The sequence below is a fragment of the Ciconia boyciana genome, chromosome 5 (assembly GCF_034638445.1).
Source record: "Ciconia boyciana chromosome 5, ASM3463844v1, whole genome shotgun sequence".
In the NCBI taxonomy this organism is placed as follows: Eukaryota; Metazoa; Chordata; class Aves; order Ciconiiformes; family Ciconiidae; genus Ciconia; species Ciconia boyciana.
Window position 1 is genome coordinate 83,074,013 of NC_132938.1, and position 112,073 is coordinate 83,186,085.

Below are 112,073 nucleotides of genomic sequence, written 5' to 3' on the forward strand. Positions count from 1 at the left end.
TAACGACACAGAGGGCAAAACCAGGCACCTCGTTCCTCTTGGTCCTCTTTCAGCTCCCCCCCTCTGCCAAACGCACCCATACCGTGGTTTTAAACAAACCGGGGATGCCGCACAACAGTCATGCCCCACTGGCCAGTTGCTCTCCCACCCCAGTAAGTGATTTCCAGGGATGAAGCAAAGCACAGCTGGCTCTTCCCTGCTCCAACTGGCAAAATGTTTAACATCCTGACGTTAAGCTTGATACCCCTTCACCTGCAAAGGTGAGGGTCTTAGGGCTAAAGTCAACTCTGCTCGCAAGTATTCAACCAAGGCAGCAATGAAGGGCCCTCCCCAGTCAGGTCTTGCAGTGTTTTGCAAGGCATAAAACCCCAAAAGATGGAGACCTGATTTGCTACACAGATGAAGTCCATGTTGAATTACAGACATGTCAGAGCTACCCCCTCACATGAACACCCACAGAAACAAAACAAAGAAGCCAAAAGGATAAAAGCTGAGAGCACCTCTTACAAGAAAATGGCCCAGGGTAGTAAGTAAATAGACCCCAGGGGTACACTTACCATTTGTACACCCTTCCACCTAAAGCTTTTACCTTTTCACTCCAAAAGCCATTTTTGTACAGCTATGAAGAAACATGGCTGTTTGTAGAGGGCTACGAAGCTCCAGCCATTTCCTTCCTGCAGCTCTTTTTACCATGTTTTGAAGGACTCAGGAGCTGGTATTTGAGAGCGGTCACCCATGCCTGCTCCCGCAGCCCTCAGACTGAACAGGAAAGGAAGCACAGGAGCACTACCTGGCACTGCTCCTCATCTGGGCTGAGGGTCTGCACCTGGGGCAGCAGCCCTCAACTGGGCACAGATGCAGCCATCATTCCCAAAGCTGCTACACCAAAAAATGCTAATAGGGTTTCTACCGGTAAAATTTTGCAAGCATAGTTGACGCGGTGCTTTTATTACACTAACGTGTGAGGCGTTACTGCTAATACCCTAGGGAGGCTGCTATATTAGACTCGTGTTCTTGCGCTTGTAGCAAATTCCTCCTGCGTGCACCGCTCCAGATGAGGAGGTGCTGAGCGTGCCTGTACTGGGAAATGTGCTCGGACCAGTGCAGCCTCTAGTGGAAACCTGATGATCACATCTAAAGAGTTGCCCTTGTTGCACCTGTGGGTGAGGCAGACATAGCTTCCCCTCATCTGAATTAGAGGCATGCATGATACTCCTGCATCAGCGTAACTTAACTAAAGCAAAGATCTTCTGCGTTTGCAAAACCCTAACGTGACTCACCATGTCCTTCCTTGGCCCGAAGCTGGGAGAGCTGTGGCCGAGTTTTCTTCGCGATAGTCATGCATACAGACCTTCCTGGGTATGGCTGTTCATGCTGAAAGAGGAAGGGGAAAAAAAAAAAACCATCAAGACAAAGAAGTATTCTGCAATCTTTCTAGATCTCAGCTAGCGTAGTTCCTTGCATTCCTAGTGTTCAGCGGGAAGAAGCAGACCCCTCGCTCCTGAAAGTTTCATAACTGCTGCTAACAAATCAGTACCTGTGCCAGTCCCTCATTCTAGAGACCCTGCAGGAACTGTTTCCATTTTTCAAAAGCTGTTTTGCATCATTTTGCAGATATGGCATATCAGTGCTTTAATAACCTCTTGTGTCAGCTGCGGGGCAATGTGTCAGATTACATGGGATGGGAAAATATGCAAGTAGACACAGAATTTGGGTTAACTTGGGTTAACTGCACAACTGTATGAAGGTACAAGACTAAGTGGTGGCCTTATTTTTTTTTTTAACATTGAAGTAATGCTTGATCCTGCCTCCATTTTGTGATTAGCGCTACTCACGACTTACGCAAATTTCATCCAAAGAATCATGAGACCTGCTGTGTCCAGAACTCCCAAAAAGGGCAAGGCCGGGGTACATTCGGCCATTCTGAAGACTCCTACCCACAACCAAAAGCGACCAATTTGCAGACAGGGTAAATCATTAGAGCATAACGGGAAACAAGAGTCTCTTTAACCCTCTTAGCGTGGAATAGGCAATGAAGCAACTCCAGGTAGCAGGGCTGCGCTTCTCCTTGCCTGCATGCAGCATTATACCCCCTTAATCCCAAAATGTGATTTGAAGCTCAGGCTGTAAGGGGAGAGGCGCGCGCCAGCATTTGGTCTGCCTCTGAATCAACGTGAGCGACTCTTTCAGCAGGCTGTTGCATGTGCCTACAAAGGGTACCGACAGACAGTCATAACCAAACGGGTTACAACCAATGGCCGTATTATTGTCCACCATCTGAGCTATCCAGTAAGCAACACGCTCCCAGCCAGTAGTGACTGTCAATGAGATGCGTTAGTTTAACCCATTTCACTCAAACGAGCTTGGTGAGGCTTTTCCAACTACAGAATGCAAAAGCATCAGCGTTCAGTGCCGGTCTCGGTCCTGCAGGTACTTCAGGTAACCCTTAATGCTACCTGCGTGTGCTTCACTAGCTTCAAGAAAAATGTTTACAGGGTGAGAGCTGACATTTCTCAGGAGAAAAACCTCTATTTTTTTAGTCAAAGCTAAGCTTATAGTAAGCCAGGCAATACCTCCAAGGGTGTTTAAATGAAAACATGATAACATGGAAAGCCTCCTGCTTACGCCTTAGTCCATTAAACCAAAACAACGCTTTCACAGTAGTGTTGTCATTTGCCACTGTTATTTACTTGGATTTTTTATCTTCACAATCTACCCTCCTCTCTTATTTGTGATCACAATTACATCATTATGCTCCATTCATTTCATCTCAACCGCTTCTGCTGAGAGCATGCTGCTATCAAACACAGAGTTGTGACTGCAATTCCGGGCTCATCAGAACAAAAGGGAGAAAGGTATTTATGCCTTGAAGAACTGTACCAAAAGCATGTGCAAAATGATAAAATATTAACATGAGCCTTACCCTTTTCCCAGCACCTCCGTCCTACTCAGATGAACACCACTCTCCTACAATACATGCCACAGGGAAGACCAAAAGCAGGAGGTGGCAGTGCATGTAGTGCTGTTTCCCTTGCTGTGCCACCCAAGCAACCCAGATCTTGGCACACTGGAAAACTTTTCTGATAGATTGCATGAACTGTAACTTCTCACCTAGAAACTTGAAAGTTTCTTTTAGGGCTTCTCCCACCACTCCAGAGGTTACAGTTTAGCCATCCTGCAGCTCCGCAGGGAAATTAATCATGCAAACCAGCACAATTAAAGTACTGTGGCAGAAACCAACGGTTCAGAGTCAGCAACCCAAAAGCACAGACCTGTGTGGCTTGCTTACTCAACAGCAACACTGCCACACGCATCCGCTCTTGCATGTGTTTGCAGGGTCTGAACCTTAAAAGTTATCCTAAGGTTTTGTGCTACCGAAACAGAAGTCACAAGCCTGTACACACCATCTATTGCAATCTCTGCCCAGGGTTTGTGAGGGTTGCATCCACTTCTGGGTTTGCAGCGGGCTGGAGGATATTCCAGCTGCCTAGATAACAGGCAGCTAAAAATATTTATGGATACCCGGGAGCCTGCAGTAGAGATGATTTCTGGAGCGTGACTTAGAGCCCGATCCAGACCTCTTTAAAGCCAGTGAGCCTAGATTGAGCTTAGTCCCCCCATACCTCTGTACCCTGACTGTAAACCAGAAAAAACTGCACACCTCCTCTCCCCCACTTTCCACCCAGTATTCACTCCCCAAACTCCTTGGGGCAGGGGCTGTCATTGTTTGGTGTATACAGGGTACGTTGCCCACTGGGGCGCTGATCTTATCCATCCCTCTCAGCTGTAATGTACACACTCGTGATAATAGTATGAGCAATACAAAACACCATGAGATCCCCACCATAGTACAGCGTGTGTCCAACCTGCCTCAGCCACACGTGAATACAGAGATGATACGAGATATTACTTGACTTCGGGCTCTCTTGGTATTTGTGTGTGGTTGTCGTACATGGGTACAGTCCCACACACTTGTAATAACAGCTACCCTGAACCACATCACATTCACGTATCTTTATCACCAGTTTTCCTAAGTCACAGAATCACAGGGAGGTTCAGGCTGGAAGGCTGCTCTGGAGGTGGTCTGATCCAGCCCCTGCTCAGGTGGGGTCACACAGAGCAGGATTGCTTCCAGTGGAGCTTTAAATGTCCCTGAGGATGATGACCACAACCTCGCCAGGCAACCTGCTCCAGTACTTGACCACCCTCACTGTAAAAGAGTTTTTCCTCACACGCAAACAGGATTCCTTGCATTTGGATTTGTGCCCATTGCCTCCTGTCCGTTCACGGACATAATGGCTGATAAAGAGCTCTTTCTCCTCACCGCACGCCAGCAAATTAGCCTCGCACTTCTCAGAGCACTAGCAAGGCTCCTCCAGCCCCTCCACCCTGCTTCCCTCCTTCACCGCCGCCGTTTCTCACCGCTGTCACCCCCGCCGCGCAGCCCCACGGGCCGCCACCCCGGGCAAAGGCAACCGGGGGGTGGCGGCCCGGCTGCGAAGGAGGAGGAGGAGGAGGAGGAGGCGGAGAGGCCCGGCGCGGCAGGAGGCGGGTTTCCCCGCCGCGGCAGCGCCGCGCACCTGGATGCAGCGCCGAGCACCGACGTGCAGCGCCGAGCACCGAGACGGAGTAACGAGAGCCGGCAGGCCCGGAGCATGGCGCGGGAGCTGAGCCAGGAGGCCGTGCTGGACTTCCTCTGGGGGGCCGGGGGCCGAGCCCCCAACACGGCGCTGCTCCGCCACTTCCAGCACTTCCTCCGCGACCCGGCGCTGACGGAGCAGCAGCGGCGGGAGCGCCGCGAGTACTTCAAGAGCCTCGTCAATTCCCTGGCCACCGTCCACCCCGCCGCCGCCCCCGGCGCCTCCAAGGATATCGTCCTCCGCCGCAGGTACCGCGACCTCCTCGATGAGGACCTGCCGCCGCCGCCGGAGGAACGGCAGGAGAAGGAGGAGGAAGAGAAGGACCCGCCGCCGCCCCGCCGCGACCTCGACCGGCGGCGCGGCGCCGCAGGGGAGGCAGCGGAGAAGGGGCGGCCCGGCGGGGGGCAGCCCCCGGGGGCCGCCGTCGCGGGGGGCTGCGCCGCCCGGGGTCGCGGCGGACCCTGCTGCGAGTGCCGCCGGGCGCGCCGCGCTGCCGCCGCCCCCCCGCCGGGCCCCGGGGCGCCGCCCCCGCCGGGCCGCCCCGCTCCCGCTCCCCGCCGCCCCCCGCGCAGCCGCCCCCGTACCGGACCCGGCCGCTGTCCGCGAGCCCCTGGGCGCTGCGCCCCGACGGGCCGCCCCGCTCCCGGCCCCCGGCGCTGCCGCCGGGTCCTGGGGCGCTGACCCCCGCTGGGCTGCCACGGCCCCGGTCGCCGCCGCTGCCTCCCGCCGGGCCGCCCCCGTGCCAGACCCTGCAGCCGCCCTCCGCCAGACCGTCCCGGTCCCGGTCCCCACCGCTGCCGCCGGGGCCCGAGGTGCTGCCTCCCACGGTGTCGGCCCCGTTCGGGTCCCCGCCACCGCAACGCCCTCGAGGGCCGCCCCCAACCCAGTCGCTGCCACCGCAACCGCGCCGCGGGGCGCTGCCCCCCGACAGGCTGCCTCAGCCCCGGTCTCCGCCACAGTCCCCCACCGGGATGCCCCTGCTGAAGGCCCCACCACCCTCAGCAGGCCCAGAGGGACGGCCCCTCACCACACCATCCCGGTCCCCACTGCTGTCGTCGGGCCCCAGGGTGCTGTCCCCTCCCGAGCTGCCCCTATCCCGCTCCCCACCGCCACCCCACGCCGAGCTACCCCCATCCCGGTCCCTGCCGTTGCTGTCCGCCCCAGGGGTGCTGCCCCTGTCCCGGTCCCCGCAGGCACTGCCCACCAGCCCCTCCCCATCCCCACCGCTTTTATCGGGCCCAGATGTGCTGCCCTCCATCAGGCTGCCCCCGTCACAGTCCAGGTCCCTGCAGCACCTCCCCACCAGGCCATCTCCATCCCCACCGAGGGGATCCAGGGTGCTGACCCCAAATGAACCAACCCAACCTCAAGCCCTGCTGTTGCACCCATACCAAACCCTGCCGCTGGTGTCAGGTCCTGGGGTGCCACCCCCCTCCCAATCGCCACCGCAGTCCCCCACCCAGCCACCCCTATCCCAGTCTCTGCAGCCAACCTGTGCCAGGCCACCCCCATCCCAGCCCTTGCTGCCAGCACAGGGCTCCACAGGGCCCCCAGCCCCAGAGAGCAGCCCCCCAGCACCGCTGCCTGTCTTCAGGAGCATCAGGTGCCAGCTTGCTTTGTTGGCTGTGCCGGGCATCACCCCATCGCTGCCAGATGACTGTGGGCGGCAGCCCCGCACCATGCCCTCCAGGAGCTCCCCTAGGAATGTCCTAAGCCAGGGGCTGTCGGTGCCGCTGGGGCAGCGGGAGCACGCCTGGCTAGTGGCAGCGTCAGCAGGGTGCTGGGCTCAGGTGCGGGGGCTCTTCCTGGAAGAGCCGGAGCTGGCGCTGCAGCGGGACTTCATGTCAGGCTTCACAGTCCTTCACTGGCTGGCCAAGCACGGTGATGGACCAGGCCTGCAGGAGCTGGCGGCAGCAGCGCAGCAGGCTGGGCTGGCCCTGGATGTGGACGCCCGCTCGGGCTGCGGGTACACTCCGCTGCACCTGGCTGCCATACACGGCCACCAGCTCGTCATCAAGGTGCTGGTGCTGCAGCTGGGGTGCCAGGTGCAGGTGCGGGACAGCAGCGGGCGCCGGCCTTGGGAGTATTTGGGCAGCTCCACCTCGGGGGAGATCTGGCAGCTCCTGGAGGCACCCCGAGGCACGATTATGTTCCCTACGCAGCCTCTGGCCCGAAGCGTGTCCTCTGTCAGCAAGGTCTCACTGTCCGCTGGCAGGGCAGCCCTGCCTGCCTGCCTGCGGCCGCAGCACAGCCGTGGGGCAGCACCCCACCGAACCAGCAGCGAGAGTGACTGAGACACAGCTCCCTGGCATCCCCTGCCAGTGGAGATGGGACCGGGGTGGCCATCCCACAAAAGGAAGCCAGGCAGGCAGAAAAGCAGCTGTGAAACAGGTTGAACCTATTTAAGAATGTACTTTTAAATTAATCCAATGAACCGTTGTCTGAGCCTCTCTGCCCTCACTCCCATTTCTCGCTTTTCTACCAGTGAGAAGATGCAACGACTCTGCTGGAAGCACATCTGAACCCTTGGTAGGCAAGTCCTACGCACCCCACAGGGCAGGCACCAGCTGCTGGGCACAGCCACAATCACCAGCATTAGTGGGACCCTGGGTTTGGGCTCTCAAACTTTGGTGTGAAGCTCACAGCCTGGCCCCAACCAGGGCAGAGTGCTTGCTTTTGCTTACAGCGACAGATTGGCATTGGTCCTGGGGTTTGCAAAACACTTGTTTACACCGCCTGAATTCTGGGGAGTAGCTAAAACTGTGTCCCTTTTTAATCCCAGCAGATTTAAGGATGAGTCCTGCTTTTAAAAATGCAGCTGATCACGGTCTAGCCTTCCAGGAAGAGTCCTCAGAGAGCGACTGGCTGTGGCAGAGGGCGGCAGCTGGAGAGCCCCGAGTAGAAGAGGGTGTAGCACACCCACTCCATTTCTCAGCCCATCTTGCCCACCAGCCCATGCAGAAAGGAATGCAGGGCAGCACTGCAGCCCTGCTCCTCCCCACGACTGCCCCAGGCTGCCTGGCAGCACCGATACCACCCCCTTCTTCCTGCACCTCCAGTCCCTTCCCTCACACCGCAGGACTAGCAAGTGGAACCCACGTTGTGGCGAGAGCCCTGTTCCCATGCCTGGGGATGGAAAGCGTGGCCACAGGAATCTGAGTTGGGCAGAAAAGGAGCTGCGCTGCAGTACAGGTCCCAAGCTTGTAGGGGGAAGGCAGTTTCATAACCAGAGCTGCATTTCCCCAGAGACCCCAGCCCTAAATAGCCTCATAGATGTTTAGGTGATGGGAGTGGGTGGGACTGGGGGTCCAGGTGCAGGGAAGAGATGTCCAGTGCAGTCATTCCTGAAAGTTTACCAATAACAAGCTGGCTTTAGGAATCTCACTGGATTACGTGGGTCCTGTAACATACTCTGCTCTCTGGTTTAGCATAAATGAGCTTCTAAACAGTCAAAAAATGCAATAGGCTGATCTTGCATCTCATCTGGCTCTCCTATAGATCCTTTATGAAGGCAGGAAGAGAGCTAAGATATGAGACAGGAGTACATCACTGCCTGGTTGGTGCTCCTGCTGCTGGGTGACCCCAGATACAAGACAAGTGGGTGTCAGTGCTTGTGGAACTAGGGCTGCTGGCTCTGCTTCAGCAGGACACTTTGGGGCACACCAGCACAGTAGGTGGGACTGCGCATTTGAGGCATATGCCTAAAAGCCTGCAGTTTTGGGGAGGAAAGGGAATCAGGGCAGCTGAACCTGACCCTTGCATAACACACATGCTGGGGAATGCCTTGAGTCCTTGCTCAAGCACTAATTGAGGTCTCCGCTTTGCTTGGGGTTTATTTGAGGGAGGAACTCTTTCCTGCAGAAGGGAAGCTACTCTGCCTGACTCTGTGGCCAAAAAGGTTGTGGCCTTTTCCCAGCCTGGTTTTCTCCTTTCATAGGGGAAAGAGCTCAGTAAACCAAGGCAGTGTCCTGTGAATGATCATTCCTCTCTGAGAGGACAACACAAGCTTGAACTCATAAGAAATTCAACTCTGATGTGGCCTCTGAGCCATTGGCATGGACACCTGGAGGGCCCTCCAGGACTCCCCCACAGCAGGAGGAATCCTATACACCTCCCTTCCTCTTAGATCCAACTAGGGGTTATAGCCTAGATCAGCACAAACATGCAAAGCAGCTGTTGCCTGGTAAAATGCTGAAGTCTTTTCCACCACATTCAGAGCCATCTCCACAAATCACATCATGCCCCAGGCTCCCTCGGGAAAGGGCTCACTAAAGCCTTCCGTAAGCCTTGGCTAGCAGCTCTCAAAAGCAACCTGTTGGCAGGGGGTATCAGGGATGCCACCAGAGCCTTTGCATACAGCGAGCTTCAGGGAAGAAACCCCAAAGGAAAGAAGTTTGTGAGCTGACTAAAGCTGTCCGGTGGGTAGCATACTTACGCTCCACAGCCATCTACAGCTCCCAAAGAATAAGGTTTTCCCCTTACTATCTCCAGTGTTGCTAAGACAAAGACAGAGAAGGACAGCGCTACCTTGGGACTCTCATTTTACAGCCTTTCTATGACCTTTCTCCGTGACGCAAATCTAAGTAGCACTTTTTTTCTGCACACAGTTGCAGATCTTGTCCGTCATCTTTTTCAGAGCAGTTTTCTCTCCCTAGCAGTATTGAGTTCAGCAGTCTAACAACAAGCTGTGAAATCATTTTGTGACCACTGCTTGCTCGCCTGTTGAGATGACACAGACAAGCTGCTTTCTCCAATTTTTAAATTATAAAACAACCCTTAGGAAGTCTGAAACTGCAAAAAAAATTTCCCTGCTGGATCCATTCACCCTAATTTATCACCCTAGGATTACTTAGGAGTTCTTGGACTGCTAACATTGGTAATACTGCACAGCTCCTACACCACACAGTTTCAAAGCAGTCACTGCTTGTGGGAATAACCACTCTTTTAACCCACAGAAAACCTCATCCTCCAAGTTTTCTGCTGTTGCAATAAGCAACGGACAGGGTGAAACCCATCTCCAGCCCTTTGTGGAAGGCAGGGCCAGGTCTTTCATCGGCCGTCCCTGGAGGAATCACACTGCCGCTCTGGAGCTTCAGGCAGGCAGGGCAACGCAGGCACCATCGGTCCAGTCCCCCAGGAATAATCCACCCCTGGAGAGACACACATGCAGCCTGAGCATCTCTGTTTCAAAGCACTCTTGGCCTCCTTGCTACTTACTCATCAGCCTGCCTGGCCTCTTCCACACCCATGCACACTGCTGTTTCCTCATTGCAGGTGGACGTGGCTCCTTGCCTCACACCCAATCCTGGCATCTGATTTTACACCACCCTGAAACACAGAACATGTCATGGATTAATGCACAGCAGGACTCTGCCCTCTCCTCTCATTGCTTTTGAAAACACACCTCCCACTTGACAGCTGATGATGATAAAGTCCACTCCTCTGCTCTCCACCACTTATCTCTAATCAACTGCTTTGTACTCTGAAAGCCACATCCTTCCAAGGAGGGGGGTGTTTTTTCACACAGTAGCCTTTGCCCATCACATAGTGTTAAGCCTGTGAACTCTAGGCCTTACAAAGTTATGGTAAAGGTAACCCTGAAAGTGCAGTACCCCCCTTCTCACCACCTCCCTGCTCCTGGGACACATGCTTTTGCACCCACTCATTAGATTGCTAAAAGCAGACAGCACAGCAGAGCTAGATGTTGATCTTGCTTCATGTGGCTTCTGTTAGGGTCTCAATTATGTTCCCAAATTGTGGCTCTGATTAGACTCATGCTGCAGCCTTTACTAACAGCACATGCACAGGTGAGCTGGCAGTCTGATACAATTGCCCAGCTATTAAAGAAATCTCTTTGTTAGTCTCCCACTGTCCTTCGCCTATAGGGTCTTTGTCACTTAAGCCCAATAGAATGGCTTCTTAAACCACAGGAGTTTGCCAGACTAGTGCTTAAACTAGCAATCATTGATGCTGAATAGGGTAAACCCAGCACAGAACAGGGAGCATGTCAATTTGAGTCCTATTTTGTGGCAGAGCTATTCTTTGAAGATATGAAGCTCCTCCCACTCAGCAAATCAAAGCTTTCCCTCTGAGACGAGCTTCCCATCTATCAACACACCAAATGTACACTAAGCTTCCCAATCTGAGAGCATCAAGCTGGTAACAAATTGCCATGCTTTAGTGGTGTTTTTTTTACAAGCCTCTGGATAAGGACAGAATGCTAGAGCAATGGTGGAATCCCAGCTCAAACAACCCAAGAGGCTTTCATGCAATTAAAAATGTGTCCTTGGGCAAAGCAGATGAGCAATACAGCAGAACATTGCTAACTTAAGCTAATGGCCAGGATATCCTTTGTATCACAGCACTTTCTGAAGCCATGAGAAATAGAACTTGTAGAATTAAAAAAAACCAAACACCACAAAGAGTCCATCACACAAAATGCACTTTTTTTCTACTGCGATAAATGCCATTTTACTTAGTTCATATACAACTCCACAGTGAGAAGAATGTCTTGCACACTTTTAACAAGTAATGAGACAACCCCAATTGATACTAAACCTTGTTAGAGCTAGAATTTCTCCTGACTACATTTAGTGCAAGTAGTACCAGATGGCAGGTTAGCAGAGTGGGTTTTACGAGAAGAAAAAACTCCAATTAACTGTATAATTTTCTCCAGTCTAAGTTTCCCCATTAAAGTGAGAATTGTTAGCCCTTCAAAGGAAAAAAATATTGTCTTTAGAAACTGAGTCACACTGAACAGCACTAAAAGTTGAATTCTCAGTTTACCTAAATTAATATCCCTCATCCCCAAAGTGAGACTATTTAAGCAAACAAAACTTATTTTACCATTAATAAAAAACAGAAGAAAAATATTCTAAGATACCAACTTAAACTATTCTAGCAAAAATATTTTATGACAGTATATCAAACCAAGCTACCAAAGCACCTTTTTTCAGCATACGAGAAAAAACATATATTAACTTGTCTGCCTGTAAAAACAATTGAAACAAACAATAATAGTCCCACCTCAAAAACTTCTAAGATTACCTAAGAATGTTTTATCTCCCTGGCCTGCACATCCCCAGGCAGAGGAATAACCCCCACACCTGAAAAAAATCATACTACCTATCCCCTTATATAGCCCCAGTGCTGGGCGAGACCTGCTTAAAAGGACGCTGGGAAAAACTTTGTTCTTATCACATGTAGTGGGTTTCTTCAGAGGCTAGAGTCTTGTTGGTGCTTATCTGTAGAGCAGCAAGATGGCAAAGAAAAAAAGAAAGAAAATTAGGTAATTTTCTAGGTTTTGTTTTGTGGTTGAAACAATATACTTCTATTTTAGTTATGCTAGTTTTATGGTGGGGAAAGCCAACAGACTTTTATCTTACTTTTAGGGGAAGCTTAAAAAGCATAAATGTGGGGGTAAGGAACTCTTGGTGCAAAGCATTTAATTGTTGTCTTAGAAAAAAAGTGGAAAGGAGATGGAGACTTCAAAAGCTGGAAGGGGGACAACTAAAGGAAGGTATTGCAAAAGAAAAAAATCAGAAGAAAAAAAAGGTTTTTTAAAGTGGTGGTGAGTGGGGAAAATGTGGTGCAGTTCCTTATATGACCTAAGGGTTGGTACTGGGTGACTCTGGGAGAAGTATTGCAGCCTTATGTCACTTACCAGTCTCATGCACTAAGTGCTATGGCTAGGAGGCTTAGTGTTAAGGCACTGTTGTGTTAAATACTGAACCACACACAGCAACTTCTAGTGCAATAGCTTTTCTACAAAAACACAGTTGGGTGATCTTGTATAGGTGATGCTTTTTTTCATTAGAGCAGTTAATTTCACCTGGTAGAGCAAACTTCTTCCTGGATGGTTTAAGTAAGCCTAAGATTCATAGTACTTTAAATCTATATTGGATTTTGGCAAAGTCAAGACACTTAACTCCTAACATCTATCAGGACTTCCCTATTATACAGCCTGTTCATAAAATACAAGCAAAACAAAATCTGTATGTGTGCAATACACCTTTACCTTGCTATTATTTTTCTTAGCTCTGATGGCACTGAAGGAAAGCACAAAATAGCTCATGGCAGATTGGGATGATAAAGATTTTGTCAAGATTTCTGATGCTTTTGTCTCTATGTGATAGTGTTTCCTAGGCAGATGTGCTTTATGTGTTCAAAGGCCCCAAGCTATTGAAAATGAATATTTTTTTTCAGAAGTCATTGTTTCTGTTGTGAAGGAAACACCCATCAAAACTATTCACAAGTTCCTCCACACAAGTGTGTCAGTCTGTGGGGACTGGCCTCAGTTTGCATTTCTAATGCTGCCATGGGAAGCAATGACCAAAATCCTTCAAGATGTGTCACAGCAGCTTCCCTCTTGCTGCTGGGCCTCTGCCAAATTGGTTTAAGTCTTTGGTTTCAGTTTTCCTGAGACGCAGCTCTAGACTTGAGGAATGTTCTGATGAATCTGATACCGGAAGAGGTGTTTTATGGTCTTTAATGTAGCCCAGAACATTCTAGTGAAAGTGGGAATTAAAAGAATTTGCATTAGTGTGTGTCTCAGGCCTGGAGTCTCATAATAACTCAGCAGGGAACAAATAGCTTTGTACAGCCAAGCACAGAGCAGGCGTTATCACAGGTTGTCCAAAGTCCGCATGGGAGTTGCATGCCACCGGTGAATAGAAGAGATTGCTTAGGGGAAATGGAAAGGCCTTGAGTCTCGCTTACAGAGAGGACAAGAAATACCTCTCAGGCTTTAACGGGGAGTGTTATTGCCACAGGGATGCAGAGCTGTGCTCCCTCCAACAACAAGCACTTTGCCCTCCTTATCTCCCTAGCGTTTCTCGCACTGCCTGGTGATGGTATCTAAAGTGCAAGGATTTGGGCTGCTCTCTTATCAGAGGTAAATGAGTGCGTGCGGCTGCAGCCTTTGTCTAAAGGGCTGTCAGCAGCCTTGCTGTTTTGGCACCTTCTCCTTGGCCACCAGGAGCCAGCGCTTAGTCCTGTGGTTTGTTTCTCCTCCTGGCCCTAGAACAAAATGGGGTGCTGATAAGGAGAAGGGCAGGGTTTGTCCTCAGAGCCAGGTGGTTTGCGAGCCTGCTAGTGGCCAGGGAAGAAGACAGTGGGGCTCCAGAGCAAGAGCCCAAGGGAAAAGCAAATGCTGCTGCTCGCTTGTGGCCTGAAGGGCTTTGGTAGAGGCTATGCAGAGCTTGGGGGCAGCAACAGTCCCTCCCCTGTACCGTCACTGGTTTCCTCTCTTGCAGCTTCAGTTTCCCTGCGACTTTACCCAAGGGAAAGCCTGCCTGTCACTGTGGATTGCTTCATATGCCTGCCTAGCTATGCCAGCGCCTCTGGTTCAACTCCCACATGCATCTGTGTACACAGGCTCGGCAACCAAGGTGGGACCCTGTGCTGTGACCCTGACTTGACCCCCAAAATTGCACTACATGCTGTGCCTGAGCAAGGCTGTTCCCTTCACCCAGTGTCTGTGCTCGTGCCAAGTGGCACCAAGTCACCCCAAAGGCAGGAAGACCTTTGCTAGGCACGTGCTGAATATTACTGAAGAGTCTAAAATGTAAATCCATGCAAACACTGGCAGGGGATTAACTCCTATATAAGAAAACATGTATAAAACAGTCCGACTGCGTTAGGAAATAATCTTGCTCTTTTCCTTCCTAGATAGCTTCTTGTATTAAAATACTTCATCAGCTGAGTTTCCAGCTCTGTGAGTCATAACATCAGTGACAAAGAAGGTAAAGCCTGAATCTTGTTTTAGCATAACTTTTTTTGCTGGAGCTTTATAAGCCACAAGCCTGTTAACTTGGATTTGTTCTCCCCATCTGAGTCCTGGTCACTACAGTCCATAGGCAAAGGCAAGGAATGTACCACAGCACTAGGAGACACTAGTTCACAGCAAACACAAGAAGGTGACAAAAACCATCAGAAATCCCTATATATAAACCCTCTTTTCTGGAGAGCGGGGATGAGCAATGTTGTTTCATAACACATAGTATGTATATGTCAAAACACATCTGTTGCCAGAAAAAGATGAGCCACTGCATGGCACTGCACAAAGTTGTACATCTTGTTGACTAGATGCAGCTAAGTGGGGTTTTTTTTGGGGGGGGGGCGGGAAGCAATGAAATGTTCTTGCCAAGGCAGGGCAGCTTCCAGGCAGACGGCTTTAATAAATACCATCTACAGGAGGTCAGTAAGCCTGGCAGTCTTGCCTCCAGGTTAAGATGCACAGATGGGCATAGTCGAGGGAAGTTGCACATTTTTCTTGCATAAACAGTAGAACTGGTTTAGTCATCTGCTGAATGGCATGCTCAAGGGAAATGCAGATCTTTCAGTTCAGGAGTTATTTGCATCTGATTTGGATTTTTTCTCTTTGCTTTATAAATACTGAATAGACAGTTAAAGCAAACATCTTGCAACTCTCCCCTCTCCTTGGTTTCTCGTTGCTGCTTCACAAGAAACCCAAGGTTGCTGTTCCTCCTAGTGCTTGCCTATTGATTTAATGTTGGATGGTTTTTTAGCTGTTGGATGGTCTGTGCTGGACATGAGCAGCAGTCAGTCATGGATCTGTCCATGCATACTGACAGAGCATCTGGAAAGTCCTGTTCTTCCTGCCTGTGGTCAAAGGGGAGGGCAGATGTAGTGGTGCTTCCCTTGGATTTTGATATCCTGCAGACTTTGGCAGGTGTGCTGCTTGTCTGTCCTTGGGCTGAGATTTCTGAAGGTGCTGTGGGATTATGTGCAGACAAACTCTGTCAGACAGCTCGCTGTTTCCTCTCTGGTGCTGAGCACACCTTGCTGCAGACTCTCATTTACCATGGGAGGGCAGCGCCTTAGAGTATGCCTCAGTAGAGTATGCCACCTTTTGCTGACTAATGCGGTGGCAGCTGCATTACGGTAGCCAGTTGTGTTTGTGCTCTCCCATGGGACGTGAGGGCACGCTACAGCCCAGGTCATGAGTCATGGCTGAGGCCTTTGGCATGAGTCCCGCTCTCCCCATTTCCTGCTTCTTGTCAGTGTGAGAAATCCTGTCTGCCCTCCTATTTCCTTGCATCCTGCAGTGCCCAGGGCTCCCCACTGCTGCCTCATTTCATCATGCTGTGGCCAGCATCTTTTTATGGACCCACCCAAGAGCTGCAAGCGAGAGCACCACAGCCTTCAGGGCATTTAGGAGCAGGGTTTCTGATCTGCCCACAGTGCCCGGTAATGATGCTCTTGCTTCCAAGCAGAACTTACTGAACTGCCGCTTGTAAGTGTCTTTCTCAGTGTGTGTGTATGTGCATATTTCTAACTGGCTCTTTCTTCTTTAGCTATCAGCTGAGATGTCACCTTCCAGCCATCTGAAAAATGGCCTGTCACCAATAATGGGAGACAATGAAATGATCTGCCTGCATTTGATACTGATTTACAGCTGCTGTATTAAAGGGATCCAGTAATGTTAGTCTTTAAACGGGAGTGTATCTTTGTTTATTGCACTTCAACAGCCAGAGAAGACCAGAGCTTGTTTCTGAAGCAAGGGAGCCCACATGACCCAGGACTCATTTCAGGTAAACCCAAAATCTGGCTGATAAAACACTGAGGGAGAAGGTGGTAGGAAGGGGAAGGAACTTCACCCCAAGTAGCATAATTTTGAAGACCCTTCAGTATCTTGGGGCTCAGAATGGACAGTGTTAATGTTTCTTCAAGTTTGTTGTTACATTTTTAATCAGCTTGTACTTTCCAAGGCATTTACCAAATACTTATTGACAATTTTCTTTTGCCTAAAATTGAATTCGAGAAATTTGAACCAGCTTTAATACAATCCCTTCTCACTGTGGGTGGCTCAAAGGAGGCAAATTCTGGCACGCACATGTTTTTGTGGGAAAGAATTCCAGATGGCTTGAGTTTCTAAACCATGCCGGCACATTGTATGTGCAACATGTCAGGCTAGAGGAGAGCTCTTCTAAATCAGTCCAGCTTAAGGTTGCTGGAATGCTTTTGTGGACACTGGGCTGATGGCAGGCAGCTTGGTCCCACCCTATTCAAAGTCATGGTGAGGTATTTTCCCCCATTGATTTCAGCAAAGCTCCAAAACAAGAACCTACTTTACAGTCCTTCAGTACAAGGGAGACCCCTGCCTTGCAGGTTTTGCTTAGTGACATAAGGAAAATCAAGCCTTAAACAAGTCATAAGGAGAAAATATAAAAGGACCAATAGATATAATTTCTCTCAGCTTCTGGGGGGGGCAGGAACCCATAGCCAGTGCCCTCTGCATCTCTGATATATGGAGAAGGTGGAAATGGCGACTTGACTACTGGTGTTCTCATCAGCAATCCAGGTTATGCTTGTCCAAGTCTGCCTGCAGCTCTCCTGACAATTTGAGGATGCGCAGTCCTGGCAGTGTCACTGTCACGAATGGGCCTGTGGTTAGCCACACTGGCAGAGCAGACTGCTCTTCAGCTTTGAGCACAGCATATCTTGTTGTTCCACAGCAGGTAAGTGATGCTGGCCTCTGCTGCAGATGACCATGCACCCGGGAAGCAGTTTGGGGAATGCACTTTCAAAGATGGCTTTTGCATTTGCAGATGACCTCCTCCAAGGACCTCCTCCAGGGACCTCCAACTCCTGCATTCCCTTCTCCTGACTTTAGCAGGACTAAGTAAGGCAACCTGAGCAGTGCAGTGCTGCCTCTGCCTTCCAGCCCTGCTGAAGCCAGTCCTGTGTCAGACAATAATGGAGAAAGTAATGCTTCCTGATGCGTCTACTGTGACAGCACAGATCCAGTCCTTTGGCCTGGAATGGGCCAAATGTACAGTTATCTTTCAGAAGAGCATCCCAGGTTTCTTGGAAAAACCCATGAGCTTTAACTTTATGGATGGCACTAAGTGGTGAAAGCTGACTTGTGAATAGGAGATGAAACAAAGGCTAGACCCCCAACCTGTGTGCAGCTACCATAGCTCAAGACAAAAGCTGCCTAAAGGCATGCTCCAGTGATGATCCTTCTCCCTGGACACCCCTCCTTTTATTTTTAACCAGAACAGGCTATGTTACTTGCAATCTTTCTCCTCTTGCTCTATTCACGTAGGTCCAGACCCAGCTAACGAGCTCTACTGCCTGAGTACCTTGGGGAGGGCAATGCAGATGTATGCCCTTCTAGCTTTCCTCACCTCTTGCACACCGTGTAAACAACTTCAAGGCCTGTACAGATTTTATTCAGCTGGTTAAGGGTAGGGAAAGGCATAGTTCCCCATCTTCCCCCCTCCAAGTCCCCTTGCAGCTGACCACGAGTTAAAAATCAAATCCAGCTTTTCTGGAGCTAGACCACAGGAACATGTAAGGCTTGGGAAGTGTTGCTATCCTACTGTGATATCCCAGTGAAAAGTGTTCCAGGGTCTGTTCCCTGTTGCCCAAGTTTGCAGTATGGTCATAGATGTAAAGTAAATGACAATGTCATTAAGAAAAATAAGTAATTAAAGCTGCCATAGTTGACAGACCTCTAGAAAACATGCATGTGAAGGGTTGGTAACCTGTGGTCTCTGCTATGAATTCATACTGCAGTGGCTGCTATAGCCTCCAGCTCCAGGGCAAGATCTTGCTGTTTGGGGCATGGTGTCACAGGGGAAGAAGGGCAGGTCTCTCCCAGGTGATGTGGGTCTCGCACTCTAGTATGGTAAGAAATGGGAAAAGGAGTGGCCTGACAGGTGGAGGTGCAGCCTGGAAGTGTACAGCAGCAGGGCAGCACACTGCTTTTTACTGCTTTCTTGCAAGCACGATGACTTTGGAGGAGAGATTAATCTTCCTACTGCCCGGTGAGCTGCAAAGAGGAGGAAAACATGTACCTGGATTCATAAGTTTAGAGTAGTGGGGACCTCCTATGAGGAACAAATGCAAACAGCTCCTTTGAGATGAAGCAATAAACTCTGAGGTGTTGGCCACCTGCAAACTTAAAAGGTATGGGGAGAGGTGCCGAAGTGAAATGAGTCCAAAATAACAAAGCCCCAGTTCTCCTGGGTAGTTAACAACTTGCTCTAGTTAAATCTAATCCACTGAGAGATGAGAAACACGGGGATTGTCAGCTTGGGTCAGTGTTAATGAGGGAAATAAAATGATGAGACATACTTTAAATCCCACTGAAAGAACAGCAAACCTCTTTCATCACTTTGAGATAGCGCAAGAAGTTCTTTATAATTAACTTAATTTATAATTAACCTGGAAGAGAGGTGTTTTCCTTTTAATGGAGGGAAAGCTGAAATCAGGAAACCCTCTGGGATAAAAATGCTGTAGTGACATGTGGCCATGCAACCCCGGCTGGCATCCAGGGTGGACTGGACCTTCAGCCCTTCTTCCTGGCACAAACTTCCCTCCGAAGCAGTGCTTTGGGAGGCTCAGTGCCTGCAGGCTTTGGGAGAGCCTCTCATCCTCCTGCCAAATTGGACTGTGGCTCTGGAGTCATCCTTTTTCTTTCAGGAGCAGGCGAAGGATTTTTCTTGTGAGTCTGGCTCTGTTTCCCTGTGGTCTCCAGACAAACCCTGAAGCTTCCCCTGTGGATAGCACAGGGCTGGAAGATACCATGGTGGTGAGAGCATTGTTTTTGTCAGCCATGCAAGGGACCTTTGGGGCAGAAGGGTCCAGAGAAACTGTGCAACAAAACTCTTTGGGGGGGGGGGGGGGGGGTATGACTACTCAAGCAAAAAGGCAGAAACTTCTCAGATGAGACAAACTAGCATGCTACAGGAGAAACAGGAAGAATCGGACACATCAACAGCAGTAGTAGAGCATTGCTTAAGTTCAAGTCCCCAGATATTCTAAGAGGTAGAAAACAGCCTTGTATGTGTGTGTATATATATAATATGTGTATAACTATTATGCTATAACAGCATAATATTTAGGTTGGAAGAGTAACCAGGGGCTATTGCTGAGACCAGGATCCCATCCAGACAGTATTGACACAACTATTCCCTAAAGACAGTGCAAGAGAAAGATGCTGTCTTTGCTTGATGAACTCAGAATGAACTTACAGAGACAAGAAAAAATCTTCCCTAAAAAAAGTTCAAAAAAACCCCCTTAACTTAGAGGGAACTGTAAGCTTTAGCTCACACTAGAAAAAGGTGAGGAGTGTTTCTTGTCATGATTTTACCAGTTCAATCCTTGCGCTAGTGAAAATGAATTGGGGCAGTTTTTCTCCCTCCCTGGCCAGCCCAAGTGATTCAGGTGTGTGTTCCCACTGGTGTGATGGTTGGGGCAGTGGTGCTCTCCCAGGGAAGCACACGTACAGTACTGCTGTGCTGGAGCTGAGGCCAGATGCCATCTCCAAAGGAGGAGAAAGCTACTATTTGCTCTTTCAGCGAGAAGTGGGGCCTCTTTCTCAGCTACAGCAACGAATAACTTGGGATATGTAGCATCAACAACTACCCGTGTGTGTGAGTTTGGTGCAAGACAAACCAGGCACAGATACTGAAGAGCCAGCAGTGCTGGCCTCTGCACCCTGTGTCACGCAGGCTAGAGAACATACCATAGTCCTTGAGCTAGCCAGCAGCAGAGGTGTGTTCTTAGACCTTCCAAACACAGGGGTAAGCCATTTCTAATGACAGGAATGATTAGCCAGGGATGTGACTTGCCAAGGGCTAGGGTGTATTTTCTGTCCTGGAAAATTAAAGAGTAACAATCAACATGCTACATCCTTTTGGTATTTACATTTTTCTAAAGCAAATCTGGGGCACTTCTAGAGAGTTGCAAGAAAATTAGACTGGCCAGTGGCCTGGCTTCAGCCTGTGCAAATCAAGAGATGAATTAAGAGTTTGGGCTCAAGCAAACCTCAAGCAAGCCTGCAAGGCCAGGTGCTGGGAGGGCAGCCTTAATTTTCCCCACAGGGGAAAATTCCTCTGGGCATTACCCTCTGGATGAGCAGGAGATGAATCTTCTCTCCCTGCTTCTGCCAGAGCTGCCTGGTGGGTGCAACACTCTTCCCCAAAAGCATGTGAGAGCAGTAACTCCTGGAAATGGGAATGTGTACACTGTTTGTGCCCCAACTCCTCTCTCTCAGGGCCTGTACATATTGCAAGCCCTTGCTATGAGCCAGATAAAGCTAACTTGGGCTCTTCTCTGCATTCTGTCTCCTGCCCAGGGTTTCTTCTCAGAACATCGGCTTCTGGTCCCGGTGTGCAAGAGCGGCTTACATAGGACAGCATCTCTCTCTTTTCCCCCCGGCCTTTGAAGCACACCCTAATCCTCTGCCTGCCTGCTGTGAGCTTTACATTTTTCCTTAGGCACAAAACTCCCATCCCAGGAAGCAGAGTGCCTTGGGGCCAAGTCCCTTCTCTGCAGGCAGTGCGAGGTGTTCTCTCCCTCATGCTGTGCAGAGGGGCTGGGGTCACCCTTGATGGGGTGGGGCTGGGAAGTGTGGCCTTTCTTTGCAGCCTCTCTCCCTCTACAAACACTCTGAAAGGGAAGGAGGCCCACTGGGGAATTTTCTCCTGCTTCTTCCCACTGGAGGCTGCAAAGGGGAAGATGTTCTTTATTCTGCCTCCCCACCATTGGCTTTAATCCGTAGGAAAAATGGATGGCAGTTGGGTATCATCTCAGCATTGTAGTCTGAGAATAAATGCTTTACTGATTTCACAGGGCGTAAGACCAGGAGTGTCTTAAATCAGGGGCAAGACCAAAGGGTTTGTTGCTAAACCAACTAGGCTGCAAGTGCAGAGCACTCAAGGAAAACAAACAGTGCAGTCCCCACGTATTAGTAGAAAGGTATTTCTCTGTCTGAACAAAAGGGCCAGAGGAGGAGACTTCAGGCCAGAAAAGCAGTTCACAAGAAATGTGCATTTCAGAAGGGGAATGCATTTCAGAATGGCCCCAGCACCTCAACTCCCCTCGCCAGCAGCTCTGTCTCCAGAAATGCTGCAGCACTGAAAGGAGGAGAGAAGTCTCCAGGGATTTCACAGAGCTGAATTGAAAACAAATACAAAAACCCAACCAACCAAATGGAATTTGCTCAACCCCTCACACGTGGCGGCAAACAGGGGAACAACCACACAGTAACTCGGGCACACAGAACGCAGGCGCCTAAAGCTTATCTATAACGCGAGATCCCAGCTAACATCATGCTAGAGACTGGGGCAAAGTTAAGGTGGAATTACTTTGGCTTTCTCTGAACTGTCCGTGGAGGGGCCTGCTCTCGGTGGCATTCGCTGCCTGCACCAACTCTGCTCCTGACTTCAGCGTGGCTCTTGCATATGCATAGCATGGCCAGGGAGTTAGTTGGAGGCCAGAGCATATGCGGGATTTTCCCTGTAGTACCTTCAGTCAGCATTTTGCCCTCTTTTATACACTCCAGTCACAGGGCTCCAATTCAGGCTTGTGACTTTCTAGTTCAAACGCAGCTCAGCTTTGATTCCCCTGGAGTCATATGGAATGCTGAAATGCCACGTGAATGTTCAGAAATGGGTGTGGGGGAGATTGGGGGCAAAGGATGGTGTCGGGAATCAGGATGCTGTTCGTATAACAGCGTGCACGCTCTCATGAAGTTCCAGCAGCCTCCTGCAGGGCAGCATGTTTCCTCCTGCTACCTAGCCATAAATTCCTGCGCTGTTTAGTAAGCTGACCTGTGTAGCCCTTCCTAAAGTTATCTGCAGAGAGGTATCTCACAGGCTAGTCACGGCTTAACCAACAAGTAGCATGCTGCATTTATATAGCAACTCTGACCAGAGTTTTACAAGTGGGATTGTGAAGCTGCATGTCATTAATGTCACTGAGGGAAACTGAGGCACGGAGGCCTGAGGACCCTGCTAAAGCCAATCCAAAGCTACAAGCGGCACCAGCTGATCCAGTCACACAGACCCACAAAGGACCACAGGTCCTCCCACCTTCACCTCCCTGCAAAGACCCTCGGGGCAGTGATGCTGTGTGCTTTTAAGGGACATAGTAAAGGGCAAAAGCAGGCGTTGGGGACTAGCTGCGAAAGCGGCCTCCTTTCTTGCCGGCTGCACTCAGCCCTGCCCGGCCTCTTCCTCTGCTAACAAAGCATTTCTCTTTTCCCACTGGAGTCTTTTGCAACTGGAATGGAACCAGCGAGATCATGCTACTTTTCAAAAGCTGCAGCCTGAATTCTCACATCTAGTAGTGCCCCACACAAACAACGTTAACTTTCAGGCACTTTTTAAATGCTGGCATAGAATATAATAAACCCTTGGGTTTCATTTAACTGCAAGTAGTGATGATTTGTACCCAGGGGCTCCCGTCAGTCCAGGCTCCTTGCAGGCATGAGGCTGGGCTGGGAGGATGTGTACGCACATATTCTCAGAGGCAGTCGCTTTGCAGCAGTAACACGAGGACTCCAACCCTGATTTTAGACAGGGATCACTTAACAAAAAGCAGCCACCTCGCTGCAGGCACAGAGCCACACTCGGGCTCCCGGGATAAGAGCCAACATACACGGCATAGCAGCTAGAAGAGCTTACAGTAAGGATTTCTAGGATCACGCAGAAGCAAAAAATCACTAGCTTTTACAATCATACACATCCTGCCTGCAAAGAACAATATCCATAGAGATCCCCCGCTGCCCACTTTAAATGGCTGGGAAAGCTCCAGCCCCAAACAGCTGCAACTGATGCCCTTCTTCACCCCCCTCCATCATGTGATGGTCCTGCCCAAGTGATTTAAGCTGCGGGAGCTGAGCGCTGAGTCACGCTGGGCTGTGGAGCAGGGGCTCGGGGGAGTCGTGCCTGCTGGGGCTCGGGGGAGTCGTGCCTGCTGGGGCTGGTGTCTGCGGCATGGAGCAAGTGAGTGCCTTCTTCAAGCTGGGCTGGTGTGCCAAGCAGGACTAGCGTTTGGTTGTGTGTGGGATTTGGGCTTGGTGCCAGAGGTAGGAGGAGGAAAGGATTAGCTGAGAGGAAATGCTGGGCTGATACATGGCTGTGGGAGGAATAGTTAGGGCTGACCAGCCGTTTTTCTTCTTCTCCTTTTCTCTAGCCTGTTATCTAAGTGGGGAAGCTGTTGTAATGCATGTTTGTATCCTTGAGTACTGTAAAGGTTGGGGAACATTTGCAACTCTATGGTTTGAATATCCTTTATACCTTTTTTTTTCCCTTAAACTTTGTGTTTTCCTTCTGGAAAAATGCCTTTTGGGTGCAGGACTAGGCTTTTAATGTGACAGCAGAGGAAAGCAGGATGGCATTGTATTCGGACCTACCCCTGCCCCCTAACTTTCCTCAAAAGACCCCTGGGCACTGAGGCTGAGTTTCAGGCTGCACTCAAGCACTGGACTAGAAATAGAGCTAGACAGCAGCCTTAGTGCCATGATGATAAGCAGTTTAGTGACTGGGGGAAATCTGACCCTAGCAGCCTGTGCTGTGGGCAGACCACGGAGTAGGTATGAGGGCAAGCACCACTGGGGCTGGGTGGCAGTCCTGGAGGAGTACTGGGCCCCAGAGTAGCCGGCAGTTGCTGGGTATGGGCCTGCACAAGCCAGGCAAAGAGAACTAGCCCAAGTAAACAATATACCTAATGGGAAATTAATCTCCCTGTCTTCTCTGGCATGTGGTTAAGTGGAGCTCAGCATCATTGCACCTGGGCCTGGAGCACAGGCAGAAAAGCATGATTTGAGTTATGCCTGATCTGACCAAACAGCATCTTCCTCTTAGCTGAGGGAGGCTGGAGATGTTAAGTGCTGCTTTGGGGGTATGCAGCTGGGGGAGTAAATAACCTGGCTCTGAGGAAAGGATCAAGCCCTCTTCTCTGCAGTGGGAGCTTCCCAGGGGGTGTTTGTTCTGCTTTACTGGGCTGCAGCCAGAAGTGGGCTCCACTGACCCTTCTCTCTTTGTGTAGGCTGCTTTAACCCAAGACAAGAAACTTTTTTGGTGGCTCCCATTGCTTGGAGACCCACCTAGAGAAGGAGGACAGACCTAGTGTTAGAAAAGCTTTGTAACTAACGTTAATCCTATGCTAGTGGCTCTGGCCACTGCTGATTTGAAGGTGTAAGCTTGCTTGCAAGGCTGTCTTCTGTAGCAGCTGGTAAATCAGTGCGTGTACACGGGCTTGAATCACCTCCTTGTCAGCTTATGTTGCTTAGCGGGGTGGGAGATGCCAATGGTGTGGTGGCTGTGAACTAGGGTTCCCTGGCAGAGGGCTGAGATGAGTCAGGCCAGCTGCCTAACCGCTCCTCTAGCATGAAACTGCAAATGCGTTTGGGTCTACCAGAGCTGGCTTGTGCCTTGGCCCAGGCACTGCTGGTATGCTTGCCTTGGGACAGACTAACTCGTGTGGTTTGGCCCTGCAGGGACTGGTAGTTACTCAGCTGGACATCCAGCCTGGTGAGTGCATCAAGGTCAAAGGGAAGATCCTGTCGGATGCCAAAGGGTGAGTGAGGAGATGGCGAATGGATTGATGTGGCACTGGGGGAAGTCTGAGCTCCTGCTGTGTTCAGCTTGTCAGCAGTGGGTAGCTGAAGCTGCTGTGCAGGCACCTCCTTCACGCTGCCTGTCTGTTTCCCCAGGTTTGCTGTGAATGTAGGGAAGGACAGCAGCACCCTCATGCTGCATTTCAACCCTCGCTTCGACTGCCACGGGGATGTCAACACTGTTGTGTGCAATTCAAAGGAGGATGGCACGTGGGGTGAGGAGGACAGGAAGGCTGACTTTCCCTTCCAGCATGGCGACAAGATTGAGGTGAGGCCCCAGGGGTGTGTGCAAGGTGGTGGCACAGACCACTAACGGGTCAAGGGCACAGCTTTTTCATGCTGCCTTGTACCTCTGTGGTGGAGAAGGAGCAGGCATGGAAAGGGGGGTGGGGAAGAGCCTTGCTGCTAAAGCCAAGCCACTGTCTAGACCTGCTCTGCTCAAGTCAATGCCCAACAGCTCAGATGTAGTTAAATGCTCCGCTCTGGCCTTCCTTTGCAAGCCACACAAGTAAGAACAATTAGAACCCTGACCTGAGTTTCAGACTGGGTCTGTCTCATCCCTTTGTTGCAGAAGCTTGGAGCTGACCTTGGGGCAGAGCAAACAAGCTTCCTCCCCTCCATGTCCCTGCTGGGCAGGGAGGAGGCTGAGCTAGTGAGCATGGCCTTGACACCAGCAGTCAGCTCATCTGTCCTGCCCCCAGGCTGGAGATAGTGGGGAGTGAGGCTTGTGAGTTGTGATGTGTTAGCCTTCCTTCTTGTGGCTCTCTACAGATTTGCATCTCCTTCAATGAAATGGAGGCAACCGTGAAGCTGCCTGAGGTGGAGTTCCAGTTCCCTAATCGGATGGGCATGGAGAAAATTGAATACCTGGCTGTGGAGGGTGACTTTAAAGTCAAAGCCATTAAGTTCAGTGAACAGCTATAGCTTGGTTTGTTTTGTTTTCTCCCCCCTGCATAGTGAAATAAACCCAAACTTGCAGTAGCTGCTTCCTCTGCTGTTTTCTGCTCTAATTTGCTTGCTCATGTGTGCGCTACAGGGTAGTGGGAACAGGTATGTATCCATCTATGTGCCTCCTTACACTGTGGCCTTGCAGCTGATAATGAGTTAGACCGCATGCCAGGCAAAGCATGATTTACTGTGAAAAAAGCTACCTTAATAGTAGTTGCTCCCTTGACCCTGTTTGCTGCAGTGAGTGTCCCTGGCTGTTTGGTTTGTAAACTCTGGGACTAGTCCCAGCCAGGGAAGCTCAAACAAGTGTATGTTGGGCATGCGTTGTGCCACCTCTGACCAAGAAGTGCTGCTCACATCTGGTTGGGGATGGGGGACTGACAGGGAACAGGGCATGGCTTGTGCTCTTGCAAATAGCTTTGCTTTCCAAGAACATGCTTAGCAGTCAGGTGCATTGCAGGCTGGCAATAATGTACTTAAGGAGCAGAGAAGAGCAGGCAAGTCAGGCTAACTGCACTTGCTAGGGAAAAAGACATGGAGTGTAAGGTGAAGCCTGACAGAAAGGGTAGGACTGAGGTCTTGAGAGGATCCAGGCTCTTTGTGCTGCTTAATGAACTGTGGTCTTGACACTGTCAAGAGACCCAGTATCATGTTGTACCATGAAGTCAGTGGCTTAGCAACATGGCAGGCATGGGTGACAAGCCATGTAGCAGCCTGTGGGTCAGTGTCTGTAACACTTGGCTGCTATACTCCAGATGCAGCCTGAGGGCTGTATCAAACGGGGTTACTGGACGTATTAAATCCTGAGTGCACCAAGCACAACTAGCTGCAGTTAGACCAAAAAGAAAAAGCTTAATCAAGTCTCTTCTGCTTAAAACCTTTTTGCTCTGCTAATGCAATGCCTTGGAGTGTGTCTGCTACTGCTGTTCCCCATCTGCCTGCTAGCCATGCCTACCCAAGACAGGGCTTGAGCTGGGACTGCTGCAGCAGTTAAGGACCTGATGAAAGGTAAAGAAGTCCTGCCTGTTGTTGGGAGCCTGGGCAGGCTGCCCAGGTTTGGGGGCTGGCTCTGTGAGTACTGAAGCTACAACAGTGCTGACCCAGTGCAGCTCAGCTGGTAACTGACTGTGCTGGTGAGGTCTTCCTTAGCCAAATGCTGCTGAAGTGGTGGAATTTGACTCCTGTTGGCTAATCTCTCTCAGCAGGGCTGTTCTAGATCAGGGCTGCATTTGCTGCTCCTTTGAATAGCTGAGCAGTTGGGCCAGCTGCTTGGGTAGGGGCAATACCACTCTGCAGAGTATTTCAGCCATTTGAAGGCTTTTTATGGAGTGGCTGACAGGCTGCAAGCCTGTTGCCTTCATGTCGGCACAATTGCTGCATGGCAGTAACACTGTCCAGATCTGTACTGCAGCAGCTGCCCTAGAGCGGGGCATCCCCATGAGTGATGGGGGGATTTGCTTTGGAGGGTGGACCCTCCTCCTTTACTGATGTCTTTTTCTCTCAGCTGTCTCAACTTGTTATGGAGGCCTTCTTGCAGCTCTGCCAGAAGGGCATGAGTTGTAGCTCTGTCTTTCCAGTCACCCTGTGGGCACAGACATGGTGACTGGATAGACAGGGCACTTTGCCCTTCCTCTTTATTATCCAGAGCTGATGCAGCTAATGATAGCAAGGGAGTTGGTGTGCAAATAAGGAGGAGGCTTTCTGGGCACCTGTCCCTCTGGGGAGGTATGTGTGTCTAGGGAACACCAAAGGACTCTGCTGCAGTATGGAAGTTCAGCAAAAGTTTCCACTAAGCACCTGCTGAGGGGGTGGGGAGGGGGTTGCTGTAACCCCTCTGCTGTGTGGGAGTAGGACAGAGGATCCTGCAGCATGGCCAGGCTCCTGCCATGCAGGGTGTGTGCTGTCTCACTGACAGGGGCACAGATAATGGTGCTTGTACTTGCTGTCCTGCATATACTGCATTATTTACAGGATAGGATGTGTTTACTAGGCAAAGGATGAGACAAGTCTTGCTGATGCTTTGCCTTGTCAAATAAGTCTTGAGATTTTTTTGGAAGGCTGTTTGTACTTGGGGTGGGGGGTTGGGGAGAAGAGGATGGCTTTTGTCTTGTTTCCCTCTCTATCCCTGTGTTGCCTTACCTGACTGAAGGTAACAGATGATGAAGTGCACAAGTACTTAAAGTACAAGGCCCTTATGTTGCAGAGGGTGGCTTACAGCAGGTATCTCTGCTCTCTCTGTTCCTGGGTGCCCTGATTAGATCAGGTATATGTCTGTCAGCACTGACAAGAGTAAAGCTGATCTCGTTTTTGCTTGTTAAGCTGGCAGTCCTGATTTCTAGGTAGGTTAGCCACAAGTGTTTTTGACCTCTATGCTCAGGGTACAAACAGTGCCTTCATGGGGGCCACCCCCCTCTTGTACTTTCCACAACAGTTAATTAGGCTTATCCTGCTTTCCAACACTGGCAGCTACCACTAAGGAGACCACAAAACAGGAGAAAGGGTAGGAAGGAAGCATGCCTTTGCCAGCACTTCCTGCCTCTTGAGTTTTGTTCTCCCATGTCCCAGAGCTATAAATACTCCTGTTCCTATAAGTGACAGTGGTAAACAGGCAGAGTAAATGCAGAGTGCCCTGGCTGGCTCCTAGAGTGATGGTAAGACTTCTGCTAGAGAGATCAGGAAAGTAAGGATGCTATGCCCTGCTGCAGGCAGAGGGTCCCAGTGCATATAAAAGCAGGGCTTGTCCCTGCCAAGTATGTTCTCCTGGAAGTGCACGGTGAACTCAGCTTGTCAGTATCTCTGGGAGGACCCTGAGCTCTGCTTGCTTTGGAGAGGAGCAGAAAGCACCAGAGCATGGCTTAAGGGTGTGCGTTTTCTTTTTTTTTATTAAAATCCTGTGTGCTCTGTAGTCAGTCTTGCAGTTCAGCAACACATCCCATCAGAGCCAAGAGCCTACAGGAAGAATCTCCCCCTTGGTTGCCTGAACACTGAGACTGAGGTGTGGGAGGGAAACAACACTGATGCCTGTTGAGAGGGATGCATTTGCTGAATCCTGCAAGTTTGCTAATCTGTACTCAGCCTCTATCCCTGACTATTCACCAGGAATCAAAGCTGCACCACTTTATTTCCTTGCAGCATCATGGTGAGGGAAAATGGGACCTTGAAAACCCTGCAAAACAGCTGTAAGGCTTTGTGTTATAACATGGAGATTTAGATTGGATATTAGGAAAAATTTATTCAGGGTTGTCAAGCATTGGAACAGGCTGGCCAGGAAAGTGGTTGAGTCACCATCCCTGGAGGTATTTAAAAGATGTGTCGACATGGTGCTTAGGGACATAGTTTAGTGGTGGACTTAGTAGTGTTAGGTTAACAGTTAGACTCGATGATCTTAAGGGTCTCTTCCCACCTAAATGATTCTATGAACACAAATTAAGTGATGTATGTTATCACTTCCTGTCTAGGAAGAGGAGAACAAATACCCAGTTGCAGAAGAGATTAGTCTGGAAACAGGAGATGTGACAGGAATTAAAATCTCATGCAGGGCCTCAAAGAGGAGTGATGGAGAAGACAGACCAGCAGCTTTGTCTTCTCAAAAAATAACTTCTCCCTGAGCAGTTAACATTAACTTCCACTGACAGAAATAGGCCACCCAAGTGACTCTGTAGCTACACAACCATGCATGTGACACTGTTCAGCACAGCCTCAGAAAACAGTTGCAGGACACTGTGCACCCAGAAACTGTGTATAGTGTAAGTACGTGCAGTGTGTGAAAGGAGAGTGCTGGGGTAAGCTGATGGGCAATCCAGGTTGTGGTGGGGTAGGGGAAGCCAGCTGGGTCACTTCTCACTGGAATTTACAAGCAAAAAACATGCAAGATGATTTCTTCCAAACCATACACATAAGAAATTAATTGACATCTGTTGTACAAAATGAAAAGGTAACCACCAGCCAGCTTTGCAGTGTGCTGACAGTCACGTTCTTTCTTAGTCTCCTCACCTCCTGCTCCCTTAGCCCCAGTTTCCACATTTACAAACCAAAGGGAACTTCTGTCACTTGCTTTCAGAAAGTTAGCCTCAAACCATAAGCTGCATTACTTGATAACTGGCCCCCCGTTCTAGTGCTAGAGCACAGAAAACCTTAACCACACAATTCCCCTTTCTTGTAGCATGATGGAGGTCTGAGCACAAGGCTGGATGCTGCTGGTGTTGGATACCAGCAGCATCCTGGGGTCAGAGAGGTACAGGCCATGGTGAGCTGTCTGTAGACAGGAGCCAAGGGATGATGGCAAGTCCTGCCATGTGACTGGGGGACACCACTGGGCCCACACGCCATGCTGAGACTCCCTGGATACGTGCGCTGTCATGTCCCCACATGCTGGGCCCCTCCCTCTGAGGACACAGCTGTGGAAACCAAACACCCAATGCACCTGTTTTCCAACAAACTGGGACAGTTTTCCCCCTCAATCCCAACCTCGCTGCTCTACAGCGGGTGCAGGCAGGCACAGGCTGCAAAGCCTTCCCACATGAGGGGAAAAAAAGTATAAAAATATATACGTACTCACCTTTTCTCAGCAGGCTTCAGGCTGAGGTGCGCGTTCTCCTTGTGTGTGGGCTCCTGGCTGGCTGCCCCCGAGTCCTGCTGTCCCTCCTTAGCCCTGACTACCCCACAGGTGCTAACTAACTGTAAAAACACACCTGGAGGGGTGGGCAGCAAGCCCTGCTATCATTTTTGGAGATTTTGGTGAGGGATGGGTGCTGGGAGGGGTCCCTTCAGCAGCGTGCGGCAGCAACAGATGGTGAGGGGGTTGCAGGCAGTTGGCACAGCCCCGCCCAGCTCCTTCATGAGGTAAAATGGCGCCCGCTGCAAAACCAGTTTGGAGAGCCAAGAGAAACTTCTGCAGAAAGCCACTTTCTCCTCCAAAACCTCCCGCGATGGCTTCTCATTTTCAAATGCCATCCTTTCTAAGCTTGCCCGGATCCTTTTTTTAGTCACAATCTTATTTTAGCTCAGCAAAACACCTGTGGCACAACAAGCTGTGCAAAAGCTGGTCCCTCGTAAGCCATTTTGTCAGTATTTGGTCACACTTTCACCAGCTCTTATTCTCCCCAGCTGAATTATGTGTTTTGGGTTGGTTTTTTTTGCACTTCAGTCCTAAAAATTCATTTAGTGCTAAAAAGAACATGAATGAAAGAAGTACTGCTGGCTTCTCTTGTTCCATTTGAAGGCTGTCCGCTCACAGAGCAACCCTAGCAGAAAGACATGGTCTCAAGCTGCAAATCACAGAGGAAAAAGCTGCCTGGCTCACATGTACCATGTTTTCTTTACAATGTAGTGGAAAATGAACCCTTTTTCCTAATCCCAAATCCTACTCCAGGCAGAACCATGCTGACATCCCCCACAAGCCCAGCTGAGGGTGCTGAGCCTGTCCGGCTCCAGCTCCCTGCCATCTTGCAATGGGCAACGAGAAAGCAGATTTTTGCAAGGGTTTTTAGCACTAACATGCAGCAACCTCCACAGAAGCCAGAGCTACAGCTGGAGAGGTTGTTACTGTATGCACATAAGCAACAGCATAAGCTGCATGCGTATAAGCATCTGGCAAGCACCCTCTGGACTACTCGACACCCTGAATTCAGCCTATTTCTGCAGTTTGTATTGAAGAGGGACAGTAGAGTCTGGCCAAACCAGGCAGGAAAGGACCATCTCCTAGACTGAGACCACTCTGGCCACATAAGTACATCCCCTTGCACAACACAAACGATCTTTGTTCAGTAACACATTGCTAGAAAAACCCTGTAATACACGAGAGGTGTACGACACTTAGTTTACGTGCAGAGGCACGAGCAACGCTCCTGTAGGAACACAGGCAAACCATAACGCCGTGCCACCGTCAGCATACATTCCCTCTGGAGGGGATATAAAGGAAGAAAAGGCTCTTAGGTGAATCAATCAAGCCCAGATGTAAACACTGGCTTGATGGATGGTTGAGTAAGGCATGGAGAAACCTGGGGATCGGGTCTCTAGAGATGCCCTTAGTTTGCTCATACCAATTTAAAGCATGGGCTCGCGTATGAAAAGCTCGCTCTGTTTCCCATTTTGCAAATGACAAGTCACTGCTCATGTTACTATTCAGGATTTGTGTGGAGTGAGTACGAAACGCTAGCCAGTTTGGTTTGCTTGCTTCTCTTAATTACCAGTCTAAACGATCATGACAGTGGCTGAGTTGTAGAGATGATGGATCAGGCCTGATGCATAAACTGTTTTGGTGCACTGTGTTTGACCGATTTTATAGGTAACCTTCACAAAAGATCTTGCATATAAACTTACAACCAAGAGACCCTAGCATGGAAACACTCTTTACTAGATTTAGTCTTGAGGAAAGCATCTGATGTGAATTCCTTGTGACCATCAATTGCCCAAGGGCTCTGATAAAAAAAGGCAAATTCTAAGTAAGTCGGATGACTAGATTTTCACGGTGCTTATATCACATGGCACAGCACGGCAGAGCAGACTGTAGGCACAGCATGTTGCCAAAAGCATGTGAGGACGTACTGAAAGCTAGGTTTAAAAGACCTGCTTCGATATCCTGTGCAACAGACAGCAACACGGTACAAGTGCATGCCTCCATCTTTTTCTGTTCCCCCGTCCTGGGTCTGGGTGCTACGACAGCAATGCAGTTTGATTGCTTTCAAAGCCCAGGAAAAGTGCACCCCAGGTCTCTAGAGCCAAGGCTACAGCCTGAGCAGGAGGCTGTGGAACGATGATTTATATCTGTCCTTTTCCTGACAGGTCTGTCAGAAACTGGCTGGAAATTGAAGATAATAATTTAAGGAATGCTGACTCAGGAAACATGCTATGTTCCTAACTGTAATGTGCAAACATAATGTAATGTAACAGGCAATGAGGCGCACGCCGCTGCTTTTGTAAAACTAGCTTTTACTTTGAACTGGCAACGTACGTCAAAAGTGTAGCTGCTTTGTCCTTACCTAGGATTTTTCCTCCAGCTAGTGAAGTGAGACTGCGCGCTTCCCCCTGTGCTAGGCAGCGACTGTAGCCAGCTGAACGGGGCCAGTAGCTGCCGCAGGATCCTTCGACAGTAGATGGACTTCTCCGGAGACTGCTTTGGAGAAGGCGCTTGACTCAGGTACTCTGAACTGACTTCTCATCCACTGTCACCTACAGAGGGAGGCCACGCAGGCTGGCTGGCAAACTCAGCCAGTGCCGCTGCCCCCGCGGCAGGGTGGGAGGTAGGGTATTCTATTACAGTATCCCAAAGAGATGTTTCAATTATAAAAACAGTGCTTATTTTTAGCAAAAAATGCTCATCAGTTAAGAACCACTGTTTGTTGCAAGATGTGTTTTGAATTATTTGTTTTTAACATGCTGTGATGTTTAGCCCCTGCTGCAGTTGCAAGGGTAAATACCTCGGCTCTGGGATGCACAAGACACTGCATTTTGGGGAAGGGGTAGCAATGCAAATCATGCTGGCTCTATCTATCTCGCTTACTAGTTTTCTCCACTGCAGCCACATAACTACAGGTTCAGATCTAAAAATCTCATGTAGCCAGACCCAAAATTCAGATTTGCTTCTGTAAGTTTACAAGGACTAGACAGTAAATGTAAAATTCTGTCCATGGTATTCCTGTCCCACGAAATCATGTCATCACTCTGAGAAATGAGTTTCCATTATACTCTAGTTTTAAAAACTCAAGAGAAAAGCAAGGTAGGACAAGGAGCACTGAATAGGTTCCCATTTTTGGCAAAGGCACTGAGAAGTAAATCTACTGGCTCGGTAATTACCTTTAAGAACATGTCAAGATGTGCTTCTACCGAACTTAGCAAAACTTGCAGTTAGGGGAGCAATTGTTGTGCAAAGACTGTTTCCCTAATGATAAATTTACCAGTGCTTACAAAAGAAATATGTGCTTTAACTCATTTTTCACCTGAAGATCTAAGCTGTTATAAAAATTTAAGTAACTATCACTTGCCTCATTAGCTGATGCTTGTGTGTACAGTGGGAGCACATGTAGGACTTGCATCATCAACCCCCAAACTTGCTGGACCACACAGCCATGCCAAACATCTGAATTTCCTGTAAACCACCATGAACCCTTAACGTCAAAATTTTTAGCTGGACCCGACAAAATAAACTGTTTTACACACTATTTAGTAAAGCCTTATATATCACCACCACAAGGCTGGCTGACTGCCCACCACTTGGAAACACTTGACTTGCAGCGTATCGCCGGCACGCAGAGTAACGATTGCCGTCAAATCATGCATCCCATGCGGGCTAAGGTGGCTGGACCTCGCAGCGTGCGCCGCCCAAGGGGCTCCCCCTGAAGTCAGTGCTGGTTCCCGGAGCAAACAGGCAGACCCCGCTTGGATGGGAGGCTCTTCCTGGCCTGAGGGTAGACTGCAGGACTTTCTTTCTCAGGAAAGAACTTACTAAATGGAAAATGCACTGTTAGCCGGTCTCAAGCTGTTCACAAAAGCCCACCAGATTTGCCAAGTCTTTCTGATTTGTTTTGGTAAGCGTAGGATGGAAGGGTGGCTGTAAAAAAAAATCTAAATGAAAACCACTTTTAAATATGATAAACTAAATGGAAGTACTGTGTACGATTTTTTTTTAGAACAAATTAAATGTTTTGATTGGCTTGAAACAGCTCCCCCCACTGTTTTCCTGAAACTCCACTCAAACAAATAATTATTTTTGAGTGACCCCAAAAATACTTTTCCTTCCAAGTTTGTTTTTGATTCAGCTATTAAGGCAAAAAAATCAGTTCCCCTGCTTAGGGTTTGCATGAAATGCTGTATGAGCCTGAACAGCATTCAAGCTCAGAAGTAATGAAAAGGGTATGTTTGCTGTCATCACAAGTAATTGGCTTGCTGCTTCAAAATGCATTGCAAAACCAGGTAGATTTTCTTTTGGGTATTGGAGAATGGATGCTTGATATGACAGAAGGGCATTGGCATTTTCTTTAGTCTGCCAAGCTGCCTGTGGAAGAGCTATGATGTGAGCTATTAAAAAAAAAAGGGGGCTTTAAAACCAGCACTGAAAGCAATGAATGTTGTTGTTCTCAGTCACATGCTAGAGTTGAAATTGAAAACAAATGGACTTAAAAACTACGTGACTAAAATCTGTGCTCTGGTCCTGGTGGCAAGATAGGAGGGGATGAACAATGCAACACCCTGGAGAAAGGGAAGCTTGAATCGCTGCTGCAGGAGGAAATCTCTGCAAGATTAGAAGAGAGATGACCCAAATCTGGCTCATCAGCCACGGTGGTAATCTGTTCATGCAGCTTCTAGCCATTTCATTTAAATGGCGATGCAGCTCATTAGAGAGGAAAGCACATTACATACAGAAAAAGGGAATCTGCCCCAATCTGCTTTGCTGACTGCAAACTGGCAGCAATCCTCCAGCACTTGGTAAGTCGATACGGTAAAGTTCAATAAATCAGGCAAATTTAGTTACTCCAGGTTGCCCTGAGTAGAAAATAACCCAATAGTCTTTATGGTAGGCGCTTGTCTATCTAACCAGGGTGCACAACATTATCATTCCACGTGGATGATTTCTGTGGGTAGGAAGAGAATATCGGATTTCAAGTTAATGCCTCTTCTAGCTTGTAAAATAATTTCTGATGAAGTGGGTTCAGACAAATGAGGTATTGCTGTATGAAAAAAGTCCTAGTGTACATCATCCCTTCACACAAACAGGCCTATAAATAATGTCATTAGAGATCCCTCTCACATCTCCCAGAAATGCATTCAGGCTGCAACAGTAACATAGATCACGAGTTAGATTATTCAAAACAAAGACAGACTTCCCCCATGCTCCTGCAGTGAGTCCAGACCTGAGTTGTTACTTCATGCTAACTTGGACTCCTGAGATGCAGGTTCTCATAGAAGTGTGCTTAAACTCCAGAATCAGTGGATCACAAGAGGAAAGATTGTATTTTCCTGGTCAAAATCTCCTTCACAAGGCCACTTAATGGTATATTTAGCATGTGTTGAAACAGGTTGAAGCTTCTTCTGGTAGCCCTTTATTATATTATAAAACAACAACAACAGCAACAAAACTGCGAAGAGATGTTCCAAGCTAATGCATGACTATCTTTGGGGTTCCCTCTTTTTGTTAAGGTTTTCACAAAATACAAAATTAAATGTCTTTTCTACATACAGAACAAAGTAGAATCAAGTAACTGATTAGAGTATGTACAAAAACTTACACGTTCTGTCTTGTTCTTTAAAAAATATAAATATCAATAATGTTCAGTAGAATGGGTTGGTTTTATATTTAAGGCTTCATTCTTTTAGATCCTTCATTATTTAATGAGGTGCCAGGTAGGCAGGAAAGGGAGGGAAGAGAGGAGGTCAAGTTTTTTATTAAAGGTAATGGGTTTAATTCCCGTGAGACTCTTCCTCATCTCTGGCAGGAGGAATTTTCCCTCCACATTGATTTAAGTTTCCAGGAAGCAGAGGTGGAAGGAAAGGAAAATAAAACCTTTATTATTGCTATTTTTTTCCTTCATTAAAATCTTGTTTTAAACCTGTCTCTGTTCATTGTCTTTCATCTGCCAAGTACTTGGATTAAATAGACTTGAGCAGGAGGACTGTATCCCAGGTCCACCTGGGAAAGGTTAGAGTGAGGAAGAGACCGCTGGAGGTGTTTTACCACTGACCCCGGCAGAGGTAGCAAGTGCTGCAGCTAGGGCAGCTGCTGCTGTTGCATCCCTGGGCGTGAAGTCTGTGGGGAGGCTTTCCATCAGGCACTTGAGCTGTTCCTGACCCAGTTTGATTTTATCGTCTAGCTCTCGCTGCTCTATGAGGAGCGCGGACTTCATCTTTACAAAGTGCTGGTAGTCCTGGAGCTGTTCTTCAGAGAGGTAGTTGCCCAGGATCTCCAAGACCACCCGTTCTCGACGGTCAAGGTTTTCCTTCAGTTCCCGGGCATCTTCATGCTGGCCAGCCAGCAGTTTCCTCTTTTCATTCAGCGAACTCTGCACACACCAGAGAGAGTGCTTCAGTATCAGCAGCACCAAACTCACTGATCCCCCCTCTCCTTCCCCCCGACACCACGTTTGCCACCTCTGGGGGAGGCGGGATGGCTGCTAAGCTCCCAGACACACAGTCAAAAGCCCAGGGGTGGAGGATGAACTCCTCATTGTGGACTGAATGTGAATCCCACTGAGTCAGACTCCGAATGTTCTAGTCAATGTGGGGCAGAAAGTGCTCCAAGAAAGTCAGTAAAGCTGGCTTGAAAGCAACAACTACCAGGAATATCTGGCTTTGTCTCTTACAACCACCCAAAGAATGTTAAAAAGTGGCTTCAACTGAGGCAAAAGGCAGTGGGTTGTTCCACGACGCACAACACCATACAGCCTTTCCTCCAACCGTGGGTCACAGACATGCTGTCCCAAACATGGCCATTCTGTTTCAAGACAAAAGCTGCAGGATCCGAGACATTTAAACAAACCGGGACCAAGATTCCCAGGGACAGAACCACGTTTGCTACTGCTTATACATAAGCACTAAGACACCTGCCTTCCTGTGGGCCTTTGGAGGTCCTAGCTTGCTTATACAAGCACGTTCTTGTGACTGGTGCTGCCCCGCATCCCAAAAAAGACCAAGACGCTATGGTTGTGCAGATACATACCCGCTCTTCACTGTTGGCATTTTCCCCTAGACTACTCAGAACATTCTCTACGCGGGCCAGGCGTCCCGAGAGGGAGAGCAAGAGGTTCACCACCTTATCCAAATCGCCAATGAACATCTTGTACTTGTCAAACTCGTTAGGTTTGCATAGCTTGCTGATCAACAGCTCCACCTCCTCTCCAAGAGCATTATTCATCTTAATGTCTGCAAGCAGGCCTTCCTTGGCTTCCTTCAGGATTTCCAGTTTGTGGGTCAAGCTCCCGATGAGCTCAGCCTGTCAGAAGGGAAACACATTGCCACATCGGTCATTGCCGTGATCACCCTGGTCATATGGGTGACGACAACAAGAAGATACGGCTACAGTTCCAGAGGAGCAGGGTCAAGTCAGCAACAGCTGACAGGGAAGACATTAAGGAGGAAACAGAGAAAACTCTGAAATTCCACATCTAGGTGATAATCTGAATACCCAGTCAGATTACATGAAGATATAATTGTTCTGCCATCAACGAACATTTATAAAAGAGACATCCGATTTGGTGACCATATTCTGATACCCAGCTACCTACATCTGCAAGATGTAAGCTTTTTAAAGTCTCCAAGTGAAAAGAGCTACAGCCACATCTCCTGCATATTCTCTACTCCCTGGCCCAGCCTGAGATTTCTTGTTTGGATGTTATATTTTATATACTGTATAACCCAGAACTGTACAAAACAACTGGCAGAAAAATGAATTTAAGCTGTATCAATGGCATGATGGGAGGCTGAGCTGACACTTACTAGTTACATATGGCTTAGCAAGACAGAAGGAATTGCTACGTACTTCCCCCTCCTATAGTACCGTGAAACTACTGACTGCTCCTTACTCAGCTGCCTTAGTGTTGAGGTGCAAGCCTCAAATTCAGCCGTGACCAAAAGTCCCTGCCTGTGCAGGCACTGCCTCATACAGAGAGGCATCAAGCAAGCATTTACACCAAAGATGCTCTAAATTTACTTAGCGACTGAGCAAAGACATGGAGAGCACACGCCCATTTTGTGAAAATGCTGGCAACTGTTTCACTGCTGAAGAAAAGGAGGCCCCCAGGGTTCAGTTACTCCAAAAACAGCAGTGCTGCACATGTGCTGGGGATCCTAATCTCTGTTAGGATTTAGGGGAAAGACGTATGCAAAAGCAGAAGTCTATGGCCTGGGGCTTGCAATTCTTGCTTCCATTTCCTCAGAACTGAGAGCACAGAGAGCAGGAAAAGCTCTTCATACAAGGGTTGGGTATTTCCAGTCTCTTCAGTTTATGCACTGCTGAGGCACCATTATATGTATGTTAATCTACTCTGCATACCAACACTGCAGGATGAAATAGAAGTAAATCACAAGGTTGCCCGAAAATATTCTCTCAAAGTTTACTAACACAGGCTTCTTTCCATCAAAACTGACAGTAATTTCAAGTAGGAAGGCGGTCTACTTCAAAGGAGAAAGGATCTTCAAACCCAGGTCAGGCTGGGGGTTGCTCTGAATTGGCCCTTATCCCCAGGGGTGGCCTGTCAGAGTGGGGTTTAAAAGGCTGCTTTCACAGCCGGGAAGTTACCAAGGCTGCTTAGGCAGACACCGCTAGATGGTACACTTTGCGTGCATCCTCTGGAGCGCATGGTTTTGTGGCTGCACTACAGTCCACTGTCAGCTTCCCCATATATGCAAAGACTGAATAAAATGCGAGTAATATTCTCTTAAAGCAAACGTCAGCTACCAGGCTTATGCTGGAATGACTGACAAGTCACGCTGTTAGCAGTGTAGTTCAGGGGGACTGGAGAGCAAAGGTGGTACTAAATCCCACCTGCTAACATAAGGGACAACCAAAACTCCTTTACTTGGCTTTTCCTCTCAGTAGGACAGGTAGCATCCAGAGACAAGAAGCAACACTTGCCCTTCCCTGTGCCTGGTGATGCTAACACCACCTTCAAAAGAAAGATCCGAGGTCCTTATCAGTTGACTGTTGGACCGAATCCTGAGGAGCAAAAGAAGGGATCCGTTTTCAGTGATTATGATGCCGGGGGGAAAACTCTATAGCAGGAGTCTACGGGCTGGACACAAAGTCCAGCATTAACTTTGACGGGTTTTCAGGAGGACCGAGCTGCTCAGAACTGGCAGTTGTTCCTCCCTGCTCTGGGAGCTTTGCGCAAGGTGCAGACCTGCCCTCCAACCGTAGCAGGAGACTACGGGACTGCTGGGAGTGACGTACCTTTGTTCTGAAGGCATGGGAGCTGGACAGGGACTGTGAAATACTTGCTTTGTGTTCATTAATCAGTGACTATCCTGCAGTCTCAAATGCCAACCAATATAGCTTCTTTGCATACTTACAATGGAAATGAGCTTGGTTTATCCAAATGACCTCTCAGAGTAGCTGCCTTCTCAGATAATGCCTATGCAAATGTTATTTCACACAAACCATGAACAAACATGCCAGGCAGATCTTGCTGTCTGGGCTTAATCACTCCCATCCATTTCTGTTTTCCATGCAAATGTAACCTTTGAGGCCTGGGACTTGTCCTCCATGGCAGGACATCTACTTGCAAGCCTGTCAGATGCTTGCCGCATGTCCACCGACTCCTTGGAGCAGCACCCTTGTCTTGTTTAATCACTCCCTACCTTTCATGTTGGTATAAGCAGGCAGCCGGTTCTGAAGCGAACAGCACCTCGAGAATTGATCGAGTGCTACAGACGTGGCAGGGGTTGCGTTTAACTTTGAAGCTGGGTGCTTTACAACCAATAGCTTGGGTCAGATAATTAGGGCAGCAGACAAAGGCCTTAGGCAAATGCTTTTGATTAGCAACACATGCATGATCTATCTTGCTACCCAGAATCCGGGTAGGACCACAGAAATAAGAGATGGCAGGCATAGGTGACTGTCTCTAACCCATTCCAGTGGCATGGTATGACAGCTCCTAAAGACTTGACAGGGTCCTACCTGCACCTCAAATGCTCCACAAGATAGGGCTAATCTACTCAGTACTCATAATTTGTGTTACAGAGCACTTCGGTGGAGGTCCCATTCTAGCTGTCATTGTATTAAAGCCTGGTAGAGAGCAGATTTTGCTTAGCAGAGAAAAGCTGAGAACAGAAACAGTAAGGCAATATGAAAAAGAGAGGTGAGCTCTCCAAGTCAGGACTGCAGGACAAATTGCATACTAGCGAACACCACTCAGCCTCACGTCTTCTCTCTGCTTTTTTACCCTTGGCATGGGTATGAGGACCCAGGGAGAAAACGTGGAGTTGTGCTAGAGACACATGGATTCTCTGCACTTTGGCAGAGAGGCTGAGCTTGGGAGCCTTTCTTTAAATCCATGCCTGATTTCAGTGCAGGAAGAATTAAAGTACTATATTTACAGCATATGGGACTTGCACAAATATTTGTATCCTTCCGGATGTTTCAACTCTGCTGTTATACAAACAGCACGAGATATGGGCTGCGCTACTCTGTTCAGTGTGATGCAGGATGTTTTAAGTTTACAGGCAGGCAGGCACAGCTGCTTTTGACACGAAGGTAGTAGGTGTGTGAAGGGAGGCACAGACAGGCAAGTACCTGTCTGTGATTTGTGAGCTTCGCAACATGTCTGTAATTAGCAGGTAACCAATGCGAGACAACCACAGGGACAAATTAGAAGGCCCTGCAAAAGCCCAGGAAGACAGAGCATCCAAGCCTACAGCAAGAACTGCAGGGGCCATTCCTCAGTGAAATGTAGCCACAATAAGAGAGGAAAATGTTTCCTCCTCTCCTGCCCTGCTCTCCTCCCACCCAAGTCATCACATCGAGGTTGCACTGACTGAGCTGCTGAGGTGCACATGGCTTTCAGCGGGTCAGTGAAACAATGAAGCGTGGGGGAAAAAGAGAAAGCAATGTTTCTTTGGAGGCAGGGAGTGCAGACAGCAGGTAAAATGGGTAATTTGGCTTCACTGAAGAGGAAAACCCTAGGGCGAAACCTCATGCACTCAGACAGTGCAGTCACTAGCTGGACTCTGTTCCTGTTTCTAACCCGAGCTGTCCTTGCTCAAGTCACTTCACCTCTCCCTTTTCCTTCCTTGCTACAGGACAGGGACTGCCTCTTACAACCTGTAGGCTCAGCGTTTGGCGTAATAGAGGCCTGCTTCAGGGCTGTGCAAAATGTGTACTCAAATTTGCAGTGAGTACTCAGATTAGCTCTCTTCGTTCAATCTGGGTCACCCTAATGAAGCTTCACAGGTGGCCTAAATGCGCCCAGCCCCCATGCAACTTGGGACTGCCAAAAGCTGACATCAAATAGAAATGCACTTTACTTTGGGGCTTCTTATTATTTCAGGAATGTAACCAGCAAATGGTGGCGTGCGCTGAATTTACCTTCTTCTCATTGATGTCCAGCAGCTCCTCTTCCTCACCTTCTTCTTCAGGCAAGTCCTTGATTTTATTCAGCAATTCTGCTTTGGGTGCTGAAACGTTGTAATAAGCAGGACAGGTGACCAGGGTTACAGGAGCTTCCTTTTCTTCTCTCCTACACCACAGGGCAGAAAAAGGAGGAGTTCAGTCTGAGCCTGAGTTGTTCCCATGCCTAGATCCGTGGTTTTCCAGCACTCTCTCTTTGGTACCTTCCCAATGTTATTAACCACAAAGGAAATGGCCGATTCCTGCCATCAGAGGGTGCGTGTCAGCTGCTTTCATATCTCTCCCCTGTGGAGAGCAGTGCAGCTGCTCTGTTCAAATGTTGACTGGTTAACAATGCTATACAGGATCAGGCCCTTGCTGAAGGTAAATCAGCACAGCTCAGCTGGTGATGACTAGACTGACCATCTTACCTGGCACGATACATTACAACTTATTTCTATATGGTTCTCCAGCTGTCACTTGGGAGTCTCTATCTTAAAAAAACCACACTGGAGGACTTGCGCTGATCTTTGCATCCCCCTGTAATAAGGAGGCGTCGACATCTCTCCTCCCAAAATTTGGCCTCTTACTATCTTTCTGCCCATCACTGTTTTGGTCCTGATTTTACTCTCAGATCTCTGTTACTGTGCTTTGGACTGAATTGCTTCAGATTACAAAGGTTAAGATAGCAAAATCAAATAACATCTCCAGAGATGGTTCATTTCCTGCCCAAGCTCAGCATCGTTTTCTACACAGCCCAGAGAGGTGAGCTCAAAGGCCACACATACAGCCAAGCTCATAAGAAAGGGCATTCAGAAATGCCCTGCCAGTCCTCACACCTGGGAACTGAGAAACTCACGCTCTGCCAGCATCCACTTATACAGATGCAGAAAAATTCAGCACAGGCTTGTCCTTAAAAGCAAGCAGGCACGAGTTCTGCTGCAACATTAGCCCGCAACCCAAACAAGAAGTGCTTACGGGTCATCTGCGACTACTGTCCTGCTAGCTTTCTTCTGCGTCATCTTCCTTTTCATGTTGTTCTCCTTCAGCAAGCTGGTTCCGCTGGGGAAAAGCCCTTCCATTAAGTCCATGGTCGTCTTCATTTTGGAATCTGGATCCAAGATATCAGCCAGAGTCTTGTCTTTATGGACAATTTCTTTTGCTAGAGCCTCTGACTTAATATCCTCTGGGGTCTTCTTCTTTGCCTTTACTGGAGGTGCTGTGCTGAGTGTCCCGGAGTCCAGGTTGCCATTTTCTGACTCTCCAGAGATGACTGCTGGCTCTCTGTGGTTGCCTTCAGGTTGAGCTATGGGCTGTCTATCAGTGCTTTGAGGCCCTTCAGAAGGAGCAGGTAACTGGTGCTGCTTATCCACAGCAGATGGAGAGCTAGTCCTCTTTGATGCAGGTGGCGAGAGGGGCCGATTATTTTCACCGATACTGGTGCCCAACCCTGTTATCTCCCTCTCGGCCAGGGCTTTGGGAAAGCTTTTGAAGCTGCTATGGACAGAAAAATTCTGTGAGATGACGATAAACTTACCACACAGGAGCGTTGTGAACACATGGTGAAGGCCTAAGACAAGTAAGTTGTCCTTCTCTCTCCCTTGTTTTTGTCTCTTACTTCTCACTTCAACACAGAAAGGCCCACAGTATGAAGCTACTGGCACCAGAAGCATATTGTCCCCCCAACCTGGACACTGCTATTTCATCATTCCAACACAGGAGGAACTAGTGAGTGACAAACCAGTTTGTTTTCTGCTCACAGGCTGGGGACATTGAGTCTCACCACCTGGGAGTACCATCCTGAGCAGCCTATACTCGTTTGTTCTTTTCATGTTGGAAAAGCCAATCACTACCACAGCCCCGGCCAGATTCTTCCCGGATGGAAATCAGAACAGCTCCTTGGGAGCGAGGGAAGCTGTGCTGAGTTAAATCAGCTGGGCACCTAGCCCAAAGTCCTATCCTTCAGGAAAAATTCACTATACAGTGTTACTGTGACATATTTGTGTTGCCACTTCTTGGCAGATGGTCACTGTTTCATAACAGCATTATTTTGTGCCAGGTCTAAAATGTATTCTGGGAAACTCTAACTGTTTGGAAAAGCTGTCATGGATTTTCATAGCTCTCTCTCAAAAACCAGTAACTGGAAGGAGTCAGCAGCCATTTTAACTCTTCATGCTGGAGTAAGAAGCAACACCACTGACATCCATACGGTAACTGCAGGGAGTACGAGACCAGGATAGTTTCTCACCCATAACCCTCTTTGCCTTCCTTACTAAGCACCTGTCAGTGCATCTGCTGATGGGCCGTAGAGCTTTTTGCGTTCTTGCTTTGTGCCCTGCCCTGGCCACATCGTTTGGCAACGCTCTTGGCAGCCAGCAAAGCCTAGTGGCAGTGAGTTTGTCTATCTGTCCCTCTCCCCTCGTAACGTGCGCACTCCTCTGCAACCATCCCGCTCAGCTAGCAGCTGTGGGTGGGTCGTCGCGCACGCAGAGCTACAGAGGTCAGTCACATTTGTCTGGAGCCCCGCATATCTTACTGTATATGGCCCTACAACGCCTGAGATGCCGCGTTACAGCCCTCCCTTACCTCACTTTGGCCTCCTCTGTGAGCCTGGTGGATTTGTCTCCAGCTGCCCCATTCCCCTGAAGCACTGCCGGTGGGGGAGGAGGTGGGAATTCCTCCGTGCCATTTGCAGAAGTGCAAGAGCTCAGCTCAGGAGCAGGATGAGGATGGGGTGGCAGTGGGGGTAAGAAGGGTGGAGCAACGACACCGGGCTGGGAAGGCATGACAAACACCTCGTCGTCTTCATCGTCCTGCAGCAATGGTGGGGGCGTGAGCTGCAGGCCCGACTCCGAGATCCGCAGATGGGTTGTCCCCTGGGGAGAAGGAGTCTCTGGGTCAGAAGAAGCGCTGCTCTGTGTCGGCAGGGACTGCCCCCTCTGGGAGAACTTTGGCCCAGCCGCTGGCGGAGACACCATAGCCCTTGGGTAGCTGTTGCCTTTGACCAAATGAGCCCGCACCGCTTTGGGTGGGAGGGATCTGTGAAGCAGCCCGGCTTTCCTTCTCCACTGCATTTCTTCCGTGGGAGTCTCGGGGGATCCATCCTGGACAGCATCCAGAGACTGAACATTACTGTTGCCCTCAGGGGGAACAGCATCTCGTTTGGCATGGTGCTGTCTCAGAGCCTGGCCATCACCCGCGCTCTGGAAGTCTGAGGGAGTCTGGGTGGGCGTATTAAGGGAGGACTGGCCAGATCCAGAAGGAGTAAGGTTAAGGAACAAGGGTTTAAAGCCTTGCTTTTGCTCAGGATAGTGACTCCTTGCCTCTGTTGGGGATGGGACAAATGCAGAAGTCCTGCTATCTGGCCTGGAAAGTTCCGAGAGCTTGTGGTTCTCAGTCAGTGTGGCGGACCTGGTGACAACCTCGCTGCTGTGGTGAGGATGGGGATAATAACTTGTGAATGCCATTTTTTCTGAGTGGCTTCTTTCTTTCTTGCTGAAAGACCTAAAAACCAAAAGACAGACCATGATAAGATTAATAATTAATCAATGAGCAAGAAAAGCTATTGTGCACCTCCTTAATGAGCAAATTATGCAACCATATCAGAGGCCTGGATCAGTGCCTGCTGATGTAGGTGAGGTGCAGTTGTGCTTTGAAACTGGTAGGAAAATCCAGTCTACTAATGCTAGGGACACAGAGCCAGATCCATTCCCACTCACCACCTCCCTTCATTTTCAGTGTGTGCTAGATCACACACGCATGTGTACACATGTAGCAAGCATCATAGCAATAGAAAAAATTTTAGGAAAACCTAAGTGCCTGGCTTCCCGTCTAGCTTTGCTTTGAATTTTGTTTGTTACTGATGGGACTAGTAGCGACTGCTGTAAGAAAGACTACTTGACATTATCTACCATCAAACTCCATTCTCAATATCTGATAAAGTTAAGAATTTCAGCTTTATGGGCCAAAAATTCCCACAACATGATCTGCTCCTTTTGGAAAGGTGCCATTGAAATGATTCAGCTGTCTCCGAGAACAAAGTGAGGCCAAAAAATGCACTATTTTGACTGCAGAGAAAAATTAAAAAAAGCTCTTACAACCTTGGAATCCTATTAGAAAAAAAGAGCTCCTCTCAGATAGGCAGGTGTTACAAAAACCAAAGCCAATACACTTCAACTGCAAACGGATGTTAAGGCTGCAAAGCCAGCAGATTAAATTATTCCTTCCAGGTCTTTTAAGATGTTCTCATGTGAGTCTGGGAAACAGTGCTGAGCCTTTGAAGTGAAGATCCTGTTCAGAATACATAGCCAAACCTACTTGCCCGTACGGCTATTTAGCTGGAAAACAAAATAAGTAGTAATAATAGCGCTAGCAGATGCAAGAGAGGATGGCCTAAAAACATGAGGCCATATTGTAAAACAATAAAATACAATAAAGCTCTACTGCCAGTATATTTTCTGTTATTGAGATGCATTGTTCAAATAATCCAACACTGCCAATCTGTGATGCCTGAGACTTGGGCCCCAAATTTGCTCTCAGATGTACTGGTACAAATTAAGAATAACTCTGCCAAAGCCATGGGTCGTACCAGCTTTATTCTGGTGTAACTGAGAATAGAATTTGGCAGCCTTTGCCTGGGGGTGGGGAAACTTCCCAGACAGACTGCTCTTGGTATTGTCTGTGGTTCCTGGACAGTAGCAATGTGTATTCTTTTCAGATGCTCAGTGTTTGTCAGAAACGCCAGATGGTAATTCTCTAATTGAAAGATCTCTCCTACTGTGGAAGCAATTGTGGATTCTAAAACTGGTGGAGCAACAACTGTTCCCAACAGCGCTGATGAGACAGCTATTGTATGACACCTGGGGAGTAGCGTAAGAGCACGGAGCGTAAGTCACAGAACACATGTGACTGGACCAAGAGATTGCTGACCAGGGTTTCCATAACTTCACCATTTGGCAGTTTTTGTCCTTGAGCAAGGGAGGTGGTCAGGATGGTCCCATCTCCTCTCCAGCGCATTAAGCAGCTGTGTTCCAAGGAAACCTAGAAGCATAATTCCTACTGCCTGCTATTGTCTTCCCTGAAGGGCCCGTGCATGGAGTACACTGCAGACAGCGATAGGATGGTGATGGTTAGATGTGACAGGACTGGCTAGAAAACCAGCTATTTTAGGCTGACAATCATAGGACAGACAAAGACTGCATCTCTTAAGGGATGGATTAAAGATGCTACAATAACCCCATATGACCCAGACTGTGAAATACTCACGCACACTGGGGCAGGGGAATGTTCAACAGTATCCTAATAGTGCAACTCCTTCTGTGAATCATTGGCACTTGGGTAAGGTCCTGGTCTACCTGTCCCTTTCAGTCTGCAGAGGATTCAGATCTTGTTTGCACTGAGAGTTAAATGTAAAACTTCTACTGGCTTCAGCAGTGTGTCATCAGAGCCCTCTGGCTTCCAAAACTCATGCCCATTCTCTTTCAAGTCATTTCAGGTGCAGTAACATAAGAAAAATCACTCAGCAGCTGCGGCTCGTAGGGAGTGATCTGCAGCCTGTTTAGCGAGACCCTGTGTCCTCAGAGCCAAGGGCTTTTTCCTGTCTTCTCCCATCATTTCATTCTATCTTTTGGGAAATCCAATTCTGATCAAGAAAGGAAAGCAACCTCACATGTCCCAGAAGAAACATGCTTGCAGAGCATGCAGGATGCCTACACAGCAGAAACATCATAAAACTGTTACGTTAATACCAATAATCTTTGTGCAGTGAAGCACAAAAATAAGAAACCTATATTTCATGCCCCAATAAACTTGTTTTCAGTCTGGGTGTTCAATCCCGTTACTTGGAAAATAGGTTGGGGGGAATAAAAAAGGAAGCAGCAAGTAGTTATTGAGAAGAATGATGAAATGCCATCTCTAGAAGAAAGGGGGAGGCGGGATGAACTAAACCAGCTGTATTGTTCTCTTAGGGGAAAAAAATGGAAAAAGTTATTCCAAATCAAAGTAAATGGGTGTGTTTTAAATAATCATAAAAGGATGTGTGCCTGAAGGCAGACTGAGTCCCTCTAACACAACATGTATGTCTTCTTAGGCACAAAAATGGCCAGCCAGTCAGAAGTAAGATCCAGCTAGACTAGGAGCCTTCCTCTAGTTCTAGCTGTGGCTCCCTGACCCAGAGCTGCATGGTGAAACCTTTGGAGACAGCAGTGTTAACTCCCGCTGTGACAACAGAGTGGGATGACATTTACTGCAAGTTTGTGAGAAACAGAGCTCCTTTGTGAATAATTCTTTTAGTCTCTCTTGATGGTTTTTACTGTAATATGAGTTAGCTATTTGGGCACTCAGAGCTTATGGCAAGCATCTATTTATTATTTAAATGTAAATACAGCAAGATCAACTTCAGATCTAGTTAACTTCAAAACAATCCACTGCTAAGTGGATAGTTATAGAAGTCCTAATATTATTAGTTTTATGATTACACTTTTCTATTCTTAAAAACATTTCTCTCTCCCCTGTTGCTGAGGAAAATATCCTGTCTGCACAAAGGAAAGCAGCCCAAATGCAAGCTCCTGATTCAGCAAGATAAATGAAATCTGGGTTTAGTCCATGCAAATGTTCACTTGCTTTTGGGGAGGCAGCACCCTGGGCTGGGGAAAACCAGACAGAATGGAACATCAAGGTATTTTTTCCTTTAGAATCCTTCAGTTATGATAGCATCTGGATGTGAGTTCTAACAGCAGATCAAACACATTTTGGAAGGTACGTAATTGGAAATTCGCTGCAGGAACATGCTCCAAGGTGACACGAGGAGGACTTGATAGTGAATTAATGTCTATAGTGAAAAAAAAGCTCACAGCAACTTACTCCTCCTAACTCTGCTGGGCACAGCACACCCAGAACTGTGTCCATGCAGATGTTTTCTCTAGTTTGTCACGATCCATCCGTTTACATAGACAATGCATGACAACTGCTGCTGGCAGCAGGACGGCAAGAGCTGATCCTGCAGTGACAAAGGGGACATTAACATATACCTACCTGGCTCCTGCACTGACCACGTAGAAAGGATCTCTCACCATGGGGCCAAATTCACTGCTTTCCCTTCTCAGCAGATCCTGGAGTGCAAAGACAGTATTAGCAGCGAGCAGAAAGCAAAACAAAATAAGAAAACACTGATGCTTCCTAGTAAGAAGAAGAGCACAGCATGTGCCATATACGCATGGGAGGAAAACTCTAGCGTGGCGTACCACCCTCCAGCACCCTACTCCTGCTTAGAGGACCTGTCTGCCTTTTTCAGAATGGATTGTGGACTGACAGGCAGACTTATTCAGAGAAATGTTTTTTTAAAACCACTCAGCAAGTCCTTGCCTCTTCTAAACACATGCTCAACGGTGTCAGTGGGACCTGGGTGTTCACCTCTGTTTTACATGCAAGCAAGAAGCTGAGACATCACTGAAGCAGCCTTAACCGGTGAAGCTAAACAGTGAACAATCTGTGCCCAAGCCCAGTGCCAAAACAGGACTGAAAGGCTGCAGAGATGCTGAATGCCACAAAGGTTGCAAACTCCAGCCACAGGCAGAGGTGCTGAAAACCATCACAAAATATGGCAATTGGTTCTTTTGAAAACCAAAGCGCGGGAACTACCTCCTCTTTAGGTATTTACGTCATCTAAAACCAGAGAAATTTTGCAGCTGAAATACATTTGTGAATGTGACTCTCTCTGCCCCAGAGCTCCCACCATAGACACCAGACTATTATGAGACGTGAAAGCAAATGCTAAGCGTGCTTTTGAAGAGGTTGGTATTTTGTCCCGTACGATCTTTCCAGCAGACAGCCTTTCAGTGCCCCCCTTCCCCACACCCTTAGTAATTTGCTTTTTTGGTCAGTGTTGCTGCAGAGGGAGGGTAAGCACGGATCTTGATTTAGGAGTCCGGGAGCTGGGAGATATGCGAGCTGAGACAGACTAAAAAAGCAGAGAGGAAAGAAGGCTGAGAATGCGTTCTAAAGAGTGAGAGCTAATAATTCCACATGGTTATCAATTTCTTTATATCTTTAAACAAATTCCTACAGTGACATTGCAACGTGATTTATATGCAGCCTGAAAGGAACACCAGACACTGTACACAAGGCCCTGAAAAACACAGAGTGAGGCAGAGAGGTCTGCTGCTAAACTGGAAATAAACGTTTCCCACAAAAAATCTGAAAAGGCCAGGAAAAAAAAAAAAAATTAAAAAAATCACCCTGTTGCTTTGGCTTTGTCCCCCACTTTTATAGCTGTGGGGTTTTTTGTATTGGAAGCAGATCAGAAACAAACCTAATTAAGGGAGCACTTAAACATATACTTCCCTTTCAAACAGACGCCTATGGATTGGTGTATATATTTGAAGTCAAACATGCTTTCTTGAATTAGGGTTTAAGAACAAGATTTTCACAAGTGCCTTGCTGCCTATGGGACTAAATCCTCATTCCAGAAGTGGATACAGCTAAATCACTCTGGGAAACACCAGTAAGGGCTCTCCCCTCTTCTACACTTGAACTAAGACCCTGTGAGCAGGTCTGCACTGCTGTTCATCGTCTTCCTCGAGTCAGCTTCCAACAGGCAGAAACTCTGGTTTGGCTGCTGAATGTATGCAAGATTAAAAATGAGCCAACAAGGGGGAAATAAAGATCTTAAGAACCACCCTGTATGTCCCCTGCCCAAGAGAGGGGGCTGGGTAAAAATGAACTAGGGCTGCTCATCGTCCAACCTGTCATTTTAAAGTACATTTAAGTGATTTTTTCTCTTTCTGGATGCCTGTTTTTGTTGCTGCTCTGACTGTTCCGGGAGGCAGAGAAAGAGTCGCAGCTTGGCCTTCACCCTAACTTTCTTAAGGACTGTCCTCGTACCGAATGCAAGACTTCATGATCGGCAAGTGTGACAAAATTGCACAGGTGAGCCTGATGCCTGGCTGGTGTGGAAAAACACTGATGATGGGATGAGACAGCAGTGGTTATGGAAATGCATTCCAGTCACTTGATAGTCACAAGCTGCTTTTTTAATTCTATTTAAAATGTAGCGTGGGATCTGAGGTCTGTCGAGGGAGGACATTTAGAATGAAGCACACAACGAGTTTGGGAGGACAGCTCCTTGCCCCACACCCCGGTTTGGCCTGTTTCCGAGACGCTGCCCAGAGCCTCCGCTACGTTACTTGACTCAGTACCGCTTCATTGCACCTAGATAATCTGTTCTGGGCCAGTAGCAAGTGCAAGAGTAGAAGGAGATGTCTGGGATCTCAGCTGCCCCGTAAGTATGTGAGACTGTCCAAACACTCAGACTATTTGAAGCGAGGAGCCTGTCCACACATTTTGGTTGTTTCCTCCCTCTCCCCATGATGAATGGAGCGTGGTGTGGAAACGGGGATGGGGCAGCAGACCCACCACTGCTGTAAATCCACGCGGCTCGACCAGTTGCAGTTACCTAAATAGGTCTGAAGAGATTTCAGCCAGCTGAAGAGCTGGCCTGGGCAGTTGTTCTTTAAGAAGTTAGCCTGTTTCTACTATTTACCATCATCAGAGTCGGTCAAATTCCCCATTTGTGACATCAGTGCAATGTTCCCAACCGCCAAGCAGGGGACATGGAAAGAGTGGCCAGGGTCTCCGCTAAGTTTTCTCTGCAATGTTTCCCTCCAGGGCTGGAGGCAAAACATAATGGTTACTTGGCAGTAACTCTGCCGAGCATTTCCCAGCACTGTCAGGCACAGTGGGAGCCAGGGCAATTTCAAGCAGCCTTTAACCTTCTCTACTTTGCACCAGAAAAGTGGGCTGAGGCAGAACAGCAGCCAACAGCGTATCACCACCTTAACGGCAGACCCCACCAGAAAGGCGACCGTGCTTCTCCGGTGATGCCAGCAGGTAAGAACAGGGACACCTCAGATGGGATGTCAGGAGCAGCGAGAACACACGCACGCTACCAGCATATGCACTGAAACCCCAGCGTCTCTGAAATCCCTGAAACAGCCCCAGCAGCAAGAAGGCTGAACAGAAGCAGTACTCCAACAGCAAGCATTTAAAACAGCATCCTGGTAATTTAAATGCAATAAACTCTCTATCTCAACATGCATTTAACCTCTCTCTAACCAATGGAGTAATTGCCATGACTGAACATCAGCCCGTCCTCCGACATCCCCCCTCTTTCCCTGCTTCATAGAGCCCTGCTTGCCTGCACGCACGATCCAGTTTCCACATACCTGGTGTTTCTTATCCGCCGTGGGAGACGATCTGGAACGTATATGCACAGGGACTGTCTGATTGTCGTACCTATCGAGCAAGTCTTCCACAGACACCGATTTCCCAGATTTCCTGGCGGTGGAGGGTGTTTCAAAGACCTGCTCCTGCTTCCCGTAGCGAGGCTGGCCCTGCATGCCCAGAGGGTCTGTCTGTGTGCCTTTGGTGAGCTCTGTTTTGGCTCTGTAATCCCGGCACCTCTCTGTTTTTGGTCGGCTCATGACCGAGCTGTCCTGGTGCCCTTTCTTCTCATCTCCACTCATGTCGAAGCAGCCCATCAGCCCAGGAGGAAGGGTAGAAGATATCCGCCCTGTCCTGGATATCCGCTCTATGGACTCTCTCCGGCGGTAAAGGTTCTGGTCCTGAAGGGAATTCATGCTGGAGGCAGAAGAAAGGCTCTGGCTGTCTGGGCCACCTGCCTGTAGGTAGGAGCTGTGGGAGCGCTCCCTCAGCAGTCCGACGTCTTGCGAGGATGGCCGTCTCCCTGTTTTGCGCTCAATGTAGTCGGCGAGGGCGTTCTGCTGGAGTTGCTTGAGCTCCGGCTTGGAGAGGCTAGCTGTGGAAGAAGCTTTGCCGTCCCTTTCGAAGATCTTACGCCGGTCAGCCACCGTATTCTCTGGGAAGACAAAATGGATGCCTTTCTTCTGGAAGGAGAACGGCGATGGCTCCCCATCAGAGATGCCCACCTCGTTCATCTTCTCCGGCTCCGAGTAAGACCGCTTCTTCTGCTCTGCCGTCAGCCGCTTTCGGCCCCCGATGCGCAAGATGTGTTGTGTCTTGGCGTAATCCAGGGCAGAGAGGCTGCCTTCTGTTGGCGTGACGCTGTGCCTCTCCTTCGGGGTGTGGGGAGATGCCGCCATGCTCCTCATGCCCACATGGGCCGAGGCAGGCCTCTGGGTTGTCCTCTTGGGAGCACTCCCGAACGGGGGGCTGATGCGACGGAAGGAAGTGGCCCTCAGCACCCTGGACTGAGCATCTTTAATGCTGTTCCTGTAGGCCCTGTTAAATGGTGTGTCCAGCTGTGACCCGTGGGCATCCTGGACATTATCCTTCCAGAGGAGCTCCTTCTCAGGCTCTCCTTCCAGCTGGAACGTGCTTTTACTTCTCGGTAGCTGAACCGCCCTTATTTGCACCTCATTTTCAGGACACAGGCTGTAGTATTCACTGGGTCTTGCCTGCTTTGCCGAAGCCGCCATCTGCAGCTCTACGGGGCGCCAGTCAGCCTCTTCCAGCTTCCCGTTCCTGATGGAGGGGCTGGAGACCCTGCCCGGCTCACTGGGCAGCTGGCCGGGCTCGCGGAGCTTGCTCCGCATGTCCTCCAGGCTGTGCAGAGAGCACCTTGTGCCGGAGGGCTGGCTCGTCCTGCTTGGCCCATAGTGCTGGCCAAAACTGGGAACGCCAGCGCTCTGGGGACGGTGAGTGCTTTGCTCTCGCTGCTCAAACTTGCTGACCTTCTCCAGCACTGAGCAGCGGGGCTTGCCGGCTTCTGGTTTGCCGTAGGGAAAGCCTTGGGTGCTGCTAGAGCTAAGCCGGCTCCTCCCGAAATCAGAGGTCTTTGGGTGAGGTGGAGGAGGGGGGTCTTCGCACTTTGGCTCGGCAGCATGGAATGGAGTCACGCTCGTGCCCTCCTCCTCCTGCCTTGTAAAGGCCTGTGAGTGCACATCACTCCACTGTTCGTGCCCCTGTCCCCTGTGATCCTTCTCCTCTTTACTGCTGCTGTTCAAGAAGGACAGTTTGGTGTTGGAGTAACCCTCTCCTGGTTGCATGTCTTTTAGCTCAGAGCTGCTTTGCCTCCTGGAGCTCTCTGGGATGTTCTGCAAGGAGGAGAAGCCATACTGCTTGGCCTTGCTGTGACCCCACTGGTGGTGAGCAGCAGCATTTCTCTCGTTTATCTGTGCATTGCCATTTTTGTCCTCCTGGGATTCAGCCGTCCAGTCCTCTTCGGGCTGGTAATGGGTTTTTCTCTCACTGGCTTCCCTTGGCTGAGGCTGCGGGGCTTGAAAATTGTGTTTGGAGGCCTGTGCAGTACTTGCAGTCTCTCGGTTGCTGTGTGCTACCTTGTAAGGGGGTAACAACTCCTCCTTTCTCGGCGTGGTCAGGCAGACTTCTGGGCCTGCTGTGCTAGGAGGTTTTTGCTGGAGAAGTTTTGCTGCAGCATCGTGCTTTCTCTCAGCTGCTGGGGGCTGGTAGAAGATGGTTGATCTGTTTGTAGTGCTTTGGTTTCCATTCTCATCAAAGCCCGGGGCGCTGCTGGCTACGGCCTTGTTGTAAGAGACTGCAAGAGGTGGAGAGTACCCACTTTCTTTGGCCAGAGCTGGATAAAGCGTCCCATTATTGCTTGCAGAAGGCTGGGGCACCTGGGCATAGTGCGGCTCTGGGGAAGGTACTGGGTAGACACCAGTAGGCAGCAGGGGCTGCCCCGGCTGGGCTGGCTGGGAATAGCTCTGCTTGGGCTTCACGGCGGGGCTGCTCTCTGGGCTCTTCTCCACCACAGTGTGCAGATGCCCTTCTCCAAAGAGGGTTTTCAGCGGCGCCCCCTGGGATAGGGTGCTGACAAGCGAAGGCCAGGACCCTTTTGGCTGGGTTCGACCAGGCTTGTTCAGATCAAGGCCAGCACATAAGCTGGGCCTCTCGTGATGCCTGATGGCTGCGTAGCTGTCGCTGCGAGTGGGAGGCAAGGGAGGTCCCTTCGGGGGCTGGCTCTTGCTGTCTGAGGAGCCCTGGCCTGGCTGCGCCCAGGAGGGAGCTGCATTGTGCCGGCTGAAGCCGTGGAGCCTGCTCTGGCTGCGACTGTCCAGCAAAGCCCGGGCCTCGCAGCTCGGAAGCAAGGCGGAGGACTTCACCTCATACTCCTCAGAGATCCCTCGCTGGGCATTGTAGACTGTCTTGACGTACCTGATGTCAGCTTGCCTCATCCCCTCCTGCAGGCCGCCTCGGGACTGCATGCTGTCCATGGAGCAGGAGTGCTCCTTGCTGAATGGAGGAGCGGGATACTCGGGGATGCTAGAGTTGGTGGAGAAGGAGCTGTAGGCAGAGTCTCTCTTGCTGTGGAGGTGGGATAGCTGGTCGATGCTGTTGGTGGATTTGGCTGGGGACAGGTGACAAGGGTGGTAGCCAGGGGAGGAGTGGTCCAAGCTCTCCATGCTGCCCCGGGAACTGTACTGATCAGGACTTCTCCTCAGATAGCCATGCTCATAGCCAGAGAGATCGCTGGTTGAGGAGCTGGGGAAGAGCGAGAGAAGAGTAAAAACCCACTGTCAGCAGAGGAGAGGCACAACTTATAAGTGAGCTCAGAAGCAAGATGTTTAGTTTTGAGAAGTGCAGATGAAAACCCATATTTGGGCCTTACTCCATCCCCTGTTTGCAGTCATCCCAGTTCACAAAGAGGAACTGCTTGACATTGCAACACATGGCTCTTATTTACCACAGAAGGGTGGAAGGGAAATGCAGACAGAAAAACAGTGCATCTCTGGAGCCAGAGGATCAACCCCACCCATCAAACATATCCAAAGCACTTGGAAAGCTGAATGGGCGCCGACGCCACCGAGGAGGAGGAGAGGAGCATGAGAGGCGTTCTGGGGGGAATCTAATCTCTTTCTTTTTTTCCCATTTCATTTCTTTTTATGGAGATGAAGGCTATGCCCTGGCAGGCTTCCTGGAAATTCAGCTGTCCCAAGGATAGTTTGTTTGCTGCGAGAAAACTTAACTGACAAGACAGAGAAGAGATGCATGTGTTTGTGTGTGGAGGCAAGTGGGGGTGCAACAATAGAAGCAGTTGGAGGATGCCCCAGGAAGTCTTCACAGCCACCTCCTCCTGTAGCTCAGCAGGTGCAGGTACACCTCGGCACCTGCTCGTGTGTCCAAAGAGGACTTGTGGCTGCCAGAGATGTGTTCAAAAAAAGGACATTCAGAGATCTTTCTGTCAGTGGGAAGGGAGCTCCTTGTGCTGGCCACAGTTCTTTTTACACCTCACATGGGGATATCACAAATTTATGCAGAGCATCCCCTGGCTAATCTCTCCTCCCAGACTCAAGCAAATACACTGAGGATTGGGGAGTGTAGCCTGAGAATTTCACTTTCCTTCCCCCTATTCTCAGCTCCCCTCCCTTAATACTGCTTTCTCTAGTTCCCTGTGCAGCTACATGCGCTGCCCTGGCAGAGCCACAGGAAAGCACCAGGAAAGGAAAGACTGCTGTCCCACGTGAAGGGTGGCAAGGCAAGGCGCAGAGCTGGAAGCAGGAATGGAGAGGAGCCTGACTTTGTCAGGGTGCAAGCTGCAGCCTCAACTGGCACATGGAAAGGCAAGCTCCATTTCTGCGTGCTTTGCTCCACTGGCATAACAAAACCAAACCTGCTCCATGCAGCGGGGGAGCTGGGGATGCACAGCAACCCTGGGAATCAAGGAGGCAGCAGGTGCATTTGGTAACAGCCCCCTCCCTACCAAGTGTCTGCTGAAGAGCCTAAAGCTTGCTCCAGATCATAACCCAGCCGCAGTCACTTCCACCCTGCTGGATTAACACCCACAAGCCCAAAGGACAGACAGGGGAGAGAAGGCTGCTAAGGATGAGGAAAGGCAGAAGGAAGTCTGCCTGCGAGGGGAAAAAGCAGCAGCTCTGCAGAGAGATGCAGAGGAACACAGAGACAGGCAGAAGGAGATATGGCAAATCTCAGGATAAAGATGGCTTACTCATTTAAATGCACCACTCTATTTTAGTTTAAAATAAATATCTCCCTGGCAATGCCCAGCGCAGCCCTGGCCAGCTGGCCACTAGATGTTCCCCATGCTCCTCTTCAAGAACTCAGGAGACAGAGCCACGCTGCCAAAGGCTCTGCCAGGAGCTGTGGCTGGGAAGCAAAGCCCCTTGGTGGGAAATGAATATGCTACAGCATAAGCTGTGCTGAAGGCCAGAGACAACCATACATTTTTTTTTCTGCAGCCATGTCCTCACTTTTTTTAATGCTCTGTTTTCTTTTTTCTCCCCTCTGCCAAGGCTCAGTCTCGCCTGTAGAAGAAACTCCTGTAGTCCAGTGGCTACAAGGAGAGTTGTCTGCTCCTGAAACCCTCCTGCCTTTCCAGGGAAAATCCTCCAAGGGCAGAATTTAAATTTGTCCCCCCTCAAGCTCCCCAGGGCTTACCACCAAGAACCTTTTGGGGCTGCTCAGGGTCGCTGAGGGGTATGTCTGCCCTAGGCAGCTCTCCTCCCCATTCTCACCACGCTGCGTGGCCTCACATAACAGCCCCAGCTTGCTGGGACAGCCATCACTGCTTCCAGTCTGCCTCGGCCACGGTCAAAACCAGAGGCGCATCATACCACCTTCTTTTAGCAGCACTAAGGTTATTAGTTTAGTCTTTTGGGGACTGATAAACCACGGCGCTAACTTCTTAGAGAAACAGCCGTGCACATACAGTTACGATAAAGCTGACCCCTGCAGAAAGCGAATGCCAAAACCAGGAAAACCCTCGCTGAACTTCTCACCCTGGGAGCATCATCGGTGAAGCACCACTCTTGGCTAGTCCTGAGAGCGGCTCAGTTATGCTGATGGGCACAGTTGCCCTGCTACCTACACCTTTTTCTTCCTTTTTTTTAATAGGCTAATTTTGACTTTGGATTTCTTTTCCTTTGCTGGGGAAACAACCATGCTGCGTTTCTACACGGGGGCAGTCTGCAGGATGCAGAGCAGGACTCCAGCTCCTGCATCCAGATCCACAGAAAGCTGCATTAACGTCCTGACAGTGAGCTCCCATCTTGGTAGGAAGGGGGACTTTTAAAGGAAATAATTTTCTAGCTGTTAATCACCTCACAGAGCACTTAAAGGAGGAAAACATGGCCACTTTATCTGGGTAACCAAACAGGAACCGAAGCCTTCCTAACTAATCCTAACCCTGGCTGTTTGTAAACCTGTCCAGCTGTATGGAGGCAACTGGTAACATTTTTCCACTGCATCTTTTGTCCCTTTCCTTCACTCCTGTGCTCTAGATTTAGGCCCTGATCTTGTAGTCAGTACCATCAAGACACATCCTTGGGCATGAGGCAGAGCCTCCCTGAAGCCAGCATGACCGTGGAAACAAGGAAGGACATAGGACTGGGGAACTAGTTCAGAGGCATGCTAGCTTGGAAACCTGATTTCTACACCCGTGGGAGATATGTCAAAACAGAGCAAATGATACGAAATGAAAAATGCACACTGATTTGCATCTCTGCCTATGCAGCACAGGACCACAGCTGTGCAGTGCTTACCTGGAGTGGTAGGACTGATGCCAAGGGGTGCTAAGCGTACCCTGAGATATTTGCATCATGCTGGGATCGGGTTGGTTCTCCGCAAGTTTGGTTGAATGCCAGGAGTGAGGTCGGCCTGGAGTGTCACTCCGCCTAGGTAAAAGCAGAAGCATTTTGCACATAAGCAACAGGCCAGCTCTTCCAAGGAAGATGAATGTGAAGTAACACCAACAGCCACATTTAAAATTGCTCGTGCTCACTTCTGTTTCACTGCTATGTGCTTGTCCCTTCCTCCTGTTCTCTCTCTTCTATTCGCTTCTCTTCTAAGCGAATCAAGCAGTAATCATGCACCATTCCTGACATTCACACGACACGCTCCCCCTCATATTTGCAAGGCAACAGGCATGGGCAGACAAGTGGGTTATCACTGAATACGCGGGGGCTCCCCCTCTACCTCCCAGCCAGAAGCCTTGCCCCTCGGGGATGAGCCTGGGGGCCTGTTCACAGGGATCAGTTTACAGGCTGGGCTGCGTGTGGACTCCCACACGATGCACCAAGCAGGGCGGCCGCATGTGATTCTTACGTATGCTGAAGGAGCGCTTTTCTCAAAAGGTTCCCTTCATTTTTAAGTGATGGCTGGCAAAGTCATCTAAAGAATCAAATACCATGAGGGGGTGGAAGCCCGCACAATGCTGTTTTGATCTCTCCTCAGTGCTGATAAAAATGCAGGAAGAGACATGACAACCAAGTGCCAGCAATGTGCGTCCTTCGTGTCCCCCAGGCTTTGCAGCCGGCCAGCTGTCCCCCTGCAGCGTGTGAGCCTGGGTGTGTCCCCAGGCACAGCAGGGCTGGCCTTGGGTTGCTTCAGTCACCGAGGCTAAGGAAGGCCTCCATCAGCTCTTAGGAGAAAAAAAAACACCAACAACCTTATTTAAAGCACATAATGGTGCAATGGAAAGTCAAAGCAGGGGATTAGCGATCAAGTACCCTGAACATGCCACACAGACTCCTTCGTCCCAGCCTTTGGGCTTGTCCTTAATCCTCCCTCTGATTTCCATGGAGGATCTCTCCCCCTGCTCCAGCACTCATCTCCACGGTTTCTAACTCCTCCTGTGAGAACGAGGAGTTGCGCTGCACCTGTGTACCACTGAAGTCCCAAATGTGACAGCCTGCAGGACCGCCTCGACTACCTATACAGCATAAATGCAAGAGGAGGGTATGACACATCTTTAAAGTCTTTGTCTCACTGAAAACTTCACAGTACAGCATGTCCTGAATAAGTCAGTAAACAGATTAAAATGCTCTCTGCAGATGTAAACCAGACACCGAAAGAGGACTCTCCTAGTACCGCCTAAGATTGTGAAAAGAAACGATACAGGCAAATGTACAAAGTAAAAAATGATTGTTAGTGTCGGATCCTTCACTAGCACAAGTTAACATTGGCATTGGCTGATGTTCTACGACATGGAAAAGCTTTGGCAGAAAGTGAGAGATAGAACCATTTCACCAGGGGGTTTTCCATAGAGATTTCAGAAGCACAGATCATTCTCTCATCATCAGCTAAAAGAAGAAAGAAAAAGGGACATTCTTTTCCTTTTAACATTTGTTGTGACAGGATTGTCTTAAGGAAAGCTGAACTGGAGGTTTACAGAGGGCGAGCTGAACCGAGCACCGTTTTACCATTACGTGTGTAGGTGTGTTTAAAACAGAGATCTTTTGTTAAGCTCCTTGCCCAGAGAAACAAGGAAGTTGAACACTGCCGGATGGGAAGTTGACAAAACTGTTTATTAAGAATAACCCGCATTCTTGCCTTTTCCTTTGCAGACATTTAAAGATTCTCTTTGTACTTTCGAGTAGTAAGTACTACTTCCCCAGCATTAATTTTTGCTTGGAAAAGCACACTGAATGATAACAAGCAAAGCACATTATCCCTTGATTTGATCCGTAAAAAGCTGCAAGGGAGCTGTGTAGCCAATCTTTGGTATTTTAAACCCTTTTGGTCGATATCCTTGTAATAATACAACACATGGAGAGCGAAGCTGTGAATTTAAGTCAGAAGACATGCCGTACCAGCTCAGTGCGGGATAACCTTGCATTGTTTCCACACCTACCTGATCCTGGAAACGTGGATTAAGGGTAACCAAATCTTAGCCGAGCTTAAGCCAAGAGAGGAAGCGCTGCGGTACACATGATCTCCAGCTCATGTTGCAGACTCACGCAGGTGATCTCCAAGGAGGTGGCAGGATGGAAGTATGGAGGGTCTGTGTGCGCACGCGTGCACCGAAAGGCAGAGAACAGAGGGCAAGATCCAGTCCCCATGGAACTGACCAAAAGACTCTCCTTGAGATGGAGCTCTGAGGTTGTAAAAGAAAGGCACAGCCAATGCTCCCAGCGCCTGTGTGTGGGCGTTCAGGGAACGCCAAGAATTTCCTAGCTTCAGCCTTCTGTAACACCTGAAAATAGCACCTTGCTTCACCTTACCTCCTTAAGCTTAGTTTATAATTCTTATTGCCTAATTAGGGAAAAGGACTGGAACTGGAGTGCAATATGACAGTGAACACCACAGTGTCTAAAGGAGAACAGCTATCTCCCCGTTACAGATGGAAGGGGAGCTGAGCATGGTTAATCTGCCAATTTTACAAGAGCTTTTGGTTACACTTGCTTTACTGCAGAGCACAACTTTCAGGAAGCAATAAAAACCAGTGCAAGATTAAACTCTTTTTGGCAAGTGGGGCAGAACTGTTTTTGTAAAGCCCGCAACATCAGATCCTGATTCACCCCAGACAAACTGGCTGAGTGATAAAACTTGCAAATGCAGCAGCTAATTCCTGACTTGAGGGGAGACAAATAAATCATTAGATCTTTAACTGGTATAAATTTGGTGTAGCTCAGTTACCTTCAACAAAACCAGGAGCAACAGCTGACGCTTTGTTCCAGGAGGTGGTAGGATTTCAAAATGCAGAACTGTAATAATAATGGTAACAACAACGACAAAACGACCTCATCCCCTTATCCTTTATACTACTTACTCAAGGGCTGCACCTGTACCATACTTGCAAAAGCGTCTGGACAATCTTATTACTAAAAAATTCTCCACTTCAGATAATGGAGAAAGTGATCCCTCTGTTGTAAATGCCAAGGCTGGAAAAGAGACTCCCGGTTCCTCATGGACACCTCCAGTGATCAGATAACCTGGGCATCCAGGTCGGGTTGGCATCACAACAAATGCCTCGGAGCGAAGATACCCGGAGAATTCAGTGGACCTTGATGCAATGCTGGCATCTAAATAGGCTCCCCGGCAGCTGTAACACTCATTACATACCAGATACTGCCAAATTCATACCGTAAACTGGAGAACCAAAGGGAAAAGAATAGTCTTTAATCTTGTCCAGCTGCTGTTATCTGGGTGCTCCTTGTTGCTATACTAGTCACAGCATTTTCAGACAGAAATGTGACCGGCATATTAGCAGTCTCCTCTAACGCAGTCCAGCAAAGGCTTGATGCAGTCTGGGCTGCAAGGACCATACTGACATTTCTGAGGCTCTTTACCATTAATAGCTCTGTAGTGCTCTCTTATTAGGAAGAGCTGAGCATGTTCTTCTCTGTAATCTCTGTAGATTATTTTTATGCTTTGTATGCAAAACAGTGATGGAACTTTATAAAGATACCTTGGCACTAACTCCACAAATGAATCAGCATCTAAAGAACAGCCATCTGAAGCTTTCTTTACAGTATGACTGAAAGGTTGATTTATCTTTTCCCCAAGGTTACAAACTAAAACCATACAGGACAATGTATGCAGCCTAATTTCCATTCTTTACATACAGTTCCTCACCGATGCCAGAGTACATGCACAACCTGAGCGCTTTGCAATTCAAATGTACTCCAGCCCAGTGTCCTCCAAGAGCGCACAAGATACTTCTGTGTAAAAAGACCCATCTTTAACCAAAGCAAACAACCAAGATTCTTCAAATTGACATTTTCATTTTTCCTATATTTGCCTAGAAAAGTTCCCCTTTTCCTAAACCTCCAAGTACAGCAGTTTTGGAAAAAGGAGAGAAGAGGAGAGGAAAAAGAAAAAAGAAGAAACAGAAAAAAGAAGAAAGAAACAGAAAAAAGAAGAAAGAAACAGAAGAAAGAAACAGAAGAAAGAAACAGAAGAAAGAAACAGAAGAAGGGGAAGGGGAAGGGGAAAGGGGAAAGGGGAAAAGATGTTCGAATAACCCCTGTAGACTCCTCTGCTCCTGGTTTCCGACAGCAGCCTCCGGGTTGCCAGCAGCCAGTGGCACACTTTGGCTGAGGCCGAGGAGCACGGCAATACAGCAATACCGACCGCTGCTGCCACGACAAGAAGAACTGCAGGTGGATGACTGTCATTACACCCAATTTATAGGACCGGTTTCTGCATTGGGACGAGAAGCAGGAAGGAAGCAGTTCCCTCCCCTCACATGCCATACCCTGGTCTTTCACGGAGCAGGATCCGCGGGCACATCATGGGATGCACTTGCTGTGCAGGTTAGACATAGCGTGAGGGTATCAAAGCAAGCTGCTGAAGCTAGAAGAGAAGGATTTCACAAGCAAAGCACCTTCTCTTAGGAAACACAGACTGAATTTTATCCTTGCAGACAATAACAGGATGTAACTCAGCCTTTTAGAAAGCTAATGAGTGAAAGCCAGGGAGGGAATGTTGTGGCTGATCAATTAGCAACTCAGAGCCATCACTGCCCCGATAAACTGACCTATTTCTACTGCAACATACCCACAGAGCTTGCGGGGAGTTTTCATCAGTCTCACGTCTGTCAAACGCATCATCCGAGATAGCTGAATAGAGACCATTTGTGAACAATTCTTCTACCACTGACCTTGTGCTCATTTTTTCTCTGACCCAGCAAGCTTAAAAATCCTCCTCAGCAGAGACGGGGAACACTGAAGATAAAGGCAGCAAAGCCTTTCAAGAAAAGCGTCTCTCCCCAAGGAGCAGAATCCACCTGTGGATCCAGGCAGGAGCAGTGGTCACCGGGACACATTCTCCATGACCTGCAGGGATGGTTGTGACCAGCAGCTCGTGTTAACGTGCCCAAGAAAGATGGGAAGACATAGAGAAGAGAACTAAGGCCAAGACGGTCACTCTGTGCCATCGCAGACAACCGCAATCCCTGTGGATGTGCTTTCCCCCAGCAGCCGTGTGGCCCAGGTGGCTGTGTGGGAGGTTGCTGGAGGTGGAAGGGATAGCCGTGGCCTGGCCCATTCATCTGGGGAGGCAGGAAGGGATGGGGGCCCTGCAGCAGAGACCCTCCTCCTGTAGAAGAGAAGAAAGGTTTGGATGCAAGTGCAAAGCTTGTGCCTCTCGGATCTGATCCCGGGCACTGAGTCACAAGAGAGAAAGCCAAGAAGGCAGCTGCCCATCCTTACCATGTCATCCTCGCAGTGGGTAAGATTTCAAGCTAGTAATATTTCTAAACTAACAAAAAGTATGTGGCAGAGGTAGTATGTCCTGAGCCGTACCCTGCTGCACAGTGCAGTAGGATCTTTCTATAGGGAGAGATCCTGATCACAGCAATTCATGTGTACCCTCCCAGGGCAACTGTGTACCTGCATCCACAGAAAGCATAAACAATGATCTGAATTTTCACCGGTGCAGACCTGTCTCCAAGATGGCCACATCTAAAAGGAGCGCTAGCATAACAAGGATACGTTCTACAGACATCCTAACGCGCTGCTGCAGCCCCTGTGCCTAGCTATTAAGCAGGAGATGAAGGAAAAACTAAAGCACTCAGAAGCCTATTAGGATTTCGACAGAGGGAGGCCACAATCTACTCAAAGCAATGTCACTCTTAATTAAGGTTCAGTCATGGTTCTAAAAATAAGCATAACAGACGAGGCCAATTAGAAAGAAGTTGGACCATAATGGCGTCAGCTTGATGTGTCTTTCACTCAATCTGTCTTTTTAGGCTTACAGAGCCCTTCTGGTAAATTATGGGGCAGGAGAGATTTGGAGTGAGCTCTGTTCCTTCACAATTTTAACTAAGAAGAAGGAGGACTCATTAGAAGGACCTGAAGTATATGAAATGATATTTCATGTCATGGATCTTGAGCAAGAGTGTCTCCTCACCTATAAAGGAAAGGGAGAGTCGCACCTCCCACCCCTCTTTATGCTCAGATTAAAACTTTCCCTAAGCAAAAAACACGCTGAAAAACCCCTCACTTCAGAACACTTAGGTGAAACGTATGAATATTCTCATACCAGGACATGACCTTCTTTTCCACAATATATTAATCTCTGCAACTTCTAGAGGATGACTCCCCACCCAGTGAGTCCCTTCAGAGTATTTCACAGTTGTTAGCAGTCTCAGTCAAACAAAAAAAAAGAAAAAAACTTGAGAAAAATACTCCAGCCGAGTTCAGGGCTCTACCCCAGACCAGTCTGGCCTCATTTGTCTCTCCGGCCCCTTTCCCAGTGGCATAGGCAGATGTCGTGCCCGCATGTTGTGTCCAATGTGGAAACACTGTAGTAGGTCAGATACTATTTGTTTTTTCCCTTGGACAAGCATCACTTGGGATGTCTGGGTTGCATCAGACCAGACCCTGAGTGCCACGTCAGAACTGGGAGACAGGTACCGAGCTGCCTGAAGTCTCTCTGGGGCGAAGCAGCAGAGAATCAGAGGTTTCTGCTCAGATTTCCTACCATTATCATCACCAGCTCTTTGGAAAAACTCCCCACCATACCACTGGAAGGAAAAGCCCTGTGTGAAAGCAGAGATGACAACCACATATGTGGATGTACATACAGATTTTTTTCCTACCATTCTTCTCAACTCCACATGCAGGAAATAGCCTGTCTCTCTTCCTCCTCTTCTCTCCCTGACACCAAAAGCAGGCAGAGAAAAACGGCGCAGAAAGATTATTTTGTGGATGGGAATGACCAAGGGCACAGCAATGTTCATCATGCTGTCTGTGGTAAGGGACAAGGTGTGGATGGCTGAGGATACATGAAAGCATCAAGTGCTGTAGCAAAATTTGCCAGAGTTTGCAGGAGACCAAAGATGGCTTTTCTTGAAAGAAACGCTCTCCACCCGGGGCTGCAGAAGGAAGTGCTGGGATCGCTCAGAGGTGATGGCAGCTGTGAGCAACGGTCGCTCCTTAGTTGAACTCAGGAACAGTCAAACATTGTAATTAATGATTATTGGTCTTGCACGTCACACCTCTGTGTTATCACATTTCTTTGGTAACCCCCAGGCTGTCTTATCCAAGAAAGGAGCGTTTATCCATTTTTCAGAAAAGGAAACAACCAGAAAAGGAAAAAAAGGCCTCGAGAGGTGAAGTGACTTATATAAAATCACCCAACAGGCCTACCGCAGAGTGCAGTGCTAGGAACTGGGCCATGCGCTGCTGCTTCATTTTCCCTTCGCCCAAGCATATGTCTGACAGGCAATATTTAGATTGAGGACTTTGCCCTACACAAAGAAAGGGTTCCACTGACATTCCCTGACACTAACCAGACAACAGGCTTGAAGAGGAACAGCGGGGCTTTATTAGTGTGAGAGGTGATGTATACAAGCTTCATTCTTGTCGATTACTGGATTCAAGGACTTTGTCCTACTGGGATCTTCTGACAGCTTTCTTTTTTAAAGAAAGCATTACCAAGCAACACGGTAAGTATGATTTAAATTGCAAAATAAAGAGTATTTCAGATCTCTATTTTGAGAAAGTACTTGCCACCAGGATAGTCCATCTGCACCGTTCACACAGGACTGCGGCTTAGACATGTGGAAGCCAAGACAGCCTCCTGCCTGGTACTTAGAGCGTGCGTAGGCTAGAATGAGGAGCTGGTGAGCACTGCATTAAAGACCCTCTGCAACTTTCCTCTTCCTGCTACAATTTTACTCTGTTTCCTTCGCTGGAAAAAGAGGAAGAAAGAACAGACATGGCAAAGAGACAGCTGCCTGACTTACAGTCTTTGAGAAGGACCCTATTATTTCCTGTCTTCTCCAGGCATTCACATCATCTCTCAGAGCACGAGCAGAAAATCTCAGCAGCCAGACCCTACAGTGGCTTCCCCTGCCCGTGGCTTTGCAGAAGTCACAGAGCTGCATTGATTTATCCGTATTGATGAATTGGCCCAACGGGCTTAATTCAAATAATTTTTCCTCATTCTTCTCCAGTCAGTAAATTAGTTAAAAAGACAGAAAAACAAGCATAGCTTAGATTCTTTCGCAGCCCGATATCAAACACACAGCAACTTGCAACAGGAGAGACTTAGAAACAATGGAAGGAATGTGTTTTCCTGGTCTTGTTCAGTGCTTAGGAGGAACTCGGTGGCTGGCAGCAGAAACGCTGCCCTGTGAGCCTGATTATCCAAACATAACGTGGACAATGAGTCACGGCAGGTAACCAAGGGGATTTTCAGGGCAAGCGTTTCAGACAGTAGCTGGGTTCTCCCCTGAGTTACAGGGCTACAAATCACAGGCAACAGTAATAAACTCGACACCAAAGTGCTAATGTAGAAATGATAAACGGGAGAGAAGAAGAAGGTCCTTTAGGTGCCTGCGCTGAATATATGTATGTGTGTACATATATTCGTGTGTGTGTGTGTGTGTGTAGGATCTGTTCACAGACTGCTTGCTGAGGTACTGCAAGGAAAAAAAAGGCAAAGGGTACCAAGGGGAGTTTAAACTTTTAGCTAGTCAGGTGAACGCATGATTTACTCCTAGCTGGGAATTCACCTTCCCACTGTTCCTGCAGGGAGCGGGTGGGATAGGTGGCCATCCTTGAGCATATCACTGGGACTTACACCAGTGGGGTGAATGAAATAGCAAATCTGCAGTGATCTAACAGAATTCAAGCCACAGAACAGCTAACGAACCTGTCCTCTCCCTCAGGGAAACTTTTAATCACTTTGGTAATAAACATTTTTTGGTGAAAGACACCCCTGCATCTGGATTTCTAGGCCTAATGCTTCGCTCCTTCTCATCTCAGACTGCCCTTTACCAACAGGCAGAGCTGTAGTAACGAGGCTGCACTGGCTGGCAATACCACCCTGCCCTTGTTTATTTTGCGCAGCGGAGGAAATGAGGCAAGCTTCAGTGAGCAATCGTTGAGTGTACACTCAGGAGGGTGAACTGCAGACTGGTGCTGGGCTGCTCCTTTCCATTGATGCTCAACTGCAACACCTGAGAAACCGGTCCTGAGCTCTGGATTTCCCCTTTGACTAAGGACATTCATTCAGCACCCCAGATTTCAGAAACCGATCGGGACTGCTGACAGCCCGTTGCCCTCATCGCCTAGGGTGAGTCTGCGGAAAGTAAACAAGCAGGGGAATTGCACCCGGTGCTATGGCCAAAGCAAAGGCTGCCGAGTCTGAAATACCCTCCCACACTGAAATTCTTATACATTAAAGCAACTTCCTGTTTGTAACCAAAGCTTCAGCCTGAGTTGAACTGAGATATGCAGACATAGCCTCCGACACTGCCGGAAAAGTAAAGCAAAACATTGGCTCTGCATCCAAAGACAGATTAATCCAAGTGAAATGCTAAACTTTGGAGCTTCTGCGAAGATCTGCTACTAGATCGACAGGCAAGTGGGATTTACAGAGGGCATTATGCTGAATAACTCATTGCTATAGGAAGGTGGTGGATGTATGGGAGCTCCTTTCCCAAATTCGCTGTGGGTCATATACCTCAGGAACTGCAGAGTCCCACACCCCAGTCAGAGATAAATCTCTCCGTGATAAAACTAGCTTGAGGAGAGACTTCAGCCTCTAAAATCTGCGCCATCTGAGAGACATATAATTTATAGCGCAAATCCTCATCTGGAGGAAAGCAATACAAATTTAGTGAGGTTACACACGTGAACACTGGCGGAAGAGCTGAGCCCTTTCTCCTCCTTTTGCACCCACCCAGCCTGTGCAGGGTCAGCATCCGTAACTGTTTGCACGGGCTAAAAGCTGGAGCAACTCCACTAAGGTCAGCCAGTTTGCTCCAGAAGTGCATCCTTGCTGCTAAGATCAGGATGTGACTTCACATGTCGCATTCCCTTCTCAGCTGCTCACTAACAGGCGCTGGGCCACATTTCCTCCAGCTATAGGAAATTAGTGTAGCTTCTGGACTTCAAAGAAGTCAAGGTCTGGCCTGAATGCAATGTTGCCAATAAAAGTCACCGCTTTGACTTCATGGTGCAAATCTCAGAAGACTGAGACACAAAAATCTATGAGGTCATCCAGATTACCATCTGACTGGTGTAAGAGGCTCTTTTGATGCCAGCAAAAGCTTTGCCTGAGTACGTGCTGTAGGATTTGGTCCTAAATTGCATGGACAAAGGAAGGAAATCAGGCTCTGCCACAACACTGGCTGATCCAGAGCAATTCAGGAAACTGACTTCTGAAGACATTTAATCATTTAAAAATGCAGATAGGCACTCAGCAGGGTTGTCATGAATGCCAAACTCCCACTGAAACTCACAGACTCGGAAGAAGCCAGGTGATTTTGGAAAGTCAGGCACCTAAAGCTGGGGAGCCACAGCAGGCTTACACCACTTTGGTGGAGATATTTTGGTCCAGCATCTCTGATGACCTTTACCACCACTGACAAAATTTCTAAGGAGAAAGGACACCTCTTCCAGGACTCCTTCTCAGTGAGTCATCCTCAGGCATAGTGACAGCCAAAGCAGTAACTATTTTACACCCAGTCCTACGTAGATGTTACTGACATCTAGCAATGTTGATGCTTGACTCAAGGCCCAAGAGGTGAATTAATTTCCCTGGCACCATGCTGAGGGCAAGGAAGCCTTGGGAAAAGGTGGGCGTGAGGATAAGAAACTGTCCCGGACCTCTTCCACCACCTAACGCCGCAGACAATGGGGATTCACGCTGCTCCACTCCAGCATTACTGCTGCCCTCACTCCCGCAAGAGGGAAGTGGAGTTTGCCAGCTGCTCTCCAAGAACAGCAACCACAAAACACACACAGCAGAAAGGGACACAGATACATGCATTCTCACCTGGTCTTCAGCCGTAACTTAACTCCTCCCGACCACGTGGTTTTGCTGGGCTGAAAGTCAGTGGTCACGCAGTTCAGACTGAATGGGTTAGGAGACAGGTCAGTGCATCCCTTTGCTGCTTGTGTGTCCCTGTCAAAAAAAACCAAGGCCATGTAAACATCGACACACAAAAACCCCAGCCCTTGTAGCCTACATTTAATACGGATTTTAGGAAAAAGGCAATACACAGACCTAGGGGGCAAGGCAGGGGCATGAGTCTAGCTTTTAAAAAGTGCAAAGAAAATGTCACAGAAAGCCACGTGTATCCCTTTTCTTCTCTGTGTCGTTGCCCAGGCAGGCTGTAAGAGTGAGATTTTGCTCTCCTTTATACCTAGGCGGTGCTCAGCCCCTGCGAGTGCCCCTCACAACTGTTTTGGAGGAGCTGCACAATACCGCAGCACTGCTTCTCAGCACACAGGAGTGAGATCAGCTGCAGCATCCACGGCACAAACCTCATTATCCTACATCTGCATTTTGGGACTCTAAATCCCTAAGTGTGGAGTTCAGGGGTTCCACTGGGGGATATGCCCTTTCCACACGTAACCACCTTACAAGAGCTCAGGGAATGCTCTGAACACACAAAAGAAAAGCTAAGAGAAAGGTCTACACAGCGAGAGCAAGAAAGAGAAGGCTATCCCCCCCCTCTACTGATATTTCCACAAAGTTAGCAAACAAATATTTACCCCGCTTCATCACACGCATGCAGAAGTCACACAAACATCGTGTAACCATCACGTCAGCTCCTTCCTTCCCCCAGGCACAGGAGAGCCTGAAACAATCCAGTATTCCCACTTGCTCCCATTTTTAGCACTGAAACGCGGGAGAGATTTGAAATTTCTGCTTGCCCAAGGAACCCCCACGCTGAATAAAAGCGCTTCTGAAAGGACCCCCTCCGCGCCTCCCTCGGCCTGCAGCGGGCCGTGGCCCGAGGTGCGCTGTAATTGCCTCTTGTTGCGTGCTTAGCGGGCTGCAGGCTGAGCGCACATGCCGGCATCTGGGGCTTTGGATAGCTGAGATGGCTTGGATGCCATTCCGGTGAGAGGCCAGCCGTCTTTGTGTCCGGCTCGGTCCTCCCCCACGCTCCCTCCCCAAGCCCCCACGTGCCAGGCAGGAATGTTAAGCCTCACATTGCGGATGAGATATACCAGGGAAGCGCAGCAGCACTTTCACCTAGATTAGGGAAAGCGACCGGTCCGGAACGGCTTTTTTGCTCGCCCTGCTTATCTTCATCCAAATTTTATCCCAAATCCTGCCTTAGCTGCCTTTTCTTTCCGTGTGCCAAATCCCGTTCTGCTTGGTATCTGCCACCCCTCTCCACTGAGATGATGTCAAGCCTCTCATCAAGCTAGAAAGATCCCTCTCCCTGCTCCTGTACCAGCCTGGCTATATACTAGGAGCACAACCTCCTTTACTGCAGCCCTGTGAAGTGCCCATACCGTTAACTGCTCCAATTCTCTTTGCTTACCAAGTTTACCATAAGAAATTACTCATTTTTAGAGGAGATTTCACTGCAAGATAAAGGACAGAAGGCCTGCTACAGATGAGGATTTAAAAGATTGTACATAAACAATTTATATATACAAATAGGTATACAATTTTGTAAGCAAAATATATTTACGGCTCTGGTGTTTAGAGGACAAAGTCACCCGTTCAAGGTGTTGTATGGAAACACTGGAGAGATGGTCCCAGCCACAAAGAACTGCACTTCTGCCCCTACAACACTGCTCCTGAGAGATTTCTGTGACAAGAGACCCCACAAAGCCCCTGGGAGTGTTTAAGCACAGCTCAAATTCGTGGCGAGGCTGCTGTGTATCATGCTGAAGCCTAATGAGGTGTCTCACTGACAGCGTCGTGGCAGGACCCCATTAGGGGGGAAAGAATCTCAGCAGAGGCACTTGTCTTAACTCCGGGGTAAATCCTGACCTCCCTACTCAGGCATCATTTCCCACGCAGGGAACTACCATCCCTTACACCTCTCTGGTTTGCTAATGGGGCCATGAAGAGAAGATACAGTTTACCTGAAGATGCTTCATAGACAGTACCATGTTGGGGTGACGCGGCCTTAGTTTAAAGGGGAGAACAGGCACTTGGCTGACCATACCTGCCTCATTGATTCGGGGTAACCCTTGCATGAGTCAGAACTGGTGGATCAATATTGGGGGCTGGTCCAGCAGCCTTATTTGCAGAATTGCCGATGCCTGTGGCTCCTGCTGAGTTTGAGGGGCAATGCAGGTGCTGAGCCCTTTTGGAAAAGGCATCTGCATGTCCCAAAGTGCCGCCAACTGCCATGGTGCTATAACCCTCATCACAACACCGAAACACTTACAAAGTCAAGGCGATTTCTTTGAGAAAATTCTCAGAGTGCTGTTTCAACCTGTTTGAAAGCAGATACTGACACAGGAGATCCTTGCCGTGTTCACAGGAGGCGCCTCGGATCAGCAATGAACTTTCCTAACATAGCTCTGGCAGTGCTCAGTCGTAACCTCCCTATTCGTTTCCTAAATAGCAGACTTTGGCTCTCCCAGGCTACACAATAGCTGTACTCCTGCAGTGAGTAAAGCTGCTCATGTCTTCTCTCCAGTCAGCTACCTCCAAAGTAGCCAATAACAATATTTAGGACTGGGAAATTGTCCCTGTGCCAAATACATCAAAAAGAGTAAGCAGCCTGAGAAACTGATATAAAGCAGTAAGAGCCTACGGCTTCCTTGTCACAAGAGCCTAGTGATCTTTCAGCACTTAGGGTCGTCTTTTTTTTTTAAAAACAGTTTTCGAAACATGTGAAGAAAGCAAGAGACAACACAGATTCTGAACTCCACTGCAAGCAGAGCTTTCTAAGTAAGTCGCTTCCAGGCGTTTCGGTATGGATCCACACAGATCCGGCCCTCACAATCGGTGGCTACAAGCAGTGGGAGGGTAAGCAGCTTGGGTGTTCCCCTCGCACAGTGAGAAACCCGTGCATGCCAGCATGCATAACTTCGGGGTTTACCTCACAGAGACAAAGAAACGTTAATTAGTGTCTGCATGGGCTCTGGGGTTGTTGTTCGGGGGTAAGAAGGAAATGCAACGGAGTTTTTCCCGAGCCTCTTAAAAAACGATAATTACTGAGCTCTGTGTGCAACGGCAGGCTCAATAAGACATTGAAAACTAATCAGCCAGTCTATAAATAACACCATTAATCAAGCCCAGTGGGGAACACAAGAGATGATCCTTCCACCAGTGAAGCACACACACATCAAGGATGGAGCACAGCAGCCTTCAGCAGCGGCCACCGCCAGGTGCTTTGCCAGAGAGGACGATACCCACGCAGGGGTGCCTCCAGCAAGAGCACAGCTGGCTGAGCAGGGAAAATACCTGAGGCCAGCACCAGGGCTGCAGCTGCAGAGGTGGAGACCTCCCCCAAACAGGACCCACAAACCCAGCACCTTTCCTCCTCTTGCAGCTTTCTGCCTCACACTCAGTCAAGCGACCTGACTGCTTATCCCGGAAGATTTTCCAAGATGTTTCCAAATCATTTTCTAAGGCAGCTCAGTCTAGCGATGAGGAGTGTGCTAATCTCTATAAAGATTCTTCTTCAACCATAACATGGAAACAGCCACCCTAGCGCAAAGACGTTGAGGGCCTACCTTGCGTCTTGACTGTCACCGCTCACGCCTCCTCCTTAGAGTGACCGTTCTCCTAAAGCCGGAGCTGCCCCCAGGATGGCGCGGTGTGCCGGCTCTCTGCAACAGCACCCAGCCCGCTGGGATGCTCTTTAAGGTCGGGGCTGCATTTTATTTCGGGATGTTGCAAAGTGTCTCCTCACAATTGCATAGCTAAAAAGTATCCCTCGCAAGGAGTGGCCTGCAGTTGTTCTTTTTGTTATCATGTTGTTTCTAAAGCTCGCAAGCGGGAGACAGGAAACCTAGCGCAGTCTATTTAAAACTCCTTTACCTCCCACCTGAGGCTGGCAGCTGCCTCTGAAATCTTTTCTTTTCTGCAAAGTTCATTTTTAATTATGAATTGTTATTTATACTTGCTGCTTTCATGGTGCCTTTGGTATTTAATACTCATTAATTTGGTTAATGAGTAGCTGTACAAAGACACTCTGCTCAGCTTTTCCCTCATCTAAAAATATGGCTTGTTAGGATTTTTTTCCTGATGCTTGCTCGACAAACAGTGAAAGAATACAGTACTATGGATTTAAGCCTTTTTTAAAGAAAAGCCTGCTCCTCAGAAGTTTCATTGCCCCACAGCTTGGTTGCCTCTGCCTCGTGAAGAGAGCACCAGCCGCCAGAAGAAAGCGGCAGTGCGTCTTGACCCACGCGGCAGTATCTCCTCTGCACATCCAGCACTGCCTGTTCTGAAGCAGACATCTGCGAAATGTTTCCCTATTTTTCACAACCCTCTTCAGAGCTCTACAAGAAAGCATGGGTGGCCTTATTTTATATTAATCAACTCCCTACAGGACTGGTTTGCCTGTTGCTGCCATCCGATGTCTCATGTCCTTCCCAAGCCGCCACAATCCCCGCAGAACTCATTCGCTGTTTTAGGGAGATCCTTTGCTTCTGACCACAGATGACTCTGACCTCCTCTGGCCGCCTTATCTGCCTCCTGCGCTGACCTCCCGTTACCTGCATACTTGAAACATTTCATACCATTTATCTTAACTTTTTGGGCTCTTGGCTCTTCTTTCTCACTTTCTTTGGTCTTCCTTATCCTTATTTATTATCTCCACATTCCACTACAGATTGGTTTCCTAAATCAAGCCTAGACAATAAGTGGGGGTGTGTGCCTCTGCCCAGCAGATTCCCCAACAATTATGTCTGACCCAGCTGACCAATTTCAGCCAGGGTCTGCAGCGATATTATTCTCAATGACTTAAACTCCATGCTTCATAAAAATAGTTCCCTGAGTAATGGAAGTAGCATAAATCATTGCTCTCATTGAGGAAACGCTGCAGTGTGAGCTCAGCTGCCTGGCTACAATTCCCAAAGAGGAGAGAGATTTTACACAGGGAAGCCGTACAAAACCAAACTTCTGAAGTTCTGTCTGCTCATAGCATTTGTTTTCCAGCACATCAGCCTTACACTTCTTCTGTCTGCACTACCATCCTGTACTCTGCTTTTCTGCTTAGCTGTCTGGAGTTCCAGGTATGAGTCTAGGATACAGCTGAGATCATCCATAAACAGCACCTGGAACTATGTTTAAAAATTATTAAAGGTTTTTTTAAATTTTTCAAAATGGGTATTTTTCTAATGGTTTCACCTCTTTGAGCCATCATTACTTATTTTAAACTAATGCCTGGTTTGCTGCCACGGTAATAGAAGACCTAAGTCCCAGAGGATCAACCCCCCAAATGTTAATAGGTTTAGTAATTTTTAATGTCTCATTACTTCTAAGCCCAGTGTTATTCCTAGAAGAGAGGATGGAGCTTAAATTCTGATTTTAAAATCACTGGGGATCAACAGGAGTGTTTATAACCACTATCAGAATTAAAAGCTTTCCTAGAAAAATAACGGCTCACACGCTGACGCTTCTGAAATTGAGACTAAAGCAAGGAACTCCTCTTCCAAGTTCTACAGCCATTTGTAGGCATTTCCTGATATTTTTTCCCCTTGTTTTAAATCAGAATGTAAGAGACAACCCTCCTCCACCTCAGAAACAGCCAACAGCACAGCACAGACACAAAAATAAGGAGAAGCAGCAACAAAGCAGAACTCGGCTCCGACAACCCTGCAAGGAGGGAGATGAACGAGTTAAGGCTGCTGTTTTATCCTTACAGCACCCCACGTTACACAATGTCACAGGGCGTCCTGAGATCCCCAGCTCAGCCAAGTGACATAAGGACAGATCGGCAGCTTCACCTCTGGCTATCCTCATCCTGCAGGCTACAGGCAAGCTCTCAGCAGCTGATCAGCTGGAATTACGTCTCCTTGTGAATGAAAATGCCGCCTCCACAACAGTCCCCCACCTCCTGGCAAACAGCAAGCCTTCCTGCCTCCTCCATGCTGTTAAGGAGAGGGCTTCCCCGGGCAGGGCTGCAGAAGAGGAGAGAGATCACGCTCATCCCGGGCGCTGGCCTTGCACTCGCCAGTGGGCATGCTGCTTTGCAGATCCTCCTGCTCTGCCTGAAGTGAAAAGACCTGATTGCTTACCTATTTCTTATTTTGTTACCTCCTGTGGCTGGTCCAGAAATAGCCCGTAATCCACATATCTGTCACGCTCACAGAATCTCCTTTAGCTGAAGTGGAAGTGCCCTGTGTGTCAGAGCACAAAGGCCCAGGTCCTCTCCTGGACAGAGCACATGTGGGTCATAGCTGGCAGCGGCAAGGTCTGCACAGGTTTCTTAGTCTGTGCTCACGGGACCCCCAAGCCAGACAAAGAGCCAGGACCAGATGGAAATATGTGGACAAAACATTTTTTTCATCAGAAAGATTCTCGTAAATTGAACTGAAACTTCTCCTTGGAGAGCATGCAGTTTAGACTATAACTTTTGCTGGGAAAAGTCTCTCAGTTCCTGGGTAAAAGCTCTGCCTGCCACTTAGGACACTCACCTGAGATGGGGAAGAGCCAGGTTCAAGTCCACAGTCTAATGAGGCATATGAGGAATTCAAGGCCATTTCATGGACACCTCAAAACGCAACAGGCTCTACCTGTGAAAACCCTGGAAGGTCTTTTTCATCCTAACGCAGAGCAAGACAGGTTTTGAAATCTCAATAAGGTCACTAAGCACATGAATTTTGGGACCGAATTAGGTATTCTTCCCAGAGTTCTGCAGCAAGATCCAAGTCTCAAGTAGAAACAATAATATCCACGTCTTGGATTCAGATGGGTCAGTAAACCTCAGGGAAAAAAACCCACACAACCCCAAACCATTCAGAGTGCTGCTGGCTGCTGCTTCTAAGAAACAGGACTATTTAATACAATTTTTTTTGTATGCATCACAGGCACGTCCATGCTGATATCTGTTAAGACAGGATTACTAGAGCTAATCTTTGTGCCACAAGCCAATCACGAAAAGGAAAAAGAAGAAATTCTCCAGGAACAGTGCAGAGGCAGCTTGTGCTTTTCTAAATGCACAGGCCATTGCTTGAAGGCAAATTAAAGGGCTAAGAAATCGTGGAGCTGTCTTGGGATGGAAATTTTAGATGGATACATCTCACGTTCAAGCACCCGTCATTTTCAATCTAATGGCTCCTACATGGTCATGCCGAGCATGCGGTATTTCAGGGCAAAGAAACACAGAGGCCGAGAAGTCACTTGGAATTAATTCAGGCTCACAGCTTTCCTTCTAGGAGGGCTCTTCACTCATACAACTCCAACTTAAACAACTTCAATGAGCACTGACCTTCAGGTCCACCGAGAAAAAACCTGGAGAAAGGAGACCGCATTTTGACTGTGCGATACCGTCTAGTCCCACTTGTCCAGTGTTTTTCTGGCTTTCCCTTTTCTCTGAGATTGGGTGGGTTTTATTTGACCTGACCTCAATCCCACAATCTGGCTGCGCTATGTTTGCACAGACTCACACAAATGCACAAAAAAGCTGCTTCGGCGCTGTACCTGTTTGCAAGCAGAGATCTGAAAGGAGTATTCGCATTCATTTGGGTTCCTCACTTCATTTGGTATTGGCCAAGGGATCTTTGAGAAAATGAACTCCCTCTTTGTCTGTGAGAGAGACCTAATCCCCATTTTGCCCTGGAGGATTACTGGGTACTTAGAAAGGCACTCACATGCACATTTTTGGTTCGTGCCAGCTGCATTTGGGTCCACAATATGTAGCATTCGCTTTGGTCTTTAGGTTTGACAATAGGCATTCCACTGCACCCAGACCTCAGCCCCAGAGACTGCCACCCTTTTAAAGACACCCTAAATCAATGTTTTCTGAAATGTGGGCCTTTCCCTGCTTTGCATGAGTAGTTCGCCCTCAGACAGCGCGTGTGAATTCAGCGTGCAGGCAGGCAGCTGGGCACGCAGCCCTGAAGACCAGAGTCTTTTCTCCTGCTGCCGAGCCAGCGGTAGGAGCGAACGGTTCCCTGCATGGCTCTGCCAAAAAGACCTGGACCCTAGCTGGAAGGAAGAACCTCTAGGGCTGAGAAATTAGCTTTTATCCCTAGTCAATTCCTGGCTTTTTGTAAGAGAAGTTTATGGTTATACTCAGTTATAGCTTACCGTTCGTGCCACAGTACTACCAGAGAGCCTGCCTGTTCAGGCACTGGAGCCCACCATTCCTGGGTTGTACACACTGACATATAATAAAAGGTCATTCCTTTTATTATAGGAATAATAGTTCCTATAATAATTCCAAATGCCCAGTGCCGCAGCACCAACTCTGTGCATAGCTCGGCTCTTACCACTGTGGTTGTCTGTGCACAAGGTAGGTTTGTTGCTGACCGTAATTTTGCTCTACCCGTCAAGTCCAGGAGCCTTTACAGCCTACTGATGTTCCCACACGGGTAAAGTGTGTTCTGTGCAGCTCTGGCCCAAATATTTCTAGAATCGTGGCTTAACTCTGTAAAGGAGTAATTCAGGATGTAGTTTAATGGAAGTAAAGGACTCTCATCTTCAGCTGGTGTAAATTAGTACCAACTTGAGCAGCGCTCTGCCTGCTCAGGGGAGATCTCACCTTCTCAGGAGCTGAGAATCGAGAGGTTACAACTGTCTTGGTCTGTCAAATGGTACTACCACAAAAAGGTGGAGTGCAATCCGCCCTGCACTCAGACTTTACTTATCGTGAAACGCTTTCTTGCACCTTGCACTCAGGGAGTTTTAACCCCCTCACAAAACAGGTCTACCTACTTACTGTGTCAAAACAAAAGTAAAAATACGGAGAAATGACATTTTCATTCCATTCTACCCCAGGACTAACAGGACTATCTATAGACTTGCTCTTGACCATTATTGAAAATCTCTTGAGTTTTTCAGAGTCATCAGGTCACACTGGCCTTTGGGGACGCTGTGGGGTTTGCTGGGGAATCAGAGCGTCGCCCCTCTTCACGGGCTGTTCAGGACCAGGAGGCCATTAGGAACAATCTTTCAGACCTGGCCACAAAGGATTGGGATCAACTCTCTCTAAGGTGCAGAAGTGCTCAGATCTGTTAGTCAGAGGTGCCCAAAACGAAGATGATGTACTGCAGAGCTCACGCAAGCAGAAGGATCATGAACACATCTGTCCCTTTAAGGACCATGACTACCACACACGGGTAAAGCAATAACGTTATCTTTACAGGTTATGGGGTATCCCAACGACGAATCATGCTGATCAAAAGTCATTCTGTATAAATTACAACATTTAACTTTTCTTACATAACACAAAACAAAGCACAAGCCGGCTCTAAACGACAAGTGTAAATGGAAAAAAGTAATTGCAGCTTCTACAAAGAAAGGCAGCCGTAAGAAGGAAGCAAAAGTCATACTCATATAAAATAAGGACGGGCTTCCATCTTAGGATTAGAGAATTAAAACGATTCCATGGGAAAAGACTACAAGCCCCCCATGCTGAAAAAATAGTTCTGTTCACAGAGAGAGATTCAATAAGCAGAAGATATTTTCCCAGAATTACTCTTTTTACACTCACCCTTCAGAGCAGTGATATTTTCCAGATACAAAAGGGCTGTTCTAGGGAGGGGTCTGAATGTCAGGCAAGACGTGTCCCACCTGGGACCTGGGCACAGGGTGCAGACCCGAGACTGAAAGGCAAGACTAGCTCTCACCGGGACCTTTTCCAACAGCACATAGGAGCTGGGGCCAGACTCGGTCTGCTGGTGCAGTGGTTTGCGTGAGCACTTCCTAATATGTTAAAGGCAAAACAAACTAGGTCAGTTCAGACCAACAATTTAAATGGTTTAAAGCTAAAGATTAAGGGAGTGCTTACATGAACTGTTCCAGTGGCAGACGGATGAGATCTCTGGCACTGATGAGCAAGCGAGGGCATTAATCTCTTCCGCCAGCACAGCTGGATCTCTCTTCCTGGCTTGCATACACATTGCACTTTAAGGAACATGTCCTGAAATTTTACCCTAGCAGCTCTCCTTTGAAAATATGGATGTTACTGAAGTGCTGGAACAGTAGCTCAGCTGTTTTTTGAAAAACTGGTCTCAGTGGTTGGTACTGAGCAAGTGACAGTCTGAGCATCTATTTAGAGGGGGCAGAAGAAAGCCTCATATTCACATATGTCACAGGCATGGAGGACATTCAGCATCAAGAACCGACTCAAGTCTGCAGATGAGTTGTCTCTCTGCTCTCTAACCTAATTATTTGGAGTGTATCCTCGTGTGCCAGATTTTAATTGCAGTAACTTGAGGGGTGGAGTGCATTTTACAGGCCTAAATCACCTTCACGGGCGTAGCAATGCCTAATCCCTAGAATATGAGCCATGTCTTATGAGCTGCTTCTCCATCCCACTCACCCACCTCTTCCTGGACAAATTCCTGAATCCCTAACTCAACACTGCATCCATTTACTTCCTCAGGACTTCAGCAGGAGATTTGTTCAGGTGAGAAATGAGTATAGATTGAGTAAGGAGATAAGGATTTGGCCAGCTGCTTTACAAAACACAATCTCTGCAGCATCATTTTGGATAGAGTTCAGAGACCTGTAGCTCTCAGGGACTGTAGTATAGAAAAGCAAAGAGAAAAATACGGTTACTACAGAACCCAGCTATCCCTATTAGTTGTCCATCCATCCCTGAGGCAAGAAATGCTATCGTTGCTTCATCATACCTCCTCTGCACCACGTTAACTGGACAGGTCCAGTGGAAAACCAATGTACTGGTCCAGGGAGGGCACAAAAATAGCCTGGCAACAGCAGAAAGACTTGAGCTTTTCAGGTACATACAGAGTCCACAGAGCGTGGTATAAGCACAGAGCAAACAAAAGCCTGCTGAATACAGCAGAGTTGCAATCTGGCTGACCACCTCCTTGCATTTTTATTTTTGAAGAGTACAATGAGTTTGCTGTGAACTGTCCCCCTGCAGCAGTGATATCACAGCTTTTTTATAACTTCAGCTGTAAACGCAGCTATAAATCAATGCGGGCAGCAAAGCCCATGGAAGTGAAGCCATTCGAGTTACAACAGTGTGCCCAAGCTAAGGCTCTGCCCTCTGAGCATTTTGTGATTCTCTGACTTTCGATGAGAGTCCCCAAGGAGAGATACACAAATGCTGACTGCTAAGCTAAAAAATAAATATCTGTTTGTCACTCAAATTATTTTTAGCACCTGCCAGTCCAGCAGAGATGAGAGCTATCTGACAAGAGTTTGGAAAAGGATGAGGACTGCAGCCATGACAAGACACATCAGATGAGAGAGGAACCCTTGGCCCCTCTCGCCTGGTGCTATGCCTCAGTGCATCCCCACTGTGCTCACACAAACCACCTCACAGGAGGAACCGGCCTTCCCGACTCCACTCCCTCCCGCCAGCGATGGAGGCCCCCGGCACCTGTGGCTCCTCCAACAAAGGCAAGGGCTGGCCACCTACCCCTGCCCTGCGAAGCCAGCTGGAGTGCAGGGCGGTGGGGGGCCGGCCACCCTGAGCCCAGTGCCAGCGGTGCGGGAAAGGTGGCCCTGCCGCCCCACCGCACATTCCTGCTGCCAGCGGTGAGGGACACGCTCGGGGGACGCGCACAAAGCAGCTAATTTTAAAAAAGAAGTGGGAGGGAGGTGAAGAATAGGGAGGACTGTAAGCGACAATAAAGCAATTATTCCAGTTTCAGCAGGCTGGGGAAGCATTGTAAGGGTGGAAAAGACAAGTGGGCTCGAGTCTCATGATTAGCACCGAACACGGATGGATGAGAAACTAACACCGGAGCCACAGAAACCTTTGCAGTTGCCAGCAGCCGGGTCTCAGCCCCTGGTGGGACAGCGCCTGTCTTTGCAGGGCACAGCTAAGTAAAGAGTTAACTCATCTCCCTCTACGTGATGAAGTCTTATACAGCCTACATGAGAAACAGGATTAGTAACATCATCACTGATATGTGAACAACTGCTACGAGTAAAGAAGTCATGAACATTTTTCTTTTAATCATGGGACTGGGGAATGTAGAAATTTCAGGCCACTTAGGAGCATAAATAGACCTCTGCCTTCCTCCTGCTGAAAAGATACTACAAGCATCTTTCCTGTACACAGCCCTATGTGTGGGAGCTCTTCTATGCGCCCTGCCAACAGGAAAATTCTTCCCCATCACCCTGTCTACTGTGTTTTGGTCTGATGATCCTGAGCCCACACCCAAATCATTCCTTGGGCTCAAAGCAAGATCTGAAGTTGGGACTTTGGATGTTCTACTGCGTGCGCTGCAGGACTGGATTAGCACCCACGAAGGCTGCGGGAAGCCCACACACTCACCTGGATGAGGTCAGGGTCTTCCCCGGTGATGCTGCCCTTGAGTACCAATGGGGCAAAGCACCTCCTGGAACACTTAAGAGAAATTACACTGCAGATCAGCATGTGGCTTTGATTTCCAGGGAAATGTCTCAAATCCTGCTGGGTTCCTGGGAACATGAAGGTGTTACTCTGTAGATGCAGAACCTTCCACAGCTCTTGGGAAACCCAGAAAACCCCACTTAGCCTAAATGCCTATCACCTTTTAATGGGACTTTCCTCACGAGTCACTTAAGACACATCTTAAAAATCCACCCAAAACCACTCTGTTTGAAACAGTATGAACTGCTTTTCCTTAGAGCAGCTCCAAGCACATTAAGAAAGCACGGAGGAGATGACTACCCACTGCAGTGCCCACTGGCAGTCTCACTTGAGGTCTTCCACAGCTAAGCAGAAGGCAGCCATTTACAAGTTAACGAAAGACAGCTCACATGAAAAATCCTTATTCCCTGGTGTGAACACCAGCACTCTCTCAAAGGAAGCTGCATCTTTGCTAGGGACATGCAGTGATCTGTAGTCACAGCCTGGAAATCTCTGCTCTGCACGTCAACAGGAAAAAGGGGAGCAATACATATCCCCAATCTCAGTCTCTCCTCATACACGGGACATGCTGTGACCACCCTCATTAAAAAAAAAAAACCTTCCAAAATTAAGTCTTGGTGGAGCCAGTCCCAAACACAAATTGTCATTTGAGTCAGAAGTGACAAACTCTTTCAGAGAGCTGACAGCAAACCCAAATCCTATTGAGCAGCCATCAGTGTCAATATTTATTCCTCACAAATCAAGGACAAGTAGCCTAATAAATGGTGTCAGACTAAGCCTGCTGAGATGGAAGAGGAAGGGGATAGCCTTGGGGAAAGGACATGACATTAATCAGCATCACCCCTGCAAAACCCTTGACAGAAACAAGGTAGTAAACTCATTAGCCACTTAGAAACTAAGCTCCTTTTTTGCTTCGCACAGTGATAGCCCACAGTTTCCAGCCTGAAGGTTTGGCATCCTTCACAACAAAGCCACCGGGCCCCATAAAATCTTTTCCTTTCAATCTACCTCTCAACACACACCTCTCTCTGGTCTGGAGTGGCTTTGCTGGCTTAACTGCTCTCTTCCCTGACGCAGAGCAGCACCGTCCTGAGGTCTGGACTGCAGTGCATTAAGCACTCAAATTAACATGGAGTAAGAGAGCTCCCAGGCAAAAGATGTCTGCACAGGCAGACAAACAAATAAAATGATGATTTCACAAGGCAAACTCCTTGGCTGCAAGAGCCACTTCAAATATTGCAGCTTCTCTTTCTCCCCGCGGATCATTCCTGCCCCTGGGTGGTGGTGTACACCGTCTCGTCGAGTGTGCTAACAGCACCACGTGTGCAGCCGCACCGCAAACCAGGGAAGGGAACCAGTTCCAGCTTAACTTCTGCCAGATGACTCTGATGAAGGTGCCTGTGCCAGAGCCCAGAAACAGACCGAGCTTTCCTCTGCATCTCATCACAAAAAGGAGTTCACGTTGGGTGAAACACAACGATGGTGCCAGGTCTTTCGACTGATGTAGCTCAGTGAAGATATTTGGATTTATATTTGCCCCTCGCTTGAGACACAGGCAAAATTTTGGTTTTGTTTATATGCTATTGCTATGCCTTCTTTTAACCCTGCACTTTCTTGTTTCTCTTTAACGCTTGCTACCCTATACCTTGTCCTCTGCATCTGGGATCTAATAATCTGCCTGGAACAGCCACGACCAATACATACACTTAACAGACAAATTGTTTGGAAATCTGCTTAAAAAGGACTCGTGAGCTGCATAACAATACAGTTTCCTTCTCCCTGCCTAGTTGGGAAAACACAATATTAAGACAAATACACTCCAGGCTTGATCTTTCCATCAGGGCTGTAGCTTAGTTTTTAAAGCTATGCCTTACAGCACATATTTGCTCCCATCTATCCAGGGAAACTTAAGCTGCCATAGCACGATTAGAATGCAGGATCTTGCACGGGGGGGCCTGTCCCCACTATAACTGTACTGTGCACTGGCCATCAGTTATCATCACGTACTTTACTTAAATTAGTCTGAAATGGAGTCTGTCTCCAGCCTGGAGCCTGTTTGTAACTGCAAAGGAATCTGTGCCCTCCGTAACACACGAGACGGGATCAGGTCACTGCTGGAGAGCACTTGGCCTGGCTATTTTTATTGTCTGCCCGAATACTTTTCTTCAACACCATTTTAAGTTGCTGAAAGAATAGTAAAGATGAGATTTTTTTTAAAAAACAGACACACTGATAATCCATAGGAACTGTGTCCTTTTAACTTTTGGACGTTTCTCAACTCTTTGCCCTTATTGCCAGGATGCTGAAGGCATTCTGAAGTGACAACAGGATGAAATCTAATCAGGGTGAAGTGGGCTGGTTTCATTTTCATCAGATTCCTCTTTCAAAGGCACAAATTTACCCTTCTGATCCTTCTCCCTACCACTAGAACTGAGCCGATACAGCAGTTACTGCTACATCAACAAAACCACCCAACCCTCTTCCATCAAGAACAACTGATGATTGAAATTCTTCATGTTTCTTTAAACCCAAAGGACAGTGCCACTAATTCAAGCACTGGTGCAACTAGAATGTAAAGGATTACAGAAGTGGCTCTCATCTGAATACAGGCAAGCATGCATCACATCACGGTTAGCCAAGCTTTTCACTCAAGTTAAACTTGGTAACACCCCCCTAAATCATCGCTTTCAAACATACACAGTCTTTTATGTGTCTCTTCTTTCCACCTGGGTATCACAAAGTTTTAGATATTTATATCCTCTTGCAACTTTGGGTTCTTTGGAGTGAATAATCTATTTTCAACAGAGCACTTGCCAAGAAAAGGGAAATGCTTGCCAAGACAGGCATGCAAATTGACAGTCTGCATCCTTCTTGGTCTCCTCCGCAGGACAGATGACCCTTGGGGAACACCCCTGTTGCATCCACAAGAGAGAGGCAGCCGCACTGACAGGAGAAGGGTGACCCACTCTCTGCCCGATTGCCACTGTCAAAATGAGGGACAGTGCCATCCCGGAGCCTGTCAGACAGGATGGCTGAGACAGCGGGAGGCTGTGAAATCCTACTTTTGGAGTGGAGTCAGGGCTTGTCTAAAACTGGTACAAGAATTAGGGAAACACTGTCATTGTCTCTCCCCTGGTTTACAGGAGTTTAGCCGAGCTCTAGGTATTGTTCATTCAGGGCAATACGCTTTATCCCCACTGCGCAGCTTGCTTGTATGCCCGGTGATATAAAGGTAGTCTTTGTGTGGCGAGACTCAAGACTCCCAACTGCACTCTTACAGGAATCCAGAGCACAAATAAGTTTCCACTTGGGGACATTCATGAATAAGCATTTGTAACGGGCAATTAGTACTTAATTTCAAATGTCTGACCTGTCACAGATTTGGGGCTAGGTCTGCAGCTAGCAAAAATCGGCTTCATTCCATTTCCACATTGATAACAGGTTTTCCTTCCCAGCAACTCGATACGCTGTGAATAGTGTGGCTACAGAGGGCCTGATCCTGCTGACCATAAGCCATTCTCTACTCCCACATCCATTAAAGTCAGCCAGCTTGCCACTGTGAGCACCAAGAACTCATCACATTAGTTCTGCTGAAACCCATGCTAAGGGTCAAGTCAGCCTACCCCGGGTTTAAAATTGAGTGTGTGTTGTTGAATCGGGGCCCTCAAAACAGGGGTTCGGCCTTCACCCCTTCTCCTACACCCGTAACGCCATTCCAGAAGCAGAGGTACTGCAGTCTTCACCTGGATGTCCAAAGGCCAGACACTGAGCCATTAGAAACACCCAGTGCCAGCCACGATAATTCTTTGTCTAAACAAATGTTAGCCAAGCTAGAAATTCTGGTGGGAATCACGCAGGGCTAGGCAAGAGCGGCATTATAAAATATCCCATTTGATGTCATATCCTGCTTATTTATTTACTTATACCGCCACTGACGTGAGGAAGCCCAGGAACGGACCAGGCCCCACTGTGCCAGATGCTCTGCAAACACCATGGCGAAGGACGATTGCTCACCCAGAGGGCTTACCATCAAAGTAGGGTCCACTCTAATTAAACAAATGCAGAAAGGATGTTTTCCCTGTCACTGCTCTTCCCTCAGCACCCTTCTCGAGTCCATCTGCTCACCAACGCTGACTGCATCCTACTGCAAGGAGCACAGCTTTTCTCCCATTGCTGCCAAGACCTAGGCCACTACGCAAAGGGAGAAGGGCTCTACATCACACTGCTTTTCTTCTCATAAAAAATCCGGGCTCTGCTTGTTTGCCATCTACTGAACACAGGGACATTTGATGAGGCTCTTGGCTGCTGCAGAATCACAGCTTGCCTGTCTCCCAGAGGCCGGACTCCCACCTGCTGCGATAGCAGCTCTCTCTGCAGAGCGATGCCAAGGGGGCTGGAGCTGACCATGTATGTAGTCGTTGGCTTCTTAGCAATGTTTTAAACCTAAACTTCTGGCCTGCTGATGTCTACAAGAAAAGCCTCTGTGATTATTAGATGACAGCCTGAACTTTCCCATAAAAATTACAGTAATCCTTATTTCAGTCAAACAGAACTTCCCTCTTCAATTTTAAGAACCACAGGTGCTGAGCACCATTCAGTATGGGCCAACAAGCTCTCAATCCTCTAAATCCCCATATCATGGACCTGCAGGAGCACCCCTCTCTCTCCCAAGTGTTGGCTGGCCTGGACTTGACCTCTCTTAGTCAAAGGAGTTTCAGGGCACTGATTTTTCCCTAACATTGTTCCTGCTGGAGTGGAGGAAAATCTCAATGAGCACCTAGCAGGACCTGAGTCAGGCCCCCACTGCTGAGAAAATACACCGGGCTGCTGAGATTCACCCCACTGCTTGCTGGGCAAAAGAGGGCAAAACGTGACTGAAGTTTGGGATGAAAAATACACATACTTCAACGGGTGCTGCTGGTGTCGCCTAATGGGCAGGCAGCACTGACTGGATAGGAAATTTAAGGCTGGGTATAGGCAAAAGAGCATGCAGAGGTCAGTCTTTAAAAGGCATTACAGCAGGGAATGAGACAAACGGACCTCTGGACCTTCTGGGCCGAAGCTGAGGAGAAAACTGGAGTGAAGGCAAACGGGCAAATGTGGTCTGTGGGTCACATTCCTCCTAAATTTACAAAGAAAGATGCTGGCTGATAATGTGACATTCGAATATAATTCTGTTCTTAGCCATTTTAAGGAGTCTGTGGGTCATTCCAACCAGGTGATAAAATTTCTCAGCTTCTGTCCCAGTATCTCATTGCAAGGTGCCTGCCAGCAGAACTACCTCCAAGAACACTACGCTACCTACTAAAACATGCAACGGCCACACGCGCGCAAACAAGAACCATCCTGCTGTTCAGATGCCCAGCAATTTCCTCTAGAGAAAGTGCTGTAAGGGGACCCTTCAAACACCGCAGCCCTCGTCCAGCTGCAGCACGGACAGGCAGAAGGGTTGAATGATGTGGTCCTAGAGGTGTGCATGCAATCAGAGCGAAAAGATGGGTTTTAAATCACACCTGGAGAATCCTCCGAGTAATGAGCTTCCACATGTGGACAGAGGGAAGCGCAGCACGGCAGGGGCTGATCCTACCCCCCTTCCCTCCCTGACCGCTCCCTCCCTGCATCCCGAGGCTCCAAAAACACCGAACAAGAAGATAGCACCTGGAACGGGAGGGGGCGGCCGCCCGCAACCGCCCTCCCCCGGGAGGCTCCGCCGCTGCCAGCCGGGCTCCGGGGCCGCCGCCCTTTGTTAGCCCGCCCTGCCCTGCCCTGCCCTGCCCTGCCCGCCCCCGGCGCCTCTGCGCTTGCAGCGGGAGCCCGGTCCCCGCGGCACCCCGGGCATCCCCTGCACGCCGGCTGCCGTGCAGCCCGGTCGCCGTCCACCACGCCGCCCCCGGCACCCCGCTCTCCGCGCACCCCCGCCGCCGTGCCCCCCCCTCCCCGCAGCCCGGGCCCCGCGCATCCCCGGCCGCCGTGCACCGCCCGTACCCCCGCTCCCCGTGCAACCCGGCCGCCGTGCACCGCACCGCCCTCGGCCCCCTGCATACCCCTGCCGCCAGCCCCCTGCCCCCGGCCCCCGCAGCCCGGTTCCCCGCCGGCAGCGCCCGCTCTCACCGTGCCCCGGGGCGCCGGCAGCTCCCGGCGGCGGCGGCGCCGCGCTCACAGCCGCGCCGGGCGAGGGCGCCGGAGCCCGGCAGCGCCTGCGGCCGCCCCCGGCAGGTGCCGCGGCGGGCAGCCCGCCCCCAGCACCGCCCCGCCGGCCCGGCCCGGCCCGGCCGGCCCCGGCGCTCCGCGGGAGAAGCGGCCTTGCAAGGGGGGCGGCAGGCAGGCTGCAGCCCGAAGCCCCCTGCAAGCTGTTGGTGCGGGGACCCCCCACCGCTCCCCGCCGCCCCTCAGCACCCAGCGCGGGGTGCTGGGGCGAGGAACCAAGGCCGAGGGGCAGCCCGCGGCTCTGCCCGCCAAATCTTGCCGCTGCGCCCTACCACAGCTGCACAGCCCGGCCACCGGTCACCGCAGCCTGCTCCAGATGCAGCCGAAACCCTCAATGAAGCAGCACCGACTCACGCTGCCTCGCACTTTTTATGGCCACGATGGCTGGGCAGAAAATGAGCAGTCACACGCTGCAGAATTTGGCTGGGTACTGAGCCCGCACAGCTCCACTGGGGCTGCGCCACCAGCACGAACTCGGCCTGAGCTCCCGTCCGGTGGTGGTGTGCAGACCTCAGAGAACTGGGCTCCCTCCAAAGCACTGCCGTCCTTTCCCTCACCTGTCCCGGTAAAAGTCCGGTCCCACCATCCCATAAATCAGAAGCCGTTGGGCTGCATTGCGGGTGCTTCTGATGGCACGCTGATCCCGCGCTGTCGCAACTCTGCGGTCCTCGAGAGCGAGTCTCACCAGCCACAGCAAGCCACGTTAATGCAGGGGTGGCTTTAACAGCATCTGCTGTCACCTACTAGGTTTGTTTCATACAGGACATTTAATCAGCAAATGAGCTATATTAAACTAATTTAAAAGCTACATGAAGCTGAACTGTTGTATCCCATGAAGGAAGACGACAGGCAGAGATAAGATAAATAAACTCTTCTCAGTTCTCATATTTGTTGTGAATGACTAAAAAAACCCTTTCAAGCCGTGGAATGATTTGTGTTACGCACAGGGGAAGGAGTTAAAGTTTAAAGCAGGAATTTGTATTTCTAACGCCCTGTTCTTGGCTGGTATAAAAGGAGCACAGTGCTATTACTGAGCCGAGCTGGTTTATGTCTAGGAATTAAAGTGGCCAGACTTCGTGTTGTGGAAGTCTTCCTGGCTGAAGACTGCAGGATTTCACTTTCCCGTTCCCAGTGATGACAGATTTTGCAGGTGACATGAAATCAGTTTCTGCTTTCCCTCCCTGCCACTTGCCATCCACCTTCCTGCCCTTTTGATGCCTAACACCTTCCTTTCCCTTTCTGCCCCGTACCCTCCTTTAGGACTCCTGGTTTTTTGTCCGGTAGCTGTTTCCTCCCGAGAGGTTGCTCCACATTCACCCTCGTTCTTTGGTTTTGCACATGGATGCGAATAAGGCACCTGCTCCTGACGCTACGGCCTTAACATCAGAGAGCTGTGCAGAAGGAAGATGGCAAGTCCGTGGGGAAACGTGACGCATATTCACTGAAGGAAAGAACATACCTTTTGACCCCAAAGAGGTGACTGAAGGAGATGCTGGAAAAGCTGAGATACCGTTGAGTATCTGGCCCATAATGGGTCTTTTATCCAGGAATGTCCAAGGGCCATCCAAAAGTATCCCTATTTTATAGAGGGAGAAATTAATATTTTATAGAGGGAGGAAAAGGGATGTGCCCTTAATTAGAGTGGGAGAGGATTCCACTCCCCAATGTGCTCTTCACAAGGAAGAGGCACTGGCCTCCCCGAAGCCGTTTATTCACTCACCGTTAAGCTATCATAAAAGGTTACACGGATAGTTTTATTTCAGTTCATAAGTAACTTATTCTGTCTTTGCTTAAAATGGTTCCTGTCGGTCTTATTTGAACTAAAATATTCTACTCCCCCGAAATAATAAAAGTGGCTTAATGGCCTTTTGCACGGGTGCATCTATATCAGGTTAAATTATGCTCAGCCAGTGCTACTTTTCATGCTGACATCTCTTTCTCTATCTGCTAACTCATAATCACCAGCCTAAAATGCTTAATGTTTAACAAGATGCATAAATCATAGAGCCTGTGATCAACCAGAATGTGAGATGCGGAAGAAACACTTGAGGGGACGTTATAAAGGCAGCGAGCGTTAGCTATGAGTCTTAATTATGAAACCCATCATGAAGCAGCACCTCTCACAGCAGAGTAAGTACCATCTCCCATATTTTTTCCACTTGTGCTTCCTAGTCAAAAATACTTGTCTCTATAAAATCTAGCGTGCTATCACGCACCTGGATACAGCCCCGGTTTGTGATGATTTGAGCACACTGCACAGTTAGCATGGCCATCACGGTCAGATTTCCATCAAGGGACAACAACATACTCCTCTCATGCATGTGCCTATGGGGATGCGCCATCAGAATGGGTTAATAATTTCAACAGCTCTAAATCGCTATCTTACGACATGAAAGGTCAGGTTTTGGAAACAGGATTAAACAGCCTGGTAATAATGGTGAGGACAGATTACTCAAGTGATGCCTGCCCTCTGGTTTGCTTTCCGCCCAAGGGTCCCTTTCTGATCTGAACCAAACACACCCCTCACCCAGCTAAAAACTCGATTGCTTTATCCAGAAGCAAGCGCGACTACCTGCTGCCAGCAGAGCTCCTGCTTGCAAACGTCATTCAGGTAAAGGCATGACTTTTGCTATCGCCTCTCCCAAGCGTGATTTCTCTCCGACTGGAAAGCTACGTGGAACGCTGTATTTTCCCACAGCAGCATATGCAGTGTATGTCACCTGTTCAGGATCATTCCATTAGGAGCCAGATGGACCCGCAATAATTTCCTTAATGAAATGATTCCAGATCGTTTTATTGAGATTTTAAAGACTTCAAGTGTACTTTGCATCTTGGCCAGCAACTCTGAGAGATACCGAGTGATAAACAGTTTCCCAGAAGTTGCCAGGCAATGAAACAAAGTCCTTTTTTGGGATGTAATCATAAAGGCTCATGAACATTTGTCCTTCTGTGATAAAAACAACAAGAAAAAAATTACCACCCGTAGCAGAACCTGAGGCTCCCCATAACCTTGGAGTATTTATTTAAGCATTATGTACTTACGATAGCACAGGTACTCACCCTGAGGCAGATGACAGGCAGCTAGGCCAAGTGGGAATTAACTATGAGGGACCACAACAAGCACATACTGCTGACAAAAGGAAACCTTCAACACAACTTCCAGCCATACCACCCTGGAGCGATGACCACAGCTTCCTTTCTAGACTAAACAGGCGTGGGTCAGGCAAACATCCACACTGGGGAGTTGAGGTGCTGCAGGTAGCTCTGGCTGATGGACAGCCACATCTAGGAGGTGCTCAGTGTCCGCAGCTCACCTTGTGTCTCTCCTGCATCAGCGACACTACTTCCATTTCGGGTTAGATGGCAATATCTTTCTAAAATGCACAGACCATTCTCCTGCAGGATACAGCCAGGCTGTAGGGGAATGTGCTGACCCCCTGTACCATCACTGGACCAGTGCCCTGCTGAGTGGTGGTGGCAGTGTCCTAGCTAGGCTGCCTCGCTGGCCTTACACAGCTAAACCCATTCTGCTCACATCTAAAGCCACGTTCAGGTCTTGCTGGGTGATGCCTGGTCATCCTGCCAAGTGCCAGCTTGGAAAATTGCACTTTTGCCTTTGTGCAATTCTCCCCGATCCTGCTTCAACAGAAAAGTGATTTTTCACCGCTCGGTTGGAGCAGCCCTGGGTGGCGTGCCATCCTGCACGTGCTTAAGCAGCTACTGCATCACAGGGCACTCTGTGTGCAGGCCAGCAGGCAGAGCAGGGCCATCTCTCCGGCACATCTCAGCTCCTACTGAACGACCTCCATAACTTTTTCCAGCAGGGACCAGGCTAAATGCCAAGCCCTTCAGTGCTTATTCCGGAAAGAGAAGCCCTTCCATGCAAACAAATGAAAGAATATATACCACAAAGCATAATTTCTCAAAGGTATAACAAAGCATGATTTCTCCACCAGGTGACTCTTGTGACACCAGTATCAAATGGTATGTCCTGCAAGGAGTAAGAATCAGGGGGAGGACTCAGAGGGTTGTTTTTAACATTTTTTGCAGGATTTTGGTTTCTTGCTTGGTGTTTGCTTCCGATGGCAGTTTAATCCTATTTAAGCACAAGAGTAGAGGTCATACAGCCTCCCTCAACAAACTGCAGTCATCGATACAGCAGATTTTCCTCAGTCTTGCTGGGGTTTTCACTGCCTTTGAAAACTTATGTCCCTTGACTTAAAAGAAAAACTGAAGAAACTAGAGCTGGACTCTCCAGTGCCCAGATGGTTTTCCAATGTATTTCTCCCAACTGTTGCAAGTTGCATGAGAAGTTGAGTGAAATATAGCAGAGACGGATATGAATAAGTGTTCAACGGGGGTGGCGAAGACCTTGCCCATCTCACTGCCTCTTCCCACCTGGCAATGGTGGGAGTCAGATCGAAAGCAGGCAGGCAATTTCATTTTAGTTCCCATGCCACAGCAAACAGCTAGCGTATACGCTGCTGTCATCAGCCCTGGAGCCTGCCAGCTGGATCTGGAGCAGGGCGAGATAGCCTAAGAAAAACTTGTGTACATACCACCTTGACGTGCATTCGCTATGTTTGCCTTTGGGAGTAGAGGAAGACGCCCTAGGGCTATGTTTGCACCATTCTTGCAAATAATTGCTGGAAACCAGTTGCAGGAGCCACCACAACTAGAGCTCTGGATGGTAAAGGGAGAGTCGACCTATGGCCATGATGTTTTGAGGGTCAGGTTACAGCAGCCCACTTTGCGTGCCATAAATTTGTTCACTGTCAGTGACCACTTTGAAATAAAATCTAGCATTCTAATCAGCAGACCACACAACATGAGCTGCACACCTTGTCAAATGCAGACCAGGGGCATTTCTGAGGGTCACGGAGGCTTTCAAGCTATTACCTGCTTCAGTTCATGTCACTGATGGACTTGGTAATGGAGACAGAAGAATAAACACAGCATATTTCCTCGAGCTGAGGCCATTGCGTATTAGCAGGATCAATGCATGTACATGGTAAGTGGGTACAACTGCCCTAGACCTGCAAAGCACTCAAGCACATTTTTCAATCTGATGCCATGAATAACTCCACGTACCTCTCCTTCCCCGTGTATTTCACCAGAGATGACAGGAATAACTGTGCTGCAGGGAAACAAAGGACTCAGACATTCATCTGGGAGTTTTTCCTCTTTCGCTTTTTTCTAGTTGCCACAAAAAAACCCTCCAAACCCCCAAATGAACAGCAAAAAAATCCAAAGGGAATTAAATATTAAGAGGACCAACAGCAAATTAAAGAAAGATACAGGCTACCTGGCAGAATGAGAAAGCCCGGGTATTACAGAGAATGTGAATGCCGAGTGGATTTTTAGGAGGCTGTATTCACCCTGATGCACCTGGGCCCTGTGTCGCAGCAACGCTCAACAGTGCTAGAGCCACTGGGAGCCAGTGCTCCTGTTCTCCACCTCCCTGGCCCCAGGCTCCCTGGCGCCTGGATGCCACGTACTGCCTTGCTCAATGAACAGCGTGCTCCCAGGGCACTGGATAACCGAGAAAACTTCCTTCTTCCTGTTTAAATAAAGCTGCGATGTCTCCTGCGAGGCGGGGGAGCGCCGCACACCCGCGTGCCCCAGTGGTGGCACTGGAAGAGCGGCATGGCATTGGAACGGCACAGAGCCCCGGATCCCTGCGCTCCCCCTCATCCTGCGCTCCTCTGCCTCCCCATCCTCTTGTTTCTCCCAACGTGAGCTGCTGGACACAGAGCTGGGCTACAGCTGCTTCACAGAAATGGAAAAAAGATCTTATTTGAAGGTGAAAGGACAATGTCAAACGCCCCAAAAGGAAACTGTCTTGTGCCTGTAATTTATGTCACTGGCTTGCTGGCCAATGCAGATGCCAGGCTACAGTAAATTTGGACTGGTTTGTGCATTTGCTCAGGCAGCTGGTGTGAAATGCAAGACCTGTGTCACGTTTGCTGGTGGAGGAAGGGAAGGCGTGGGATGGACAGAGGAAATTAGTTTTTGAAATAAGACATGGGCTGCATTGAAGAAGGATGATTTCCTTTGCGGAGTTGTTTGCAACGCTGACCTACCCGCAGACCATGAAGAGCGAGAGCAAGGAGGGGCTGGAGCCGGGGCTATCAATCAGAGGAGAGCAAAACTCCAGGGGAGGTTCAGGTTTTGCAAAATGTGCCCAGTTGCCTTTCGATTTTGCAAACCTGAACCACAAGTTGTTCAGAGCCAGGACCGTTTGAATCTAAGCCCATAAAGCTCGGGGAATTTTAGAGAAACTCCCCATTTTGGCTCGTCTCCAATTCAAATTAACTCCTGGAAGGTGAGGAGGTGTTCAGATAAATATCAGAAATCGCTCTCTAATGGGTCAAGGCCATTTTTTCCAGAGAACAAAAGTGATTTTTCTTGGATCTCTCTTACACGGCACATCTCAGACTGAACTTAAGATAGCTGTGAAAAAAATTAAGAAGCGAGGAAGTCCAAACCCTGCAGCAATGAACAAAATCCATTATTAAATTTTCTCATGGAGACTTCTCCCAAATAAAACCAGTGAAAAATCGGTTTAAGATTGAAATGAAATTGAATGCAAGAGGTTTGTAAGGAAGTTCACTGTTAATGTCAAGGGGAATTTGGAAAGAAATTACATACACATGTGCCAGCTCAGGAAAGTTAATTCTTCACGTTTTTATCCAACTATCCTGTCCTCTGCATGGAAACTTTCTAGATTATGTCCCTAAGCTTTTCCCTGGTTCTTAGTACCGCAGTCACTGTGAGCACCACTCCGTGAGCGGAGATATCCCTAAGATATAAATGATGATAAAGATGATAGCATAAAGAGGAAATAGAGGAAGGCTTCTTAAACATATCAAGGAGAGGAAAAGGGCAGAAAAGAGACGTGCATCTACTTTTCTTCTAGCATCCTGGGGAGGTGAAAGGAAGGCAGACAGAATGTCATTCTACTCTTGCCGTGAAAAACCTCCTCTTTCCTTCTGAGCTACTGACAAGCAGATTTAGGGAAAAGAGGAGGAAAAAAGGACATTTGTGCAGCGAAGAGAAAAGGAGGAGGCTTTGAAGACCTAATTAACAGACTCTGTCCCAAGTCACTTCAGTTCAGCTGCATCACAAAAGTCTGACAGAGATCCATGGGACCACAGCAACCTGCCTAAGAGAGTAAGGCACTGTAAACAAAACCAGTCACTCCGAAAACCCACCCCCCTCCAAATTCAGGGGGCTGGGAAGGGGAGGAAGCCGCAGCTGAAGGCCTGTTTTCCTGCTCACTAATAAATTTAGTTTACAGAACCTTTTGTGGGTTGCTTTTAAGGTTGTTTGTTGATTAAAGCGGCAAACAACAAACTTAGCCTTAATTTATGCTTCTTTTAACATTTCAGGCTTGGGGGGATGCTTTTTATAGGAGTTAATGAGGCAGAATAGGTTCTTTATGGGGAAGATATTTTCTCACCAAATTAAAACCTGTATTGAAAATAAAATAATGAGATGAAGGTGGCTTTTCTTTCAGAAGTAAATAAATCTCGGAGTAGGAAACTTCTCACGCACTTGGAACTGTCCTTATCGGAGAGATCTGAGAACAGCAGGTTCACAAGATGTTCTCTCTCTCTCTCTTTTTCTTTAAATTTTGCCTTCCTCCTTTCACCAAGACAGTAATAAAGCATTATTTGCTGAAAACATGCAAACAGCTCCCGCGCGTGAGAGCATGGAAGCACTGGGAGCTTGGCAAAAGAGAAAACGTCTAGTTCCCCTTCGCTACAGCAGTGCCATGAAAGCCCACGGCAGGGACTCGTCCCTACCATAACCATGGGGGTACCCCAGGCAGGGCAGAGAAATGGGCCACATCACGCCACCTTAGACACCCGTGCAAGTCTTAAACTAGCTCCTAGCAGAATCCAATGCAAGAGATCATTTTCTAAATTAAAGCTTCCTTGCTGCCTCAAATCTACTGCATTTTGCCAGTTTGGTGTAGCAGCACAAGCAAAATAAAGTACCGGAGTGGGCAGTCCTGGAAACTACTGTGTGATACCAATAATCAGCACAGGATGTTATTAATTAGGGACAAACAGACAGAACAAGGTCCCTACGTGATAGGAGAGCATCAACCCTGGTTCCTCTTAGCAATGAGAAAGAAAGCCCTCCTTTCATTGCAGGCTACAAGCACACTCAAGAATGATAACCCTGTTTGTCTTCACCAGAAAGGCTGAATAAATGCAGGTCTCACAGGTATAACAACTGGTTGGTGCAGTCTTTGCCATGTATGGTGCCGTATATGCAACAGCACTTCTGGGGTATTCTGTTTTTCAATGAAATGTCAACATTTTCTCAGGAAAGGAGGCCACCTTTTGTCTTATTCGTTACCAAAAGGCATTTGGATATTTTTTTTTGCTAAATCATCCCTACTTTATGGGTAAGAAGGGGGCTAAGCCTGCTCTGGAGCACAAATACGGTATTTTCCCTTCCATCTTTTGAAGTCTGTAGATGAGATACCCGTAAGCAGTCTATAGTTTCCCCCTGGATGCCGGGAGCTTTGCAGCAGTGGCAGGAATGCTGTCCTTATCCTCCCGCTGTTGGCAGGCTGACCCAGGACAGATAAGTCCAGTGCACCTGCAGCCTGTGGAAAGCTGTGGCAATGCCGGTTGCCTTATGCAATTGAGCAACAACCCACCTCAAATTTCAAAGCAGTTTTAAGACCCAGCACCATCACAGAAGGGTATGAATGGGGCTGTTTTCATATCTCTTATGCAAATGTCTGTTAGCACAACAATGTCACCCGTTGTTATCCGCAAACAGCAGGATTTTATCCCGTGCTCGGTCTTGGTCCCTGATCATGGAAAATGTATACAAAGTATAGTCAAAGAAACTTGAGCTGACAGACAGCCACTCCCTGTGAAACCACATACTGCAGGAATGAGAGGAGGAACTCAACAGGCATCAAAAAGTCAACACCCAGGGAAATTCCAGTGTTTGGTAATGGCCCGGGAAGATCAGCCCCTGCAAACCCAAGCGCTGTATGTAGCTGACCTGCAAAGCAGCTGTGTGTGTGCGAGAGAGAAATCAGCCAGAGAATGAGTAAGAGAGCTAAAAAAGAAATTACGTGCTCTCCTTTCGGTCCATGAAAGCATAGCAATAGTGCACTGGCATTAGCTACAGACATGCACCCACGGAGAGGCACGAAAGCACTTCAGAGGGAGGTGGGAAAGCAAGGAAAGCATCAGCGAATCTCCACAGAGAAGTCCCCAAAGTCAGGCAGGGAGAAGATAGCGTATCAAAAGGGAACAGACTGTCTGAATTGAGCTGTATAAGATGGCAGTATTAAAATATCCAGCAGAAAGATTTGCAAGCTGTGAGACCATACACAGTGGCAATGCAAGCAAGAGACACACAGGTGAAGGAAAGATACTCTAAGGGCTAAAATCACATAAGCTGGATGAAAGCATTTCCAGCATGTTGCAGTTTGGAGGGACAGGAGGCAAAGCTTCTTCATGAGTTTCCCCTCCTGCTCACTGTACACACATCCACAAAGTGCAGTCTGAAATTCTCCAATACACTGAACATCACCTGGAAATATTTCCTGGGCTCTCCCGCTGGAAATTATCATCTAAATAAAGGGAAGATCCCTCTTCTCAGGTGCTGTGGACATGATGCCTGATCCAAAGCTGCTGAAATGAATCGAAGACCTTATGCTGAGCACCTCTAGCTCCCCTCAGTTATGATTGCTCCAAAGAAGGATCCACAGCACTTACAATTTCCTTTCTAATTAAGAGCTATGAACTAGACTCCAAATCAGATAGCATGAATCAACATAACTTATTTTTTCCTCTATCTCTGGTGATGCTGGAAGGGAAAAACCCTGTGCTGACCTTGCTGGGTAAAGTTCCAGTTGCCCCAGTCATGAGGGAGAGGCTGCACCTCATTGCAGATACAAACCGCAATAGCTGCACTGTGCTATCGGGTAACGAAAATGGGCCCACAGGCTTATGAGTTCAATCCTACTTGTCAAATAGACTCCCTTTCAGACACAGGTTGTTTGACCTTGAAACGGGATAGTAACTATAGCTAGTCAAAAATTCACAACAGACACTGGTTCTGTTCAATGAAATGTCTGCAGGAAACGTCTACTGATTTACTTACAAGGTTAAAAATAAATTGAACTGTTTTCAGGTTTTTGGAATGAAATCAGAATCCTCCAGATCTCCCTCTCAGATGAATAATTGGTTTTGTTTTGTTTTTTTTGTCACTGCATCTTCTATCTATTTCAGACTTTGAGTCTTCCATTCACTGTTTTTTTTTTTACAACCCTTCGGCTGTCAGTTCCTCCACCACATGTCCCAGTCTCTCCCAATTCTCTCTTCTGTGGTCCTTCTCAACCCTCTTGTCTCCAAGAAAGGATGCAGCTTTTAAAATAAAACAGATTTTTATGTTTGGAATCGAAATTTAACATATTATCACCAGCGAATAAACTGAAGCAAAATGTCTTTAACTTTTTCCTACCTGGGTTGGTTCCGCAGTGCTGAAAATTATTCAAAGAATTCAGCATTTTATAATCTCTCACGCGCAAGACACACACAGAAAGGTCACCGCACCAGCTCTGAGCTGCCACAGTTCTGCTTCCAGGATAACTGCAGCTTTGCCTCTATGTGCTTTGGTATCCCTCGTGAAAAGGGAATTCTAGCTTTATGCTACATCTTACAAAGTACGTTTTAAGCATCCTAGCAGGAACGAAGAGTCAGGATCTGAAACGAGGATGCAAACAGGTTGCTACAGGAGGAGAGAGGCTGTTGTTTTGGAGAGCAAGTACCTGCCATTTAAATGAGCAACTGTAGCACTGGAGGCCTCCAGTACAGCCCTCCACCTTGAGTAAATACATGTTGTGTGTACAGTACTTTTGATTAGCTTAATAGGCCAATGGATGTCACTGTTGCTCTACATAAACCAAAATGGGAAAGCAAAAAAGATAATTAAAACAAAATAAGCTTATAGGAGAGAGTTCCCATGGGCTTACATTTAATACTTTCTAACCTGGTGTGTGCTGGTTAGGTTGGATAGCTTCTTCAGGGGCTTCGTATCATATTGTTAACTACAGAGATAAGGTCAGGCTAATAGCTATGTGTAAAAAAGGAAGGCTATTACCAAGGCTAACAAAGATGCAGAATGGAAATCAGAGACATCCGTGTACAGACAGACAGGGCTCGCATAGCAGGCAATCAACTTCTCCTCTACTCCACGCTCCATTGCTTCTGCAAACTGCAGCCTAAGTGGGACTAAACACTGAGAAATTGCCACTAAGGCTGAAAATCAGGGTAGTTTTTTATTTGGATTTTGCATCTTGAAAGCCTACAGTGCACACTCCCTTGTAGTATTTCTGTGGTTGGGAGAGCAAACTGCACAGCAGCGCTGGGATTAAACAACAGACACAAGGTCACATTTCCCAAAACATCCAGCAACTCTGGTGTTCACAGTTTTAACGGGTCCTGTGTAATTTGGGCTGTGTCTGAAAACTGGGACTTGGTTGTTCAAATCTGAAGCAGCTGTTCAGACACTTTGAAAAATTTCACTCACGACTGAATGATTCTTGCCTTTGAGGCTTATCTAAAGCCAGATTTTTCCAAGCAGTTATAAGCCTCACGGTTCTTTCCATTTTACCACTTCATTTGCAACCTCTCCAAAACCTCAGCAGCAAGAAGCATTCGTTGGTTAGTTTACTAGGAAGGATTCACGCTTGTGCAGCATGATGCTCACTGCTAGGAGAAACTAGGTCACCAAGAGGCTATTTTAGTGACTGCCAGAGATGCAGCTGCCATATTTCTAGGTCAGTGGTCACTTCTACTTTAATGGCTTTATAAAGGTTTAAGAAACAAATGGAGTTTTTGCTTGCATTCTTATGTGCAAGTCAGTAGCCTAACATTTAATGAGAAGTGGCTTTCAGTTGTTTCTCACTGTTTCAATGAGGCGTAATTTATACTGAATTACTGACAAAGCTCAGGGAAACCAGTAGAGAAAGGCACAGCCACCAGAGCACAGAAAATATGTCCCATCCTTATGCATTTGCCCTCATAACATCTTCAAGGTGAGGAAAGATACAGGTCTGCAAACAGCCCCATGAAACACAGTACCCGGCCTCCAACTGTTTTAAGCTGCAGCTGCTTGTTTGGGGCAGTCACAGAGCAAGCTGCCCACAAGCAAAGCTGCCTCTTATAAACCCTCTGTGAGTCCACGGCCTGTGTCCTGCCGATGAAAACTTCTCAAACTTTAATCTATCTAATATAGCCATCTTCTCAACTGCATCACAACCTCTGTGGGCTCAGTTTCAGATTTATTGTACACACCGTGTCATGTTCCACATGTAACATGCCCTCTCGGTTTGCTCTGCCTAAGAGTTGTTCTACTTCATAAGCATGTTTCTGCTGCTGCCATCTCTTCTGCCCTCTCCATCAAACTTACTAAGAGGTGTGTAATCTAACTTAAGAGCAAGTAAGGAGCACCGACTCTTATTACTTAGTAATTTGCAATTAAATACTGCTTGCACAACTCTGATGCAAGCTCATGATGATGAGGTCCCCAGCCCTTCTGTAGCTTTTGGCAGGATCCCAGCACCCTGACCACCAGGCCCGTGGGGTCACCATGAAGTCACCCAAAAATAGAGACAAAAGTTTTGAATGGTGTGAGAGCAAACAAAGAAAAAGACTTTGAAAGGTATCAGGAGTGTGCAGCTTCTGATCCAGATCTAATTCTGTCAAAATGTGGGAGCTGTGATCTCAGTTGCTCCACGTATACACGGACCCTACCTCTGTGACGAGGGCTCAAGTCAACTGGAATCTGTTTCCTGAAAGGAAGAATAAGATTTAATCAATAGGGAAAGACAAGTGCCTGAGGCTTGCCTGAATTTAATAGGTCTGGATGCCAAAATACATTTGGGATCCCTCAGTGTCTTGGTAAGAAGAATAATTCAATTTCTTTCACATGCTGTTTCACAAGTAACCACTACGCAAACCAATAAAACCAAAAAGGGAACCTCAACCGCAAATAATTTAGCAATGAGAGCGCAGCACGGCTATGAGACACGGAAGTGAAAACCTCTAAGCTAGCAAAGGTAGATTCAGACCTGCAAATTATCATCACCAGGTTTGTAGGCCAAGTTTGTTTTTAAAAGAGATTTGATGTGCCACTGGCCAACTGCACAGAACCACTGAAACACATTACACCGGTCTGCTCTCCAGCAATGAACTTGGTCTGAGACATTTGCAAGATGCTGATGAAATTAATTCATTTGTTATCCTATGAGATCCCTTAGGAAAGTCTTCTTGCTCTGTCTCTGGGAGAGACTCATTTAAGTCTCTCCCAGGAACAGGAATCGTGTGGGTTGCCTATTTGTAATAAGCAGGAACAATCCTGTGGTAAAGTCTGTGTCATGCACTGCTGGTAGTTACTGTTTATGCCCGCTCTGAGGACACAGAGCTATTTCACAGAATGATGACTCTGTCTGCTCTACCCTGTTATTAGTCCTCTATGAGACATCTTACCAGTTACTTCCTGAAATGAGAACTACACTTACCACAGGTGTAAAGGCACACTTAAATTAGCCTTTATTTTTTTAAGTTTCAAAACCTTCAGACTAAAATTTTAAGCCCCTACATTCCCTTTTACAGTTAGATAAAGTTTTGCTTCCCTGTATGAATCAAGTCACTATCTGCAAGTCAACAGGTCTAAAAAACTTTCCCCTGTGCTTATGAATACGATATTATGTATAAATCTTGTGGTTACGCATTATTGCTGAAACTACGGAGAACAGAATTTGTTCAGCTATTTCTCCAGACTGAGGGATGGAGGATTTGGCAAATGCCAAATGTCACTTGCAATATGTATAGATAAGGGTTTATTTCTGCTCCTAATTAGGTCAGCATTACTTGGTGAAGCCTGGCTTGGAGGCTTTCTTCCCACCAATGCTGTCCCAGGTGGTACAACAAGGCATGGTGGGAAACAATTTCCTTCTGTTTTTCCCAGGCATCCCGTGGAAGAGCTGGCCCCATGCTCTGAGCACCGTGCAGGTGTTCAGCATTACATGGTGGCCACTGAGCAACTATCCTGCCTGGGCTGTTTCATCCACAGGTAGGAGCTGTGAGCTCAAAACTGCCAAAGGAAAATAATAAGGATGTGGCTAACACCCTGCAAGAAAAAAGGCCAAGGCCCAGTTCAGTGGAAGTAAACTGTTTCCTTTAGCATCAGTCTCTAAGGAGCATTTCCTGGTCTTGCCACTTCATGCTGATGGGTTTTTTCAGGTGTTTTGCAACGGCACTTTCAGAACCTCCCCTGCCATTTCCCACCTCTGTTATTCAGCCCTGTGGTCTGGCAGCTTTGACAGAGGGAAGAGCCCTCTGCTACAGCTGCCCAGGGGGCCGCTCAGCATCGCAACACCAATGCCGTGATACCATGATGTCAGTCACCCTGTGCTGTCATACAATTAAAGTCTTGTTAGCTTCCATGACTAAAAGAAATTGTGGTTTGTTTACATTGGAAGAGGCCAAGCAGAGGAATTTACACTTAAAACTTAAATAACAAAAAAGAAACACTTGAATCTCGAAGTGGTAGACAATGACTTAATCTAGAGTTGGGTAAAACACCTAAAATCTTGGACATCTAAATAAAAATGCCTAGATTTAAGTATGTCTAAGCTGCAACTCATGTTGATTTCCTTGGGATTGTCACAGATATTAAGTATTTCTGAAAAGCCAAGCCAGTTATATTTTAATTCCCAAACACTTGTTTCCCAAGAAAAGTAATCACTTGATCAGTGATGTCTTCAGGAATCACATAAGTGATTCAAGACTACGTGACAACAAAGCACTGAAAGAGTGAGCATTTAATAGCTGATCAGCAGTCACTGAAAATGAGCCCATGCCCTCAGTCCACTCTCAAGAAGAGAGAGTCCGCCCTATAAAACACCTCAGTGCAATTTGCACTAAGTATGGTGACACCGGCAGGCAGAGTGCCCTGGCAGAAAAGGAAGCTGTCCTGTCATTTTGTAAGGTCAAGATTAAATTATAAACTACAGTGTTGCTATAAAGCAAGGCTGCTCCACACTTGGTATCATTAGGTCCTAACTCCTGCTGGGCAAAAATAGGCAGTGCCACCACGGTCATTTCTGCACCTGTGCAAAGGCAAAGCAGATTGTTTTCTAGAACCGAATCTGGAAGATTGCAAATTCAGTGTTGGGTCTGGAAAATAGATCTCTCTGCAGTCTCTAGTACTTCAGCTAACTACTGACTCTCATACCTCACCCCTCAATAAACAAACCAACAGAAAAGGAGAAATATTATGCACTTCATATGACTGCTGATCAAACATGCAAACCAAGTGAACACAGGACTTGTCTGAATGACACAACGCCCACCGGCGATTAAGCTCCCACTGTGATATGATGCTATTCTGATCAACTTGTCATCATCTATAACAATACATTCAACAACAGAAACATACATTGTCACAATATGGAGACCGTATAGAGTCTTTGCAGGGACTGAGCACGAGACAAATGAAGAAAGCAAACCAGCCCATTGATAGCACCATTTACAGGTTGCTGCTAGTGGGCCTGGGGTAGGCTGGAACTGCTTCACAGAAAAATGCCATTTCCTATGCACAGCTGGTTGTATCAGCAGAACACATTCAACTGTGTTGACCTGTACGGGTTCATGCTTAAAAGAAGAAGAAAATTACACAAACCAGAATGAGAGGTGACAGCAAAATTCAGCATCCTAGCTCACCACGTCTCTGAGTGTCCAATCCCTCACAAAACAAGGCAGACAAAACAAATAGCAGTGAATCGCCTTCAACTGTCACCAAAGGGAGCAAAAGTTTTCATGATAGATGAGGAAGCCACAGCAAAAGGCCTGCTGGGGAATGCTTCGCAAAAGATCCAGTGTGCCCAAGTGGGGTGTAAAACACCAAATCGACTGTAAAAATTGCACAAGCTCATCAAACCCGCAGAGCTGGAATACGCACCGTTGCGATGCGGTCCAGAAGGCCAGGATCTTCTTAAGTGCATGCAGATTTGACTGCATCGTGAGCTTTGCCAGGAGGCTGTTCTCAGCAAGGAGGGTAAAGTACCTTCACCATCAGCGCTGCAGGTTGTGATGGGGAAGGTGAGGCAGTGCATGGGAAGGCAGGCCAGGGGCAGGAAGGGAGAAGGAGCCAGCCTTGATCACCCTTTTAACAGGCAGGCAGTAATAATGACAGAGCTCCACTCGCCAGCAGCCAGACAGCCATAGCTTGTTGTATGCTTACATTGCAGTAATTGCCATTGCTGCAGGCACTGAGCTGATGAGACAAGAGTAAAGGAGAGCAAGGTGACTAAAACAGGGAAGGAAAAGCAGAAGGGATGCAAGAGGGGGAAGTTGACTTGTTTGTTACCCCTTAGAAAAGCACTGCCATCCGCTACGAAGCTAACGGCAGGCCCCTGTGTTCTAGTGATCCTGAGCTGTCAAAGCTCAAACAGCTCAGCGCTGCCTCACAGGCTTGCACAAAGGAGGGATGATTTATCCCAGCCCCATACTGACACTTTCTTCAGAGCCTGAAATGTTCTTATAAATAACTATAAAAGTTCCTATTTCAGTTTCGCAGTGGAGTCACGGCTCCTTGGGAAATGATAATAAAAAGAAACAGAGGCAATACCAGCAGTTCTCACATATTTTCTGGTTTTGATCAGTTACCCTGTCTGATCTCTAATACTCACGAAGAGAGATTGGATCTCTAATACTCACGAAGAGAGATTGGAAACAAATTTTACTGCCAGTTTCACAACCACACCTACAGGTGCTCTCAACCCAGCCCTTACGTTGGGAACTAAAGGCCATGGTTGGGTAATAGCCTGGTCTTTCTTGGCTCAGATACTGCCTCTTCAGATACTGCCTTTTCTCCTCTAGCAATGAGAATCAGTCCTGGGAAAGTCCTTTGCTTTCCTATACGGAGCGATACTGCAGGGACGACGACTGGGGAAAAGCTGTTGTTGCACAGGTCCTTCTCCTCCTTCTTTGCTGCTGCTTCTCACCTGCCCCGGAGGGGAAGAGAAAGAGATGAAAAAGGCAGGGAGCAGTATGATGAAATTAATAAGGGAACCCAAAAAGAAATGACCGAGAAACCACACAGAAAAAGAAACCCAGAGAAAGGCAGACCAGGGAATCCTTATGAGAACAGGTCACCTTACTGAATCACACATGATAACATTTCTGTGCATATTTTGTGCCACCCTATCAAATTAAATCATTAATTTTCTCATAGAGGGTACTATAGAACATTTATGAAAAGGATTTAATTCCTTATGATATTCTGAAAGATAGTGGCTCAGTTAGGTCCATTATGTACCCATCCACATTAAGTTAAATAAGATTTTCCTGTAAGATTAGGGAATTTTTGCCCCGCTCCCCCTGTTTTAGATCCTGAAGAAAGCAGGAATTATTTACCTGTCATGTAGATAGGGAAGCTGAAGCACTGCTAAATTTATAGACAAAGATCTTTAAAAAGCAGGTGCATAAATTCATGGCGTGCGTTTCAAAAGCACACAGCAGTTTGCAGACCCCACTGACTTCAAAGAATCCTGCTCAGCCATTCACACAATTTTGGAAAAGAAGGAAAAAGATAAGGATCCCTTTTGAATGAAAGCTTGGCCTCTAGGTCAGGGTTGGGATGGGAAACAGGGCTGAGCAAAATCAAGGTGCAAGCACATTACAGGCTCGGTGTGGGAGCTTGCTGTAATCCACCAATTTACTGTAATCCACCAGTAATCCACCAATTTACTGGGGGGAACGTGCTAATTTTCCCAAGTAAACTCTGCCCTGCCCTCTTGCTGTCCTGGTACAGTGTGTATTGGCTAAATTTATGGTTATTTTCCCCTCCTCATGCAAGCAGTCTATGTCTTCTCACTATATCAGTTACAGGAGATCAGTCTACCTTGAGCTTCATTAACGATGTGTTGAAATTCCGAATGTTTTCTTTAAAGAGTACACAAGCGGCAGGGCAGTGCTCTCCTTTGATCTTCAACCTGCTCACACTGCTTCCTGCTCTGCTCCTTCCCTCATCACTTTTGGTACTGAACTCCTCCGGACATCCCAAAGAACATGCCACCATAAAACAGGAGGACCAGAAGCAAGGAAAGTACTAATAATCTCACTCCAAAAACAATATATCCACTCATCATCTCTAATTACAGACAGCCAGGTCAGATTCACAAGCCTCGTGCTGGAGACAGGAATGTTTTTAATTACCTTTGGTCACTAGACTGCCAGGCAGCCAATTGCTCTATCGAATTATCCAAGTATGGTTCCTCCCTCATCGTACGCGTCTCTGAAGCTGCTAACACCGAAAGCAGCTACACCCTGGATTAAAGATCACTGTGGAGGCCAACCACAGCCTTGCTAATACTTCACAACAAGATGGTTTGCTAGATGGGCTCTTGTCAAACACTGCGGGTGTTAAAAGATTTTGCCTTAAAATTTGCCTTGATTGGACTAACGTCATCTGTCCACGCACTCGTGAGACCCCACAGGGGCTCTGTGTAACACTAATTAAACAATAAGACACAACGGGGCAGAAATGGAGGGGCATTCATTCACATCTCATACCGCGAATATAAACCCCTGTCAACGGTACTCCCGACAGGGAAGTGAAATGTCCTCTAAATCTTGCTCCACGGTCAGAATTTGCAAACTCCCATAAAATGTTGGAGGAAAAGCAGGATCTATCTATGTCTGCCACTGGCTTTGGTTCAGGTAAGTGGGCAGGGTGATGCTAATATTGGGCATTTCTGAGCACATGCCATTCTTCAAAGTTCATCAAGCCATCATTTCTATTATAGTAGAGAAATCCTGATGACATCAAGTAAAATCCTGATGACATCAGTTGCAAAGGTAAGCGTGATGCTGAAAATAAAGTGTAGATCTTGATACACATGACATGACAAGGAAACGCATTGTGGGACTCCAAGGAATTAAATAAAGCCAGTTAACAATGATTGAAGCAAAAGCACTCCAACCACAGGGAAGGTGGCAGAACATTTTAAGGCAATGTAAACTTCCTTTTATTGCAAAATAAAAGCTGCATTTAGCTTCTTAATCTGAATTATTCTGCCTGCAGAAAACATGGTCAGGCTCTGATTCAGACACTTCTCATGGTAAGAAAAAGAGACCATGATCTTTTATAAATGCTGTGACATCTTGTTTTCAGAAGCATGTCCTACTTAGGCAAATATATCAGTGAGCACCTTTATCAGTATTTTACACCCAGCTGAAACCTTTCTGTTGCCTAACGGATAAAGCAGGGGTTATTATAAATACTGATAACATTCAAGTTACCTGACCAAACAGAAGACATAAATTGTCCAGAGACTCTGGCTAGCTATGAAAGCAAGCTGCGTTAATTAAAAAACTTTCAGCCACCCCCTTACTTTTAATCCTAAAGCAAAAGGATTCAAAATACAGGGAAAATCACTGCCTGCAGACTGATAGCCAGCAGGTCTTGGGTGACCAGCTTCTTCCAGGTGGGCATAAGTCCCTCAGAAACGCCTTTGACCTTGGTCACTGGGTTTTCACATACATAGGACTCACTGGAACCTCTTAGAGGCCTTCACCAAAGATACTGACTCAATGGCTCGATAAACAGAGAACTTTGAGGGAAACTCAAATTATGCAATTTGTGATAGTTGAGAACCTTCATATTTCTAAAGAAAAAAGGACGTACTTATAACACAACTTTTCACTCAGTTATCCTACATGCAAAGTAGTTTACCCTCGTCCAGCACTCAGGATCCTTGTGTAGATGAGTCCCATTTCTAATTTTGATGCAGCACAGAACAGGAGCATGATCTTTCTTATCAACCTCCTCCGACACCCTGTCACCCTGAACATGGAAAGAACTAGCAGCTTCTACTTTTGAACCCTAATTTGGGAGGGTGCTCGAAGCTGGCACTGGCTGTTGAGCACGTCCCTGCATTCTGTGCACATGCTTAATTTGCAGCATGATCTGAAGTCTACTATAATAAGACACACACAGGCTTGGCGTGATGAAGCGGCTTACGTGCTTTCCTGAATGCAGGTGTCTGTCTGACTGAAAAGGACCGCAACCCAACTTTCTTTGTACAGGGATCTGCTCAGCAAACTGGGTTCGGCAGCCTCACAAATCATAACCAGATGGAAAATCATATTTTTCCTTCTAAAACAAAATCAAATGTTTGCTGAGAGGGCACAAAGCTTCCCATCTAACATTCTACCTCCTTCCATCAGTGGCACAGTAAAATCCTGATTCTTTGGAGGCAAAATGACTTCTGAAAGGAGGGCATCTCAGTGGCAAGCAACTTGTTACTTCCAAAGATCAAAACCAGAGTTTTCTTTAGTCACTAGATCTCACATAAATCTTTCTCCTGCAGAACTGTCTAACTGGATGATGTCTTTTATTTAAAACAGTGGTACTGGTAGATCTCTGCAAGCTCTTTCACCTCTTGTAGAGGTTTAATAATGAAATGTGAAGCTTCACAATGTCACATCAAGTAAGTTCTTCACAAGTTCATTGGATATCATAGTGTAAAGCCCCTGCTAAGATTTATTTGGTGGCTTTCTTCAGTCTGCCTTACTGCCATTGTGACAAAATTTATGCAGGAAAAGGTTCCAAGTTACCTGTCACAGCCAAGTTTTTTATGTTTAAAGAAAGTTCGGGAAAAAAGGAAAGCAACTTGGCATTCATCACTTCCAAGACACAACACAAGAAAGCACTTGTACTTATGTTAACCTGAAGTGCATGCCCAAGAGCTTTGCTTAAAGCAGGACCATGATTCCTTTTGCAAGTATTCATACATAACTGATGTTGCATTAAAACCCTGTCTGTTAATTTGGCATAATATTAGCTATGAACCTTCCTGTTTCCTGATGGCAGAGATGCTGCAGAATGACCTTCGGCCACGCTGGCAGGAGCTGCCAGTGTGCTGGTAAGGTTCACGAAAGGCAAAGTCAGTGTGTATGATGGGGGCCTGGCTGCTAAATGATCCTGTTGCAAAGTTTTCATGTGTTTCTAAGAGGAAATGAAGTTTCAAGCTAAAAAGTAAATGCTTTGTTTTGAGCAGAAAATGATGATTATTTTAATGAAGAAAGTCAGTGCCATCCAACCACTGTCATGGGACTGGGAAATGACACCACACTGTCCTGTGAAGATTGCTATTCAGTTACCAGGTTTGGTCAGGCAGCATCTCTCATGATGGCCTACCTCTTCTATCCAGGCAGATAAACTGTGGTGAAATGTGTGACATAACATCCCATCATAAAGCCCAGGCTTCTAAGGAGAGTAGGAAAGCACGTCACCTAGAATGGAAATATTTTGGTTTTTAGTCTTCAAAATTCCACATCTTTTTTTTTTTTTCCCCTTCCAAAAGGGTTGAGGGGACAGTTTTCACTAGGTCTGTCACAGAGATCCAGATGTGGCGTCTTGTTTTGCTGGCTGGGTTCCGGACTGCCAGACCCACCAATGTTACTACTGATTTACTGTTGGTTATAGGTAAATAATGCTTACAAGAACAAAAATGGGAAAATGCAAGTTCTCAGAGCCTCATCAAGGAAAACAGCTCACCTCCAAGTCTAAGGGTTTTCAGAACTAGGGCTTTGGTTCAGTTCCAATATCTTATTTAAGCCATTAAAGAAATGTTGGTTCTTTTTTTGTAAAGTTTGGACCTGTAACTGAATATTTCCAAAGTTCAAAACTGAAGCTTTTTCATTTCTACCACAAGTGATGCTGGTCTTGTGAGCTGGGGCTGGGAGCAGAAATGCAGCATGTCATCACTGAAGCCAATGCATCGATGCTAGCGGAAGATCCTTCTGCACAAGAAACGTAGTAAAAACTAGATAAAATGACTGGAGAGTATTTGGAGTGGCCTGGATCTCTCTTTGCAAAGGCCAGACATTCAAGGTCTTATTATTCCCTAGCATATACTATATCAAGCGAAACAGACATGTGGTGCTCACAATTATTTCCCATATACTCCAGAATAAATGAGAACAGAATCAGACTCCAAAGTAATTGCTTGAGAACTGTTAGTGAACTTTCTCTGTAAGTCTCTGTAAAGCCCTGAGCCACCCATCATGCATACGGTATTAATTTTAAGGGGATAAATAATGCAGAGCGAAGAAAAAAAAATCCCTTGCAGTCAACTCACAACATTCCAGAGCTATTTACTGAGAGGGTTTTTTTGTCATTTTATAGGTTTTTTAACAGTTTTAAACACTGTCCTGCTTGATTCATTAGTTTGGTCTCCAGTGAATAACTGGAGGTTTTTACAAGTCTAGCAAACACTCCACTATTATATTATTCTAACCTAAGCTATAATAGTAGTGATCTGTGACAGTTTGATAGCTACTATATATACAGAGCTGGAGCTTGGATTTTTTTCCTTTCCTCCTGGTTTTTTTTCCTTTTGGTGAGAGCTGGGGGAAGGCAGCGACAGCCAATCTTGTAACGTGCTGATTTGTTCTGCTGGTGTCTCTCTCACCCTCCAGCTTGTCAGATGTATTTTTCAGCATACACTAAAAAACTAATCAAAACAATCCTGCAGCGTAAAAGGTGCAGGCAGCGACTTTCTGACACTTTTCAGGAATTGCCATCACTGGGAATTCTCATGCCCCACCACCCACCCTGACTAACCTTCATAACAAAACAGGGCTGAATGCCTTCAGAAATGATTCAGGTCAGAGCAAATGTTGCTCGTGTTTTATCACCCGGGAAACTCAGAAACTTTCCAAGAATGAAGTTATGGGAGCCGGGCAAGCCAGGGAGCTCTAATGTACTGTCTCTTGCAGACAACAAGGCCTCAGTGTCAAAGCAACAAGACCAAGGGCAGAGAGAGCGGAGAAGAAAGCCGCCCTGAGAACCTGCAGGACACTGGTTACAAACAGGTGGCTGAATACTAAAGAAAGAGACACAGAGAGAACAAGCAGCAAGACACAGGCATGAATGGAATATATTTTACAGCCTGGCATGAGGAATTTAAGGAATTAAGACGGTTCTTTTTTGTTTCCCAGCTTAGCAGAAATATTCAGGCTTTAATTATCACTCATCTTGTTGATGGAACATAAATCCCCAAGAATCCCCTTCTGGGGCACTCTGCAGCCTTTGACTTACCTGACACCCAGAAAGAATTTGATTTTGTGCCTGACATTGCTGTCAGCAAATAAGAGAACCTGGTGTTAGAGGTTTTAGCCTCCTTTGTTGATCTCGGCTTGCACAGTTTGAGGACTTCAGGCAGATTGGCATTAAACAAAAAAGTCCAGTGTGCTTTTGTCCTAAATTCCAGGGTGCTACTCTGTGACAGGAGTGCCGGCAGTCACCTCCCTCCCTTCCTCCCGCACATGGCCTCTCTATCCAAGGGCTTGATCCTGCAAGGCTGTGTGTGCTGTCCCCACGCCAGCACGGGGGTAATCCAGATCATTTCAGTGGAACTACTCACATTCATAAAGCTGATCATGATCTTAAAAGCTTTGCTGGATCAAACCAGAATATTTGGCAGTGCACGGGACTGAGTCACTTGGGAACCACTTATTTTGGTGAGCCTTCCTATCAGGTCTGCTGATCACCTTCATGGTAGCCCTGCATGCAAAAGGCATTTCTGAAGTGATTTGCCTGCACTTTGCATTGCATTATAAACTCCTGATTGCAGGCAACATGCCCTTTTGCTTGAGCAGCCCAACAAACATCCCCGGTAAGCGACAAAGGCAATGAAATTATGAGTGGAGCAATTTCCAAACTCTGGGACAGGTCAGAGCCAGACTGAAGTGTAAATCATGCAGTTTTGGCTTGCCTTTAACTATGTCAGTACTTGTGAGTAAAGTGAGTAAAGAAAACCCCTTGACCTCCAGGCCTGGAGCAGCCCACTGAACTTATGGGGACTCACCATGAAAGGCATGTTGCAGGTCTGAGCCCAAGGTGAGT

General features: G+C 47.9%; 3 protein-coding genes across 6 annotated transcripts; 2 read left to right on the forward strand and 1 right to left on the reverse strand.

The window, feature by feature from the left end:
- The first annotated feature begins 4,543 nt into the window (after nt 1–4,543).
- SOWAHB (sosondowah ankyrin repeat domain family member B) lies at nt 4,544–7,013 on the forward strand. Its single transcript, XM_072862482.1, is given in 3 exon segments — nt 4,544–5,163; nt 5,166–6,046; nt 6,128–7,013. Coding segments are annotated over 3 exon segments (2,196 nt in total). The 5' UTR covers nt 4,544–4,655; the 3' UTR covers nt 6,935–7,013.
- Nucleotides 7,014–23,158: 16,145 nt separating this feature from the next.
- Nucleotides 23,159–26,001, forward strand: LOC140651579 (16 kDa beta-galactoside-binding lectin). The gene is made up of 4 exons (XM_072861171.1): nt 23,159–23,404; nt 24,901–24,980; nt 25,117–25,288; nt 25,792–26,001. Exons 1-4 carry the CDS (start codon nt 23,396–23,398, stop codon nt 25,942–25,944), a joined length of 414 nt encoding a protein of 137 aa, XP_072717272.1. The 5' UTR covers nt 23,159–23,395; the 3' UTR covers nt 25,945–26,001.
- A 9,981-nt stretch (nt 26,002–35,982) lies between these two features.
- SHROOM3 (shroom family member 3) lies at nt 35,983–88,124 on the reverse strand. 4 transcript variants are annotated; one of them, XM_072861170.1, is made up of 10 exons: nt 88,014–88,124; nt 69,470–69,598; nt 58,498–58,629; nt 52,222–55,480; nt 49,034–49,110; nt 44,588–45,505; nt 42,980–43,495; nt 41,981–42,131; nt 37,619–37,891; nt 35,983–36,962 (listed from the first exon to the last, which is right to left on the reverse strand). In XM_072861170.1, the coding sequence occupies exons 3-10, from the start codon at nt 58,554–58,556 to the stop codon at nt 36,603–36,605; spliced, it is 5,613 nt and encodes a 1,870-aa protein (XP_072717271.1). In that variant the 5' UTR covers nt 58,557–58,629; nt 69,470–69,598; nt 88,014–88,124; the 3' UTR covers nt 35,983–36,602. The 4 variants fall into 4 exon arrangements, with proteins under 4 accessions (XP_072717271.1, XP_072717270.1, XP_072717269.1 ...); XM_072861169.1 differs by having other exon boundaries at nt 42,980–43,498; XM_072861168.1 differs by lacking the exon at nt 88,014–88,124 and adding an exon at nt 70,192–70,485.
- Nucleotides 88,125–112,073: the final 23,949 nt, after the last annotated feature.

Bases quoted from the DNA above. Each gene is read 5' to 3' on its own strand.
- LOC140651579 (XM_072861171.1), top strand. The intron at 24,981-25,116 runs GTGAGTGAGGAG...CTGTTTCCCCAG, and splicing joins ATCCTGTCGGATGCCAAAGG to GTTTGCTGTGAATGTAGGGA. The intron at 25,289-25,791 runs GTGAGGCCCCAG...GGCTCTCTACAG, and splicing joins AGCATGGCGACAAGATTGAG to ATTTGCATCTCCTTCAATGA.
- SHROOM3 (XM_072861169.1), bottom strand. From the start codon at position 58,556: ATGATGCAAATATCTCAGGGTACGCTTAGCACCCCTTGGCATCAGTCC. The intron at 42,132-42,979 runs GTAAGCACTTCT...CCTGTGGTGTAG, and splicing joins ACAGTAGTCGCAGATGACCC to GAGAGAAGAAAAGGAAGCTC. The intron at 36,963-37,618 runs GTATGTATCTGC...TGGTGTGTGCAG, and splicing joins ATGCCAACAGTGAAGAGCGG to AGTTCGCTGAATGAAAAGAG.